Source organism: Arvicanthis niloticus, chromosome 22 (assembly GCF_011762505.2).
Source record: "Arvicanthis niloticus isolate mArvNil1 chromosome 22, mArvNil1.pat.X, whole genome shotgun sequence".
In the NCBI taxonomy this organism is placed as follows: domain Eukaryota; kingdom Metazoa; phylum Chordata; class Mammalia; order Rodentia; family Muridae; genus Arvicanthis; species Arvicanthis niloticus.
The window spans coordinates 50334382-50453982 of record NC_133429.1 but is presented as its reverse complement, the minus strand read 5'-3'; the positions used below and the strand labels follow the sequence as shown (position 1 = coordinate 50453982).

The 119601-nt window shown below is 46.1% G+C and overlaps 7 protein-coding genes and 1 long non-coding RNA gene across 23 annotated transcripts; 6 read left to right on the top strand and 2 right to left on the bottom strand.

Moving 5' to 3' along the window:
- Positions 1-1681: 1681 nt before the first annotated feature.
- Positions 1682-26054, top strand: Dgka (diacylglycerol kinase alpha). Of its 5 annotated transcripts, none has more exons than XM_076920674.1 (24): positions 1682-1845; positions 8913-9054; positions 9372-9445; positions 9740-9875; positions 10119-10196; positions 10967-11016; positions 11521-11595; positions 11761-11880; positions 11990-12104; positions 13715-13803; positions 13934-14053; positions 14213-14311; positions 14662-14730; positions 14979-15052; positions 15234-15305; positions 15767-15852; positions 15950-16039; positions 22606-22766; positions 23028-23092; positions 23920-24010; positions 24896-25094; positions 25191-25311; positions 25494-25554; positions 25756-26054. In XM_076920674.1, exons 2-24 carry the CDS (start codon positions 8991-8993, stop codon positions 25837-25839), a joined length of 2193 nt encoding a protein of 730 aa, XP_076776789.1. In that variant the 5' UTR covers positions 1682-1845; positions 8913-8990; the 3' UTR covers positions 25840-26054. The 5 variants fall into 5 exon arrangements, with proteins under 5 accessions (XP_076776789.1, XP_076776787.1, XP_076776788.1 ...); XM_076920672.1 differs by lacking the exon at positions 1682-1845 and adding an exon at positions 2143-2837; XM_076920673.1 differs by lacking the exon at positions 1682-1845 and adding an exon at positions 6128-6149.
- A 118-nt stretch (positions 26055-26172) lies between these two features.
- Pmel (premelanosome protein) lies at positions 26173-40034 on the bottom strand. Its single transcript, XM_076920678.1, has 11 exons — positions 39880-40034; positions 31981-32091; positions 31706-31852; positions 30719-30853; positions 30391-30552; positions 29529-30152; positions 28202-28318; positions 27924-28008; positions 27617-27822; positions 27433-27520; positions 26173-26406 (listed from the first exon to the last, which is right to left on the bottom strand). Exons 1-11 carry the CDS (start codon positions 40028-40030, stop codon positions 26274-26276), a joined length of 1959 nt encoding a protein of 652 aa, XP_076776793.1. The 5' UTR covers positions 40031-40034; the 3' UTR covers positions 26173-26273.
- A 1215-nt stretch (positions 40035-41249) lies between these two features.
- Cdk2 (cyclin dependent kinase 2) lies at positions 41250-48528 on the top strand. Of its 3 annotated transcripts, XR_013106464.1 has the most exons (9): positions 41263-41566; positions 42260-42337; positions 42436-42556; positions 43812-43982; positions 44906-45007; positions 46305-46448; positions 46749-46952; positions 47210-47375; positions 47999-48139. XR_013106464.1 is itself a non-coding variant. In XM_076920670.1 (8 exons), the coding sequence occupies exons 1-8, from the start codon at positions 41451-41453 to the stop codon at positions 47312-47314; spliced, it is 1041 nt and encodes a 346-aa protein (XP_076776785.1). In that variant the 5' UTR covers positions 41250-41450; the 3' UTR covers positions 47315-48528. The 3 variants fall into 3 exon arrangements, 2 of the variants coding, with proteins under 2 accessions (XP_076776785.1, XP_076776786.1); XM_076920670.1 differs by having other exon boundaries at positions 41250-41566; positions 47210-48528; XM_076920671.1 differs by lacking the exon at positions 46305-46448 and having other exon boundaries at positions 41257-41566; positions 47210-48528.
- Positions 48529-50295: 1767 nt separating this feature from the next.
- Rab5b (RAB5B, member RAS oncogene family) lies at positions 50296-69419 on the top strand. Of its 2 annotated transcripts, none has more exons than XM_076920667.1 (6): positions 50296-50448; positions 60234-60493; positions 63774-63925; positions 64165-64287; positions 65467-65560; positions 66922-69419. In XM_076920667.1, the coding sequence occupies exons 2-6, from the start codon at positions 60331-60333 to the stop codon at positions 67035-67037; spliced, it is 648 nt and encodes a 215-aa protein (XP_076776782.1). In that variant the 5' UTR covers positions 50296-50448; positions 60234-60330; the 3' UTR covers positions 67038-69419. The 2 variants fall into 2 exon arrangements, with proteins under 2 accessions (XP_076776782.1, XP_076776783.1); XM_076920668.1 differs by having other exon boundaries at positions 50416-50605.
- A 2336-nt stretch (positions 69420-71755) lies between these two features.
- Positions 71756-75870, top strand: Suox (sulfite oxidase). The gene is made up of 4 exons (XM_076920666.1): positions 71756-71888; positions 73121-73183; positions 73441-73618; positions 73816-75870. Exons 2-4 carry the CDS (start codon positions 73131-73133, stop codon positions 75223-75225), a joined length of 1641 nt encoding a protein of 546 aa, XP_076776781.1. The 5' UTR covers positions 71756-71888; positions 73121-73130; the 3' UTR covers positions 75226-75870.
- A 533-nt stretch (positions 75871-76403) lies between these two features.
- Ikzf4 (IKAROS family zinc finger 4) lies at positions 76404-112714 on the top strand. Of its 5 annotated transcripts, none has more exons than XM_076920662.1 (8): positions 76404-76621; positions 93401-93452; positions 101476-101580; positions 102869-103129; positions 103715-103882; positions 106968-107117; positions 107755-107886; positions 108816-112714. In XM_076920662.1, the coding sequence occupies exons 2-8, from the start codon at positions 93413-93415 to the stop codon at positions 109577-109579; spliced, it is 1620 nt and encodes a 539-aa protein (XP_076776777.1). In that variant the 5' UTR covers positions 76404-76621; positions 93401-93412; the 3' UTR covers positions 109580-112714. The 5 variants fall into 5 exon arrangements, with proteins under 5 accessions (XP_076776777.1, XP_076776775.1, XP_076776780.1 ...); XM_076920660.1 differs by lacking the exons at positions 76404-76621; positions 93401-93452 and adding exons at positions 98307-98431; positions 100141-100234; XM_076920663.1 differs by lacking the exons at positions 76404-76621; positions 93401-93452 and adding exons at positions 98331-98431; positions 98858-100234.
- On the bottom strand, positions 82461-98351 carry LOC143436381 (uncharacterized). Of its 5 annotated transcripts, none has more exons than XR_013106461.1 (4): positions 98232-98351; positions 91231-96458; positions 87695-91126; positions 82461-82899 (listed from the first exon to the last, which is right to left on the bottom strand). It is a non-coding gene; the product is annotated as an uncharacterized LOC143436381 (long non-coding RNA). The 5 variants fall into 5 exon arrangements; XR_013106463.1 differs by having other exon boundaries at positions 91231-91369; positions 98232-98336; XR_013106460.1 differs by lacking the exon at positions 98232-98351 and having other exon boundaries at positions 82461-82629; positions 82802-82899; positions 91231-97182.
- A 3903-nt stretch (positions 112715-116617) lies between the features above and the next one.
- Positions 116618-118351, top strand: Rps26 (ribosomal protein S26). The gene is made up of 4 exons (XM_076920659.1): positions 116618-116772; positions 117009-117186; positions 117910-118040; positions 118246-118351. Exons 1-4 carry the CDS (start codon positions 116770-116772, stop codon positions 118279-118281), a joined length of 348 nt encoding a protein of 115 aa, XP_076776774.1. The 5' UTR covers positions 116618-116769; the 3' UTR covers positions 118282-118351.
- The last annotated feature ends 1250 nt before the right edge of the window (positions 118352-119601 follow it).

Below are 119601 nucleotides of genomic sequence, written 5' to 3'. Positions count from 1 at the left end.
ACCAGCCCATATCTGTTCGTCCACCAATTGTACTTCAGTCCTGTCTACCTAGTACCCTTTCCTCAAAGAGGAAAAGGAGATGAGAACATGGAATGGTGCCTCTGAAAATTAGTGAGGTGCATGACTTGAATGAACTATTTCAAGAGTGGTCTCTACAACTCTCCACCACCCGCTCAGTGAGGGGAAATCCTAATGTCACCTATTTACTCTTTAATCTTTGGACACTCCCCATCACTGTACCCCTCAGACATCCTGCCCCCATCTCTGCAGGTTGGCAGGAAGTGAAACTCAATTGTCTGTTCAGTAGACTGGCCCTGGACCCAGCCCTGGGCCCCGGATATGTACCCCCACCCAGAGGAAGAAGAGGCTGGGAAAACAGGCTTGTTTTTTCCTTTCCCTTTGTTCATTGCGGTTTCTTTCTCTCTGACTTGTATGATGTGGTTGATTAAAGAGCCGAGCACCTGGAACTATGGGCATCAAACACCTCCTCCGTAGAGGTTTTTTTTTTTTTTTTTTTTTGGTTTTCTTTCCCCACCCCCACCAACAACTGACTTGGAAGAAGTATGGTGAAGCACAGATCCTAAATAAAGTACAAAGATGATACAGGAAGACTGAGTTCCTCTTATTCCTTATTGGAAACATCATATTTCAACCTATGGCTTTTTTTTTTTTTTTTAAATGAGGGAGAGTCTTTAATTTTATGCAAGGACTGATTTGAAGAGTAGTTTGGGCCAGGCGGTGGTGGTGCACGCCTTTAATCCCAGCACTTGGGAGGCAGAGGCAGGTGGATTTCTGAGTTCGAGGCCAGCCTGGTCTACAGAGTGAGTTCCAGGACAGCCAGGGCTACACAGAGAAACCCTGTCTCAGAAAAAAAAAAAAAAAAAAAAAAGTGTCTGTTGATACCAGGAGTGGCATATACCAGTAGACCCAGCTCCTGAGAGGTTGAGGAAGGATGGCAAGTTCAAGGCCTGCCTAGGCTACATACATACTAAAATCTTGTCTCAGGAAAAAAAAAATAGTTTGTTGACTGTGAATACAGAGGCTATGCAGGAAAGGGAGGTAAGCTTTGCTAACAGTGAAGACTACTGTTGAAAAGAAGCATGTGGGATGAGGTATAGATGAGTGGTGGAACATTCGAGAAGCATGCTCCGGGCACTGAAGTTCATCTGCAGCCTGACTGTGTCAGTGATGGAGGAGATGGAGGAGGAAGAGGAAAACACAACAACAAACAAGGATGAAGGATCCGGATGCAAACAAAACAGAACAGAACAAACCTGAAAAGGATAGGGGAACAGAGGCAGATCTTTCTCCAACTCCTAATCTGAATCTAAAGTTTAAATAACAGCAACAACAATAATAATAACAACAGCAAAACCCATTACTCTAGACTCCAGAGAGTTGCTTAGGCAGCTTTGTCTCTAAACATTTGAGAACTGCTTACTTCTCTGTTTCCACTAGAGGGCCTAATATATTCTTTCCTTTCTCTCTCTCTCTCTCTCTCTCTCTCTCTCTCTCTCTCTCTCTCTCTCTCTCTCTCTCCCTCTCTCTCTCTCTCTCCCCCTCCCTTACTGGACCCAAATATATACATATATTTCCAACAAGCAGTCTGCTCTCCCATTCCTTTCTACTCCCAGCTGTAAGAGGATACAAGTCCAAGAACCCAAGGCTTTGTTAAACTTCTACTTCAGAGAAGGGTAGGAAGGAGTTAGGAGTTTGGGGCGGGGCCCGGGTGCAGGATGCCTGGGTCCCCACTTGCTACCAGTAAATCCCCAGTCCTTGGTCTCCTCTCGGTTCAGCCTCACAACAACCATGCTGCTCCAAGAGTCCTGACAGCTCCAATCACAGGTAGGAGGAACTGAAAGGCTCTGCCTTCAGCCGCTACCTTTGCCCAGCGACTTTTGTGCCATCTGCCAAGGCCAGAGGGTAAAGTGCTAGGGTTGGGTATGGAGAAAAGGTGAACACAGCCAAACGTGCTTTGTGCACCTAGAACTCCACCCTGATCATAAGGGAAGGATATGGATTTTTTGAGAGAAAAAGCTGTGCGTAGACAAGTCCGAGGCGGAGCTGAGGAACCCAGGACAGCTGAACAATTATCTCAGGCAGAGTCAAGCAATGTGAAGCTATGTGGAGAAGGAAATGTTCCTAGATCTAGGGTTGTGAAGTGTGAAACTCTGGCCTTGTCCCTCTGGGTTCTCCTGAATGTGGAGTTGGGCAGGCGCGTCCAAAGTGACGATTTGGAGACTGGAGGGCCGGCCAATTGCTGACCAGTTGCTGGGTAGTTCCAATCAGCACCCTGACCCCTACCTTGGCCTTCCAAGGAAGGGATGATGGGAGAGGCTTTGACTAATTAGAAGAGAAAAATAGAAGTAGAGCTGCCCCAGGCGTGGGAAGACAGAAGCGTAGGAGTGGAGAAAGTGGCACAAACCAGAGCCCTGGAGATACTCTGGAGGCCAGGAGCAGATTGTGTTGGAAAGCTGGCAACAGTGGTGGTCTCGGGCGCGGCGGGAGGGCAGGCTGGGTCGGGGGCGGGCAGTGTGTCGTCAGGAGCTGGGCGGCCCCGAGGCGGCCTCGTCTTCCTAGCCCGTCCCCTCCTGCCCAGTTCTGGCTCCGGCGCCCCAGCTCTGACCGTGCGCTCTTCTGGGTCAAGGTAGAGCCCCCGCGAGCCCCGTGCCACTTGCACACTCTCGCACCCCGCCAGAAGGGCAGCGGAAGGGGCCGCCCCACGGGCTGGGTGAGGGCTGCGGCGTCCTGAGAAGGAAGCGTTGACAGCTGGAGCCTGCTGCTGGAAGGGTTTGCGCTGGGACGCGGGGGCTGCCGTAGCGCTGCGCAACACCAGGGTAAGCTGCGTTTCCCCTAGACCTTCTCTCCACCCTCATCCCTCTTGCTCACTCGGAGAGCTGGGGAAGCTCAGCTCCTGGGAACTCGGAAGAAAGGTGCCTTTTGGAAACCCCACGGTGCCACACGGGTAAAGACGGGTTCTTTGGCCTCAGATCCTTTCCACACCTGTCACGGGGAATTTTCTGAAAAGACTGTGTGGGAAGCCACTTTTCAGCTTTAAATGAGAAATGAACCTGACTACCGAGGAAGAAAAGCAAATATTACTGGTCATCTCCACAGCCTAAGAAAATGCAAGCCCACATCCCCCAACTATGCCAACATCGTAACTTCCTCCTGTACTAGTAGTAGCTACGACACTCTCAGTACAGGAGCATAGTATGCCACCCCCTTATCTAGGCAACACAATTATCCCTGATGTTTGTGGTGAGTTAATGAATTCTGATGCTTCAGGATATATCTATATCTATATCTATATCTATATATCTGACTAGTAGCAGGGATGGGGAGGAAAAAACGGACCCTCAACCCTGGGCAAAAGGGATGCCTGGTGTGGTTAGTCTAGCTCATTAGGCTTGGTCTAAAGTTAGGAGTTCCTGCTCTGTGAAGTTTCTTGCTGGAACATCCTGAATGTCCTAGAAACACGCTAATTCTTGAATAATGGTGAATTTGAAAGTGAGCAAAAAAGCGAAAGGAAACGTTAAGTGTCCGTGCCGGTTATGGAAACTTTACCTCTTCGATAGCTGCAATCTTAGTATTCAGTGTTTAAGGTTAGATCTGGAGAAGGAGAGGCACCAAGATTTGGTGGACGTACTTTGGACAGGTTGTCTAGAGTATGACTGTGATCCCGAGTCCAGGATGGTGTAGGATTCTTTCCCTCCAAGTCAGTTTCTTCTGGTCTCACCCTAAGTTGGTAGAGGTGAGTCGGGAAACCAGGGGAGGGAAGGGAAGCGTGAGTCACAAATAGCTGGGGGTAGGACTACAGACCCCACCCTTCCAGCCCTGCATCTGTCTAGACTAGCCCAGGTTATAGCCTCAGGGTTAAGATGAAGCTGGAGAATAACTCTGGACTTGTTCCAGGTCTTTAAGGTCCCAGGATCCTGTAGTTTGCTCTCCTTCAGGTCCAGGGGCAGCCAACCTATACTCTCTGACAGAAGTCAGGGCATCTGAATAGATCCCTAGAAGCTCCCATGTCCAAGGTTCCAACCCACAGATGTTCCTGACTCTACAGTTTCCAGCCACCTCCTCATTTTCTCAGAGGCAAATTCACAATCCTGATGCTACTACATGTCTGTACCTGACATTAGTATTTTTACTTTAAAGTGGAAGGTACATAACTGAGCCTGCTACTGGTAGAAGTCACTAGAATTTGTGCCTTCTTGGCTTAAAAGTATACTTTTTCCTAATATCCAAATGTGTTTCTTTTTTCATTTTGCAGGTGTGAGGGAGACAGGGTTAATACTGACTGATGTTTATTGAATTCTTATTCTGTGTCACACACCTTACAATGTATAATTGCTATATAAACTTACTTAAAACCCACTCTGTGGCCGATTAGGTACCTACTTATGGGTAAGATCCGACTAGTGTGTATAGCCCAGTAGCTATTACACGACTGAGAAGGATTACCTGACATGCTTGAGATCTTAAGTCTCTGAGTTTGATTCCCAGCTTTAAAATTTTTAATGTGGTTCAGTGAGTAAAAGGACTCATCGGAGAGCTGAGATTCCAGCTTGCACCTAATTCAAAGGTCCATTCTCGAGCGAGCAGGGTGTGGTTGCAGATGCCTGTAATCCCAGCACTTAAGAGGCTGTAACAAGAGCTACATAGTGAGACTTTGGCTCAAAAACAAACAATAAAAGCAAAAACATTCTCAGTTTCCATTATATATTGCCTCTCCCAGGTGTGAGACCTGGAGAGTCAAAGAAGGGACAGGAAGGTCTTGTGTCGTTGTAAAGAGTGACCAGTCTTGGGCTCTCTCTTTTCTTACTTCCTTGTTTGTTTGCTTCCTCAGTCTCCATGTCCCAGAACTTTGGAACCATCTAAAAACTCCCAGCAGTAGTCAGAGATGCTAATTTAGCTGTTCAAGCTCTATTGCTCATAAGACTCCGATATATTCATGTTGGCAGCGAAGGATGGGTTGTAGTCACTGATGAAGGCCAGAAAGGCAAAGTCCTTTTCTCAGGTGTCATTGTCCTAAAAGATCATTTTCAAATCTTTTCAGAGAGCCTTTGGAACACAGGTGTTATTTACTATGTACCCTGCGAGTTATCTCGTACTTTCCTGACTGCCTGAGTAGACACTCAGTGACATCCTATATACCCAAACTTGGACTAACTAATAGACCCCACCAAAAATGACTACTCAGGTTTATAGAGCCATTTGTTCAAACGATATTGGGCATTCAGTCCATGCTTAGTCCTGTTTTAGGTACTGAGGAAAGAATAGAAGGAAGAATGATAAGGTCCTGCCTCTGTGGAACCAAGGTCTTGGTCAAATATGAACACTTAAAGAAGGGATAAAAAATTTCTACTTGTGATTCAATAGGGAAGTCACACTGAGATAGAACAAGAAAAGTAAAGAGACTGAGGCAGGAGATTGACATGAGTTTCAAGCCAACTTGGGCTAGTGAGACCCTGCCTCAATAAATGAATGAATGAATGAGTGAATGAATGAATGAAATTAGATCCAACATCAAGGAAGTTCTCATGAAGGAGCTGGTATTTTAGGTGAGACAAGATGGCTCTGCTAGGAATAGGGGAAATGTCCTAGTCAGGCAGAACAGCAAGTACCATGGAGATAGTCAGATAAAACCTTGGCATGCTTGAGAACAGGAGGGCAGCGTGCGGCAGGGAGAGTGGAGTGAAGGCAAAGACCTTGCTGTGCTCTGGGGCTGGAGCCTCACTCCCCTGCTTATCAGTTGTCTTGGGCTCTCTCTCTCAGCCCATGACTTCCTTGAGCTTCAGCTGTATCTTCCTTGTCCTCTCTTCCTCTTCCTTTTTTATTTCTTTTACAAAGTTTTATTTTTAGTGTGTGTGTGTGTGTGTGTGTGTGTGTGTGTGCGCGTGTGTGTGTGTGTGTGTGTGTGCGCATGTGTGTGTGTGTGCCACAGTAGTATAAATAAGTGGGTTGGTCAGAAAACAATTTTGTGGAGTTGGTTCACTCTTACCTTTTTCTTTCTCTTCCTCCTCCTCCTTTACAGGGTTCTTCTGTGTAACAGCCATGGCTGTCCTGGAACTCAATCTAGACCAGGTTGGCTTTGAACTCACAGAGATCCATTTGGTTCTGCCTCCTCCTGAGTGCTAGGATTAAAGGTGTGAGCCACCACCACCCAGCTCATGTTCATTTTTTTTTTTTTTAATTTTTACTTATTTATGTATTTCTATGTGTATATATGGTACATACCAGAAGAGGGCATCAGATCCCATTACAGATGGCTGTGAGCCACCATGTGGTTGCTGGGAGTTGAACTCAGGCCCTCTGGAAGAATAACCAGTGTTCTTAACCACTGAGCCATTTCTCCAGCCCTCATACTTACTCTTACCCTTAAATGTTCTGGGGATACAATTAAGGTTGCCAGGATTGTGCAGCAAGCTCCTTTTTCTGCTGAACCTTCTAATCAGCCTTTCTTGGGTTTGTTTTTGTTTGTTTGTTTTTTAAGATAGGGTCTGGCCAAAAAGTATGTATCCCAGAACTCAACGTGTAGGGCTGTCCTCAAACTCAGAGATCTACTTACCTCTGCCTCTTGAGTGCTGTGATCAAAAGCATAGGCCGCCAAGATTGATGGATTTTATTTGTAAGTTATGTGTATATATTTGAGTGTCTGCCATGTGTGTGCAGTGCGTACGGAGGGCAAAAGAAGAGCATCACATCCTTTAAAAGTGGAATTAATAGGCTACTGTAAGCCAACTGATATATGTGCTAGGAGTTGAATCAGGTTCTCTAGAAGAGTAGCTAGTGCGTTTTTGTTTGTTTGTTCTTAGACATGATGGTCTCTCTACCTAGCCCTGGCTGTTCTGGAACTCACTATGTAGACTAGGCTGGCCTTGAATTTAAAGAGATCCTCCTGACTCTGCTTCCAGAATGCTTCCGTGAAAGGTGTGTTCTACCATATGGAATTTAGTTGTAATTTTTGACATAAAGTCTCCCTGGCTTCAAACTCACCATCCTCCAGCTTCAGCCTCCATCGTTTCCGGGATTACAAGAATGCATCACCACACTGGCTGACATGAGGTGTTTTTTTTTGTTTTTGTTTTTTTTTTTTTAATGTTTGAAATAGGATCTCAATGTATTCTATATTGACCTTGAATTTGCTAAGTAGCCATGGAAATCCTTGTGTTCTCCCAGCCCCTCCCACACCTTTCCAGTGCTAGAATTACGGGTGTGGGCCACCAGAATTTTTTTTTTTTTTTTTTTTTTTTTTTTTTTTTTTTTTTTGCTTTTTTGAAGAGAGAGAAAGAGAGTGTGTGTGTGTTTTAGACAGACGTGTTCTCATGAAGTAGCCCAGCCCAGTCTGGCCTTGAACTCATGATGATCCTGCCTCGTCTTCCTGAGAGCTTAGATTACAGCTGGTGAAGCACTACACTGCTCCTTTGTTTGTTTGAACGTTTAATTCTTTTGTGTTATTTCTTAAGATTTTTTTCATTTAAATATTTAGTTGTATTAATACAGAAATAGTTGCTGTTTCTTTCTTTCTTTTTTTAAGATTTATTTATTTATTTATTTATTTATTTATTTATATTTGAGTATACTGTCTCTTTAGACACACCAGAAGAGGGCATCAGATCCCATTACAGATGGTTGTGAGCCACCACGTGGTTGCTGGGAATTGAATTTAGGACCTCTGGAAGAGCAGCCAGTGCTCTTAACCTGCTGAGCCATCTTTCCAGCTCATAGTTCCCGTTTCTTGTCCGTTTCCTTTATGACAGACATAATTTGAGGTATTTTTAATATACTTAACTTTCCAACTGTGAAAGGCAGGTACCATTCTCCCTGTTTTCCAGGTGTAATTATTCCAAACCACAGGCCCATCACAGCCAAGAGTGGAATCTAGTTTTAACTCCTCAGCAGCCTTCTACTATTTATTTCTGTAAAATATGTAATTACTGTTGTTGCTATTATTAAATAACTGTGGTGGGTTAGGCTGTAGCTCAATTGTAGAACATTTGCCTCGAAGTCCCAGGGCCCTGGATACAATAGCTTATCCAGGCTGAACCAGTTTGATGTAGCCTGGTTTACACAGCTAGTTCTCGGACAGCCAGGGCCACATAGTAGGGAGACCTTTGCAAACAAACAAAATAACATCACCAAGAAAACGTCACCCTTTTTATTATTTCAGTCCTTAAGGCAGGTATTAGTCAGCACCACGTAATTATACCTGTTTGATTCCTGGGTCCAGTACCAAAAGGTAGGGCTCCATAAACGCTGGTAACCCAGCATGGTGAAAGATCATAGCTTTGCCTGCAGCAAGCAGCTCAGCAGTCCTGTACCCAAGAAACTGGAGCCTTCCTTTCCAACCTTCTCCCACTAGCCAAGTCCCCGCCCGTCCCTAGAAAGCCCCAAGCCCCGGGATATGAACCAGGCTAGGTAGGATCCCAGCCACCGCTAGTTCTGAGTCACGTGTCCGAAGAGGTCGTTGCAGGGGTGTGGCTCGGGGAGTGGTGGCTGGAGGAGGAACAAGATGGGGTCCTGCCTTATGAGGTGTGCTGAGGTGGGAAGAATCTTGGTAAGACAGGAGATAGGGAGGAACCACCGAGCCTGAAGTTGGGGGTGGGGACTAAAAAAGGCCAGGCGCATCCCGGGATGCGTGGGTGGTGGTGGTGGTGGTGGTGGTGATAGTGGTCAGATGAATCAAGACAGATGGGAGGAGAAGTCCCAGTGGAAGAAAGACACAGAAATGAAAGAAAATGTCAGAGATGAGTCAGAGAAAGAGAGACAGGACAGGCTTTGTAGGGGAGAGTTAGAAAGAGACGCGGGGGTGGGGTGGGAGTGGGGGTAGGGGAGAAGAGAGGGTTACAGGGAAAAGAAGCACAGGATACAGACAACTGGCATTCTCCAGTTCTCTGCTCTTTCCCTAGACTTACCCTCTGAAAAACAAACACAAGAAGCTGTACTACCAGGCTGTCTCTGTGATCAGCCTCAGGAAGAGAAGAAAGATGGCCAAAGAGAAGGGCCTCATCAGCCCAGACGACTTTTCTCAGCTGCAAAAGTACATAGAATGTGAGTCTTTCTCCAGACCCTTCAGTTCTGGAGACTTCATTCTCATGACACTTCACACCAGTGTCCCAGCCACCTGGAGCTGGTCTCCTTACACAGCCCATCATTCGTGAAGCCCGGCCTCTCTATCCCCCTTCCCTCCTGACTGCTTGCTCCAGGCCTCAAGGGGGTTAGAAGAGGGCCACTGCTGTGGAGGAGCTGACATGTTATTGCCTTCTTGCAATGGTTCCTTTCATTCAACCCTTTTTGACCTGTGGGTGTCCAAGTAGAACTCTGTCTGGCAGAGGGCCAGGCTATCCTTGTGTTCTTGCCTTACTCAGACTCCACCAAGAGGGTCAGTGATGTGCTGAAGGTGTTTGACGATGGTGAGATGAGCAGATATTGCCAAGGAGATGTAAGTGGCACCTGGCATGCTTTTCTCAACTACCTCTCCACTGGGATCCCCAACTTCCGGGAATTTTTATGGGCCCGCTTCTTGCTTTCTTCCCTCTAAATATCCTGTCGTTGGCTGTTACTGCAGCTATTGCTTTAGAGCAAAACAAGAGATCCTAATAACTCAGTAGATGGCCTAAGAAACCATGTCCTGCCTCTCATGTTTATCAGAACTCTGCATCCATTGTCTACCCCCATTCCTCAGTCCCCAGATTTTCCATCCTGCAGACTCCCCAAATTAACACTTTTATCACAGGCCATTGGGTACCTGGGATTTGAACAATTCATGAAAATGTATCTGGAAGTGGAGGAGGTTCCCCATCACCTATGCTGGGCTCTGTTTTGGTCCTTCCACACTAGTCAAGGCCTGGCTACGGAGACTGAGTCAAAAGGTACGATTAAGCAGGTAGGGTTGGCCTGGGCCTATGTGGGGAAAATGTCATAGTAGCTTGAATTTGGGGATGAGGGTTGAAACTGTCACATATTTTGGGCAGGTCAAGAGAGAAGGAAGTAGAGGGTGGTCTCACTGAGCTCGGAGCTCGTAAAAAGAAAGATAGAGGGAGAGTTGAGAAAAGCAGAAGTAGAAAGAACCAAAGTAGATCTGACCCTGGATCTGCCGTGTTTTCATCTTGTAGCCAGTGTGATCTGTCTCAGTGATGTCTACTGCTACTTCACTCTCCTGGAAGGTGGCCGGCCAGAAGACAAACTAGAGTGTGAGTTTGCCATTCTAAGCAGAAAAAAAAAAGGGGGGGGGGAGGTGGAAAGGGGAAGTGGGGGGAGGGAAGTATTCTCCAGCCCCCCCCCCCTCCATATTCCTTTGGGATTTTTAAAGGCAACAAGATGAGACCTGAGAATGGGCCTGTTTCCTCTGTTCTCCTGAGCTGCCTACAGCTAATGCTACCCACCACAGTCACTTCAGTTCCCATGTCTATACATCTCCATGTAGGTGGTCTTGGATGTTCATGGTACATAGAAGTGTGTGCTGCCTCTGTTGTACTTACCAAGGCCGGCATGTGTAGCTGCTTTCCCTTCCTTTTTGTTTCATTTGTATGTGACAGGGTCTCACAATGTGTAGCCCATCCTGGTCTCAAATTGTCTATCCTCCTGCCACAGCTTCCTGAGTCCTGGGATTATAGATGCATACCCTGTGCCTCCCTTCTTTCTGATCTGTTCTGTCAGTTCTATTCCTAACTTCAAGCTCCCTCCTCATCTTTTTATTTGTCTTGTTTTCTGAATTCTTGGGGGTTTTTGTTTGGGTTGGGTTTTTGTTTGTTTTGTTTAATATTTTTTTGAGACAGAGTCTCACTGTGAATCCCTGACCAGCCTGGAACCCCCTATGTAGAGCAGCATGGTCTTGAAATCATAGAAATCTGCCTGCCTCTGCCTTCCAAGTGCTGGGATTACAGGCCCACCATGCCTAGCCTTGGGATGAGTTCTTTGGATCTCTCTCATAAACTGACCCAGTTCCTCAAACACTTCACAGTCACCTTCAAGCTGTACGACATGGACAGAAATGGGATGCTGGACAGCACGGTGAGCCGTGGGACATGTGTGCTGGGCAAGGGGAGTCTGTCCATCCGCTTGTGCTCTTACACCTGGACTTTTCCAGGGTCTCCAGAAACAGAAAAAAAGTTGGGGATGTAGCTCAGTGGCATAGCATAGCCACTAGTGTTTGCATAGCATACACAAGACCTCAGGTTCATCCCCAACACTACCCTCTCCCCACCTAAAAAAAAAAAAAAAAAAAAAAAAAAAAAAAAGGAACAGGAGACGGTGGTATCGAAAAGATGCTTAGTCTCCTAAGGCTAAAAATAGAAGCAGTTCCCAAAAACATGGACTCTAAAATAGAGAAGCTAGGAGATACGATGCCTGCAAATACTTCCTTGTCAGAGGTACCTGGGAACAAGAGATGAATTTGAAAGTAGAATCCAGGAACCCTGACTTCTAGAGGACATTTGTGTAATAACCATAGCAACTCACTTTGGCTTTGTGGTGATAGTAAGTGGCTAGCTATGGCTTTTACCCTCTTTTCTCCAGGAAGTAGAAAAAATCATCCTTCAGATGATACGGGTGGCCGAATATCTAGACTGGGATGTGTCTGAGCTGAGACCGGTGAGGCAGTTTGTTCTTTTCCTTATTACACCTCCTCCCTATGGTCCTGTATCTACCTTACCCCATCTCCCATGGTACCTGGCCCCTCTGCGTGGTATCCTAGAAGACAGTGGAGAGGGCCTGGGGGCCACTCCCAGCAAAAGGCCTTTCTTCCTGTCTAATCAGATTCTTCAGGAGATGATGAAAGATATGGACCAGGACGGCAGCGGCTCTGTGTCCCTAGCCGAGTGGGTCCGTGCTGGGGCTACCACTGTGCCACTGCTTGTGCTTCTGGGGATGGACATGGTGAGTGGAAAAGGTTGGTAAGGGTGGGTTAAACACTGTCTTGGGATATGCTCACCAGGGAACCAGAGATTAGCCTTCTAAGAAGTTGGCAACCTCTGTGACCTCCTAGACTATGAAAGATGACGGGAACCATATATGGAGACCCAAGAGATTCACCAGACCGGTCTACTGCAACCTGTGTGAGCAGAGCATTGGCCTTGGCAAACAGGGCCTGAGCTGTAATCGTGAGTTACACCCGGAATGTGGGAGCGGGGAAGCTCAGCAATTGGTGGGGATGTGATGTTATGAATGGAAAGAAACAAGGACTTGAATTTGGGGCTTTGCCACTCACTCTCTATGATCCTGGGAAAGTAACATAACTTTCTGTTATTAATTAGTATTATTTGTATGCTGTGCTGAGTTTTAAACCCAAGCCTATATATGTCTTTTTTTTTTTTTCAAAATAATCTTTATTATTAAAAAAAAATGTAGGGCTGGAGAGCTGGAGAGATGGCTCAGTGGTTAAGAGCACAAAGTGCTCTTCCAGAGGTCCTGAGTTCAATTCCCAGCAACCACATGGTGGCTCACAACCATCTGTAATGGGATCTGATGCCCTCTTCTGGTGTGTCTGAAGACAGCTGTAGTGTACTCATATAGATGAAATAAATAAATATATCTAAAAAAAAAAAAAAAAAAACCATGTAAATAAAAAGACAGTATCTCACACTGTAGCTCAGGCTGGCCTGGAACTATATGGCCCAAACTGACCTCAAAACTCCCAACAGTCTTTTTCCCTCAGTAGGGGCAGTGGCAGCTGCTGTTGCTACTGCTTCCTTCTCCTCCTCTTCTTCTTCCTCTTCTTCCTTCTCCTCCTCTTTCCCCCTTCTCTTTTGTCTTCTTTTTGTTTTTGAGACAGGGTCTCTCTTTGTAGTCCTGGCACTTGCTATGTAGACCAGGCTGACCTCAAACTCACAGAGACCCCCGCCCCCACCTCTGCCTCCTGAGTGCTGGGACTAAAGGTGTGCACCACCACACCCAGCTTGCCTCAGCCTCTTGAATGTTGCATTAAAGGAGTGAGTCATCATGCCCAGTTTCATGTTTTTCTTTAACCTTTAGTTTCCTTGACTGAAAAAGGAGATAACTGTGGACAGTAAATGTGTTGATGCTATTATTGCCAGCACATGCCTGCAATAATATCATTCCTCAGCTATAGATAGGAAGGATCTGGAGTTCAGGGCCAGCCTCAGTTACAGAGGAAGTTTAAGTCCAGCCTTAAGTGTAGCCTGGACTACATAAGACTCTGTCTCAAAACAAACAAACAGGGATGTGAGATGAGTCAGTGGGTAAAGGCACTTGCTGCCAAACATGACTTTCTGAGTTCGATTCCCTAGAGCCCTCAACAAAAGGCGAGAACTGACCAGAGAATTGTCCTCTGATCTCTCCACGTACATCGTGGCACATGCCCACCCACACACATTAACGCATGCAATTAGTTAATTAAAAGGAGGCATTATTGTTTTTCAGTACATCAAAGATTCGATTATTTAATTGAGAGACAAGGTTTGTGTAGCTTTGGCTAGCCTGGACTGGATATGTAGACCAGGCTTGTCTCAAACTCCCAGAGATCTTCCAGCTCAGTTCCAAGCCTAGCACAGGGACAGTGTGGAGACAGACAGGAGGTGGCATTGCATTGTTAGGAGAGTGAGGTGAGGTTTGCCCTTGCAAACTTCTCTACCACAATCTGGCAGCGAGGGTTGCGTGTCTTGTTCCAGTGAGTGATCCTTCCTCACTCCCAAGAAAGGAGAAGAGGGGGAAAGGCCACAACTAAGGCTCTGACCTTCTTCCCTCTCCCCAGTCTGTAAGTACATTGTTCATGACCACTGTGCCATGAAGGCCCAGCCTTGTGAAGTCAGCACCTATGCCAAGTCTCGGAAAGACATTGGTGTGAGTGACCCCATGCCTGCTCATTCCCACACTGCTAACCCCATCCTGGCCCTGCTCCCCAGCCCTTTTCTGCCCTGGTTGCCTTCCACACGAGGTGCTCCCAGATAAGGGCCTGCCTCTCTCCCCCAAGGTCCAGTCACATGTGTGGGTTCGAGGAGGCTGTCATTCTGGGCGTTGTGACCGCTGCCAGAAAAAGATCCGGACCTACCACAGCCTAACGGGACTGCATTGTGTGTGGTGCCACCTGGAGGTCAGTTCAAGAACTGTCCCTCCAGCTGAGCCCCAGAGACCCTCTCTATTACTCCCATAGTTATTCTTGTTCCCAAGGGCTTTCTTTGCTGTTGATACTCTCAAGACGAGAACTGACAAAGTCTCCTGCATGATTTCTGTTTCCCTTTTGTGTTTCTAGATCCATGATGACTGTCTACAGGCTGTGGGTCCTGAGTGTGACTGTGGGCTGCTCCGTGATCATATCTTGCCTCCAAGTTCCATCTACCCCAGTGTCCTGGTAAGTCCCTCAACAGCAGCTGGGAAGGAACAGGAGCTTTCCCTGAACAGGAAAGTATCCCTGCTTTCTTATGAACATTCCACTACACCTGGAATACCTTTGGTTTGTTATATAGAGTTTTGTTAACTATTTATCACTATGTAGCCCTGGGTAGCCTGGAACTTGCTGTGCAGACCAAACTAGCCTTGAACTCAGATCTGCCTGCTTCTGCCTCACAAGTGTTGGGATTATAAGATAGGTGTGAGCCACCATACATAGGCAGAGTGACATTTACAACAGAGGATCCAAGTGAGACCCACCCATTTGATTCCTGGATAACTCATATTGTCTTTCTCTTTCATTGTCCCCAGGTATCTGGACAAGAGTGCAAACACAAGACCACAGATGATACAAGCCTGTGCACCCCTGATGCTTTTCGGGTATAGGACTGAGGGTCGTGGGCCTAAAGGTCATGCCAGGTCATGCCAGCTTTTGATTGAAGTCTTCTGGGGAGGGGCTGGAGTAGAAAGTAGGGGATACCTGCTCTCTAAAAACCCCAGCTTGGTAGAGGAGGAGAGGGGAGAGGAAAAGCATCTTGGGAAATGCCAGTCCTGTGCCTCTGCAGGGCCTGTCTTCATCCTTGACAAAATCCTGCTTTGTTTATTCTTATTTTCTAACCCCACTGCAGATTGAACCTGTTTCTAACACCCACCCCCTTCTAGTCTTCATCAATCTTAAGAGCGGAGGCAAGCAGGGGCAGAGGTGAGGAGGGGCATGCTGGTTCTTCCTAGCCGGAGAGAGAGGATCAGTGTGGGGGAGGAAGGGGACGTGTATATGGAGGGGATTCCTTGGGGGAGGACATTAGAGAAGAGTAAATAAAAACAGAGTACAGAGCATGAGTTCTGTCGTCCATGCTATGGGCCTTTTTGTTCCTCTCATGCAGTGTGCTTTGGAAGTTCCAGTACATTCTGAACCCTCGGCAGGTGTTCAACCTGAAGGACGGTCCGGAGCCAGGGTGCGTATAGGTGAGGGGTTATATCACAGGGTTTGAGGTGTGTGTGTGTGTGTGGTGGGGAGTTGAGGGTGTTTGAGTGAACAGTTTCAGGTGTCACCTTCAGGAATGCCATACTTCCTTTGAGACAAGCTTTCTCAGTGGCTTAGCTCATTAACTAGGCTGAACTGGTTGACCAGTAAGCCCAGGGATTCCCCCATCTCATCTCCCCACAGTACTGTAATAACAACACACATCACCATGCCTGACATTTTTATGTGGGTTCTAGGGATCAAATTCAGGTTCTGGAGCTTGCAAAACCAGCGCTTTATCCGCTGAGCCAGCCACCCAGTCCTAAACTGAAGTCTTTTGACAAGGTGGGGAACAGGGTTCTAGGAACGAGAGACAAGAAGTGACTTATCCATCCAGGACTCGGGTAGATCTCAGTTATCCTTCTTCATTTTCTCTCTTCCCTTTCATCTCAGCCTCAGATTTTTCAAAGACGTTCCTCAGTTCCGGGTATTGGTGTGTGGTGGCGATGGCACAGTAGGCTGGATCCTAGAGACCATTGGTCAGTGCAGGGAGAGCCTCCCTCTGGGCAGGAGATGGGGCAATAGTGTTCCAGGGCCAGCCTCCTCCATCCATCTCTTCACCTGCCTCCTCCTCAGACAAAGCCAACTTTCCCATTGTGCCTCCCGTTGCTGTGTTGCCCCTGGGCACTGGAAATGATCTGGCTCGGTGCCTACGATGGGGAAGAGGTAAGTGGTAAAGATGAGTCTTGCTGGAGATGGGGGCGCGTTAAGAGAAAGACACAGGGCTGGAGAGATGGCGCAGAAGTTAAGAGTACTGACTGGTCTTCCAAAGGCCCTGGGCACAATTCCCAACACCCACATGGTGGCTCACAACCTTCTGCAGCTCCCGTCCTAGATGATCTGACACCGTCCTCTATGGGTACTGCAAGTACATGGTGCACAGTCATAGAGGCAGGCAAAACATTCATTCACATTAGCAAGTAAATAAGCAAATGAATAAATAAATACTGTTTTGGGGGAGGGGAGATTAAAAACCTAGGGTTCTGGTATAAAGAGAGGGTTGGGAAGAAGAGAGGTACACAGAACCGGTCCAAGGTAGAGTGATCAAAGAGGGACCTTGGGAAGAAAAGAATGAGATTCTGAACCAAGGGCTGTTGAGGGTGACAGTCGCTTTCTCTAATATCTAAATGTCCTTCTCACGGACAACTCCAGGGCTCAGGATGAAGGAGTATGGTGGGGGAGTGAGGAACTGTGTGGGGGTGAGAGCTGTGTTCAAGCCAGAGGACCTAGTGAGGGTCATTCATACATCAAGCAGCTGTCCAGCCACTTCTTTTTCTGATTGTCAAAACCGCAAGCCACATTATGAGGGAGATACCACAGGATAACTTACTCCCTCTTCTCTCCTTTTGCTTCCTTCCTCTTTCTTTCTTCCTTCCTTCCTTTCTTCCTTCCTTTCTTTCTTTCTTTCCTTCTTTCTTTCTTTCTTTCTTCCTTTCTTTCGATAAGGTCTTTCTATGTAGCCCTGGCTGCCCTGAAACTCTCTGTGGACAGTGTTCATGAGATTAACATCAGGCTTGGCAGCAAGTGCTGTTACCCAGAGGCAGCTCACTGACCACTCACTGATTTCTTTTCTTTCTTTCTTTTTTCTTTTTCTTTTTCTTTTTTTTTTTTTTTTTTTTTTTTTTTTGGTTTTTTAAAGTTTTTTTACTTGCAAAGTTAATTATATATATTTTAGTACTTTTATTACATTTGTGTGTGTGTTCATGTGCACACACACTGATTTCTTTCTGAGACAATTGCTTCTGTCTCCTAATACATTCCGACTTGTGTTGTGTGTTTGTGTGTATTTTTTAAATTATTACTCTATGTGTTTTAGATACATGTATTCCTGAGTGCTATGTGTGTGCCTGGGGCTTATGGAGGCTAGGCATTTTCTAATTGTAGTCTTCAGTTCACCTCAGTCCTTCTGGCTTCCTGGTATTCATCCACTTTTCCTTTGAAGTTACTGAGGCTTTTGAGTGTGTAAACCTTGAACCACAGTCATCTCCCAAAGAACTTAAGTTAAAAACAGAAAGCTCTCTGACTATTTTATAATGTAAGACTTTTTTTTAGTTGTCTTACTGTGTTTTATTTGGTGTGTGTATGTGTGCACGCACACATGTGTGCGTGCATATAGCAGCGTACATGTGGAGGCCAGAGTGTATATATATAGCTCTGGGAGTATGTTTTCTCCTTTATTCGTATGAATCCTGGGGATCAAACTCAGTTTGATAATCTTGGCTAATGTTGGCAATGGGGCACTTTTATGCACTGAGCCACCTCTCCAGCCCTAACCTAAGACTTGTATACAGACATATGACCAGTTTTCATCCATCGTCCCCATTTTTTTGTATTAGGGACTTTGAAATTACACATTTGAGTCTTCACTGTGTTGTGTCAATGAGACTTTCACAGGGTTCTGTTTATTCAACCTGAATCATGAGCACAAGAATATACAGAATGTTGCCAGGTTTGGTTTAATTTCAGCACTCAGAGGCAGAGGAAAGCAAACCTCTGTGAGATGGGCAGCAGCCAGTTCTATGTATAGCAAGCTCCAGGCCAGCCAGGGTTACATAGTAAGATCCTGACACACACACACACACACACACACACGTTATGTGTGAGCACTGTGAGATTATTCCTCATGTAAAAGCATGATGAGCTGAGTTCAGTTGCCCAAAACACACATAAGGACAGAAGGAAAGAACTGACTCCATGACTCACAGGGTCGTCCTCTGATGTCCAAGGGTATATCATGGCATGCATCCATCTACATGTGTGCACACATACACATAGATACACACACACACACACACACACACACATAAATGAGTACAGTATATTTTATAAGTGAAAAAAAATTGCCAAGGATTTTCAAGGCTGAAAATACATTTTGAAGCTTAATGTGGTGGCGCACATCTTTAATCTCAGCACTTGGGAGGCAGAGGCAGGCTGATCCTTGTGAGTACAAAGGCAGAGTGGTCTACAGAGTGAGTTCTAGGACAGCCAGGGCTACCAAGAGACACCCGACTCAGAAAGAAAGAAGGAAAGGAAGGGAGGGAGGGAGGGAGGGAGGGAGGGAGGGAGGGAGGGAGGGAGGGAGGGAAAGAAAGAAAAGAGAAAGAAAGAAAGAGAGAGAGAAAGAAAGAAAGAAAGAAAGAAAGAAAGAAAGAAAACACATATTTTAGAGATCCATCTGTTCCTGGCAATAACTGTAGCCTGACAGATAAGGACAGCAGGAGCCTGGTAAGCACCATGTTAAGAAGTAAGCAGAATCAATAAAGACATCTTTAGTAGTGTTCTGTTGCTGCGGTAACAGTCCTCCAAAAGTGACCTGAACAACATGAAGTTAGTGCCTACTGCTCTGGAGCACAGAAGTCCAAAACAGAAACCAACCTAGGTTTCACTAAAATTAAGGGTTCAGCAGAGTCTGGGGAGAACTCCTTGCCAGTTTCTAGAGGCTGCTTACATTCCTTGGCTGAGAGGCCCTGTCCAACCAGTAACGTTATCTCTCCATTCTGTTACCATTGTCTCATCTCCTTGGAACTCTTCCCCACTCCCACTCCCACCTCCACCCCAGGTTTTTAAAAAAAGTCATGTGTTTGTGTGTATGTTTTTATATGTGCACATATGTCTGTGGGCATGCGTGCATGTGCCACAATGGTCATACGGAAGTCAGAGGAAGACTTTCAGGGGTCAGTTCTCTACACCAAGTGAATCCTGAGGATTAGACTCAGGCCATCAGGCTTGGCAGCAAGCATCTCTATCTGCTGAGCCAGCTCACTGGCTCATTGTTTGGGTTTTTGAGATAGGATCTCACTATGTAGCCCAGGATGGCCTGGAACTCACAGTGGTGTGCAGACAGGCCCTAAACCTGAGGCATTCAATCCCCTTGTCTTGAACTGAGTGCTAGGATCACTGGCTCGTCTTACCTACCACACTTGGTTCTTGCCTGCTTTCACTTGCAATGATGATTGTGATTATTTTAGGAGCATCTGGATAACCCAAGATAATTGCCCATTCATGGTCTCTAATTTAATCTAGCCTGCAAAGTGTTGTCCAGTTTGGTCTCAAGTTCAGGAGTAGAGCCATTTTCCTGTCTCAGTCTGGGAAGGAACTGGGACTCCACAGGAAGACCACCACAACTGGCTCCTCTGTGTGAATGTTAATATTCAAGTGTGAATCTCTGATAGGCTGTAGGCATTGGTTCTCTCCTAATCTGTGGGTCTCAGGGATCAAACTCAGGTTCTCAGGCTTGGCAGCATATATCTTTACCCACTGAGCCTTCTCACTGTAACCCTCTGTTTTTTAGTGTGTGTGTATGTGTATGCCCATACATATTTTTATCTTAGTTTGTACGTGTATGCATATAGAATGTATATGTGTGTATAGGATAAACGTGGGTGCATCTGTGTGTGTAAATGAAAGCATGTGTATTTGCCACCGTGTATATGTAGTTCAGAGGACAACCTCCAAGGTTGACCCTCACCTTCCACTACCTTTGGGATTTAGGGTGTCTTGCCTGTTTTCCTGATGTGTGTGCCACATTAGCTTGCTCATAAGCTTTCAGGCATTCTATATCCAATTCCCACCTTCCTGAAGAAGTCCTGAGAATACATATGCCCATGCTACTGAGTCTAGCTTTTCTCGGTTCTGTGCATTCAAACTGGGGTCCCCAGGGCTGTAGACAGGTACTTTACCCACTGACCTACTTTATCCAGCCCACAGGTGACATTTAAACAAACACACAGGTCATACCAGACAGACTGTCCTAGGACTTTCTCCATTAAGTTATGTGTCTACGATCTTTCCATAGTATTATATTTTACTGTTTCCAATACCTACATAGTATTTTGTGGCATAGGTGTTTATACTAAGGGATATTTAGGTTTTCTTTCATTTATTTCCAAGCATATTTTGATACACATCTATTTGTGTGTGTGTGTGTGTGTGTGTGTGTGTGTGTGTGTGTATTAGCTTCTATAGGAGAAATTCCTAAAAGTGAAATTGTTGTGTCAAAAAAAAAAAAAGTTTTAATGGGCTGGAGAGATGGCTCAGTGGTTAAGAACACTGGCTATTCTTACAGAAGACCCAAGTTCAATTCTCAGCACCCACATGGTAACTGACAATCATATGTAGCTCCAGTTCCAGGTAATCCAATGCTGTCTTCTGGCTTCTGCAAGCACTAGGCACACATGTGCTCTACAGACATTCGTGCAGGCAAATCACCTATCCACATAAAAGAAAGATTAATGAAAATTAAAAAAAAAAAGAAAGAAATAGCTAAAAGAAATAGCTAAATAAATTTAGTGCTCCCAGTTTCTCTTTTATCTTTTGTTAGTATAGAACCAGGAAGGATTAGCTAATTGTATTTACTGTGACTAGTTCACCTGTTAGCTTTGTTTTCTGTGGTTTTTAGTACCACACCAGTCTGGTTTTGCTGGTCTGTTTTGGGTTTTGTTTTTGTCTTTGACTTGTTTGAGACAGTCTTAGTATTTACTCCCCTAGATCTCAACACATAGACCATGCTGGCCTCTAACTCTTAGGGATCCAATGGCCTCCACCTCCTAAATACTTAGATTAAATCGCCACCACACCCAGCTTCTGGTGGTTTTTAGCTATTCCCTGATACAAAATTTCGGGAGTGCTGGATACTGTTTGAAAATTTAAGCTGCCTCTTTGAAAATCTGCCTCCTGCCCAGTTCTTTCACTCCTTGCCTGCCACAACAATATTTTGTTAAAAATTACCTTCTAAAAATGAGTAACCCACTTATGTCAACAGCAAATGAGAGTACAACTTTATTAATAAACTTGTTAATGGTTCAAGGCTGGCCTTGAACTCCCATGTAGCCCAGGGATAGGCAACACAAAGTAGCTGTGATTATCACTTCTTCTGATTATAGTGATACTGAACATCTTTGATAGGTATATTAATTGGTATTTCTTCTGTGACACTTTTGTGTTATAGGCTTTAATGCGCCGATCTGTAGGTTTGTGATGGCTTTGACTCTGTTTTGTTTTTGCATCAAATCTAGGGCCCCCCCATTGCATTAGGCAAGCACTGCAACTGAGCTATACCCCAAGCCTTTTAAGCAACTTTGTTGTTGTTGTTGGTGGTGGTGGTGGTGGTGGTTTTTCGAGACAGGGTTTCTCTATGTAGCCCTGGCTGTCCTGGAACTCTCTGTAGACCAGGCTGGCCTGGAACTCAGAAATCCACCTGCCTCTGCCTCCCAAGTGCTGGGATTAAAGGTGTGCATCACCACTGCCCAGCTAAGCAACTTTTTCTTTTTAAATGCTGGGAAATGTAATCTTTTACAGGTTATTTTTTCCAGTTTACGAATTGTTGCTTTTTGTAATTCTTTATTTTACAATGCTAGAGATGGAATATAGGTTCTTGTACATGGCAGATACATGGTGCTTTACCATCTGGGGATATCTTCTGTCCTTTGTCAATCTTTTTTTAGCCTCTTGTTTATTTAACCAAACAAAATTTAAATTTATTGTCGGGAGGTGGTGGCATATGATTTAATTCTAGCATTCAGGAGGCAGAGGCAGGTGGATCTCTAAGTTTGATGTCAGACTAGTCTACAGAGTGAATTCCAGGACAATAGGTCTACATAGAGAAACCCTGTCTTGAAAACCCAAAAATAAATAAATAATAAAAATAAACTTACTTGTTGGCATGTTTTTGTGAGTATGTTTGGTTGGTTTGGTGGTTGTTTTTTTTTTTTTTAAACATAGTTTTTCTGTGCTCTGTAGACCAGATTGGCCTTGAACTCAGAGATCTCTGCCTCCCAAGTGAGACATGAGACCCACAACATGGCTATGTTTTTGTGTTTCAAGGCAAGGTATCATTGTGCAGTGCAGGCTGGTCTTGAACTCCCGTGTAGCCCAGGATGGCCTTAAGCTTTCAATAATCCTCCTCCTTTAGCCTCCCATGTTCTGAGATTGTAGGCATGGGATGCCACAACTGACTGTCAACTTCTGGTTTGTCTTTCACTATTCGAGGTGTATTGGAATAGTTTCTATATATGTACACACATTGGAAATGGTTATTTTCTGTAACAGGGTGGAAGAGTCAGCGAGAGGCTGACTTTATCATTGATTCATGGAGCCTGGGCATCTTGCCCTTTGCCTAGCAAAGGGCTGGGGGCTCCTACAGAAGAGGCAGAGGGTGGGGAGTCTGCAGGTGTGCTCAAAGTGGACCCTCTGAGGCTCAGGGATTGCTGTAAGCCTGTCTTCTGCACTTCTAGGTTATGAAGGTGAGAATCTGAGAAAGACTCTCAAGGATATAGAGATGAGTAAGGTGGTATATCTCGATCGGTGGCTCCTGGAAGTGATACCCCAAAATAACGGAGAAAAGAGCGATCCAGTTCCTTCTCAAATCATCAATAACTACTTCTCCATTGGCGTGGTCAGTGGAGTAGGGTTGGTGGAGGAGAAGTGTGGGTTAAGCAGGCAGAAATTGGAGATCAAAAAGGAAGAGACATTGGGAATTAGGTACATAGTGGTATAGGCTGCAAAAATGAACTTGGGGCGTGCTGTACTCTAGAAGGTGGGTGGGGAGAGAAGAGGGGGAAGGCTGGGAGGAGAGGGAAAGAAAAGAGAACTTAGCAGAGAAAGAGCTCTGAATACAAGTAAGTCTGGTCTCTAAAATATGCTTGTAACTCTCCAGGATGCTTCAATCGCTCACCGATTCCATCTCATGAGAGAGAAATATCCTGAGAAGTTCAATAGCAGGTGAGGAAAAAGAGGGGGGGGGGTGTGGAGAAGGGTGACTCAGTGGTTATCTACACCTAAGTCTGATGACCTGAGTTTGATCCTCAGAGCCCACATGGTAGAAAGAGGGAAGTATCTCTTGTAGGTTGTCGGCTGACCTCTGTATATATGCATGAGTGCACACAAAAAAAAACTATTAAAGAAAGACAGGGGGCTGGAGAGATGGTTCAGCAGTTAAGAGCACTGATTGCTCTCTACCAGAGGTCCTAAGTTCAATTCCCAGCAACCACATGGTAGCCCACAACCATCTGTAATGGGATTTGATGCCCTCTTCTGATGTGTCTGAAGACAGCTACAGTGTACTCACATATATAAAATAAATAAATCTGAAAGAAAGGAAGAAAAAAGACAGGGAGCAAACACTCAGCATCAAGGCTAGATTTGTGCCAGGCATGGTGGCACACACCTTTAATGCCAGTACTGACTCAGGAGGGAGAGGCAGGCAGATCCCTGAGTTTGAGGCCATCCTAGTCTATATGAGTTCAAGGATAGTCAGAACTACACAAAGAAATCCTGTCTCAAAAAAAAAAAAAGAAAAAAGAAAAAAAGAAACCAACAAAGACAAAACAACAACAACAAAAAAAAAACAAAACAAAAACAAATAAGACTGGATTTTGTAAGCAAGCTTGACACAGAATGGTTGGATATGAGCATAAACACTTCCAGGAAACCCCTAACTGAAGCTGCTACTGTTGTCCTTGGAGCTGGGAAGTTAGCACCCTTCCTGGTCACTGTCAGCACTGTGTAACTTGTCTCTTTCCTGCTGGGCCTTTTGTTGGCTGACACAGAATGAAGAACAAGCTTTGGTACTTGGAGTTTGCTACATCTGAGTCCATCTTCTCAACGTGCAAAAAGCTGGAAGAGTCTGTGACCGTTGAGGTGCGTGTGGTAATACCAACTGGACCTGCATCTTTTTAATTGTTTTTTGTAGACAGGGTCTCACATTGTAGCCCAGGCTGACCTAGAACTTGTGGCAGTCGTCTTGCTTCAAAGTTTTAAATGCAAGCTTTTTTTTTTGTTTGTTTTGTTTTCTTGTATTCAAGTTTCTTCCTACATAGGAGCCCTTGGGAATATCACATATCACCACCCAGCTCTCCAATCCTGACTTACCAAATCCTTCAGACACACTAGTCCCTTGAGCTGGTGAGATGGCTCATTGGGTAAACAGCTTGCTGTCAAGCCTGATAGCCTGAGTTCAATCCCCATGACTCACAGGAAGTAAGGAGAGAACTCTTACAAATTGTCCTCTTGACTGCCACGAAAGTATATATACATATACCCCATCCCCTCACATACAGAAAAAAAAAACATTTTAATGACTTTTTCTTTTGGAGAAAGGGTCTCTATTGTGTAGATCTGGCTATCCTGGAGCTTAATATATAAACCAGGATGGCCTCAGACTCACAGTAATCTATCTGCCTCTGCCTCCTGACAGTTGGGATTAAAGGTGTGTGCCTGCCACCATGCTAGGCTAATAAACACATTTCTTAGGTGGTACAAGCCTTTAATCCCAACACTCCAGAGGCAGGGTCAGGCAGATCTCTGAGTTCAAGGCTAGCCTGGTCTACAGAGCAAGTTCCAGGACAGCCAGGACTACACAGAGAAATCTTGTCTTGAAAAACCAATTATATATCTATTAGGTCAGTTTTGCTTTGCTCTCCTGAATACCTCTTAATTCTGGCAAGAGCAGCCAGCCACATTTCATGACGATATTGTAAGGTGAGATTCTACGTGCTCTCTAGCTACTGTGTTCTCTCCCCTCAGATGTGTGGGAAGCTGCTGGATCTGAGCAACCTATCCCTAGAAGGCATTGCGGTATTGAATATCCCAAGCATGCATGGTGGCTCCAACCTCTGGGGTGACACCAAGAGACCTCACGGGGATACATGTGGGATCAACCAGGCATTGGGGAGTATGGCCAAAATAATCACAGACCCGGATATCTTGAAAACCTGTGTGCCAGGTGAAACAAGCACCCCTGAGCGCTAATGTGGGCAGATCTGAGGAGAAGGTGTGAATCTTATGGGAGAACCCACTTCTTTCTGCTTCTAACCCCCAGACATGAGTGACAAGCGGCTGGAAGTAGTAGGAATAGAAGGTGCAATTGAGATGGGCCAGATCTATACCAGGCTCAAGAGTGCTGGGCACCGGCTGGCCAAGTGCTCCGAGATCACTTTCCAGTAAGGAGAACTCCAGCCAGGGCTTCTGAGGGGAGGGAGGTGATGGTTCATGGGGATGGGGTGGGAGTCATGTTATTGAGTCTTTCTCCGTGATAGAAGGTCTCAAAGCTAACCTGAGAAAGCAGAGTTTTGATGTTTGGTTGGTAAGAATATCTCAACCAGTCTTTCTCAACCTCCCACAGGACCACAAAAACCCTCCCTATGCAAATTGATGGGGAGCCCTGGATGCAGGCGCCCTGTACAGTGAGTATTGTATGCCTGTGGAAGCTGGGCCCTTAGGCTCTATGGAGGAACCTAAGTCTCCATTTTACAGCCTCTTTACTTCTCCCTGGTGCCCCAGGTACCCCTGTGCACCATTATTCCCAAACCCCAGCAACTTACTCCAGAACCCTAATACCCTAAGGCACCTGGACAGGCTTCCAAATGCATTCCATTCCCTTTCAGATCAAGATTACCCATAAGAACCAGATGCCTATGCTCATGGGTCCAGCTCCCAGCTCCAATAATTTCTTTGGCTTTTGGAGCTGAGGATGTTCTCTGCCTTGAGTCCACCTCCCTGTGCCTGGAGATTTCCCACTATCTAGATGCTGACACACCTTCCTGCCAGCCCAGAAGAATGTTCCATCGCCTTCACAATATTTATTATCCTTTGCCACCTCACCGCTCCCATACAGACATCCTCACACCACCAGCAACGTGTAACATTGAAAATGCCTCATCTATTAAAGTGACTTTTTCCATCACTGGGATATCTGTTCAATGAGCAACACATCTCTTTTTACACCTTCACCCCTCTACAGACAGATTTAAAAGCAGACAGAACAAGTAAACGAACCCAAAACAAACAAACAAACCCTACCAGAAGGTTCTGAGAATTTATTTCAGATATTGGTAGTCTCGAAGGGAAAATACAGGCACTGCTGTCAACCCCAGGAAGTCCACAGCTCAGACCTGAGGAATGCTCAGACCTGCTGCCCGCTGAGGAGCGGACTGTTTTCACCAAGGCGGCGAGCACGGAAGACTGGAGGCAGGCGCAGCCAGTGAGTGCTGCCATGCGGCATTTGGGAAACTGAGCCCTGCTTCTTAAGTCTATACCTAGTATGGAGAGAAGAGGGGAAGTGGTCAGCAAGGGCAGCCTGTGCTAACCCTGTATCCCAGGTTTACTTGGCTTTGACTGTACCTCTCTCCCCTCTTCCTTACTCTGCCTAGTGCTCATCTTGTATCTCTAGCCACTGGCATACCTTCCCCCCAACTCCCATAAGTTTCTCCACCTCCACACCCCTCTCAATACAGGGTCTCACTATGTAGCTCTGGTTGTCCTGGAAACTCCCTATGTAGACCAGGCTAGTCTCAAACTCACTGTGATTCACTTACCTCTGCCTCCTGAATGCTGGGACTAAAGGTGTGTGCTGTCATGCCCTGCAGAGTTTACCTTTTTCATAGGTGAATAATGTGCTTTACCCCAACTGCCCTGTTTTGTTTTGAATTTTACACTTTTTTTTTCTTATGAGTGTGGGAGTACATGATCTACATGTGGAGGTCAGAGGGAAATTTTGGATAATTTGGTCTCACCGGGGATTGAATTCAGGTGGTCAGCCTTGGTGGCCTTTCCCCACGGAGCCAAATCACCAGCCTCTGACCCACTCTGTTTTTTAAAATTTATTTATTTGTTGTATGTATGTGAATATACTGTCACTGTCTTCAGACACCAGAAGAAGACATCAAACCCCATTACAGATGGTTGTGAGCCACCATGTGGTTGCTAGGAATTGAATTCAGTACCTCTGGAAGAACAGTCAGTGCTCTTTTAACCACTGAGCCATCTCTCCAGCCCCTGGCCTACTCTGAATATTAACAACAGCTGCACATCATCATTTTCTTGTTTCTACCCCAGGAGGCCCACCCATCTAGCTTCTAATGCCAATAATCTTCACAAGTTTAAAACTACTTCCCAAAGGTACCACAGAAAGATTTCAGCCCAGGCCTATCTGACTTCCACCCCAGGGCTCTCTCCTCGATACCATGCTTTCTCAAGGGAGTAGTAGTTTTGCACCCCTGAAGGAAGAGTGGTTGGTGGTAAAAATGGATGAGGATGTGGATACTGGATAGCAGTGTTCTTACCTATATATCAGAGAGGCAAGGACTACAGCCACCAGCACCAGTAAGACACCTGCAAGCAAGGGAGCCTGCCCAAGGCCACCTTCTTGACCTGCAAGCAAGAATTCCAGATACTGCTTAAGTGTCTGTTCCCTCCCAGCTAGCCTCTGTCCATTCCATTTCTTCTAGTTCTTGTTTAAATACCTACCAGGAACAACAAGTTGGGTGCTGGCCACTGCCAGGCTGTTGGCATCAGCCAAAGACACATTGAGGCAGTAAGTCCCTGAGCCACCTTTCAGTATTTGGTGTAGAACCAGCTGGCAGTCTGGGCTTGGTGGCACAGACTGGCACAGCCTCTGGGCAGGGGGCTGGCACCCTGGTGATGAAATGTCCATACAGGCTTCCTTGGGTAACCTGAAAGAGCATGAGTTTGCATCAAAGGATCTGGGAAGGGACAAAACTCGAGAGTGACAGCCATCCTCAAGGGTTAAAAGGACAACCAGAAGGACACTTACCCGCCTTGGCAGGACACAGTCAGCTCAAATGCATCCCCCTCACTGGATGGCACAGCCTGCAGGATCTCAGCATTTTCAATACCCTCTGCAAGGTTGCAACTTTTTAAGTTAGGATTCCTCTACCAAGACCATATACAGGAAAGCCCAGGGGTTGTTCTCCCAAAACTGTCTCGGCCATCTGAGTATTCTCAAATAATCTCTCCCAAGATACGCTACTACTGGCCAGCCCTGGCAGCTTATGCTCCCTTCCCTCAGTCCCCAACATAGGCAAGACTCACGGACAATGTCCAGGGTGAGGGAAAAAGAACCATATCGATATAGAACACAATCCAGAGGAACTTGTCGCTTCACAAGCATTATGGTGTCTGTGTCATCCAGTAGAGGGCTAATGGACCCTGTCAGGAGAAGATTTGAGGGGACAGAGTCAAGAACTCTCTTAGAGACAGAGATCAAGCAGACATTGTCCCAAGTACAGCCAACAGATACAGGATCCTATAGTGACTTGCTTTGAATCAGCAAAGATCTGGTAGATCTCATATATAAGGAAGCCATGTTAGGAAAAAAATTTTTCCCCACATAGGGAAAGAGAACACACACCACACTCCAAGACTGGAGAAATGGCTCACTGGCTTAACATACTGGTTGCTCTTATAGAAAATCTTGGTCCAATTCCCAGCACCTACATGGTGGCTTACAACCATCTGTAATTCTAGATCCAGGGCAGGGGATCCAATGCCCTTTTCTGGTCTCCATGAGCATCAGGCACACAAGTGGTACACAAACATGCAGGTAAAACACCATACATTCATTTTTTTAATTAAGAAAAAAAACAAAATCTACAAATATTTATCATGTCCCATATTGAGCTAGGTCCTGGACTAGACGATTGGCCTGTGTCAATCCATTCAGCATTAGAAATGGCAGAATCAGGGTGTCAAAATCTGAACTATCGGGCTGGAGAGATGGCTCAGTGGTTAAGAGCACTGGCTGCTCTGTCAGAGGTCCTGAGTTCAATTCCCAGTAACCACATGGTGCCTCACAACCATCTGTAATATGAATCGATGTCCTCTTCTGTGCATGTAAAGACAGCTGCAGTGTACTTAAATAAATAAATAAATCTTTAGGCGGGCAGTGGTGGCACACACCTTTAATCCCAGCACTTGGGAGGCAGAGGCAGGCAGATCTCTGAGTTCAAAGCCAGCCTGGTCTACAAAGAGAGTTCCAGGACAGCCAGGGCTACACAGAGAAACCCTGTCTCGAAAAAACAAAACAAAAGTCTGAAATATCTGTGCATTTACGCTTGAAGAGAAAATGTAATACAACTTTGTTAATAATCATAGGCTGTTCCCTTGGCTTCCTAGCCATTACCCTTGGAGGTAAATAAAACCAACCCATTCTTCCCCGGTAGCTTAGGGAAAACTCATTTCCTGAACTCCACATTTCTTGCATCTAGTTAAGACAGTCTGTAGGCCTTAGAGCTAGTGAGAATTCTGAGGAGGCCACGATGCTAGAGAAAGTACTGGGTAACATCTTAGTATGGGTAAGACTTCAGAGTGGAGAACTGACAGCCCACCTCCAAGAACATCCTCATTCATGTGTTCTTACCCGTAGAACTTTGTGTGGGTAGCAATGTGCTGGCATATGGACCGTCTGTGGTTGTTGCTTGTGCAACTGTGGTTCCAGAGAGCCTTGAGGGTGTGGTACCTGTACCCTCTATAGTTGACATCTCTGCCAGTGTGGTATCTATGACCACTGAAGTCAGCATCTGCTCAGAGGTAGTAGCTGTGACCTCTGTGGTTGGCATTTGTACAACTGTGGTTCCAGAGGGCTGTGTAGTTGGCATCTGGCCAGGTGTGGTACCCACAACTTTTGTAGTGGTCCCTTGCCTAGATGTGGTTCCAGGTGCTTCTTCAGTTGGCATGTAGCCGTCTGTGGTACCTGGGACTGGGGAAGAACCACAGGAAACAAGAGGAATGGCAGCCTGCAGTACCACCTGGGCAGTGACTGAGCCCGACTCCAGATAAGTGTGAGTGACATCAAGTGCCCGAGAGATCAGGGTCCCTGTACTGTCTCCAAAGTCCCACGTGTAGGAGAGGTCGGCCTCAGCCAGATAGCCACTGGGATCGTGGAGCTGAAGGGCAAACATGAGAGGATGATTTCTCAAGAAGTGCTTGTTCTCTCCATCCAAGGCCTGTAGCTGGGACACACTCACGGAGAAGGGTACCTGGTCTGCAGTTGGAGCCAGAAAAATCAGAACAGGGACCAAGTCACAACTCTTTCACAGTCACAGTCTCCAGGCACGAGCAGACTGGCTAGGTCTTTGTCTCTAAGCCCCACATTTCTCTGCCCACGTCTTTCTGCCCCTCCCCCTCTGAAGGTTGGCTACTTCTTCCTCTTTATAGTCCAGGCTAGCCTCCCGACCTCCTGCCCTAAGCCTGACTGGCCTTGTTCCTCTGTAAGCCCTTACCAGTAATGGTGAAGGTTGAACTGGAGTGAGCAAGGGGCACATAGCTCTGGGACCCCCGTCGGTGGTAGACAGTCACTTCCATGGTGTGTGTGCCCAGCCTTGCATGGCCCGTTGCAATGCTCAGCCTGGACACTGGGCCCCCCAGAACTTGCCAGTATTGTCCTGAGAGAAAAAGCAAGGAATGGAAGGCAATTGGTCAAAGAGAACGGAGAGGTAGTACGAAAAGGCTACAGAGAAGGGAAGTTGAGGATGTCTTCCAGAAGATGTCTGGAAGGGCGGGTTCCTCCGGTAGAATTACAGTTGGGAAGGGGCTGCTACAGGACCTCACCCCAGGTCTTCCAAACATAAACAAAGCTTCTTCTTGGAGGCTTAGGACCAGATGGGCAGGGTCCACCATCAGGGAAGACGCAGGCATCATCAGGTTCCTGTGGATATACTGGCTGTCCTCCCCACACCTGGCTCCCTAGAAAGGAGGCACAGTCAGTCTCAAGCTCTGTCATTCTTCTGTGTACACTCAAACTCCTTAAGTAGCGCCTGGTAGGTGGGGCTGTGGGAGTGGGAGTGCGCCTTAGCTGGAACTACTACAGTCTCCATACTATAGCCCACGTAGGATGGTATGGCGAGTGGGGGATTTATGGAAACTACAACTTGAGATTCGTATCACAGAGAATACCGGATGTCCATAGAATAAAATGTTTACAGGGCTCTCTAGTGAGATTGAGAGCAGCAGCAGTGAATGGTAAGTATTCACTATAGACAGTAAGTACAGTAAATACAAGTCTGCTGAGTACTTCATATAGACTGTTTTCAGCTTCCTAACATCCTGTCAAGGTACCACACCCGCTTTATAGACAAGAAAACAGGTCAAGCAACTTAACCCATCCAGGGTCAGAGCTGCTGATGGATTTACATCTAAGCCTGTGAGACTTCATCTGTTGTCCTCCAATTCCTAAACTATAATTTTGTATATTTACAGTATATATTGACTATAATGAGTATAAACATCATTTAGGGTTTTTTTCGTTTTGTTTTTGTTTGTTTGTTTGTTTGTTTTTTTAAAGATTCTATGTGAGATAAAGGTCGATGGAATAGCACTCGACAAGCAGGTGTGAGGCCCTAGGTTCGAACCCCTAGGATCTGTAATGGGATCCGATGCCCTCTTCTGGTGTGTCTGAAGACAGTGTACTCATAAATAACAAATAAATCTTAAAAAAAAAAATAGAAGAGGAAGGGGTTTTTCCCTGGGCTTACTGGGGATACCTGGGAATCTGAGCCCCAGGAAAAGGGCTCAGGAGGTACTGAGAAAGGTACTTACCATTGATGATGGAGTTGTTGGCCCAGATAACCTGACCATCTGGCAGTACCTTTTGACTTCCAGGGAAGTGCAGGGCAATGGAAAAGGAGGCATTAGCACCAACCAGTGTAGGTCCATCATTGCTGACCTTCAGAGACACCTGACCACCTGGGAAGGACCACCGCATTGGCTGGGACTCTGGTTTCCCCTCTCCAAACCTCTCTTCCCACCTGCCTGAATTTAATCCTGTTCTTAGTCTCCTCGTATCCCATTTCCCCAGAATTTCCAAATCCTACCTCTCCAGCAGTTAGATCCCTGCACCTCTGTCCACTCAGGGTACAGCTGTCTGTTCCAGGCTTTAGTTACAAGCTGCCTTGAGACACCAAGCCAGTCCTGATTCCTGGATCCTAGAAGAAATGTACCATAAGAGCCTGGGATCCTTAGACCCTTCTCAGAGGACAGTGCTATGTTCCATGTCATCTCACTGTTAAATTCAAAGTGAAGTTTATTAATTTTGGAGGGATGGAGGGCTGCACTGAGACCCAACACCTGTACACACTGAGCTGTATTCGCAACTCTCTTTTTACTTTTCTTTAAATGCTTTTATTAATTTTTTAGAGCTGGGTGTACTGGTGCATACACTTAGTAGTCCCAACACTTGGGAGGGAAAGGCAGGTGGATCTCTGTGAGCTCAAGGCCAGCCAGGTTTACAAACAGAGCATCTCTGTGAGCTCAAGGCCAGCCAGGTTTACAAACAGAGCTCCAGGATGGCCAGGGCTACATAGAGAGAACCAGTCTTAAAAAATCCTAGAAACAATTTTTTTTTTTTTTTTTTTTGAGATAGGATCCTATGATGCAGACCTGCCTGGACTGGAATTCATTCTGGAGACCAGGCTGACTCAAACTCACAGACATCTGCCTGCCTCCAGAGCTCAAGGGTTAAAGGCATGCATCATCACACCCGAAATTTTTTAAAATTTAAATTATTTATTATTTACACACACACACACACAGGGGCCCATACACACACTCACACACAGACACTCACATGCTCACACAAGACGATGGCATATGTGCGGATGTTAGATTTAAAATTTTAAGAAGGGGATGGAGAGATGGCTCAGTGGTTAAGAGCACTGACTGCTCTTCCAGAGGTCCTGAGTTCAATTCCCAGCAACCACATGGTGGCTCACAACCATCTGTAAGGGGATCCAATGCCACCTTCTGGTGTGTCTGAAGACAGCTACAGTATACTCATATACATGAAATAAATAAATAAATAAATAAATAAGTCTTTAAAAAAAATTTTTTTTAATTAAAAATCTAAAAAGCTCCCCGTTGTTGGGCGGTGGTGGTGCACGCCTTTAATCCCAGCACTTGGGAGGCAGAGGCAGGCGGATTTCTGAGTTTGAGGCCAGCCTGGTCTACAGAGTGAGTTCCAGGACAGCCAGGGCTACACAGAGAAACCCTGTCTCAAAAAAACAAAAAACAAAAAACAAAACAAAAAAAAAAGCTCCCTGTGGTACTAAAGATTGAACCAGGGTTATAAGCACACTAGGGAAGCACTTAATTTTTGCTTTTTCTCTTTTAGATTTTTATCATATAACCCAGGTTGGCCTCAAACTCATTGTGAAACCAGGAATGGCCTTGATCCTTTTGCTGGCATTTCCAAGCTCTAACACTACAAGCCTGCACCACCATGTTTAGGTTATGCTTAGGTTCTGGGAAAGAGACTAGTGCCTCTTACACGCTTCACAAGCCGAGCTACACTTCCAGCCCCTGGGACAAGCACTCTCCCACGGAGAACTTTCCCAGCCACCGCACATACGTATTTCCAGGCAGGATTTTAAACTGATGAAGTCCAGGCAGGCCTTCAACTCATGGATGTCCTCTGTCCGAGCCTCCCAAATGCTGGAATTATAGGAGAGCCACTATGAACATATAAGTGTGTGTGTGTGTGTATGTGTATGTATCTGTCTGTAGTGTGTGTGTATGTGTGTGTGTAGTATGTATGTATGTATGTGTGTTTGTGTGGGTGTGTGTAGTGTGTGTGTATGTATGTGTGTTTGTGTGTGTATTTGTGTGTAGTGTGGGTGTATGTATGTGTATGTATGTGTGTGTATGTGTGTATGTATGTATGTATGTGTGTGTGTATGTATGTGTGTGTAGTGTGTGTATGTGTGGTAAGTGCCACAGTCTGTGTATGGTGGAGCAAACAGAGTCCATGGGACTCAGTTCTCTCCTCCAACCATGTGAGTTGAACTAGCAACCCATCAGGCTTAGAAGCACTGCCTTTACCTCCTGAGCCATCTCAGCAGACCCATCTACTTCTGAGAGAGCTCTCGCTCTGCAGCTCAGGCTATCTTTAAACTTGTAATCCTCCTACATCCATAGCCCAAGAACTGTGATTACAAATGGATAGCACCATGCCTGGCGTTCAGAGTGCATTTTATTTATTTGTTTGTTATTATTTAATCATCAGACCCGACCGCCCAAGTTGGGAGTTACAGGCAGTTTTGAGCTATGTGATGTGGTTGTTAGAAACTGAACTTGGGGGACTGGAGAGATGACTCAGTGATTAAGAGCAATGACTGCTCTTCCAGAGGTCCTGAGTTCAATTCCCAACAACTACACATGGTGGCTCACAACCATCTGTGATGGGGATCGAGTACCCTTTTCTGGTGTGTCTGAAGACATCAACAATGTACTCACATAAATAAAATGAATAAATAAATCTAAGGAAGAAAGGAAGAGAGAGAGAGAGAGAGAGAGAGAGAGAGCGACAGAGAGAGAGAGAGAAACTGAACTTGGGTTCTCTGGAAGAGGAGCAAGTGCTCTTTACCACTGAGCCATCTCTTCAGCCCCTCAAAAATGCATTTTAACTTACTGGATACTCATTCTATATTGTGCATTATTCTAGGTACAAAGGTCTTAAGAAGTGAATAAGAGCCGGGCAGTGGTGGCACATGCCTTTAATCCCAGCACTTGGGAGGCAGAGGCAGGAGGATTTCTGAGGCCAGCCTGTTCTACAGAGTGAGTTCCAGGACAGCCAGGGCTACTCAGAGAAACCTTGTCTCGAAAAAAAACCAAAAAAAAAAAAAAAAAAAGTGAATAAGATACAGCTCTGGAGAGATTTAAAGTTAAACATAAGAAATGAACATGTATACAAGTTGTCACCACACCAGTGCTAACATCTGCCATAAGAGACTACAGCACAGTGTCACAAAATGGCAGATGAACAGCTTAATTCCACCCTAGCAGAGTGGGGAAGGCTTCAGTGAGAAACTGAGCGAGGGTTAACACCAGCTAACACATGGAGGCAGACAGTTAACATGACAAGTTAGAGATCGATCGCTAGCCTTATGATTGACATGCACTGTGAGAAATGAGGCTGAGAAGACCTAGGGCAGTGGTTCTCGACCATCCTAAGGCTGCCATCCCCACAGTTCCTCATGCTGTTATGAATTGTAATGCAAATATCTGTTTTCTGAGGAGTCTTAGGCAACCCCTGTGAAAGGGTCATTTGACCCCAGTGGGGTTGAGAAACTCTGAGTTAGGGGCTTTGATGACAGGCTGAGGTATATGACCTTTCACAGGTTAGGTTTTGGTTAGTGGCAGTGGTTTTGTTTGAGATAGGCCTTCTATGTAGCTTAGGCTGGCCTGGACCTTAAGCAGTGTAGCTTGGGCCAGCCTGGAACCTGCCATTCTCTTGCCTCTACCTCCTAAGTACAATCACAGATGCCACACACCTGATGTTTTTCTTTTCTTTCCTTCTTCCTTCCTCTGTTAAGGATTTACTTTTGTTATTATTATTTGGGGGTGAGGGTGGTTCAAGACAGGGTTTCTCTGTGTAACATCACTGGCTATTCTGGAATCCAGTCTGTAGACCAGGCTGGCCTCAAACTCACAGAGATCCCCCCTGCCTCTGCCTCCAGGGTGCTGGGATTAATAGCGTGTGCCACCAAGCTCAACTTATTCTTATTAATTTTAATTATGTGAGTATGAGTGCCCATAGAGGCCACAGCCACTGGATTCCCTGGTGCTGGAATTATAGACTCTTGTGAGGCACACTGACTGGAGGGGGTACTGGCAAGGAACTCAGGTCCTCTGCAAAGGCAGAACCACTGAGACTTCTGTCAACCTGATATAACCCTGAGTCATTGGACAAGAGGGAGTAAGCCTCAACTGAGAAAAATGAACGCTTCCATAGGATTGGTGGCATAATGTAGGGAGCCTGTCAGACATTTTCTTAACTAGTGACTGAGGTAGGAGGGCCCAGACCATTGTGGGCGGTGTGGGCTGGTGGTCCTGGGTTCTATCAGAAAGCCGGCTGAGCAAGCCATGGGGAGCAAGCCAGTATCACTGAACTATATACCAACCTGCTGTTTGAGATGAAGTCTTTATATGCTGTTGTGTAGACTAGTTCTTAAATTTCTGGTGATTTTCTTGCCTCCATCTGGGATTCTAGGCCCGTGATACTGTACCTGACTGCTGGGTGTGGGTAGGATTTTTTGTTTGTTTTGTTTTGGAGACAGGATTTCTCTGTGTAGCCCTGGCTGTCCTGGGTACTCACTCTGTAGACCAGGCTGGCCTCAAACTCAGAAATCCGCCTGCCTCTGCCTCCCAAGTGCTGGGATTAAAGGCATGCGCCACCACTGCCCAGCTGCGGGGAGGGCGTTTGTTTGTTTGTTTTTAGTTTCTCTGGCTGGCCTATAATTCTCTACGAAGACCAAGTCAGCCTCAAATTCACAGAGAAGATCCATCTTCCTCTGCCTCCCAAAAACTGGGATTAAAGGTGTGTGCCACCATGCAGCTGGGAAAGCGTGGCTGTGGCTTTGTTTTTAAACTGGCCCATAATCACCGTAAAATCTGCCCCCTCAGCTCCCACTCCTTCTCTATCTCTTTGCATCACAGGCTAGCTTCAGACTTTCTGTGTAGTAGACAATAACCCTTAAGTCCTGATCTTCCTGTTTTTACTCTCTAAATGCTAGGCGTAGGTATGTGCTAGAACGGCTAGAACCTCACTAGGGCTAGAACCCAGGATTTGTGTGTGTTTGACCAACTCTCTACCATCTAAGCTATATCCCCAGCCCATACTTCAGCTTCATCTAATTTTTTGTTCTATACTTATTTTTTCGACAGGGTTTCTCTCTGTAGCCCTCACTGTTCTGGAACTCACTTTGTAGACCATGCTGGCTTTGAACTTAGAGATTTGCCTGCTTCTACTTCCCCAGTGCTGGGATTAAAGGTATATACCACCACGGCTTAGATTTTTTTTTAAAGAATATTCATTTTTGCTGGATGTTGGTAGTGAGTGCATGCCTTTATTCTTTACACTGAGAAACCCTGTCTCAACAGACACACAAAAAGAAAAGAATTTTTTTTTTTTTTTGGTTTTTCGAGACAGGGTTTCTCTGTGTAGTCCTGGCTGTCCTGGAACTCACTCTGTAGACCAGGCTGGCCTCGAACTCAGAAATCCACCTGCCTCTGCCTCCCAAGTGCTGGGATTAAAGGCGTGCGACACCACCGCCCGGCAGAATATTAATTTTTTTTATTGGGTTTTTGTGTGTGAGAGAGAGAGTCTTTTGTCTGCTTGTATGTCTGTGCACCAACGTGTATGCTTAGTGACGCCTGAGGTCAGAAGAGAACATCTGATCTCCTGGGTCTGGAGTTACAAATGTTATTTGTGAGCTGCCATGTGGGTGTGCTGGGGATTGAACCTGGGTCTTCCACAAGAACAGCCACAGAGCTAACTCTCCAGTCCTTCAGAGATTTTTTTTTAACATGGTGGAAAGGCCACTGTAGCCACTGTAGCATCAGGGCATGTACTCAGGAGTCAGCAGCATAGGATCACCATAAGGTTGACAGTATGGACTACATAGTGGGTTCCAGAGCAGCCTTGTCTACAGAGCCCTGTCTTAGAAGAGGGAAGAGGGGGGAAGGAGAAGTAGAAGAAGAAGGTACAGTGGGAGGAGGAGGAGGGAAAGAAGAAGAGGAGGGAAAAGAGAGAAAAGAGAGACAAAGAAAGAGAAAGAAAGAAAGAGAGAGAGAGAGAGAGAGAGAGAGAGAGAGAGAGAAAGAAAAGAAAAGAAAAGAAAAGAAAAGAAAAGAAAAGAAAAGAAAGAGGGAAGGAGGGAGGGAGGGAAATAGAGAAGACCAGGGAGAGAAGGAGGGAGGAATAAGAGGCGGGGACGCCAGGGTGGTGGTGGCGCACGCCTTTAATCCCAGCACTTGGGAGGCAGAGGCAGGCAGATTTCTGAGTTCGAGGCCAGCCTGGTCTACAGAGTGAGTTCCAGGACAGCCAGGACTACACAGAGAAACCCTGTCTCAAAAAACCAAAAAAAAAAAAAAAAAGAGGTGGGGACAAAGCAGACATAATTATTATAATTTAATTGGGTATAGTGTGTCACACCTGTAATCCCAGCACTCTGAAGAAGAAGCAGGAAAACCCCTGCAAGTTGGAGGCAAGCTGGGGTTATATTGGGAGACCAGAGCTAAAATGTATGTCTGGAAAGAAAGAAATAAAATGGATGTCCGCATCCCTTCACCCAAATCCAAACCCCACCAGCACTTTGATGCATTTGTTTTATCCTTATTGGTTGCTGTTTTTGTCTAAAATATGAATTCAAAAGAAAAATTTGGGCAAGTAAGATGACCTATAGGATAAAGATGCTCTGCCGGGGGCTGGAGAGGTGGCGCAGCGGTTAAGAGCACTGACTCCTCTTCTAAAGGTCCTGAATTCAATTCCCAGCAACCACATGGTAGCTCATAACCATCTGTAATGGGATCTGATGCCTTTTTCTGGTGTGTCTGAAGAAAGCAATGGTGTACTCATATACATAAATAAACTTAAAAAAAAAATGCCCTGCCGGACAACCTGAGTTTGTTCCTCAAACTCACAAGGTGGGGGAACACAAAAACAAAAACTAAAGTCAGTGTTTGAAACGTAAGCACAATCTCTTAACAGCCTCAGATGTATGGGTATGAACAGAACATTTGCAAACCACATTAAGGAACTCCATCTCAGAAAAGGAATGAAAAGAAAAAACAAAAACAAAAACAAAAACAAAAAGCCTGGAAATTGCAGTACAAGTGAAGAAGCCATTAAGGAACTTTGCTGAAGTTTGTAAAACCAAGGATCCAATTAGAGAAAAGAAGGCTGTGATTATGTGTGTGTGTGTATACACACACACATATATTATATATATGTTAAATATATAGTATTTAAAATAAATATATTTATATATATGTATAATATATACATATATATTATATATGTATGTATGTATGTATAATCTCGCAGCACAGAGAACTGTCCTTAACCCAGTTATAACGTCCATGGGAAGCTCAGGGTTCTGCTGGGGGTTGGGCTATGCCCATCTCAGGGAGAGCTCGACCACTAAAGCAAGAAGTCATAAGATACACCATTCTTTATGACTGCCCACTCTCCCTCCTCAGCAGCACGGGACATTCCAGACCCTCTCACCACCCTTAACTCCCTCCCCTTGCTCCAGTCACGAGGCCTCAATCCCCCAGAGTCCTTTCATGTGATGCTCAGCTGAGACCCTTCTGAGACCTCTCCCAGCCCTAGAACATAAGGCCTGGGCTATATTCGTCAGCCCCAACCCCAGATGCAGAGGTGGTCTATCAGTTTGGTCCTACTGAATACCCTCTTCTTTTTCTCTCTACTTTGCCTCTCATATCTCTAGCACTTGAGATATTACCCAATGGATCTCCCCGTCCTGTCACCTCCCTGGAGCCCCTGTTTGAGCTGACTGCTCTAGGAAGCCTCAGAATTAGTGCCTTCTGCCCCTTGCTTCAGATAGAAATACTTCTGTGCTCCATCCTAAATTTCATGTCTAAAGCTGGGCACAATGGTTTAAGTCTGTAATCCCAGTACTCAGGATGTAGAAACTTGAGGACTAGGAGTTTGAGTCTGTCCTTGGTTACATGGTAAATCTGAGGCTAGCCTGGGCTACACTAGACCTTGTCTTGAACAAATAAAAGACAAACAAAACCATATCCTCACTAAATCAATTAGGACAAGCCTGAAGTATTTTGACTTGTCTGATTAGAAGGGGGAAATCCAGAGCAGGTGTTCAATTGCTAATAGCACTTGCTCCTGACCACCTCCTATACACACACACACACACACACACACACACACACACACACACACACACACACACACTCACCTTCTATGGCCTCCACAGCCAGCAGAACACTCAGTACAAGCACATGGAGGAAGCTCCTTCTCTGGACACCCATACTGGTCCTCCTTTCAGCAGCCAAAGGTACCAGCGGGTGGGAGTCAGCCCCTATATAGAAGGGGATGCTCATTTGCATAGACCTTCCTCCTCTCCCTCCAGAGGAGGGGAAACCTGGGAAGGAGAGGGCCGGAGCTGATTTCATCCTATTGCTCCAATGACAGTTTCTGGTTTCAGGGGTCACATTCACTGACACACACACACACACTTAACATTCTGGAAAGAGTTCACTGATGGGCAGCCGCAATTCACATACTTCATAGTCATAATTCAGCAAGACAGAGTGAAGAGAATTGAGTCAAACCAAGAGTTCCTTAAGACAGAAACAGCACCTTTATCCAAAAGCAGCCAGAAGGGGCTGGAAGTGTAGATTGCCAGCAACAAACACAAGCAGCCAATGAACCCCGAAACAGTGAGACAGTATTAAGCACGGCTGAGAAACCACTCTGTTATCTAGCCAAAGAATCCTTTACAATAAGAGTCCCGATTTTCCAGCCTGGCCTACAGAGTGAGTTCCAGGACAGCCAAGATTACACAGAGAAAGCTTGTCTCAGAAAAAGAAAAAGGAGGGAGGCAGGGAGGGAGGGAGGGAGGGAGGGAGGAAGAGAGAGAGAGAGAGAGAGAGAGAGAGAGAGAGAGAGAATGAGCCCTGATTTCGTGCCCCATGTGGCAGCACACAGGAGACTGAGCCAGATGGATCTCTGTGAGTTTGAAGACAACCTGGACTTTTGAACGAATTCCAGCCAACAAGAGCTGCATTATGAGATGTTTCAAAAAAGCAGGTGGGAGGGCTGGAGAAACAGCACCGCTGTTGAGAGTACATGCTGCTCTTGCAGAAGAACAGAGTTTAGCTCCAGCACACAAGTCAGCTTTACGACCTCCTAGAACCTCAGCTCCAGGGGATCTGCTGCTTCTGTGAACACCTATGTCCAGACACGCAAACACACACGTAATTTAAAATAAAATACATATTATTTTTCTTTTAAAGATTCCCAGGTTTTGCTTTTCAAAAGAAACTTTCTTGGCTAGGTGGACTTTAAGCTCACCCACGGGGTGGTGAAAATTGTGAGGGAAAGGTAAGAAAATGCGTAGACCAGAGACAACACCAGTTCCGGCCTGAGGATCCTAAACCAGGAACTGGGGAAAGTTATGCTGCGGCCCCTCTGCTCATCCGCCCAAGGCGGGGCCTCTGAGGCGGGAGCACGGGGCCCGGTCCGCCCTCGTGACGTGAACCAATCGGAAGGACGGGAGGCGGGGCCATGGAAACGCGGGAAGGAGGGGCGGGGCCTCGGATGGCCGTCTGGAGCAGTGGGGGAGGCGGCAACATTGTTTCAAGTTGGACAAATTGTCAAGGGCTGAGCTCTGCTTGCGTTCCATCCCGAGCTGGGACTGCGGTGCTCACCGGGGCCCCCAGGTCCTCCGCTCCGAGTGTCGGGCCCGCTTTCGTCAGGGTTCCCGGGCCCCGCTCCCGGGGGCCTGAGCCGCCTCACTAGTGCTCCATGGAGAACTTCCAAAAGGTGGAGAAGATTGGAGAGGGCACGTACGGAGTGGTGTACAAAGCCAAAAACAAGTTGACCGGAGAAGTTGTGGCGCTTAAGAAAATCCGGCTCGACACGTGAGTGGCCTCCGGAGCCGGAACTCCTTTGCCGGGACCTCTTGGCTGCCCCCCTCCCAACCCCCTACCCCAACAGGCGGGTAGCCTCCCGGGGCCGGAAGGTAGCGGGGAGGAACTCCTGAAGCCAGCGGTGGGTTGGTGGACGGTGGACGCTCTCCCGGAGGAGACTTTCCGGTGCTAGAATTCAGGGGAAAGTTTCTTGTCGTGCTCCACCCGGCGTGCTCCCAAATCTGCAAGCCGAGAGGCTTGGGAAGAGAAAGTGAGGGGTGGGAGCCGGGGTAGGGTCCAGGGCTGTTTATGGAGTTGGGTTATGTGTTAACCAGAGAAAAGTTCCTTTCTGAATGGAGAGCTGTCCTCGCTGCTCCAGCACCATACTTAGAACCCTCACCCTCTTTCAAAAGAATGGCAGTTGAGAGTCACTGGCCCTCTGGGGAGGCTGGGAGCTACTCTCACCCCCCTCCCCTATTACCTTTCCTCTGCTTTTCATTCACCTGGAGGCTCCTCTTAGCTTCCACTGGAAAAAGAGGAAATAATGACCTTAAATATGTCTAAATGCCACACCCTAACTACCCAGGATTAACTCCTGACAGCACCTTTCCTTTATGCCTTCCTAAGGGGTTTGGGGGTTGTGTATCCCTGAGAGAATAATGTTTGTAACCGTATTCATGTCTCTGTTTTCCCAACCTCTCCAAGTGAGACTGAAGGTGTACCCAGTACTGCCATCCGAGAGATCTCTCTCCTTAAGGAACTTAATCACCCTAATATCGTCAAGTAAGTCTAGTCTAAGAGATGATCACCAAGATGAATTCTGCTTGCTTACCCTCAGAATTTCTCTCCCTCAACTCTGTTTTCTGGACCTTCGCCTGCAGGCTGCTGGATGTTATCCACACAGAAAATAAGCTGTATCTGGTTTTTGAATTTCTGCACCAGGACCTCAAGAAATTTATGGATGCCTCTGCTCTCACCGGGATACCTCTTCCCCTCATTAAGGTAGTCCTGTCCAATGCCATCCACATATTTTAGGGAAAAACAAGAGGCAGGTAATTCAGTCTGGTAATGATTTATTTTGGCTTTTTCTCAGACTTCAGACTTTAACACTCTCCATTTTCCTGCTCATTAGTCATTAACCCTAGGATGGACAGAAGAATCAAAATAGAACTCCCATGAGCCAACCTAGGCAGCTCGGGCAGGAAGGAGATCAGATAAAGGAGGTGGAGGGCAGTTGGTGGGTTCCTTGAAAAGATTCTTCTACTTGTGATGTGGGAAAAATAACCAGTGAGTTTCTGTTGTCTGTTTTTGAGCTGGGCTCACTCCTGGAACTACTTTGAATATATCAGCAAGTACATATTCAACACATAGTTACTTAACATCTTCAATGTGCTAGGCACAGGGTATTGAAGGGGATGAAAATGTTGAGTAGTATCTGGTCTGTATCCTTGGCAGGCTGAAAATCCAGTGAAAGGCATGGTTATTAAATGTGTGGTTATGTTGTACTTAATGTGTGTTGGCTCATGCTTGTAATCCTAACACTTGGGAGGCTGAGGCAGAAGGATATCTTGTAAGTACAAGGGCAGCTGAGCTACAAAAGTTCCAGGCCAGGAAGACAATATCTTTAAAAACAAATGGGGATGACAAGATAGCTCAGCAGGTAAAAGAGCCTGCCTCCAAGCCTGATGATCTGATGGCCAGAGCTCCATCCCCAGGTTCCACACAAGAAGAAAACGAATTCCTGCAAGTTGTCCTCTGACTTCCACACATGCACTGTGGCATGCCCCTGCCCCCTCAAATAAATAAATACAAATAAATAAATAAATAAATAGTAAAAGGTAACTAAAGAATTAAACAACCTCTCTCCCCAAACTGTATAGTGTAAATAGTATAATATAATAAATAGTAAATAGTATAGTGTGAATAAATAAATAAGTAAAATGTAACTAAAGAATTAAACGCCGGGCGGTGGTGGCGCACGCCTTTAATCCCAGCACTTGGGAGGCAGAGGCAGGCGGATTTCTGAGTTCGAGGCCAGCCTGGTCTACAGAGTGAGTTCCAGGACAGCCAGGGCTACACAGAGAAACCCTGTCTCGAAAAACCAAAAAAAAAAAAAAAGAATTAAACAGCCCCCCAAAAAATGTATAGTGTACTTCTCATCTAACATAGTTAATGTTTTATTGAGTTTTGAGGGCAAAGAATAAGTTGTGTCTGCTCATTGTGATGGAGAAACAAACCTCCCCCTCTCCTTTGTCAGAGCTATCTGTTCCAGCTGCTCCAGGGCCTGGCATTCTGCCATTCTCATCGTGTCCTGCACCGAGACCTTAAGCCCCAGAACCTGCTTATCAATGCAGAGGGATCCATCAAACTGGCCGACTTTGGACTAGCAAGAGCCTTTGGAGTCCCTGTCCGAACTTACACTCATGAGGTAAGTCCCTTTACGGTTTTCTTTAAGAATCTTGGGAGATGTTCATGACAGCATTCAGAAATTACCAAAATCCTGGGGCAAGAGTTCCCTGGCAAATTGAGTCTCTGACAACCCAAGGGTCTTTAATTATTTATGTAAAGTATATGAGTGTTTTTGTTTGCATGTATATCTGTACTACATGCCTGCCTGGTGCTCACAGAAGTCAAAAGAAAGTGTCTGATACCCTGGAACAGTAGTTACAGATTGTAATGAGCTGCCGTATGGGTGCTGGGAATTGAACCTGGATCCTCTGCAAGAACAATAAGTGCTTTTAATTGTTGAGCTGTCACTCTAACTTTTACCCAATGAGTTTACTGAATTCATATAACAAGGTTGCCTGGACTCAGATACTAGGCCAGGAAAACTGGTTGCCATATCATTTAAATATTTGATTTTCCAGGAAGGTCCCAAATCTGGGGATTTAGAATTACATGACTGGACAGACAGGAGCGTATAATCTTGCAGATGACCTGAGTTCAGTTCCCAGAGCCCATGTCAGGCATTTTGCAATCACCCTTAACTCCAGCTCCAGGGCTTCAAACACTTTCTTCTGGCTTCTGAGGGCAGTGCACAGTTGTGGAAACCTACATAGACATGCACATATGCACATTATTGAAATAAAAAAATAATGAGCCAGGCAGTGGTGGTGCACTCCTTTAATCCCAGCACTTGGGAGGCAGAGGCAGGCGGATTTCTGAGTTCGAGGCCAGCCTGGTCTACAGAGTGAGTTCCAGGACAGCCAGGACTACACAGAGAAACCCTGTCTCGAAAAACCAAAAAAAAAAAAAAAAAAAAAAAGAAGAAGCTGGAAGGTAACGAACAGGGTTTTGTTGAACTGAGAGGTATGTGACCCTCCCTGCCTTGTAAACCCTGTTGTTCCCCAGGTGGTGACCCTGTGGTACCGAGCGCCTGAAATTCTTCTGGGCTGCAAGTACTACTCCACAGCTGTGGACATCTGGAGCCTGGGCTGCATCTTTGCTGAAATGGTATGAGGTTTGCCAGGTTCCATGCAGCCTACCCATGCCCACATCCAAGAACAAACCCCTTTTCTTGGCCTGGAACCATGGACCTTTTATCACAAGTCTCTCAAGTACCACCACTACAGAGGTGGTTGCCCCAATACCAACTACAATTTTGGAATATCCATAAATAGATCTGGTATATATATCTCTTATCCCCCAACTGAGCTAAACCCACTCTGTGCCCATTCAGCCGTTCTGTTTTATTTGGTTTTGTTGTTCTGTTCTGAGATAGTCTCACTATGTAGCCCAGACTGGCTTTGTATTCCTGATCTGCTTCGACCCCACTGTCCACCACCTCACCCGTGGGATTGACTTGACAGGCATGAGCCACCCTGCTGGCTCCACTCATTCAGCTGTTTCGGCTTTAATCCTCAAATATTTGGAAGAATGAATTCCGTTTAGTACAACAGGTGGTCTGAAGGCCACATGCTTCCAACGATAGTTGTGAATGTGGCCTTGACACAAAATCATAAACTTATTTAAAACAGAGTGAGTTTTTGTTTTGTTAGTGGTAGGGTTTTTTGTTTGTTTGTTTTGTTGCTTTGGTTGGTTTGGGTTTGTTTGTTGTTGTTTTGTTGTTTTTTGGGGGGTGTGTTTTGTTTGCTTGTTGCTTGTTTTTTGTCTTTTTGGTTTTGGTTTTACAAAACAGGGTTTCTCTGTGTGACCCTGGTTGTCCTGGAACTTATTCCACAGACCAGGCTGGCCTCAAACTGAAAGATCTACCTGCCTCTGCCTCCCGAGTGCTGAGTTAAAGGTGTGCACCCAGCTTTGTGTGTGTGTGTGTATGTGTGTGTGTGTGTGTGTGTGTGTGTTTTGTTTACATTTGATTTAATGGTACTTGAGCTTGAACTTTGTGGATGACGATGTCATGTCACAGTGTCAAGGGTTGGACAGGTCTGTTTTGTCTCCATTTGTCCTATAGGCCTCTTTTTAGAAACAAGGAATTTATTAAAGGCAAATGGGTCCAATTGACCCACGTCTGTCGTTTTTCTGTAGACTTGGTCATGCCCTGCCCCCTCAACCTCTGGCTTTTCAGATTGAAGGATCCTTTAAGCCTAGCTTTATATGGGAGCTCCCATCCCGTTTAATGCAACAATGGGTAGACATATTAGTAATATTTTTATGGTCCTTTGGGTTGAAACTGGGGGCTTGGAGACCATTTAGCCTAGCTATAGATATACATACAGAATGTGAATTTATCCACCAGTACCTTACAATTGCCCATATTCCTCTCTCAATTCATCAAAAAATATTTGTTAAGCACCTAGTGTGTACCCAGCACCATGCTAAGTGCTGTGGGGAGCACAGAAGAAATGGAAGACACAGTCTCTGCCCGCTGTGCTCCTATCTAGAAGTGGCTGCATCACAAGGAGGGGGGATGACCGCAGTGTCTACCCCACACCCCGTGAGTGGCTTGGGATCCCTTTGCTGGGCGTCAGTGGCACCCCAGACATTCACCCCCTCCCAGTCCCACCCAACCTTGGGGATCTGTGAAGCCACGGCTGGGGGAAGGAAGGAGGGGCAAGGAGACAGATAAGGGACTTCATTGTCTCAAGCTCTGTATGACCGACCCCATGATAAGCCCTGGGGAGGGGAGTCATGGGCCCTACTGACCTTTCACTGCCTATGGGAACCTCCTTTGTACGAGGGGCAATGTGGACTGACGTCAGTGTGGGTCTTGGCTTTCCTCTTTCCCCATTTTCAGGTGACCCGCCGGGCCCTATTCCCTGGAGATTCTGAGATCGACCAACTCTTCCGGATCTTTCGGACTCTGGGGACCCCCGATGAGGTGGTTTGGCCGGGAGTTACTTCTATGCCTGATTATAAACCGAGTTTCCCCAAGTGGGCTCGGCAGGATTTCAGCAAGGTCGTGCCTCCCCTGGATGAAGACGGGCGGGGCTTACTATCGGTGAGTGCCTGGAACAGAGGCCTGTAGGTCCTCTCCCACCCCCACCCCCCAGAGAAGAGCTGTTCCTGGATGAAGAGAAGCTAAGGCCCTGAACTCTGTTAGAAGTACCTCAGTCCTTGCTTCCTCTCTTCATCAGTAGGCGGGAGGGAGATGAGAACTGGGTAGGATGAATACTGGTTCCCAAGTTTCTGAGTACACCTGCTGTCCATTTGGACCCCTGCCAAACCACTGAAGTCAGACTGTATTTCTCTCTCCAGCAAATGCTGCACTATGACCCCAACAAGCGGATTTCAGCCAAAGCAGCCCTGGCTCACCCTTTCTTCCAGGATGTGACTAAGCCAGTACCCCACCTTCGACTCTGATGTCCTTCCCAAAGCCCTCTTCACCTGTGGTCTGACCTGACCCTGGGCCTTTTGGACACAGGTCAGCCCTCTGCTGTTTTCTGGCTGTCTTAGCACTCGCTAAGTGCTAAGACACTTAGCCTTTTCTCTTGGCCAGCCAGTTCTGGGGATTCAGAGGTGCAGGGAAGGATCAGGTGAAAAGGGGGAAAGTTTTGGCATTAGATGCACTTAACCCGGCTTCCACCAGCTTCTCTCCCTCTTCCCAGTCATTACTGAGAAGGATTGGCATTCAAAGCAAAACCGACAGTTCTCCCCTGTGTCAGGTTTTGCCATGCCAACCTTAAGACTATCTTATAATTACCATGTTGAGGGGAGCACCCCCAGACTCCTGCTGCCAGTGTTTTGTGAACTAATAAGCAGAAGCCTAAGTTGGGACAGTTCAGAACCAAGCAAGAGGGGTCCATTTTAATGAATTAGATTAAAAATAGACCTCAGCCATTTGTACCTTAGTTTTATCGTCTGGCCTCACCTGGCCATCAAGGAGGCCCAGCTGGAGAAGCAGAAGAAACGATTTCCTCCAGTGCCCTGTCTACCTTCCCCAGGCATGAAGAGCCAGGAGGGCACAGGGCTTGCATTTCACTCTGGTCTGTCTGTTCAGCGTGGTCCACAGGGCAAGGCGAAAAACACTTGAATTTCTCTTTTTAGCAACTTTACTGTTTTCTGGTGCTGACGGCTGAACCCAGGACCTTGCTTGCCCTCACTAAACAAATGCACCACCAGTGAGCCAGATTCCTAGCCCTCCTTTTGGAAGTTCAGTTCTTCAGTTGTCAGAGGGCTGTATTACCATCCTTCTCTGAGAGTCACCCTCACTCCTGAGGAGTGGAAGCAAGACAGTTGGTGTCATTTTGAGAATACTGGTCCTTTTTAAAGACTTTGACATGGTTAGGTCATTGGGGGGAAATTTTCTATAAAAGAGTGAACAATTATATTTATATTTCAAGTTAGAGTAGTTTGGATATTTTAGTGGTTTTGTTGTTCTTTTTTCTTTTTCTTTTCTTTTTTTCTTTTGTCGGTGTGGATGGATTTGTTACCATGTGCACTTTGGGATTTTGTAATTGTTTAAAGAAAATATTTCTTTTATGACTTTCTCCTCCCACCCCTTGTCCTCCAGTGTTCTGTTAATATCATTTGTAATTTAGTTTGTAATTCATTAAAAGAAAATATTCTCAGCTGTATAGTGAATCTCTCTCATATTTATCATTTATTTACTTGAAAGAATGGTGTGGGTGAAATTCTGAGTGTGAATAGGCAGCATGTGATCTCGCATCCATGCACCTAATCTCTATATGTCCTCCCATGCTCAGTAGTGGGGTTTCTAAGGGTGGGAAAAACTGAAGCTTCCTTCCTACGTTCCTCTGCTCACACAGGCACACCAATACAGAACGCTGTTTCTGTTTTCCTCTTAGCAGCAACTTGATTTGAGTGGGCTTCATCTCAACACCGTTTCCTAGTAAGCGTTTCGTTTGTTTGGTTTGGTTTTAAGATTATGTGTACCTGCCGGGCAGTGGTGGCGCACGCCTTTAATCCCAGCGCTTGGGAGGCAGAAGCAGGCAGATTTCTGAGTTCGAGGCCAGCCTGGTCTACCGAGTGAGTTCCAGGACAGCCAGGGCTACACAGAGAAACCCTGTCTCGAAAAACCAAAAAAAAAAAAAAAAAAAAAAAAAAAAAGATTATGTGTACCTGTGAGTCTCAAGTGCCCGCAGAGGCCAGGAGAGGGCGCTGCATCTCTCCTAGAGCTACAGGTACAGGTAGCTGTGTGCAGCACGGTATGGTACTGGGAACAAGCCTTGGGTCTTCTGCAGGGATTGTATACCTCTCTAGCCTGTCTCTAGGCCCTAGGTTCAATCCTCAGTACTGAAAAAAAAAAAAAAATCTTCAGCAAAGTTGTCTAAATCTTTTTTCACATTTACAATTGAGAAAATATCAATAATGTGAAAATCAATAATGTGAAATTTTAGGAGGCTAAAATGTCTTCAGACTACCATTTTCTATTGTCATGGTTTTACACCATCAAAAAATTAGGCAATCCACCCCAAAACTCCTGTTCTCTAATGCTCTGCAAAAAAGAATTTACAAGATAAAGTTCCTTAAATTCCCTGATTTCAGGTCTTTCTTAATTCGACACAGAAAGTGGAGTAATCCAGGCAGAGGGGAGACAAGAAGGTTAATTAATGCTGGTATTTTCTCTTCCTTCCTTCCTTTCTTTCTTTCTTTCTTTCTTTCTTTCTTCCTCCTCTTCCTCCTCTTCCTCCTCCTCCTCCTTTTTCTTCTTTTTTTTTTTCTCACTATGTAGCTTGGAACTCGCTTTGTAGACCAGGGCTGGCATGGAACTCATGGAGATCCTCCTGATTGCTAGGATTAAATATGTGGGCCACCAAGCCCAGCTTTTTTTTTTTTTTTCCTTTACCCTCTCCCTGCGGCCCCCCCCCCCCCCTCTTATATTGAGATCTTGTTAAGCTGAGGAGCCCGGGCTAGCCTCAAACTGACTAGTAGATGAGGATGACCTAGAACTGCCTCCACCTCAATCCACAGTACTGGGATTAGGATTGCCACACCACACCCGACCAAAAGCGTTTCTAGGGCTTTTTTCGCGCTAGCCTTGCCTGCCTGTCAAATTTGGAAATTTCCCAGTACTGGTTAAAATTTCCTTTTGACCCGCCTTCTTCACTCACCTGATTAGATGTTTACGAGTCAAAAGGCGGGGGAGGGGTGTCACGGGTGTCGAGGTTCTATTGGCTGGCGCACATGCTTGTCAGTGATGCACTGCCCCCTTTCTCAGGAGCTCTCTCTTTAATGGCTACTTATCCCGTCAATCTTCAAGGCTTCTCGTTTAGGCATTGGCTTGCGGCCTCGCCAGTCCGGGCTCTCACTTGTACTAGTTGGTGACAGTCCCTCAGAAGCCCGCCTTTCTCCAGAGGATTGGCGGGTGAACGCCCACATAGCCCACCCACCACGGTAGGCGGGTGATCTTGCGATTGGCTGGCGCCCCCGCCCCGGCGAAGAGGAGGAGGCGAAGGGGGCTGGAGTTTGGTTGAGCCGCAGCTGTTTGTCTGTTCCACACAGGCTTGGGCCCGACGGGGGAGACGGAGCCCCAGGTACCGAGCTGATGGAGCCCACAAGGGCAGAGGCGGAGGCCCCGAGAGGAGCGCAGCCTGGCCTGCGGCAGAGGCGGGTCGGGCCGACGCCAGGGCTCCAGAGCCTCCTGGAGAGGGCAGAAGGGGCTGTCCCGCAGGCCTAGTGGGCGCCGAGGAGGTGATCGGCAGGGCTGGGAGCCGAGCCTCTACTTGGGAGGCGGCTGGGTTCTGGCTGTGGCCGCTTGGGGGCCGGGCGCGGGGACCCGGAGCCGGTGAGGACCAGGGCCGGCCTCGGGACTCTGAGCACGGCGGTGAGGGAGGGAGGAGCTGGGGTCGGAGACCAGGCAGAGAGGGAAGGGAAGGCAGCCCATTTGGCAGGAGGTGTGGAGGGGACAGTGCTACGCCCAGCCCCGAGGGTAGCCGAGGGTGGGTCTCTAGAGACGTCCTCTGTCGGGGCTCTTAGCCGAGTGACAGGCATTCTTTTCAGGGAAAGTGACTGTTGAAAGGGGAACTAGGGGTACACTGGTGTTGCCGAGAGGGATTTGGTCTCAGTGAAGTCAATGAAGAATGCATTACTGATCTAGAAGACCAAAGTAGAAGGAAGTAGAAACAGGGCCTGGTATCAGTTATGGGAACTTCTGGAATGATGGTGAGGGGAGGCTCTGTGTCTTGGAAGTTCCTTACTCTTTTGTTCCTTTGGTGCTTGGGTGTGGTGACTTGAAGTTTTGGGGTACTTCAGGAGTAGGGAATGAAGACAAAGGTAAGATTATGTTTTCCATGGTTCCTGGTAGCTCCAAGTTTGTCACACACACACACTCACTCACTCACTTTACCCTGACCTCATAGCTGGTCTTGACTGCGCTCCTGTTTCCTTGAGGTTTGTTATTATATTCGTTGTTTTTTCCTGTTTCATGTACTGTGATACAACTAAGAAAATTTGGGAGTGCTTTGCTCAGTCTTTCCCACTTCATAATGTGGTCGGTGGTGACTACTCTTAACTTTCTACCTAGAATTGAGGAACTCTGTCAACTGCATGAAAAGGGGCAAAGCAGTCTCCAACCATTTAAAAAAAAAAAAAAAAAAAAAAAAAAAAAAGGACCATGTTTATTGAAACTTCTGTGAGACTTGCACTTGGGCATTTCCTAGACAGTTAATGGAGGTCTCCACGCCAGGAACTGTGAGGTGATATCCCTGAAGGGATTTGGGGAAGAGTTGAGAAGTTGGCTACCAGAAGGTTGGCATCATCCTTTCTTCTTTGTCCACTTATTCAGGAGTTTCTTTCTTTCTTTTTCTTTCTTTCTTTCTTTTGTGAGATTAGCTATTTAGGTCAAACCCTGAGGTATTTAGAAAGAAGGATTATAGAGAATGAAGATGTCTTTAAATTTTAGTGTGTGCGCACGTGACGCTAGTGTGCACCTGTATACCTGTGTGAGCCACAGTGCATGTGTGGATGTCAGAGGACAACTTGTAGGTGTTGAGTACTCAGGCTTGGCAGCTTAGAGGATGGATTTATTAATGCCAGACAGATGGGAGTCCTCTTCTCTCACATGTATGTATGTATATGTATATTATGTGTCTGTTTATACACACACATAATATATATACACACACACACACACATACATATACACATAGAGGGAGGGGTTTGCTGACCTGTCAAATTTTCTATAGATTGGACCCTATTGGTTTCTCCCTTGGGTCCTACCTTCTCTTTCCTTCTTTTTTTTTTTTTTTTTTTTTTTTTTTTTTGTTTTGTTTTGTTTTGTTTTGTTTTTTGAGACAGGGTTTCTCTGTATAGCCCTGGCTGTCCTGGAACTCACTCTGTAGACCAGGCTGGCCTCAAACTCAGAAATCCGCCTGCCTCTTCCATTCTATACTAATGCTATTTATCATTGCATTTATTTATTTTTTCTTACCTGATAGTGTATGCATGTGTGCCATATGCATGCAGGACCCCTCAGAGGTCAGAAAAGGTATTAGGTCCCTTGGAACTGGAGTTAAGGACAATTATGAGCTGCCATGTGTATGCTGGAAACTGAACACATCTCTTGCAAGAGCACTAAGTGCTCTTAACTTGCCGCCAAGCCGTCTCAATAACTTGTGTCACTATATTTCTTAATTACCAAATACATACATACACACATACACACACACATAAAGTGTTTAAGCTGTACAGAAATATATAACATCTGAGTCCTTCTACACTTAGCTTATTTCATTTAGGACAGTTAGAGATATTAAATAAGACTAAACAAGAGGAGAATACTGTGGAAAGAATGAGACCATAATTTAGTGAACACATGAGAAAAACCCAAGCAAAGGCAGGTTTTCTCATGTGCTGCTATATGCTGTTCTCATTCTCTTCATGGTATTCTCTTGGATGATACTCTGTTATTTATTATGTTCCTTTTGCAGTTCATCTTGTCTTCAGTCACATTTAGACAAACATAGAGCTGTCCTTTGAGTTATCATTTGCCTTCTTCAGTATATACTCACACAGTCATGCACTGGGTAGCCTCAAAACTGCCCAAATGCATGAACAAAACTTTTTTATGGGCAAGAAAAAAAAATTAAGGGAAAAATTTTTGTTTAGGATAGTTGTTAGCATCTCTACTAGAGTGAAGAATCAGAAACTCCATCTTTGTTCAGATTCTCACAGCACTTGGATGCCTCTTCCTTATCTCAGGGAGGTGGTGTCCTTTCCAGAAGGGAGTCTTGTACCTGGCTTGGTATAGTGACCCAAGAAATTCCCATATTTCTCTGAATTTGAACTTGACTTTTTTGACTCTTTGAAGCCCTCTGACATGCTCATTGCACAGTGTCCAGCAAAAACCTTAGTTGACCCCCCCCCTCCAGCTTTTCTCACCCACATAGCCAGTCCTGGAGAAAACTACTGGGATGTGTGTATGTGTGTTCACCCTCTGTAATCTTTGCTGTCTTTAAATTTGATCATATCCTGTCCTATCCTGTATCCCTTTGTGAGTTTTCTTTTTGTTTTGTTTTTTTTGTTTGTTTGTTTGTTTGTTTTTGTTTTGCTTTTCCTATCTTCTTCTTAAAACCTTCTTTCAAGAAAGGGTCTGGAATCTGGAGCATGGTGGTACTTGCCTTTGATTCCTGCATTCAGGAGGCTGAAGCAGCAGAGTTCAAGGCCAGGCTAAGCTACATAGCAGACACTATCCCAAACACTATTACTACTGCCCAAAAGATTTTTTTTTTTTTTTTTAAATCTAGGGTCTAGGATTGTAGTCTAGTGGTAGAATATATGATTAGCGTTTGCCAAATCCTAAACACACAGAGAGTGAAAATAGACGTTGTATTTGGAATTGCTGAAATTTAAGATGTAAATTATTCATAGTGACTTAAAATATTATTTCCCAAATTTACCAAAGGCTTTTGCATATTTAGAGAGCTAAAGAGAGTTAGAAATAGTCAACTTCAAACATAGGCCTGGAGTTACAATAGTGTACTGGGAGAAGAGGGAAAATCACGCCCTGGGCCTGGCGTGGTGGCGCACGCCTTTAATCCCAGCACTTGGGAGGCAGAGGCAGGCGGATTTCTGAGTTCGAGGTCAGCCTGGTCTACAGAGTGAGTTCCAGGACAGCCAGGCTTACACAGAGAAACAAAAAACAACAAACAAAAAAATCATACCCTGTATCTTCTCTTACTTTGCTTTAGTTAAGAATTATTCCTTTGTGGTTTGCTTGTCTGTGTGTGTTGATATATTTGGGAACCACAGATAGAGGAGCAGAAGCAACAGATACCTACTTCCTAACCCTGAGACATTTCAAGTGGGAAGGAGGTCAGTGGCACAGCTTGCCTAGCATGTGTGAAGCCAAATGTAATTGAAGTGTGAAACAGTGAACTTCAAGTAAGGAAATGTAATGGCCTCTGAAAGGAAGGATGCCACAAAACCATGCACAGTATACTCTTACTTCCCAAGAAAGTTTCAGGAAAGACTTAGTCATTTACTGAACAGTAACTGAATTGATAAAGGAGTCACCCAGGTGAGGAAAGTACAGGTTTCTGGGCTAGAGTGTAACTTTGTTTTAGGGATTGTGGATACCTAGCTGTCTGGTGGTGTGACCTTTATTTCTAAACTTGTTTCTCAAGGCCAGAGATAATGACCTAAAGCTTTTTTAAAAACTGCTTGCCAGGTGTGGTGGTGCACGCCTTCCAGCACTCAGGAGGCAGTCCAGTCTCTGAATTTGAGACCAGCCTGATATACAAAGAGAATTCCAGGACAGCCAGGGCTATTACACAGAGAAGCCCTGTCTCAGAAAACAAACAAACAAAAACCTGCTTAACATTACCTAAAACCTCAAAGAGGTTTGTTTTTAAGCACTAGGAGTTGCCTCAGTGTTACAGAGACACTGTGATTAGGCCTTGTGAGACATACTAACGGGTGACAGGAAGAGCAGTTGGCTCATGTGAATTACAACAGTACCGTGTGGGTGGGGTCAAGAGCTCCCTAAACTGAACTGAGGTCTGTCCAGGGGGAGTAGGTTGGGAACGATTTCAGGAACACTTAATGAACAACTACTACTTCTCTGAAGGGTTTTTTTTTTGTGTGTGTGTGGTTTTTTTGTTTTTGTTTTTGTTTTTTTTTTCCCCTCGAGACAGGGTTTTTCTGTGTAGCCCTGGCTGTCCCGGAACTCATTCTGTAGACCAGGCTAGCCTCAAACTCAGAAATCCGCCTGCCTCTGCCTCCCACGTGCTGGGATTAAAGGTGTGCGCCACCACTGTCTGGCATTCTCTGAAGGTTTATAATTACATAAGTTTTTAAAAATCCCACTTCTTGAGAAGGTTTAGCAGAGTAAATGGATATAACTCAGTGTGGTAAATACATGGTAGAAATACCATGTTGCTGGGCTGGAGAGAGAGCTCTACAGGTAAAGAAAGGTATTTGAAAGCTTGAAGAGTGAGTCCCAGAACCCACACTGTGGAAGGAGAAAGCCAACCCCCGAGGCTCCTCTGACCTTCACACATGTGCACATACACAGAAAACAAATGGTTTTAGGTTTTTTTTTTTTTTTTTTATGTTTTGTTTTGCTTTGTTGACACAGGATTTGTCTGTATCCCTGGCTGTCCCGGAACTCACCCATCTCTCTGGCCCTTCAATCTTGGTCTTAATTAGCATTTTGGAGGAGTCAAGAGCAATGGTGAATTTAACAATAGCAAGATAATTATGTAGTTTCACAGGTGACATTTATACTCAACCCTGTAAGTTTGGGATTTTCTAGGCAGACAAATTAAGGAAGGTGTTCTAATCTTTCCCAAGTCAATAATAGGGAGTTAGCACTGCCATGCTGATAAGCGATAAGCATGCTTTTTACCTTTTGGAGAAGCAAGGGGGAAGTGGGGAGGGAGGAGGTGCAACTCTTAAGCCAGTGACTCACTGGGTAATATTGAATCAACAGTTAAAGAGCTGAGCTAAGTAGTGCAGCTCTCAGTTCAAGATCTCAGTGATTTGGGTCTAAACCAAGTTGGAAAGGAAATGAAGGTATCTGTTGGCCTCTGCCCCATCTTCCTTTAGTAAATCTCACATTAGCTCCAAAACTCACCAAGTCCTACAGATTGCCACAGTTTCTCTTTTACCAACTGTCTAGTCAGGGCGTATTTAACACCTGCTACTGAGGAGTAATGGTCCTGTCAGGACAGTGTGAGAATAAATCCTAGGAATAAATCCTGCTTTCCTAAGGTTTTCAGTTAGGAAAGTTTCCAGTCCCAAAGCAAGTACGGAAGCCGAATCAAGACGGAGGCTCTGTCTGCTGTGCATCCCTCACTAAAGTTAAGCACTCCTGATTCTTTGAGAAGTAGGGTGGAAGGGCTGGGGGATATCTCAGTGGGAAACATGCTTTTGAAGACCTGATTTTGATCCCTAAACCCATGTGTGTGGGGGTGGGGCCTGGCACATACTGTAATCCCAGGTCTGGAGAGGTGTAGGGATAAACAGGTTACTGAGGCTCACTAGCCATCCTTCCAACCTGCCATAATTGGTAAGCCAGAGAGACCCTGTTTTAGAAATCAAATGGACAGTGCTGGAGAAACATCTCAGGATCCTCTGGTCATCATAAGCAGGTTTACACACAAGTACAGTAAGATCTGGTGTGTTGGTGCCTTTAATCCCAGCATTCAGGAGGCAGAGGTGGGCGGACCTGAGTTGAAAACAGCCTGGTCTACAATAAGATTTCCAGGCCAGCCAAGGCTGCATAGAGAAACCTTGTCTTCAGCGACAACAAAGTACAGTAGAGCTGGGTGTGGTGGCTTACATCTGTAATCCCAGCATCTGAGCAAGAGGATCACCACAAGTATAAGACTGTCTTGTCCCCAAAAATGTTTAAAACAAACTACAGTGGAGAGAGGCCAAGTGAGGTGATGCATGTCTGTAATCCCAGCACATAGAAGGCAGAAGCAAATGGAATTTGAGTTGAAGTCCAACCTACAGCTACACAGCCAAAAAAAAAAAAAAAAAAAAAAGGAAGAGAAGCAAGCATGGTGGTTTGATATAGAAGGGGCAGAAATACTGCTGGCTATGTTTAATGCCTGACAAGTTGACTAATTTTATGAGCCTAGTTTTCTCACCTGTAAGGTAGAAGTGGAGTATTTATGGATTGGCTCTTAGCTGACTGACTGATCTTACAGGGCTGATACTTCAGACTGGGCAGAGTGTGGTGGCCACATACTGGGAACTCTGTTTACTGACAGATGATAGACCTCTAAAAGTTTTACATAGACTTAGCAAGTTATGGGGGCCTGAGGAATGCAGTCTTCCTCCAGTTGGGACTGACAGGCTAACAAACCTTTCCTGGTATTCTGACTTTGCAGTTGTGTTTGGAGAACATCCTCCTGTCTGTGAGGCTGCCCTTTCATTTTGGTCTTGCAGTGTAACCTTGGCTGGGCAAGAACTCAGTAGACCAGGTTGACTGTCAATTTTTATGTTTTCAGACAAGGTCTCACTCTGTAGCCTTTGCTGGCCCTGGCCTCTCAGATATCCTCACCAGTGGTAGAATTAAAGGTGGATGCCTTCACTCCCTGCCCTTTTAAATGTGTGATGACACTCTTGCTCTGCCCCCTGAGTGTGGAGATTAGAGATAGGCATCACCAGACTCAGCTTTGTTTGTTTGTTTAGATAGGTTCTCTCACTCACCAAGCTGGCCTTGAACTCTCAGCATTCCTCTGCCGAGGGTCCTAAGTGCTATGATTATCTGCTTGGCCCAGTGGGCACTGCTCAGCTGCTCTTTAGGAAGTGCAATCTTTGGCCTTAGGTTTGAAGGTGGTGATGATGACACCTGCTGCTGTGCTTTGGTTTGCTTCCTTGCCTCTGAGACCTTGAGAGCCTGTATGGAGGTTCTAGCAGGCAGCATATACCCTTGACTGAAGAAGGGTCCTCTCTCCAGGAAGGCTGTTCTTTAGAAGGGACAAACCTTTAACTGTGTAGAAGGAAGGTGACACCCAGCTAGCCAGCTACAACCAAATCAGCCCAGCCCTCAAGGTTACAGCCAGATCACTGTTACTTTTTTTTTTTTTTTTTTTTTTTTTTTTTTAAAGTGGATCATTTGCCCATTTGTCAACTCTCAGTTCAAAAAAAAAAAAAAAAAAAAAAAAATCAGCTGGGAATGTTAGTGAAGGCCTATGTCAGCACTTAGGAGCCTGAGGTAGGGGAGCTTGGGCTACAGCTACATCGCTCTATAGTTTTAGTAGCACTAAGCATCTAAAAGTGCTTCAGTAGCACTGATCGCTACAGGCTGGCCAGAGATAGCTTCATTCCACCCCTCTGACTTCAAGATCATTATTGCTATACAGCCCACAGTTGGAGAAAGACTGCAGTTGGTTAAGAAGCAAATTAATTCTGATTTGCAGTTTTAATTTTCAGATTTCTTGGACAATTGTGTATGGTGTATGTCCATATGTATAGATGTACACACATACACATGTAGGACTTTGGTTTGGTTTGGAACTTGCTGTGTAGACCAGCCTGGTCTAAACTCAAAAAGTCACCTGTGTCTGCCTCCTAAATGTTCAAGGTCACACCCAGCCAGAGTGTGAGTCTTTAGAGCGGTAGTGGGAAGGCAGTGAGATGGCTTAACAGGTAAGATACTTTTGTCAGGACCGGGCAACCCGGGTTCAATCCCTTGAACCCATGTAGTGGGAAGAGAGAACAAACTCATGCAAATTGACTTCTGACCTACACACACACACACACACACACACACACACACACACACACACACGTAAACTTCATGACACTGTAAATCAGGACTCTTGGTGTAGAGTGCACAGGGCACAGTCATCTGTGGGTCCCATGATTATCTCTGCTTCAGTCCTTTGGTAATCCTCTTTACCCTCCCCTTCATTTCTATGTTTCTTTTTTTATATCTTGGATGCTCTGCAAGATTCTAGTAATAATATATGTAAATGTTAAATATAAATATGGGATAGCATCACACGGGGGGGGGGGGGAGGCGGGGGATGAAGGTACGGTGCTCCACACCTGAAATTCTATCAGATGGAGGCCAGCCTAGGCTACACACTAAGCATCAAGCCAACTATGTAGTGAGATCCTAAGAAAACTGAGGGCTGAGGATGTAGTTCAGTAGTAAAGTACTTGCCTGCCTAGCTTGTGAAAGTCTTCAGGACCATTCAGTCAGTCAATCACTCAGTCAGTCAATCACTCAGTCAGTCAATCACTCAGTCAGTCAATCAGTCAGTAAGAGGAGGAGAAAAAAACACCAGTTGCATACTAATGTACCTGTGGTTGGACAGGCCAGCTAAAGTTTGCTGTGATTCAGGGGAAACTTTGAAGACCTGGTGGAGATTAAAGACTCCTTTTCTGTCTCCATTCTTTATTGCAGATGCAGTTCTTTGTGTGTATAGGTGATTGGGGGGAGTAGACAGGGTGGGCTTTAAGCTAATGATGGATCCTCCTGCCTCAGCCTCCTGAATGCTAGGATTGCAGATACACATCACTACACTTGCCCAGAAGCAGTTCTTATTTTGCTGTCTACCACCCTTACTGAAGGTCAGCTGTGTAGGACCTTATCAGAAGAAGTGTGAGTAACCTTTCAATGTTGTATAGTTAATTACCAGAGCCAAGTTTTAGAAACAAGGAAATGAGATTCTGTTACTGTTCTAAAAAGTGGTTGTGCACACCTGTAACCACAGCACCCAGAGGAAGAGGTAGGGAGATCACAGTAATTTCCAGGCTAGGCTGGTCTACATGGTGAGTTCCAGGCTAGCCACTACTATGCTATGAGATGCTGTCTCGCCGGGCAGTGGTGGCGCACGCCTTTAATCCCAGCACTTGGGAGGCAGAGGCAGGCGGATTTCTGAGTTCGAGGCCAGCCTGGTCTACAGAGTAAGTTCCAGGAGAGCCAGGGCAATACAGAGAAACCCTGTCTAAAAGAGAGAGAGAGAGAGAGAGAGAGAGAGAGAGAGAGAGAGAGAGAGAGAGAGAGAGAGAGAGACAGAGACTGAGACTGTCTCAGAAGACCAGAATAAACTTGTCATAAGTTACATGTGGGCCTGCAGTTCTAGCACTTCAGTGAGAGTGGGTGAAGGCAGAAGGATCAGGAGTTCAAGTCACTCTGAGCTATCTAGACTCTTAAAGAAACCTTATTGAGTTTGGTGGTTCTTGCCTCTAATCTTAGCACTTGGGAGGCTGAGGCAGGAAAATTGTCACAGGTTTAAAATCAACTTGGACTATATACCAAAGTTTTTAGACCACCTCATAAAACAAAACAAACAATGTGTTTTTTAAAATGCACTTTCAATGGAACTGTGTCTAATATCTGTCTTTTTCCTTACAGGACTGTTGAGGCCTGGAAGTCCCTCCCCTTCCCCTCCCCCCTCTGCCGCTTTGTGGCATCCCCTCCCTGTACCTTCTCCTACTTTGATAACCTGGCTATGACTAGCAGAAGTACAGCCAGGCCCAATGGGCAGCCCCAGGCCAGCAAAATATGCCAGTTCAAATTGGTCCTGCTGGGAGAATCTGCGGTGGGGAAGTCTAGCCTGGTGTTACGCTTTGTCAAAGGACAGTTCCATGAATACCAGGAAAGTACCATTGGAGGTGAGTGCTTAGTAGAAAGGTTCAGCAGTTAGCAGGGCTTGAGAAGAACATCTGGGACTTGATTTTAGAACTGGCTCTCAGGACGGGTTTTTAATCCAGAAATGGAAAATGCAGGAAGATTGGCATTCGAGGCCATTCTTGAGAATATAGAGCTTGAGGCCAGCATAGCCTGTGTGAGGCCCTGTCACAATTAAAAAGCAAAGTCAGCCGAGCATAGTGATGCATACCTTTAATCCCAACACTCTGGAAGCAGGGGGAGGCAGATCTCTGTAGGTTTGAGACCAGTCGGGTCTACAGAACAAATTCTAGGACAACCAGGGCAACAGAGAAACCCTGTTTTGAAAAACCAGGAAAAAAAAAAAGAAAAAGAAAAAGAAATTAGAGCAGGGTAAGTGTGGTTCTTTCCTGAATATGGGAACACTCAAGAAGCTAAGGCAGGGGACTGCTTCAAGTTCTAGGTCAGCCCAAGGCTGACACTCAGGGACTAGAGAGATGACCGAGAAGTTAAAAACAGGTACTGGTCTTATAGGGACACACACACCAGTTTGGTTCTGAGCAAACCCCAGGTGGCTCCCAACTACCTGTAGCTCCAGCTCAGGGGATCTGACACCTTTAGCCTTACTTGTACTACCCACACAATACTTGTAATTTAAAGAAAAATAATATAAATATTTTTAAAACAAATATATACATAATTAAAAAAAATTGTAAACAAAATGTTCAGGCCCATTGACACAGACCTGTAACCTTAGATACTTGGCAGTTGAAGGCATCAGGATCCATGTTCATGGTTTATATGTGCTACAGAGTGAGTTCCAGATCAGTCTCCATCACAAACCAGATTAAGCAAAAAAGAGCTAGGAGTATAGCTCAGTGGGTAGAGTGCTTGTTTGGTATGTAAAAGGCCTTACGTTCGATTCACAGTACTATCCCACCAAAATTTTGTTGCTTTGGAGCAGTGATTCATAATCAAATATATAATCGGATGAATCTCTTGATAATCCCACACCCACCCTTAGTATGCAGCTGCCCTTAAGTAAGTACCACTCACTTAATAACCTTGCTTAAGTCTGTATTAGAACCCTTCTAAAAAATATTCCACTTTTTCCCCCTGAGATAAGTTTTCTCTGTGTAGCCTTGGCTATCCTAGAATTCACTGTGTAGGCCAAGCTGGCCTTGAAATCACAGAGCTCAGCCTGCATCTGCCTCCTGGAGTGTTGGGTTAAAGGTGTATGCCACCACTGCTACCCAGCATGCACCACCACTTTTACTTAATAACTTAAGTCTGTATTAGAACTCTTTTAAATTTTTCCTGGGGATGCTGGAGAGATGGCTCAGTGGTTAAGGGGAGCTTGCTGTTGTTTTAGAGAACCTGAAATTCCTAGTGTCCATATAAGGTGGGCAGCTCACAACTACCTATAATCCCAGAAGACAAACCAGAGGATCTCACCCCTCCCTCTTCTGACTCTGTAGGTATCTGTCTGCATTCACATGCATATACCCATACATAGGTACACAAATACATGGTAAATTTTTTTTTCTTCACAGAATATGGGTCAACAAGATGGCTTAGAAGTAAAAGTGCTTACAGTGCTAACCTGAAGACATGAGTTTGGTCCCTAGACTCCAATTCCAATTCCACAGAGTTGTTCTCTGACCTCCACATGTGTACCTTGGAAGTGTGTTATTTTAGTACCTGACATCAGGCTTTAAAATCCTGTGGGGTTGCTTTGTTTGAGATGGAGCCCAGACTGGTATAGCAAAAGGGGCCTTGTCTTCCTAATCCTCTTCCCACTATCTCCCAAGTGCTAGAAGTACAGGTGTGTTGGGCCCTGAAAATCTCATTTTTAAAAAGTTACTGGTTTTATTACTTATTTAACTTTTTATATATAATTTATATTTTTATGTGTTTTGACTGTGAGAGGGTATTGGATCCCCTGGAACTGGAGTTACAGGCAGTTGTAAGCTGCCATGGGAATATTGGGAATTGAGCCCAGGTCTTATGGCAGAGCAGCCAGTGCTCTTAACTTCTGTGCCATCTCTCCAGCCCCCATTCAACTTTTTAAAAAGATTGATTTCTTGTGTGTGTGTGTGTGTGTGTGTGTGTGTGTGTATTTTGCCTGCACATGTGTATATGTACCATATGTGTGCCTGGTGCTTACAGAGGGCATCAGATCCCCTGATTTGGATTGATGGATGGTTGTGAACGGCTGTGTAGGTGCTGGCAACTGAAACTTGGTCCTTTGTAAGAATCAGTGCTCTTAAACACTGAGCCATCTCCAGAGATCTACCTGCCTTTACCTCTCTAGTGTTGGGATTAAAGACACACACCACCGTGCCTGGCTCCTTGTAATTCTTTTTGTTTGTCTATTTGAATGTTTTTTATGGTTATAGATTTATTATTTTGTGTATATGAATATTTTGCATGTTTGTATATTTGTGTGCTGTGTGTCTGGTGCTTACTAGGTTAGAAGAGGATATTGGATCCCCTGTAAGATGAATTACATGTTGTGAGACACTGTATAAGTGCTTGGAATCAAACTCTGTCAAAGCAACAAGTACTCTTGTCTGCTGAGCCAACTCTCCACCCTCCTCCTCTTAACTTCTTGACATGACTTATGTTTGATACTTTCTGCCTCATTCTTTCTTTTTTGCTTTGTATTTTTAAGACAGGGTTTCTTTATGGATCCCTGGCTATCCTGGAACTCACTATGTAGACCCTTAAACTTAAGAGATCCATCTACCTCTGCCCTGAAAGTGCTGGGATTAAAGTAATGTGCCATCACTACCCAGCTCTGAGACTCCTTTTTTATTTTTTTATTTATTTTTTTTGGTTTTTTGAGACAGGGTTTCTCTGTATAGCCCTGGCTGTCCTGGAACTCACTCTGTAGACCAGGCTGGCCTCGAACTCAGAAATCCACCTGCCTCTGCCTCCCAAGTGCTGGGATTAAAGGCGTGCGCCACCACCGCCTGGCCAGCTCTGAGGCTCTTAAGTGAATAAATGAAAAAAATAAATCCAAGGTCATTTGACCCAGGCAGGCTTCAAACTTGCTAAATAGCCAAGCATGACCTTGAACTCTTGAGCCTCCTGCCTGTACTCAAAAATATTCAGAGGCCACCTTGATTCTGTTTCAATATTTACATGAATGGAAAACACTAAACCTGTAGCAGATGGGCCTTGGTGGCAAGTGGCCCTAGGATGTGCAGAGGTAATGTGGAGGGGAGGGGGATCTTCCCATCCACTGTCCCACTTACAGCGTGTTCATTTTCTCCTTCATAGCGGCCTTCCTCACCCAATCGGTGTGTCTAGATGACACAACAGTCAAGTTTGAGATCTGGGACACTGCTGGGCAGGAGCGATACCACAGTTTAGCCCCCATGTACTACAGAGGTGCCCAGGCTGCCATCGTGGTCTATGATATTACTAATCAGGTAGGTGGGCTAAGAAAATTGTTCATTGAGCTTCATAGAAATTAGGTGGGGAGAGGAAACAGGTTCTTAAATAGCAAGGTAAAAGTATGCTTCCAAGCACTAAGCCTGAGGACGAAGATTGTCAGAGACCTGTGATTTCAGAGGGCAGGGCACCTGTAAGAGGAGTGCTGTGAGCCTGAGAAGGTGGTGATTGTGATTAGCACTCATTCCAGCCTGTTCTCTCTTTTATGTTTTCCCAGGAAACGTTTGCCCGGGCAAAGACATGGGTAAAGGAGCTACAGCGGCAAGCCAGCCCGAGCATCGTTATTGCCTTGGCAGGGAACAAAGCCGACCTTGCCAACAAGCGTATGGTGGAGTATGAAGTAAGATGGCCTACAGAATCCCTCCCTAGCATGCGTGGTCTGTATGTGGGACCTCTTTTTTCCAAACAATCTCCTGAAGCTTTCACGTGTGGCTTTCATTGTCTAATTCCCTGGTTGTATACCAGATTATATACAGCAACAGTGTGACCAAACAGCAACCAAAAGATTTTAGAGGAATCAGAAGAAAGTTCCAGATCAGAGGGGTAGGGAAATACCAGGGTGGAAACAGAAAGCAGGAAATAGATAAATTTGAGGTAAGGAACTATTGAAATGCCATAACCCAAAGGCTCCGCTCAGTTCACCCTGCTCCACAGTTAAGATCCCGTATCCTGGGAAAGTGGTTCTAGTTGTAAAGCACCTGTGTGGCAAGTGTGAAGACCTGGGATTCCCGCACTTAAATTAACAAGGCATAAGCCTGGGGCCTGAGTTCAGTCCTTGGAATCCACATAAAGATCGAAGGAGAGAACCAGCCTCATCATTGACTCTGACCTCCATCATATACCATGGCTTTCAGGCCTGTATGTACAAGCATACATATACATATATGTGTACATATATACAAACAATTGTCTGTGCCCTGGACCACCCACCATCTGACCCTACCTGCCCTTGGGTGTTAGAAGTGAGGTGGTGTGGAATTAATGACACAGACAGAGACTTTGGGAGCAAGCTTATCTGAGCTGCTGCAGGCTCCTTTAATACCATCCACCTGCGCCCCATTGGTCCCCCAAACAGCAGTTCCTGATTGGCTGACATTGTCTGCATCAGTAATCCTTGGTCTCTCAGACAGTCCTCAATTAGGTCCTCCTGCCGGAGATGCCTTTGTGGCTGCATGGCCCTCAGTGTTTAAACAGAGGCAGCTGCGCCATTCCTCCTACAAACAATAAATTGAAAAAAAAATGAGATGAACCACAATTAAGGAAGATACCCAGAGTCAGCCTCTGACCTATACATACATACATACATGTGTGCACATCTGAATATATGTACACACAGAGATTCCTGGCATTTCTGTTGTATTTAGACAAGACATGGGTTTATCTTGAGGGGAATCATTACTATATTATGGGTCCAGGGTCCTTACATAAAAGGTCATTACGAGGAGAGAACATAAAGTATTCCTTCACTCTAGAGTACTACATGTGAATATAAAAACAGTGCTACTTTCCTCCCTTTTAGGAGGCTCAGGCATATGCCGATGACAACAGCTTATTATTTATGGAGACTTCAGCTAAGACTGCTATGAACGTGAATGATCTCTTCCTGGCAATAGGTAAGGTCAGAGTAGTCTGAAGTCTTCTGTCTCTACTTGTCAGTAAAGCTGTCATTAAACCAAAACCAAAGATAGGTGGTTTTATAAATTACTGTAGGTGTGGGGCTAGAGATGGAATATAGTTGTAGAATACTTGCATAGGAGATGGAAGGCCCAGCACTGCCAAGAAGCAAAACAAGAAAATCTTAAGCCTGAAGTGAAACATGGTACTACATGCTTCTCATCCAGCACTTTGGAGGCCAACACAGGAGGGGGTTCACAAGTCTAAAACTAATGGCACTATATACTAAGTACAAGGCCAGTGTTTCTCAACCTTCCTGACACTGCAACCCTTTAATGCATTTTCTCATGTTGTGATGGCCCAAACCTTAAAGTTACGTTGTTGCAACTTGGGTGGCAGAGGCCAATGGATCTCTTGTGAGTTCGAGGCCAGCTGGGTCAATGTAATGAATTCCTGGACAGATAGACCCTGTCTTAGGAAGAGAGAAAGGACAAAAAATACAGCCAGGGCTAGCTATGTATTGAAACCTGTCTCAAAACAAAACAAGACAAAATAAAAAACCCTTCACTCTGGCACAGTAATGCATACTCAAAATCTCACCTGTCAGGGCAGTCGGCTAACGCAGAAAGATTGCTGCTTAAGCTATTTGGCGAGATTGAGTGAAGCACACCTATAATCACAACACTTGGGAAATGGAGATAGAGGATCAAGGTCATCTATGGCTATTTAGCAAGTTTGAGGCCAACCTGGGCTACATAAGACCTGGCTTCAAAACAAAAGTGAGCTGGAGAGATGGCTCAGTGATTAAGAGTACATACTGCTCTTGCAGAGGACCCACTTTTGTTTTCAAATACCACATCAGGTAGCTCACAACTACCTGCAACTCCAGCTCCAAGGGATATGACACCTCTGACCTCTGAGGGCACCTGCATCCGTGTGCACCTACCCACTCATACACACATACATACAGTTAAAAACAGAATAAAAAAGAAACCAAAAATTAAAGTGGCATAGTGGTGTACACCTGCAATCCTGCCATTTGGGAGGCTGAGACCAGAGGATCAAGAGTTTGAAGCTAATCCGGACTACAGAGTGAAACCAAAGTCAGGGGTTTAACAGTGTTCAGTCCCTAGCACCATAAGACAAGAAAATCTTGAATGTAGAAACAGCTTCACTTGCTTTGTAACTTCCATTCTTTGGTGGCAGCTTTAGCTCCCTATGTTCAGTGAGGTTTTCAAAAACTTGTGCCCTCTTCAAATCCTTGCTTTAATCTCTCTTATCCCTCTCAGTAGTCTTCTTGTTTGGTGTGGGAAATGTATATGAGTAAAATCTACCATGCTTTGTTCTGTTTTATTTTTAGCAAAGAAGTTGCCAAAGAGTGAACCCCAGAATCTGGGGGGTGCAACAGGCCGAAGTCGGGGCGTGGATCTTCATGAGCAGTCTCAGCAGAACAAGAGCCAGTGTTGTAGCAACTGAGGGTGTGGCTAGCAGCAAATATGTATGGAGTTAGCACGAGAGCTAAGAAATAACCTCCATCCCCACCCCTCAGCACACAGCCCCTACGGTAACAGCACACTGAGCCCTGGCTCCCAAGGGCTGCCTCCTGACAGCTCTGTCATGGCACTTTTTAATGCTTCAGCAACCAACACCAGGCAGCTGTTGCCACTACTATGCCCTACTCTGGGTTTGGGGTCAAATCTCCCTGGGACCTTCCTTCCAAAACATACTTTCTTCACTTCGTGTTCTAGGTGCAAGACAGTGACCTCCTCATTGTCCCCCACGCCCCTCCCCCCTGTTTTCCCAGTATTTCAGAGAAGACTTTTGTCTCCTGCCTCCCTCTCCCACCTCTCATCATTACTCCCCCTTCTTGATCCTGTTTCCTCCTCTTTACAAGATGATGAAGGGTGGTGATCCCAGGGACTGAGAAGGGAGGAATAGACTTTTAGTTACATTGAAGACCTTGCAGGGAGAGTAAGGCTCAGAGCAGGAGGGAATAAGGAAACATTTCTTTTTCATTTTATTTATCTGGTAAGAGTTTCTTGTCTATGAAACACTGTGGCACCAATGAGTTGGACTTGTGGAGGGTGTTCCTAGGTAGGAGTGAGAACAGGGAGTCAAGCTTGCAGGCACTGAATGAGAGTTTATTAATAGGACAAAAGTTGAGGTGCAGTGTCATCTGTGGCTCTGAAACCTGTCCCAAGGCTGTTTTCCCTTTTGTCCCCATCCACGAACCCCACTTGAGTGTGGGGAGAGTGCTCCAAAGAATCTTCACTGGTTGCCTGCACCTTTAGCTCTGCTGTGATCTCATTGGAGGAGGTACCAGTTTCTGATACTGTCCTCTGAGGCCTGTGTATTCATAGGCCTTTTCCCTACCCTGGCCTTGAGATGGCCTTAACCCTAGACACCGTGCCCCTGCAGTTTGCACTTTAATTGATGGTAGTTCAGTCAAGATACTTAGGGTTTATTTGGGGGGGGGGGGGTGTTGATTGATTTACCTATTCTTCAACCTTTTTAATTAAATGGAATCTACAGTGAATGAGGTTTGGGGAGAGGCCCTATAGAAGACAGTAACAGTGGCGGCTACTCACACCCAGTCTCCACTGCTAGCTTCCTCTGACTGATTCATACCTCTGTGCTTGGGTATAGGTTTGTCTGAGCAACGGGAGTGGCCTCAGAATAGCATGGGCCATGGTAGTGGAGTAAAGAAAGGTCAGGCAAAAGGAGTATTCTATGTTCCCAGGGTTCACATTCAATTTGCTATGTCTTACCATGTCTTTTCTACTTCCCTGTAAATACGTGTAAGTCTTTATTCTCTGTACAGCCTGTTCTGCCTCCTGGCTCCCATTAGCCCTCTTTTCATCTCCTTTTGTTAATATCTTGGGTTTAGTTGCTTCTTCATCCCCCCACTTACTCTTACTTAATCCATGTACCACTAGGGGCTCCTACCACAGAGTCCGCTTGTCCAGTGACAGGGCAGCTAGAACTGAAGGTGCCTCACAACTGCCTTGTATCATCAGAGGACTTTGGTCCTTCCTAAGTCTCTGGCCTCTCTATGTCCTACATTAGGTGTTTGAGGGTGTCTATGGGAAGCCATCAAAGCAAGAGGAAACTTAATATTTTAGACAGAGTTTGGGGGAAATTTGTAGAGGGAAGGAAAGACCACGGTAACCTAGAGTTGAACCTTTCTGCCCCTTTGGCTTAGAGATTGACTTGTATTCCAGAGCAGCTGAGGAATCCATGAAGCCGAGATTCTCAAGGACCCAACTTAGGTTCTTCCACTTAGGACTCACTTCTCTTCCTTTTCCAGGGGCAGCCTTAGTTCTCATGGCCCTGAAGCATTTTTACTTTCCTTGAACCTATTCATCTGCAAAACACCAGGCACATACTTTTTACAAGTGGAGACTCTAGGGAAGCTCTCTAAGTCTCTTAGAAACTTAATTCCTTCTCTACAAAAGTGAAGATGTTTTATTGCCTTGGGGCTGGGAAACCATTTCCCTGGGCTTTCCCTTCCCTCCATCTTCCCTCCCTCCCTCCATCCCTCCCTCTCTTAGGAACAGTATTGGCCTTATAGTTCCTGGGCCTATCTGCTGCCTTCCCTCTCCTCCTGCCAGCTCTTCTGCCTTCGTTTGAGCTCTGTTGGGCTTGAGGGGTTTTGTTCTCTCCCCACCCTCCCCTGTTACCTTTTTCTTTTGATCAGTTTTTAGGGGGAGGGCCCGTCTTTTTTGCCTTTATATTTTTTTTTTCCTGAGAAAGCGTTTGCCTTTCTTTCACTCTCCTAACATAACAATCGTGGTAACAGAATGCAGCTGCTGATTTATCGATGTATTTAATGTAAGTAAAAAAGGAAAAAAGAAAGTGCATTGGACTGTTTTGTTTTTACTGTTTGTCTGCCTGAAACTAAAGATTGGGAAGAAAAGGCCCAGAGAGATCATGACACCTCCAGCTTCCTTCCCTCCATCCTGGCACCTCTAACCAGTTGAGGAACCAATGTGGAAAATAACTTTAATTTGACTTTGTGTGTGTGTGTGTGTGTGTGTGTGTGTGTGTGTGTGTACTTATGTTGAGAGACATAAATGATTTATCAAATGTGACTTATTTTTTTCTGTGTGTTGGTACAGTCCAGATCTCTTGAACCACGTTGAGATTAGACAGAGGAATGGCATATCTGAACTATTGGAACCAATATGCACTGTTTTTGCATTTTTCTAGGACTGGGTTGTATATTAGTTTCTGAATTGGATCTATAACCTTAAGATTAAAAAGGAAAAAAGATAACTGGGGAGATGGCTCAGCAGCTCAGTCATCCGTAACTCTCGGTCCACGATCAATCCTAAAGAAGACAAAACAGCTGGATATGGCAACACTTGCCAGCTACTTAGGAAGACTGAAGCTGTAAGACAGTTGTTTGAAGGCATCCTCAATGGTAGTTTACCAAGACCATATTTCCAAAAAAGAAAAATTACTGAATTAACTGATCAAGTAGCTTCTACCCTAACAAAAAAAAAACATTTCTGCATTTCTCTTTGAAGTCCTCCCATCTGTCATAGTCTAAAGGGCTGAAACACAGAAAATGAAAACAGACTGGGTGTAGGTACGAAAGTTCTAAGTAAGAAAGGAAATTCAGAGGGCTGGTGTCAGGCAGCCCTTAATTCCAAGGCCAGTCTTATCACCAGCTGTGCAGTGAAGAGACTGTGAAGGTTGAGCCGGGTGTGTGGCACACACATTCCCAGCACCTGGAAGTCGAGGTCCATCTGAGCTACAGGAGATACCAGCTACATAAAATAAAAGCGGTGCATTAGTAGATGGAGGGAGAACCCCTACCAAGTACATCTTTGACAGGGCCTTTGTATACAGTCATGGCCGGCCTCAGCTACCTACGTGCTGGAATCATCCTCCAGAACTGTAACACCAGCTGAACTTTGTTTTCAACAACAGAGCCTAGAGATGGCCTTTAAATTAATCCCAGCATTCTGGAGGCAGAGGCAGGCAGATCTCTGTGAGTTTGAAGCCAGCCTGGTTTGTACAGCAAGTTCCAGGATAGTCAGGGTTACACAGAAACCCTACCTCAAAAAAATAAAAACAAAGCCAGAACCAACCGTTAGGATGATATATGCAAAGGCTGGAAACCTTTCCGAAAATTTTAAAGCCAATATCACCTTTTCATTATCACATCACCTCTTCTGAGTACACTTCCCTGCTCAGGATTCTTAGCCCAATTCCTCAAAACAAACAAACAAACAAACCCCAAAAACAAACAAAACCTAAACGGGAAAAGATAATCTTCAGATGTAAAAAGTTTGCTTTAAGTTGATGCGACTGTAGCTCAATCCTATGGTCTCTAGAGGGCAGTCTATGAATGTTTGTTCCCCAGAGCACGGGCTGTCAACTTTCAATCTCCAGTAAATGGTTAAGAGTAATAGCAAATTATTCTATTAGTGGCCTTTATTTTTTATATACAAGACTATACTGTTTATACTTTTGTTAAACTGCCGTCTTTATTGTTAAAGTAGACGCTTTTTAAGAAATCCATTACGCAAAAAATTTTTAAATGTTTTTTAAAGACTGCGTGTGGTGGTGCATGCTTTTAAGCGCGGTACTCGAGGCAGAGGCAAGCAGATCTATGAGTTCCCGACCAGCCTGGTCTACAAAGCTAGATTCAGACCAGCCAAAGCTACATAGTGAGACCTTGTCTCAAATAAAACATGGTTTTTCGGTGTTGCTGGTTTCACACTTCAGGAATTCACTCCGGGAATCTTTGAGCCACTATTTTGGGCATCATTTCTGCCGTTATTCCTGGCCTTGCTTTCCCTACAGCACAAGCGGGGCTCTCGACATTGCAACACTGAACTGCCGAGCCGCCGGGACAGACCCTGAGGCTTTCCCCAGGAATTTGACAGACTCTGAGGCTTCCCCAGGAATTCGCGGCCACCTTGGGAGCCCTTGTCACCTTCCGCTGTCTAGGTGCAGAGCATCGGTGGGGTCTCAGGATTCCCTACGGAGCTGCTGTCGGCTCTGGTCACCAGTGTGTGCCTCTGTCCCTGGGAGGCAGAGCCCTGCACCATCCAGGGCCCGGCGACGCCCCGCCCGAAGCTTCCCATCGGGCGACCCGGCGACCCGGCGACCCGGCGGCCCGGCGACAGCTGCCAGCCCCGTCAGGAGCAGCTGCGAAGCTAGGGGCCAATGGCTGAGGAGCGGGCGAGGGGCGTGAGGACGCCTGCACAAACTGTACACGTCACGGCCGAGCCCCGCCCCGCCCCGCCCCTCCGCACCGGCCGCTCTAGCCCCGCACGGGCCGGTGAAATTGTTCCACTGACGACATCCAGCCGGGTAAGGGGACTGCGACCGGGAGGGAAAGGAGGGAGGGCAACGGTGGTACCAAGGCGGCCAGTGCCGCCAAATCTTGGAGTAAACTTGGAGCAAACTCCAATTCTCAGGAGTAGCAAAAGAATCAGTATCTCCATGTATCTCCATGTCTGTGTGCTCCTGGGGTCGCAGGCTGCTATTCTGTCCGAATTCTGGACAGACACACCTCCTACCTAAAGTGTCCCGGCGAGTAAGGAGCTTGCACCACGGAGTAGCATTTCAGTATTTAGCAGGCCACCCTTCCCAAACCTGGATCGGGGCTGGTAAAAGCGGGTTGCTGAAATTAAGGATAGATGGCAGGAAGAGTATGGATCCCCGTGGCCCAGGTGTAAAGAGGAGAAAAATTCGCTTTTTCCATCTTCCTTCCTTCGCCATCTGTAACAGTCCCACCCCTAGCATCTCAGCAACCCGTACCTTCTTACTCCTCTCCACTTTGACCCTCTTGAGTCAGAGAGGCAGTAGGTTGTGAAGAAGACTCTGCAGCAGGACAGAGAGCAAGAAAATTAACTTCCTTCTCTAGCCCATCCCCTGACACCCTGGCCATTGACTCTGCTCAATGTGCTGAGATCACTAGACTGCCATAGAGCGAGGTCAGGGTGGAGACTCTGAATTGGGGTTCAGTTCTCAGATGGGGTATTTATTTTAGAAGGGTGGAGGGAGAAAAGAGGAAAGGCCTGAGTGGATGTTATTACTTGTTTACTCTTCCTATCAGTTCCTCTGGGTAGAGATGAGGATACAGTTCAGAGAGGCCTGCTTTGTTGCCATGGGAGCTGGTTAATGGCAAGGCCTGGTTTTGCAAACCCAAGGCAGTTTGCTTCCAGGATTCTGGCTCCTTCACCCCATTAGGCTGCCGCCTCCTCTTGTCTGTTTTCATCAGTCTGGATTTAGAAATAATTATAAAGTAAGGGCTGGGGATATGGCTCAGTGGTAGAGTTATAACATTCTCAAGACCTTAAGTTCATTTTTTAAAAAAATTGGCAAACCTCTAATCTGTCCTTTAGTCCCTCGGCCTGGGGCATTGTTCTTTCTAGAAGCCTCCGTACCTTTCCAATCCCACTCCACCCCCAGTCCTTTTTGCACAGTGTGTCTCTGAAGTGCTCCAAGTGAACTCTTAAGAACACATTTGGACCATGCATTCTCAGGTCTCCCTAACATGGGTTTCTCTTGATTTGAAACCTAGAATCTTCTTGTTCTAGGTCTGTCACAATGCTGCTGCGGTTATACAGATCCATGGCTGTGCGGCTTCCACCAGCCATCAGGTAGGCTATCCCAAGCCAGTACTTATCCCCTAGCCTATCTCATAGTTATCTTATCTGGTAGATATTTATCTTATCTGGCATGTAATATTGTACATTGATAGAGGAAAGAGAAAGCCCTATTTCACTGGTCCTACCCATCCGGAAGAAACCAAATTCCAACTGAAAACCAGTGACTAATAAGGGAGAGGTGACCAACCACACGACTTCACTGGTGCTTTCATGGGACGTTCTGTGCTACTAATATCTCTGTCTTCCAGAGTCAAGTCAATCCCCTTGAGGCTCTGCGTTCAAGCATGCTCCACAAATGAGTCACTTAAGCCCCAGCATCCCAGCCTCATCTTTTCTGATGATAACTCAAGGACTCGGGGATGGAAAGTCATGGGGACCCTGCTAGGCCTTGGTGCTGTGCTAGCCTATCATGAGCATCGGTGTAGGGTAAGCAGGAAAAGAGAGCTTCCACGTCAGAACAAAGGGATCTTGTATGCTCTTGCCTATGATGGCTCTGTCTTCATGTACTGCAGAAATACGACCTGCTCTCTCTTAATTCCCCAGGCTGACTGTGGATGGGGTCAGAATGACTTAAAGTGATTTAATATTCTGTGCCTTTCACTTTCTCCCTCCCCAACCCGCAGGCTTCTCAGGAGTCACCACGGATGTACTCTAAAGAGGATGTGCGTTCTCACAACAGCCCTAAAACTGGAGTCTGGGTAACTCTAGGCTCTGAGGTCTTCGATGTCACAAAATTTGTAGACCTACATCCAGGAGGACCATCAAAACTGATGCTAGCAGCTGGAGGTCCCCTAGAACCCTTCTGGGCCCTCTATGCTGTGCACAACCAGCCCCATGTACGTGAGTTACTGGCTGAGTATAAGATTGGGGAACTGAACCCCGAAGATAGCATGTCCCCCTCCTTGGAGGCCTCTGACCCCTATGCTGATGACCCTGTGCGCCATCCAGCCCTGAGGATTAATAGCCAGCGCCCCTTTAATGCAGAGCCTCCTCCTGAACTGCTAACAGAAAGCTACATCACACCAAACCCTATCTTCTTCACCCGGAACCATCTGCCCGTACCTAACTTGGACCCAGACACCTATCGCTTGCATGTAGTAGGGGCTCCTGGAGGTCAGTCACTGTCTCTGTCCTTAGATGATTTGCATAAGTTTCCCAAACATGAGGTCACTGTCACTCTGCAGTGTGCTGGTAACCGGCGCTCTGAAATGAGTAAGGTCAAGGAAGTGAAAGGTCTGGAGTGGAGAACAGGGGCCATCAGCACAGCACGCTGGGCTGGGGCACGGCTCTGTGATGTGTTAGCCCAGGCTGGTCACCGACTCTGTGAAACTGAGGCCCATGTCTGTTTTGAAGGACTGGATTCAGACCCCACTGGAACTGCCTATGGGGCATCTATCCCTCTGGCTCGGGCCATGGATCCTGAAGCCGAGGTCCTCCTGGCTTATGAAATGAATGGTCAGCCTCTGCCTCGTGACCATGGCTTCCCTGTACGGGTGGTGGTTCCTGGTGTGGTTGGTGCCCGCCATGTCAAATGGCTGGGCAGAGTGAGTGTGGAGTCAGAGGAAAGTTATAGTCACTGGCAGAGGCGGGATTACAAAGGCTTTTCTCCATCTGTGGACTGGGACACAGTAGACTTTGATCTAGCTCCATCAATTCAGGAACTACCTGTCCAGTCAGCTATCACACAACCTCAAGATGGGGCCGTTGTAGAGTCAGGAGAGGTAACTATCAAGGGGTATGCATGGAGCGGCGGCGGCCGGGCTGTGATCCGAGTGGATGTGTCTGTAGATGGTGGATTAACCTGGCAGGAAGCTGAGCTGCAGGGAGAGGAACAGTGTCCCAGGAAGGCCTGGGCTTGGCGAATATGGCAGTTGAGAGCTCACGTGCCGGCTGAGCAAAAGGAATTGAACATCATTTGCAAAGCCGTAGATGACAGTTACAATGTGCAGCCAGACACCGTAGCCCCAATCTGGAACCTTCGAGGCGTACTCAGCAATGCCTGGCACCGTGTCCATGTTCAGGTGGTCCCATGAAAGCGTGGGACGGCACCATTTGTACCCAAAGAACCACCTAGACCTCTTTACCAACCCAGCCTAAATCTTCATTGCCATAAACACTTCCTTCTTCTGCTTGATTCATAACCTTGTACTTACTGTGTCTTTTTAAGTTGTACCTAGGCACACACACATCTCTTCTAGCCTCTGACCCTGTGCTTGGAGAGAGGCTGAGGGTGAGAGAGCAGCTCTGAAGACATTGCTATTGCATTTCTTACCCTACCATCACCTCTACTTCAGATGCCTCCCGTGCAGGCCTTATTTTGCATTGCTTAGATTCTTCAGATATGTGTGTGGTGTGTGGAATGTATAAAAACTGTACATTACTCTTTTTTCCCCTTTTTCTTCATTATCATCTTGTTTTGTGTTGTTTTTCCTTCGAGACAGGTTTTCTCTATGTAGCCCTGGCTGTCCTGTCCCGGAACTCACTCTGAAGACCAGGCTGGTCTCAAAGAGATCTGCCTGCCTCTGCCTCCAGAATTCTGGGATTACAGGCGTGCACCACCACTGCCTGGCTACATAACTATTTTCAATAACTATGTTCAATTGCCTCTGGGATGCAAAGGGATTTCCCTCTTAGAGTGTTACTTCCAATAAAGAGTCTGAAAAAAATCTAGAAAAAAATCAAGGAGTGTGTCTCCCTTCTCAGGTCGGTTGTCATCTGCAGCACCACCTAAATGACTGAACCTGGAGATACCTATGAAGAGAGAAGTGATTTAAAAAAAAAAAAGTTCGTTGCCCTCAAACCGTTTCCCCACTTTCTACTCTCTAGGCAGGATTGACAAGGAATGCAAAGAGGTTGGAATCAATATTATCTTGGGGGCAGAGGGGGGGCACAGAGGCAAAACCTTGGCACCAGGGACAGACATGCTGGGGCGGGTGGGGCAACCAGCGTGCACCTAGTTTGCAAATTAGATGCAGATGAAGGATAGATTTGACTTAACCTCTGCTCGACAAGGCCTTTTGGACTTAAATCTTTCGGCGCTCGGCTATTCTCCCCTAGCTCCTCTCCCTTTTTTTTTTTTTTTTTTCCCTCAGCAGTCTCCCCGGCTTGGGGGCGCTCGGTGTTTGGCCCAGTCGCCTGTCGCCTGGTAGTGGGACCGGAAGTTACTCGGGAGGGGGGGATGGCCGTAATGGGGGGGGCTCCGTGGGGGGGCCGGGCCCTCCTCAGGTGAAGCCCCTGATGGAGATGGAGCCGCCACCGCTGAGCACCCGGATCCCGGCTTCGGCCTGGCTGCCGCCGCCTCAGTGACCCCATCCCCCCGCGCTGGGCCACCTGGGCCAGAGTGGGGGACTCCCCACCCCACTTTTCCCACCCGACACAGTCCTTCTCCCTCAAGCCCCAACAGCCTGCGCGCGCGCGGAGACGCCTCAGGTGAGTGAGGGGCGGAGCCCACGCGAGGCAGGGGCGGGGCTTGGCCTTCGGGGCGGGGCTTTGGTTTGGACTAGAAGTGGGGAGTCACAGCCTGGGGGGGAGAGCTAGGTCTGAGGGACAGGAGCTTGTCTGCAGCACCTTGGCCAGAGACCTCAGCATTGGAGATTGATAGGAAGATAGTTCCAGAGAGGGCTGAAGACAGACAGGAACTGACATGTAGGAGGCTCCGGTGTGGGGAATAGCCAAGACAGAACAGAGGGACAGAACAACAAAAACAAAGCGACTGAGCACCAGAAAAAGCAAGGGGCCTAGAAGCTTCATTGGGAGTATTGGAGAAAAAAAATCCCAGGCCTACCTACAACTATCTTCAGGAGGCTGTGAAAGAGTGGGAGAAACAGCAGGATGGAGCGTTGTCTAGTCTACTGTTTGGGTGAGAAGCCTTGAACTTGAGAAGCAGGGCTGAGAAGGAAAAGATCCACTATTCTCAAGAGCCCTAGAGAGAAATCAAAGAAGTCCTATGGTAAATCTCTGGATTGGAGCCACATAAACTTGGGAAGGAAAATGCCTCTATCCAAATATTAAAACCATCCTCAGTGTACCTCCTCATACAGACCCATAGTTCTTATCCTTTATCTGCTAGAGTTGTATTGTTTGGTTTCCTGGCTTGTTAGGTTGGTTGGTGAATGCACACATTTGTGTGGGCGTGCATGTGTGTGTTTGTGTGTGTGTGTGTGTGTGTGTGTGTGAGAGAGAGAGAGAGAGAGAGAGAGAGAGAGAGAGAGAGAGCGAGCTGTATGCTGCATGCCAGGGTCACAACAACTTTGGAGTCAGTTCTTTCTATCTTTACATGGATTTCAGGGTTTGAGCTGATGTTATCAGGTTTCAAGGCAAGCAAACCATGGTTGGGGTTTTGAAACAGAGTCTCAGGTAACCCAGGCTGGCCCTGAACCATGTAGCTCATAATGACCTGTAACTCCTGAACTTGTGATTCTCCTGCTTTGATCTTCTGAGTGCTGGGATTGCATTTGTGTCTAGCTGAGTTTTCCTTCAATTTCTTCGTGAAGTTTTGTTTATATTTGAGACAGGTCTTATTGTATAGCCACCATTGGCCTGAAACTCATAGAGATCCATTCACCTGCCTCTACCTCCTGAGTGCAGGGATTAAAGGCATGTTCTACCAGGCTCAGCTATTTGTTTTTGAGCCAGAATCTCAATTTTCCTAGTCTAGCTTCAAATTTGCTATAGCTGAGGATGACTTTGAACTTCCCAAGCCTTCTGCCTCCATCTCCCAAGTGTTGGGATTACAGGCTGTCACCATGTAAGACTACATACATCTCATTTAAATTTGACTAACCCTTTCTTTTTATTTATTTATTTATTTATTTTTATTAGATCTTTCATTTACACTTCAGATACCATCCCGTTTCCCCATTCCCCCCCCTTAGAAAACCCCTCTCCCATGCCCCCTTTTCCTTTGACTAACCCTTTCTTGGGATAAGTAGAATGTTCAATGGAATGTGGACTTTCAGATATGAGATATTTCATAAATAAGGTACCCATGCGTTTATCCAAGGTCAAGAATTTATCACCAACAGGTATGTGTAAAGAGTTGCCCAGCTTCCAGAACATTCCCTTCTCTCATAAATGAAACTGCCAACTGTTATGATTCTTACTTAGTGGCAGACTGAGACACGGCTTTACATTGTTGCCTAGATCATCCTCAGTAGTTCCTTTAGTCTTTGGGGAGATTAAGCTTAGGTAAAACCATTTTTGGTTTCAAGACAGAATTTCCATGAGGCGGTATAAAGAGAATTGGTAGTTGGCAAGATGACTTGGTGGTTGAAATTACCTGTCAACAAACTTTAATGGCCTGACTTGAGTTCCATCCCCAGGACTCACAGGATGGAAGGTATGCACACACACAGTGTTTGCCTTGCAAGCATGAGGTCTTGAGTGTGAATCTCTGTCATCTATGTAAAAGCCAAGAGGCACAAAACACATCTGTAATCTCAGTGCTTTGGGAACAGAGAGACGGGAGGATTCCTGGGTTCATTAGCCAGCCAGCCTAGGAGGTTAATAACCTTCAGGTTCACTGAGAGACCTTGTCTCAAAAAATAAGATAGGAGCTGGAGAGATGGCTCAGAGGTGAAGAGCACTTGCTCTTCTAGAAACCTAGGTTCAATTCTCAGCACCCACATGGTGGCATGTAACAGGATCTGAAACTCCAGTTCCAGGGGATATGACACTCTCTTCCAGCCTGTGCAGGTGGTAGTCATGCACTTGGTACACAGACACACATGGAGGCAAAACTCCCTGTCAGTCACTGTTGTATTGCTGTGAGAAAGCACCATGGCAAACACAGCTGTTATAAGAGGAAACATTTAAATGGGGGCTTGTTTATCATTTTATATATTTAGTCCATTATCATCATGGTGAGGTGCATGGTGGCGGTGGCATGCAGGCAGACACTGGAGCAGTAGCTGAGAATTATAGTCAGATCCATAGGGAGAGAGACAGAGAGACAGAGAGAGAGACAGAGAGACAGAGAGAGAGAGAGAGAGAGAGAGAGGGAGAGACAGAGAGACAGAGAGAGAGACAGAGAGACAGAGAGAGAGACAGAGAGACAGAGAGAGAGACAGAGAGAGAGACAGAGAGAGAGACAGAGAGACAGAGATATTCTGGGCTTGGTATGGGCTTTTGAAATCTCAGAGTCCATCCCTGTAGTGACAGTTTTGGTATTTTTTTATTTCTTTTAAAAAAAAAAACACATACACAGCAAAATATTAGAAGAATATGGTTTCATTTTAATCCCAGGTGTGGGATATAGGACTGCATCAGATGGTCCACAAGAGCTGACTATGATTTGCCCCATGCTCTAGCAAGGGTATGATTTTGCCAGCTGCAAATAGTTTCTGTGATTGTGTGATGTTTGGAATTCCAGGGACATATAAATGCCAGAGCCCTGAGAGGTCATGGTGGGTTGCTGGTTATTGGTTGTTTGCTGTTAACTATGGTTTATTAAGTAGTCATGGGTAATGAAGAAATAAAAGGAAGAAATTAGATATCTTTTTTTGTTTGTTTGTTTGTTTTTCGTTTTTTGTTTTGTTTGTTTTCAAGACAGGGTTTCTCCGTGTAGTCCTGGCTGTCCTGGAACTCACTTTGTAGACCAGGCTGGCCTCAAACTCAGAAATCCGCCTGCCTCTGCCTCCCAAGTGCTGGGATTAAAGGCGTGCGCCACCACCGCCCGGCTAGATATCCTTTTTGTTTTGTTTGTTTGTTTGTTTTTTGAGAGAGGGTTTCTCTGTGTAGCCCTGGCTGTCCTTGAACTCACTCTGTAGACCAGGCTGGCCTCAGACTCAGAAATCTGCCTGCCTCTGCCTCCCAAGTGCTGGAATTGAAGTCATGTGCCACCACTGCCTGGCGAAATTAGATATCCTGATGGTGAATATCAAACCTGCCCCAAGGAACTGAACGACCCTAATCAGCAGGAAGTAGTCTAATGATAATGTTAGACTTTCCCCTCTATCATTTTTTCCCTCTTCTATCTAGTATTAGGGGATTGAAAGGGTGGAAGATGAGGGATGGAGGAGGGTGGACAGAAAAATAACCCACAGAATAGCCAAAAGAATGTCTACACACCCTCAGTGACATACTTCCTCTAACAAGACCACACCTCCTAATCCTTTCAAATAGTGCCATTCCCTGGTGACTACATATACATACAGATATACGAGTCTTTTGGGCCATTCTTAGTCAAACCATCATACACCCATACACATAAAAATAATATTAAAAATTAAAAATAAAACCCATGAAGTTTGCCATAGTGTTGTGTGTCTTTAATTCCTAGTACCCCGGGAGACAGAATCAGGAAGGTCTCTGTAACTTCAAATCCAACTTTGATTAATGATTAACAAGCCAGACAAGCACCAGGCAGTGGTGGCACATGCCTTTAATCCCAGCACTTGGGAGACAGAGACAGGTGGATTTCTGAGTTTGAGGCCAGCCTGGTCTACAGAGTGAGTTCTAGGACGGCCAGGACTACATAGAGAAACCCTGTCTCGAAAAACAAAAAACAAAACAAAACAAGCCAGACAAGGCTATATAGTGAGACCCTTTTTCAAAAATAAAATGGCTGGAGAGATATTTTGCCTACATGTATGTGAACTATATTCATGCTTAGTACTCTCAGGGGTCAGAAAAGGTCATAAGATTTCCTTGAACTGAAGTTATGGATAGTTACGAGCCACTAAGTAACTGTTGGTGATCAAACCTGGATCCTCTTCAAGATCAGTAAGTGTTCTCACCCGATGAGCCATATCTCCAGTACCCCCCAACACACACACACTCACATACACACACATACTCACACTCACACACACTCATACTCACTCACACACACACTCACATACACACACACATACACACACACACTCACTCACACACACACACACTTTTGGTAAGTGAGCAGCTAGATAATAGTGTTTCAAAATAAAATAATAAAATAAAGAAGACCATTTGGTGGTGGAGGCAGAAGCAGGTGAATCTCTGAGTTTGAAGCCAACCTGGTCTACAGTTAGTTCCAGGACAGCCAGGGCTACATAGGGGAATCCTAGAGAGAGAGAGAGAGAGAGAGAGAGAGAGAGAGAGAGAGAGAGAGAGAGAGAGGAAGAAGGAGGAGGAGGAGGAGGAGGAGGAGGAGGAGGAGGAGGAGGAGGAGGAAAGAAAGAGAGAGAAAGAAAGAAAGAAAGAAAGAAAGGAAAGGAAAGGAAAGGAAAGGAAAGGAAAGGAAAGGAAAGGAAAGGAAAGGAAAGGAAAGGAGAGTTGGCTCAGTGGGTGGTCCCTCAGATAAAAATAGTCTTAGAAGAAACTGACTTTATCATTGGAAAGCAGAGCTGCCTCTGTGTGGGCATCTTTAGAGCTTTATCTTGCCCTGGTCAGCAGATGCTGGTGTCAGAAGCACATTGATGCCCATCCAACACAGTTAGTTCCAGGGCAGCTTCTGAGAAGCCCCTTCAGCTCGGTAGGTTAAGGCTAACTCGTATTCCCAGACATGACCTTTTGCCAAACTAGTCAGTTTTGAGGTCAAAGATGATCTCTTTCAGGTGTTTGAAATTGTGTAGAAGTTTTGATTAGGATAGGGTGGCATACAGAAAATACTGTCTTTAGTAACAGTGCTGATACATGGTTATCCAAAGTGATCACTATTGTTTTTATAACTGGATTTTTTTTTTCTTATTCCCTCTTAGTTTGAAATCTGCAGTTTATGCTTTCTTTCCAGCATGGGAGAAACTTATCCCCTCCCCCCATCTCCCTCTCACCATCCACAAAAGAACTCTTTTCTCTCAAATTGACACATCCTTTATCACCCCCCCCCCAACTCTCTCTCTCACTCCCTCTTTTTCTTTTTTTTTTTTGGGGGGGGGGGGTGTTTCAAGACAGGGTTTCTCTATGTAGCCCTGGCTGTCCTGGAACTCACTCTGTAGACCAGGCTGGCCTCGAACTCAGAAACCTGCCTGCCTCTGCCTCCCAAGTGCTGGGATTAAAGGCATGCACCACCACTGCCTGGCCACTCTCTCTTTATATACCATGTGTGGTGCACACATACACATCTCACCTCCCTCACTTTACATATAATGTGTGGTGCACACACACACACACACACACACTAGCTAAGGATGTTTAAGAGAGATAAGTTATTGTTGGTCAGGTGCCTCTAGCCTCATTTTACTCGTTAAACTTGTAGGGAAAACAAGGACTCTGGGGCCCTGTGGATGTGTGACAGAGTGAAGAATGCTGTGACAGAGGCAGGAGACTCCCTTTCTTTATTGGTGTCTTAGGGTTTTATTGCTGTGAAGAGACATCATGACCAAGGCAACTCTCATAAAGGACAACATTTAACTGTGACTGGCTTACAGTTTCAGAGGATTTATCATCAATGTGGGAAGCATGGCAGCATGCAGGCAGACATGGTGCTGGAGAAGGAGCTGAGAGTTCTACATCTGGATCTGCAGGGCAGCAGAAGGAGACTGTGTGTCACAGTGGGTATAGCCTGAGCATAGGAGACCTCACAGCCCATCCCCACAGTGACACACTTCCTTTCACAGTGCCACACCTACTCTACCAAGGCCACATCTCCTAGTAGTGCCATTTCCTATGGGCCAAGCTATAGGGCCAGACCTTTCAAAACACCACAAATGGTCTCATGATTCTGTTTGCTGGAGAAGGCTTTGAGTTCCAGGCTGTTGATTTGCATTTTCTCAGAAGCATCCATTGTCCTGGAAACAGAGAGATAAGGTCAAAGTTTGCCAGACAAAAACATCTAAGAACTTGTAAGGTTGATAAGAAGCTGGTCTCTTGGTGAGATTCTCAGCTTTGTAGGCACTAGCCAGCACACAATCTTATGCTCCAGTGGTCCCTGAGCTGACTAGAGCTGTTATTATCATAAAAAGATCAGGGAATACCAGTTTGGTATTGTTTTTCAAGCCCATAATTTCTGGAAAGACATGAGACTAAGAGGATTATTCTCTATAAATCTTGTGTCTCCAGTTCAGTGATTTAAGTCCCCGTTCACAGTACCTAAAAACTTTCCATGGAACAAGCTGGGTAGCTACATTAGTTAATTAGAAAGTTCTGGGTTCGACTGAGAGATCCTGGCTCAGTAGATAGATAGATAGATAGATAGATAGATAGATAGATACTGAGCCAGGGTCTCTCAGTCAAACCTAGAACTTTCTAATTAACTAATATATATATATATATATATATATATATATATATATATATATATATACACACACACAGACATATAATAAAAACAGAAAGTCACCATCAATCTCTGGGCTCCATGTGTACAAACATGCACATGAACTCACACACAGGTGCACCCATAAGAATATGAACATGAATACATTCACGCATACCCAAAAATTGTTTATCTTATAACCTGAGAAAAAGCAAACAGGGTTCCCCAGGCTTGCTAGCTGGGGCAAAATTAAATCCCATGGCAGAAGCTTCTGCTCATTTCCCAGGTTCTATTTCTGCTACTTCTGTTGTTAACCAGATAAGTGGCTTTTGGCTTGGTTTCTTTTCCAAAAGATTAGAGATCGACTCTCAGCTCCATTCCAGCTCTAAGCTCTCGAAGCCTCTGTCCCAGTCCTAGTTTAGGAAGTGGGGAAGCTTACCAAAGCAGCTTATCGCCAGCAAGAATCTCTGTTACTCAAGGAGCCTGGAAATGTCTTTCTGGCCCAAGCAGCAGTGAGCTCTTTGGACCAGCTCTTTGGACTTCTGTCCAGTATCACCACCAAAGACAGTTTTCCACCTCTCCAAAGTTTTGTCTTCTGCTGCAATCAAGACTTCTGTGTAATTTCAGGCACCTGTTTGGGGGAATCTTTGACTTCAAAACTGACTGTTTTGAAGCTCAAATTAATAGCAGCATGATGACACACAACTATAACTCAAGCATGCAGAAGGCAGGAGAAATGTGATTTTCAGACTGATGTGGGCTATGTAGTACAAGCTAGGTTGCACTCCGTATTGAGATTCTGCTGGGCAGGTGAAATGGCTCAGGAAGTAAAGGCACATGCTGCCAAGCTACATGACCTGAGTTTTAGCCCGGAACCCACATGGTGGGATGAGAGAACCAACTCCACCAGCTATATCCTGACCTCCTAACACACTCATACACAACCATAAAAATGTAATTTAGGGGCTAAAGGGATGGTTCAGTGGTTAAGAGCACAGGCTGCTTCTCCAGAGGATCTGGGTTCAATTCCCAGCTCTGACATGGTGGCCCCTCATCTTCTGTAACTCCGTTCCAGGGGATCTGACATGTTCTTCTGGCCTCCTCAGGCACCGGGCACACATGTGGTGCACAGACACACATGCAAGCAAAACACCCATAAACATAAAATAATAATTTAAAAATCTTAACATAAATTTTTTAAAATAGGGATTCTGTTAGGGGACAACAATCTGCAAGGTAGCTCAACAGTTAGACGTAACCCTGATACCCTGAGTTCGATCCCTGGAGCCTTACATGTTAGACAGAGAAAACTGACTCTCTTGAGTTGTCTTACGGCTTCCCCACTTGTGCTGTAGCAAAAATGCCGCCCTCACTCCCACAAGTACACAAAAGTGATGTTTTAAAATAAAATAAAGATGAAAAAATTTAAAGATTGTCTTGGGGCTGGAGAGATGGCTCAGCTGTCCAGAGCTCTTTCGGCTCTTCTGGAGGACCTGAGTCCAGGTCTCAGAACCCATCATAGTCAAGGAGCTACGAGTTACCTGTCACTCCATGTGCAGGGGGATAGAATACTTCTGGTATTGGGCACCAGAACTCACATACACATATGTGGACACAGACACATACACAATTTTGGGGGGTGTGCACACATATACAATTTGGGGGTGGCAGGTGGTATGTGCACATGAGAACAAGTATCTGTGGGGGACAGAAGAGAATGTCAGATGTCCTGGAGCCAGAGCTACAGGTGGCTGTGATCTCATATGAGCTCTGGTATCTATACTTGGATCTCTGCTGAACCATCTCTCCAGCCTCTCATACATAGAATTCACAATAATAAAATACTTTTAAGAGACTACTTACTTGGGGCTGGAGTGAGAGGTCAGTTGGTAAGATGCTGGCCTTACAAGTGAGGGCCTAAACTCAAACCCCTAGACTCCATGTAAAGTAAAGTAAATAGATAAATAAATAAATAAATAAATAGCCAGGCATGGTGACTCCCCAGCACTGGGGAGACAGGGACAAGAGGATCCCCAAGGCTCATTGGCTAGCTAGCTAGCTAGCTAGCTACTTGGCCAGTTCCTAACTAATGAGAGGCCCTGTCTCAAGTCAGGATAAACCTTGTGTTAGGATCAAGAGGTGAAGGAGCTTGCTGTCAAGCCAACCTCATTCTGCATAGTAGAGGGAGAGGGTCCACTCCCTCAAGTTGTCATCCAACCTCCACATGTTTGTATGTGTTGTAGCACACACGTGTGCCTATACACACACATAAACGCATACACAAACAAATAGGAATGAAAGCCAAAGCTGTCCTCTGGCCTCTGTATACACACATGCATGTGCACATGTATACAAATGTGCACATATGTACATGCAAGACACGCTCAAGTAAACATTTAAAAGGACCCCGTCTTTAAAACAAAAATTTGTCTTTAAAATATACATTTGTCAGGCTGCAGAGATGGCTCAGCAGTTAAGAGAACTGACTGCTCTTCCAGAGGTCCTGAGTTCAATTCCCAGCAACCACATGGTGGCTCACAACCATCTGTCATAGGATCCAATCACCTCCTCTAGTGTGTCTGAAGACAGCACAGTGTACTCGTATAAATAAATCTTTAAATAAATAAATAAATAAATAAATAAATGTCAGTTTATTTATTACATGGAGGAGATTGTGCTTTCTCATATGTTTTTCCTAAACAGAGCCATTCTAGTATTTTGGGAGACATGGGAGTGGTGGTAGTGTGCTGAGCAGGCATTTGGAAGTCAGACCCTGGGCTGACTTCATTGCCACCTGTTAGGGAATCAGTAGGGAATTCTCTCTAGAAAGGATGCCACTTTCAGCCATTCCTGCTCAAAGGGAATAGCTGGTGGAGAAAGCCATTGCCATGGAGGACTTTGGCTACGCTGGCAAGTGATTCAACACATGGGGAGAAGACTGGTGAGATGCCTCATGGGTAAAGGTGCTTACTACCGAGGCTTTGATCCCTGAGACCCACATGGTAGAAAGAGAACCAGCTCCTACAAGTTATCTCCTGACCTCCATAGGCTTGCTGTGCCAGGTGTCTGTCTCTGTCTCTGTCTCTGTCTCTGTCTCTGTCTCTGTCTCTGTCTCTCTCTCTCTCTCTCTCTCTCTCTCTCTCTCTCTCTCTCACACACACACACACCACACCACATACCACACACACACACAAACACATCACACAGACTCACACCAAACACAAGCACACCTCACACACACACACAAAACATACACAAACACAGCCAACACACACATACACACACACACACACACACACACACACACACACACACGAACAATTTTAAATTAAATGAATACTAAAGATGAGGGGATACTATGGAGACTTGCTTAGCATGTGTGAAGACACAGCTTCGGTCTTGGGGGGGGCTTTCACCCCAGAGATCACCATGACTGATTTTTGATCCCTTACAGAGTCCTTCCTTCTTAGTGGGGAGGAAGGAGAGAGACTGGCCATTTCTCATTGCTCTGCATTCAGTTCATTGAGCAGAATTTACAAGTGCACATGCCTCTCCCTCTGTTATTGAATGGCATTACAATTTTGCTTCTGTTTTGAGTCAGGATCTTATTACATATCTCAGACTGACCCCAGATTCATGTCAATCCTCTTGTCACAGACTTTTAAGAGCTAGAATCACTGTGTGTGTATGTGTGTATGTCACATGTGTTGAGACTAGGTCTTGGTCCTAGCATTCACTATGTAGCCCAGTCTAGATTCAGAATCATGGTGATATTCTTGCCTCAGCCTCTCCCAAGTGATGGGATTACAGGTGTGTACCACCAGACCCCACATATTTGTGTGGTTTTAAGTGTTTTCCTTCCCATCTGAGATCTTTGGGTCAAACTTATCTTGGATTGCTATGTTTTTATCTCCTTGTACCACCTTTTCCAGAGTGTCTCTAGCAGGTTGTGCCTTAGTTAACCCAGTTTCTCTAAGGAGAACTTAGAGCTGCTTGCCTGCTCAGGTAGGGGAGGAGGTGCTTCAGGGAGTGAAAGCCAGAAAGTTGAGAGTCATGTGCTGTGGGAAGATTTGGGCAAAGAGTAAAGTCCATCTACTGATTTGCTCCTGGCTTTCAAAAAACCAAGTCTGAGAAGAGCAGACTGCAGACTGCTGTTACTCTCAGAGTTACCATCTTAGGATCAGTTGGAGAAAACTGAGCCCTGTATTTGCTCAAAATATGGCACAGAGCAAGTGCCAAGAATCATTAGTTACAAGGAGAGCTCAGTTTACACTAGGATGAGAGTCGAACTCAGAAAACACTCCTGGGCTCAGTAGATACTTACTCACCTTGCAAACATGAGGACCAGAACCCACATTAAAGGGGGCAGGGAGGGGCTGGGGACACAGCTTGGTCAAAGAGTGCTTATTTAGCAAGCAGAAGGCCCTGAGTTCAGTTCTCAGTGCTGCATAAAACTGGGTATGGTGGCACAGGCCCATAATCCGAGGATTTGGGGTAAGTGCAGGAGGATGATCTTCAACTACGAAGCAAGTTGGGGGACAGCCTGAGGAGAGAAAAAGAGAAGGAGGGGACCAGGTATGATGACTGTACTTATACATGTATAATATCGGTGTTGGGAAGGTGAAAACAGGTGGATCCCTCAGGCTTGCTGACGACCTGGCCTGATGTGCTTAGCCAGTTCCAGACCAGTGAGAGACCCTGTCTCAACAACCACTGGTGGATGGCATTTGAGGAATGACACCTCATTCCAGAGATTGTCCTCTCTGGCCTGCATAGGCAGCAGCAGAACATTTGCTCTCTCTCTCTCTCTCTCTCTCTCTCTCTCTCTCTCTCTCTCTCTCTCTCACACACACACACACACACACACACACACACACACACACAGAAACACGGAAACACTCTTCAGATCTTTCTGGAAATTGTAGGCCATTTCAGCAAGGATCCAAGAATGAGCCACTCTTCCCGAGACTGTTTTAACTGAAGAACCAGCTGAACTTGTTCTGCCTTTTAAAGAACAGACCCCTCTCCTCCTACAAGGGTCACTCGAAAGAAAAAAAAATTTTTTTGTTTTGCTATGCTTCATTTTGTATTGTTTGAGACAAGATCTCCTGGGGCCCACGGTGGCCTTAAACTCAACTTTATATCTGAGAACCACCTTAAACTTCTGCCCTTTCTGACTCAATCTCCCGAATGCTAGAATGACAGGTGAGCAACTATGCCAGGAATCCGATCCAAGGCTTTGTGTATTCTAGACAAGCTCTCTATCAACTGAACTACAGCCCCGGCCCTAGCCTTGTTTCTGAAAGGCAGCAATACAATATAAGGAAGAGAGTGCTCTGTCCAGACGGGAGACATGGCTCAGTGACTAGCAGTACGCCCCTTCAGAGGACCCCATACCTGCGTCGGATGGTTCATACCTGATTGTAACTCTAACTCCAGGGGTATCTTAGCCTTTCTACTGCTGCAATGACGCACCATGACCAAAAAGCAAGTTGGGGATGAAAGGATTTATTCTGCTTACACTTCCAGATCATAGTCCATCTCTGAAGAAAGTCAGGACAAAGCCAGGCAGGCACACACCTTTAATCCCAGCACTTGGGAGGCAGAGTCGGGCAGATCTCTGAGTTTGAGGCCAACCTGGTCTACAGAGCTAATTCCAGGGCTATACAGAGAAACCCTGTTTCAAAAAAAAAAACAAAACAACAACAGCAACAAAAACCAAAGTCAGGACAGGGTAGGAATCTGGAGGCAGGAGCTGATGCCGAGGCTATGGTGGGGTGCTGCCTACTGGCTTGCTCTCTGTGGCTGGCTCAGTTCGGTTTTTTGTTTTGTTTTGCTTGTTTCTTTTTTGTTTGTTTGTTTGGTTGGTTGGTTGGTTTTTCGAGACAGGGTTTCTCTGTGTAGTCCTGGCTGTCCTGGAACTCACTCTGTAGACCAGGCTGGCCTCGAACTCAGAAATCCGCCTGCCTCTGCCTCTCAAGTGCTGGGATTAAAGGCATACACCACCACTGCCCGGCTTGTTTGTTTGTTTGTTTTTTAAAAAAAAAAAAACAGATCTTGCCTCGAGTTTATTTGTAAAAACAGCATAGTGCACTGGCCATCTGCAAATAGTGTGTGGGTAGGTGTGTCCCAGCAGTCCATCTGTCTTCACACTGGCAGGAGCCTTTTCCATGGGGCCTTCACAGGGGCCCAGGCACCTTTGGGAGCCTGGGCTGGAGCTGAAGCCTGGGCCTTAACTGGAGCTGCGGCCTCTGCCTTGGTTTGAATCTTGGGCTTTGGTTGGCAGAGCCTACGGCCCTTGGCCGTGTAGCTTTGAATCTGCTTCCCAAGCCTGGGGTGAGCGATGAAAGCCAGGTAGCTGAGCTTGCGGCTGGGGCCCTTTGGCATCTTGGCCTTGATGGCCTCTGCGCCTGCACTCACTGCCTTTGCATTGTTGGGCTGCATCTTCTTCAGGCCTTTCTTGTGGTGGTTCTTGGCAAAGTGCATGTTCCTCAGGAACTTGGGTCAACCCCCTTAAGAGATTCGTATCTTTGTGACCGGGGTTTCTTGATGCCATTTCTGTGCCATTTGCGGGACTGGTTGTGTGTGGTGTGATTCTTGGACTTGGCCATGTCTGCACGGTAACCCGCAGCTCCCGCAGCGCCTGGGACCGGAAGAGCTCAGTCTGCTTACTTGTAGAACCCAGGGATGGCACCACCCACAAAGGGCTGCCCCATCCCCATCATTAATTGAGAAAATGCCCTACAGCTGAATCTCATGGAGGTGTTTCCTTAACTGGTGCTCCTTTCTCTGTGATGACTCTAGCTTGTGTCCAATTGACACACACAACCAGCCAAGACAAGGGGAATCCAATGCTTCTGGCCTCCAAGGGCACCTGTACTTGCATGAGCACACACACACACACACACACACACACACACACACACACAAACATTTAAAATGATAAAAAAAAAATAGATCTTAAAAGAAAGAGTGTCCAGAGAAGCAGGAGAGTCGTGTTCTAATTCTCAACTCAGTCTCACATGAGCCTTGATACAGTGGCTTAACTGCTTTAACCCTCAGTTTTTCCAAACAGAAAATGGGAAAATCCTTCTGCATGTTGGGGAGGGGAACATTTGAGGGAAGTCATGCATAACACTTTGAGCTTTGTAGTTGTTTTTGAAAAAACATCCCAAAGGCCATTTGTGGAGCTGCTGATTTCTAAGTACAGACTGGCCCCCGCCCTCCCTGTCCTGGGATCTCTGACCACTTCTCGATTTGTGGCTAGTTCCAAAGGGTGTTCTGAGCATGTGTTCTCGGGCTCCTCTAACCATTACCCCTAGGGGAAACTTCAAGCAATCACTTATAATTGTGGCTTGTTGGAACTGGAAATGTACTCACCACCCGCCCGTAGAGCTGTGGCTTGTTCTAGCCCTGGTTCCAAAGCTCAGTCCATCCCAGGAGGTAGAGACAAGAATTGTCCCACACACACCCAGGACTCCTAGGGTTAATGAAAGGGAGAATTGCTTTGTACAGGGACACAAGCCTGTGCTTCAGACTTTCTCCTGAGCCTTGCTCCACATAAGACTTGGGCAGGGAGATGTTTCTCCCCTGCGAGCCCATCCACGTATACTCCCTGAAGACAGCTTCACCAACAAGCCAAACTTTCCTCTATCTGCCTTTCTGAGAGTCTTCAAAGAGCCCGGGGCTCCTGGAGGCCTCTCAGGTTGTTTTCCTGCTGCAATCTGGTTTCTGCAGATCTGCCCCTCGGGCATTCATACCTATTAGGAGAATGGCAAAAACAATTTAGGATGTATATAAATTTCCACCATATAGACTTTTTAAAAAGATGCATTCGTTTCATTTTCTGTGTATGAGTACTTACCTGCGAGTAAGCACGACGTTGTGTGCAGTATCTTTGAAGTCCCAAGGACGACATCCAGTTTTTCTTTTGACATTTTCATTTTATGTGTAAGAAGAGTATTTGCTTGAATGTATATGTGTGCATCATGTGTGTGCAGTGTCTACAGAGGTTGGAAGAAGACATTGGATGCAGGGAATTAAACCCAGCTGCTCTGGAGGAGAGCACCCACTGTTCTTCAGCACAGAAATATTTCTCCATCCCCAAGATCTTTCTGTTTTGTTTTTAAACACAGGGTCTTACTACTATGTAGCCTTGCTTGGCCTAAAACTAGGTTTCATAAATCAGGCTGTCCTTGAACTCAAAAGAGATCCATTTGCTTCAGCTTCCCAAGTGCTGGGCTCACAGACTTAAATCACCATGCCCAGCTCTAAATAAAATGTTTTCTTGTCCTACTCCCAAGGACGCCTAAAGAGATAATTTATTGCAATAAATGATCAGTTTAATTGTTTAATACTCTTCAGATAAATAGATTAACATGCATTTTAAAATTCTCTCTTGCCAGGCAGTGCTGCCGAATGCTTTTAATTCCAGCATTCAAGAGGAAGAGGCAGGCAGATCTCTGTGTGTTCGAGGTCAGCCTGGTCTACAGAGCATGTTCTAGGACAGCCAGAGCAACACAGAGAAACCCTGTCTTAAAACAAACAAACAAACAAACAAACAAACAAACAAAAATCCCTCAGTGCTTTTAATTAATTGTTAGGTTTTTGAGGCAGGATTTCATGTATCCCAGGCTGACCTCAAACTTACTATATAGGTGAGCCTGGTCTTGAACTCTGGTCCTCCTGTTTCCAGTTCCTAACTGCTGACAAGTGTGTGCACTTCTTCCCCTTGTCTTTATAATAAACATAATGAGACTGGAGAGATAGTTCAGAGTTAAGTGCAATTACTGTGTTTGTGTACAGTTCCCAACACCCACATGGCTCACAAACATCTGTCACTCCAACTTCAGGTAATTTAGTGCCCTTTTCCGGCCTTCTTAGACATTGAACTCATGTGGTACACATAAATACACAAAGGTGTAATACTCATACACCTAAAATAAAATTTAAATATCTATATGCCTATGCCTCTTGAGTGCTGGGATTAAAGGCATGCACCACCACTACCCTACTAATTTAAACATACTTTTAAAATTAAAAACAAAATAAAATAAATAAAATAAACAGAGGGATGGGAAAATCCATTTGAAAGTCTAGACATGGGAGCTAGGCATGTTGATACAGGAATTTATTCCCAATACTCAGGAGGCAGAGACAGGCACATCTCTTGAGTTTGAGGCTAGCGGGAAGCCTGGTCTACATAGAAAGTACTAGGGCAGTCGGAGCTAAAGCAAGAAAAGGCAAGTTTAGGCAGGGTGATGTAGTAGAGATATAGCTTTTGCCTAGTGTATTCAGTATACACATAAAAATTACTATATTATTATATGATCAATAGAGACGTCATCACTGAACCCTGACAGGGGCTTCTTTCCTATTCCATATTCCACTCTCCTGTCACCCCCAACTTCTGCTACACACCTCAAAAGAAGAGGATACCTGTAATAACAGAATATGGCTCCCCCCCCTTCCAAATTCTCACTTCATAGCCTAGGCTAACCTGTGACCTCCAGCCTTCACCTCTGAGTTCTGGAATCCACGAGACATACAGCAGCATCCATGGACAACTGAAGTCTGCACCTCGATGAGGCTGTTTCCTTGCCCTTTGTGGGGAAGGGGTATAACCCATGTGCTACATCATTCTCCTGAAGAGCAAGGACACTCCCTCAAAATGCAGAGCTTCTCTGCAGTGAAGTAGCATGTCTACCTCAGTAGCTTGAGCATCCTAAAGAATAGGATTGACAACACTTGTGAGAGAGAGACAGGCGCTGATACATTGAGGTCCAGGCCAGCCACAGTTGTGTCTCCATAGATAGATAGATAGATAGATAGATAGATAGATAGATAGATAGATGAAAGGTAGGTTGAAGGAAATCTTTGCATTTATAAGTCTATGAACACTGTCTATTTCCCAGGACAAATAAAAATATTTTTTGTTCTGATCCTTTAGATTTCTTGTTCACTCCAGAATGTGAAAGAAAAGCTCATCCCTCACCATCTGTGGCTCCTAACAGCAAGCTTCTCTCTTTCAACAGGATCTTCCTAAGATGGAGATAGAAGACTGTGATGGCCGTTCCTATATGCCTGGTATGCCTTCTGTATGTTCCATTCAGATGGACATGGGAGCAGACACTTGGGTGAAGGCAGACAGCCTCTGGTCCTGGCACACACTCCTTCTTAACTAAACGTCAGTCTTAGCTGCCACGAAGTGTGGTAGTATTTGCACTAGTACACAATCCCCTTGTGGTTTTCTTGGGCTGGTTTGTTTTGTTTATTTTGTTTTGTTTTGTTTTGTTTTGTGACAGGGTTTCTCTGTGTAGCCTATACTAGAACCCATTCTGTAGACCAGGTTGGCCTCACAGAGATCCACCTGCCTCTGCCTCCTGAGTGCTGGGATTAATGGTGTGGGCCACCGCCTGCTCCCTCATGGTTTTCTATCTCCAACAGTGGTTCTTTTCTATGCTGCAGAGAGGGAAGGGGATGACAGTGGATGAAATGGGTGATCTGAAGCAAGTAGATGATAGGAAAATACGCTTCTCTTTCATATGTTCTGAGGCCACCAGCTAAACACAGACAGAGTTCTGTCCCATCCAAGCAGAATGCACCATCTTTGCAAGCTTTTAAGTGGCAGAAATAATAAATAGAATAGCAGGGATTGTCACAGACTGGAGAACACCTCCCCCCACCGCTACTCAGTGTCCACCTTATTATATGGTCCATCCTGATCTAGAACTCACTATGTGACCATAGCCTGGCCCCAGACCTGTGGTATATTCTTCCTGCCCCAGCTTCCTAAATGCTGAGTTACAGAGAGGAGCTACCATGTCTAGCAGAAATAAAAAATTATTCTCTTTATTTAGAGACAGGGGTTTCATCATGTAGCCCCAGGGGGCCTGGAACTCTCTGTATAGACCAGGCTAGCCTTGAACTCATGGATATCCATCTGCCTCTGCCTCCTGAGTGCAGAGACTAGAGATATATGTACCACTCAAGCCAGATGTGATCATGCAACCCCATTACTTTGAAAGCTGAGGCAGGAGGATTAACATGAATTTGAAGCCAGCCAAGACCACAGAATCAGACCCTGATTCAAGGAAATAAAACCAATCTGGGTTTGATAGCTCACATTTTTAATACCAGCATTTAGGAAGCAGAGGCATGCAGATTTCTAGGAGTTTGAAGCAAACTTGGTCTACACCGTGAGTTCCAGGCCAGCCACATACATACATACATACATACATACATACATAACTATTACAACTATCTGTAATTCTAGTTCCAGGGGATCCAACACCCTCACACAGATGTGTATGCAGACAAAAAAAAATGTGTGTAAAATAAAAATACATAAATTTAAAAAAAATAAAAAGAGTGGCTGGAGAGACTCATGGTTAAGAGCACTGACTGCTCTTCCAGAGGTCCTGAGTTCAATTCCCAGCAACCACATGGTGGCTCACAACCATCTGCAGTGGGATCCGACACCCTCTTCTGATGTGTCTGAAGATGGCAACAGTGTGTTCACATACATAAAATAAATAAATCTTAAAAACAAAACAAAAAAATAAAAAGAAATAAAAAATATCAAAAGTAAGTAAAAGAATCACTCAATATTTTTAAAAGTGTTCCATGTGGCAAGTCAGGTCCGTGTGTGATCATCACTTGGGGGGCCAAGGGAGGTGGATCTCTGTAGGTTCAAGGCCTGCCTGGTCTATATAGTAAGTTTCAAGACAGCTTGGGTTACAGAGAGAGACCCTGTCTCAAACAAAATAATAACAATAGGTATGGTCTGAATTCAGCCAGGAGGCCACTGTTTGCATCCTTTAAAGACAGGGACAGAGAACCCAGTTCTCATCCTCCCCAGACCTATTCCACAAGATATCATGTTACAGGCTGCTCACACCTGCCAAATATCTTTATGGAGGGAGAAGAAGAGATTATTACCTATTGTAAGAATGCACTGTAGAAGTATCAGAACAATCAAGTTTAATAAGTTAAAAAGAAATAAGAGGAGGGAAAGACTGGGGTACAGCTTGGTAAACTGCTTGCCTGACATGCATCAGGCCCTGTTTGACCTCAGCACTCCATAAACCAAGCACCCTTATGCATACCAGCTATCTCAGGGTGTTAAGTGTGAAGTCAGGAGCTTCATCCAGCCAATTTCTGAGTAGAGAAAAGGCCTAAGACAGAGTTAGTAAAATTTGTTTGTTTGTCTTTTGAGATTAGAGACTTTTATAGCCTAGTCTGCCCTGTACTTGCTATGTAGCCAAGGCTGGAGTGAACTCTTGGTGCCCCTCCCTCCACTCCCAAAATGCTGAGATTTTAAGTGTGTGCTGTTCAGTCTGGCTTGAAAGTTAGTCTTTAAATTTTTTTTTAAAAAAAACTATCAGATGTCAGGGCCAAAGAAACAGGTATGATATCATAAATCTATAATACTAGTCCGTGGGAGGCTAAGGCATGATCCTGAGTGCTAAATCATCCTGAATTATATAATATGACCCTAACTCAAGTTAAAAGTAAAAATGTTGAGTTTTGCAAGGAGATGCAGAAGCAAGCAGATCTCTATGCGACGTTCAAGGCCAGCCTGGTCTACATAGGCAGTTCTAGGCCAGCCAAGGATCCATCACAAGACCTTTTGTCTCAAAACAACAACAAAATACAGTAAAGACAATGATGGCTGTAATCTCAACAGCAAGGAGGTAGAAGCAGGGAGATTATGAATTCAAGGCTAGCTTACACTGTATGTGATGAGCCTGTCTCAGTAGAACAAGCCAGAGTGTCATTGTGGAAATGAGCTATGAGGTATTTTGTTTACTCTAAAATGGAACCAACAAAGGAATTATTGACATGTACTGACGGAGAGAGTAAAATCAGTCAGACACACATGAGAATCACTGTCATCCTCTGTGTAACGCACAGAAAGATACCGACTCCAAAGGAGTTGGCTCAGGTACAGATGTGCAGTGTTTGCCACAGAGTGACACAGTTCACACTGGACAGAGTGACACAGTTCAGGTGGGCTGTTTTAACAGGAAGAGGCCCTTCTGAGGAACCAGTCAATTCTCCCACCTCCGGTTCAGTCAGGGTTATTCACTGCTGAGCAACAAGAACACCAAGGACCCGGTTAGTACTGGGTGGTTACTGTCAGATGGAGAGAATCCAATCCCTGCCCTAAGGAAGGCAAATGAGAAGCTGTGAAGGAGGCTGGAGAAATGTCCCGTGGGCTCTTCTCACCTCTGGAGAATGTTGGTCCCTAGCTGGAAATTTCTGAGGCTATTTGCTTCACTGTGCTGTGAAACCAAGCTTTACTTGCTTTACGTGGGTTGGCATGACCTAGACAAGAAGTAGACCCAGCACAGAAGGTCTCTGAATAAGAAGAGAAACCCAAACCACTCTGTGTGTTTTGAGAACTCTAGGTGTCAGCAGCTACCTTCAAAAAGACAAAGTCAGGGCAGGGTTGACATTAGGTCTAAAGAATTGCCCCCCTTCAGGGCCAGACATGGCCAAAAGGGTGGGTAATAGGGCATCTAAGAACCGATTATGGACCTCCATCCCTCTCCTGGGCTAATCCAGAAGCAGAGAGTTTGGATCCCCAGTGCCTGGCTTTTTACTAGCCTTTTCTTCGGTCACCATAGATCTCTGCCTTCCCCACTGGACACCTGATAAAAGGAGGTGGTCTCCCATTCCACTAAGGGATGTTACCATCTCATAGAACTTGATTCTGAAAGCACCCCCCACACCCACCCACACACATACAGACACACACTTCCTTTCTAAAAGTACAGATAATTCCCATGGGAAGAAATGGGGGAAACAAGAGTCCACTAATTTACAGCACAGATTCCCACCCTCCCCCCCACATACACCAAAAACAGAAACTGAGTTGCTCAAACCAGATTGAGCAGTGCTTGTCCCAAGTATCCCGGTGACTTGAAACATTTAAGAGAATCTGAGGAGAGAGGGGTGCAAGGATTGGCAGACCAAAGTTTCACGGCCCCTCCCATCCTCAAATTCTTGGAATCAGAAAACGCAGTCTTCCAAAGTAGGTCAGCTTAGCCGTGAAGCAGTTCCTCTGGAAGGGACGGGAGCAAGGGCCTTATCCTGATAGAGGACGGATTCATCCAGGACTCCAGCGGCTGGAGCCCCAGAGGCACAGGAGAGAGGGAAGACAGGAAGACAGGAAGACCCAACCAGAGATTAGAAAAAGCTCAGGGTTACAGATCTCCACAGTCAGTGATGGGAAGGGGGATTGTCAGAAGGAGGGGCAGATGGACAAGGAGCCTGAGTTTGCTGGGGGAGGAGCTTTCTGCCACTTCTAGATCCTGGAGGCTGCCCCTGTGTCCCGGGCCCCATGACCTCTGGGGCCTTGGCTTCCCTAGCTGGCAGAGGATTGGGCCTTCCCTGGGACACCCCCCCTCCTCCTCCCCACGAGCCTGTTCTCCCCCCCCACACACACACACAGTTGCTTCCCTCTTAAGCGTTTGTTGTGCAGTTCCTCTTTGTCTGCTGGGCAGGAGGGCAAACACATCTGCCTTCCCTCCCTGTGCACCCCCACTCCCACCCCTCCACTGTCTTGGAAAAGGGATGCTGTAGCCTAGCATCCCCACACACGTTTTCTCCTGCCCCCTCCCCAAGCACATCCACGCCTCCCTCCCTCTCTCTCTCTCTCCTCTCTCTCTCCTCTCTCTCTCTCCCTCTCTCCTCTCTCTCTCTCTCTCTCTCTCTCTCTCTCTCTCTCTCTCTCTCTCTCTCTCTCTCTCTCTCTCACACACACACACACACACACACACACACACACACACGAGGCTCTCAGCACATACACCCTGGGCTGAGCGGTTCTGCCTGCTGCAGCCGTGGGCCCCTGCTCACCGTGCGGCTGCCACTGCCTGCGAAATGACGGCGGTTCCCCTCACTTCCAGGAATCCACGCTTCCTGGAAGGTGAGTGGCTGGGCTCACCCCTGCCTGCCACCGAGACGCAGACATGCACACACCACCCGCACTCCCTCGCCGTTTCCAAGGCGGCGGCCGCGTTCGCACCCCAGGGTCTCACCGGCAAGGGAAGGATAATGTAAGTTCAGGCAGAAGGCGGCTAGCGGAGGGGGGAAGGGGGGTGATGGGGCTAGGGAGCCAATTCAGTAACAACTCCCAAGCCTGAGGAGAGGGAGAGGATGGGGGCTGTGTGTGTAGCGGGGGAGGGGGCGTTCCTCCTTACACTTGGGGAGGATGGGAAAGGGTGCTTGGTGTTGCTAAGCGAAGACGGTGACTTGGACAGTGGGAGCTTGTGGTGACATCTTGATTAGGCCTTGGGGACAGAGGTAGAGCAGCCAGGGGTGGAATGCCGAAACAGGCCTGGGTGGGAATGGATAGTAGAAAGACGTGAGATACGAAGAAGAGCTCTGACAGCAGAGGCTTCAGCCTGGAACCGACGGGTGAGGGGCCTCAGCCTCCTGCCCACAATAGAGCCGGGCATGGCAGTCTTTCTTTGCTCATGCAGACTAGCATCTTGCCACCTGGAGCCCATGGTCAAGAAGAGAAGGCTGGAGAAAGAGATCCCTTGCAGAGAAGTGCAGAGGCTTGCAGAGCTCCAGGCTATTCCCCAGAGGCAACCACTCAAGGGATCCAGGAGAGGGTTGGTCTCCTTCAGTGTGTGAGACCGCTCAGCTTAGCGTGACTGCTCCCCATCCCTTCCCCGCCTTTCTGCCCTTTCTCCACCTCCTAGTTGCTTTGCTGTGGACCTCACGATTCAGCCTTGCTCCCTGGAGGTTCAGCCAATCTACGATGGCTTTGACCAAGAAAATGTCTCTGATACCTGAGAGCAGCCTTAATTCTTGGCTTTGACAGTCTGAGATTTCTTGGAAGTCCCAGGCATTTGAAATTCCCTCACTGGGGTTTCCGAGGCTGAGAGGGGAACTGATGAGTTTCCCAAATCTGACTTTTGTCCCTGTCAGCCTCAAGCTAGAAGTCTAAGTCCCTGGAGCCCCACAAAGACCCTCTGGCCTTTGACACAGATTCCTTCTTAGATTTTAGTGCCATGAAAGTAGACTTGAGTGTGTTTTCCCTCTTGCCTTTATCCTAGGGATGACAGCAGCATCAAAGAGCCTCTGGATTTACTGGTGCGCCTCGAGGCTCCTGCTTTCTCTCCTGTTTCCAGCCCTTCATTGGGAGATCCACAAAGAATGCTTTCCCCTCGATGTCCCTAAGCTTCCCTTTAAGAATATTGTCTCCAAGAAAGCTAGTTCCTAGTCTTAGAGGCAGCCTCAGCTCCAGGAGTCTGGGACCTGATTTCCAAGAAGCTCACTCATTTTAGGATCAGCAAGTCCCTTCTTACTAACACTGGGTGATTTGGAGTAGGTCAACACTAACCTTCGAAAGAAATAAGAAGCTGGGTGTGGTGCATGCACACAATCCTAGTACTTCAAAGGCTGAGGCAGGAGGACTGCGAGTTTACCTAGCTTTTTTCAGCCTATCTAGTCTTTGAACCTCAGTAAACTCAGTTGAAAGGGCACCTGAATCTACAAGTCTTAATGGTCCTGCGCCACTCACATCATGATTTGTGTCTGGTGCTGACTTAAGGCAACTTCTTAAGAAAACCGTTGCTCACCTAAGGAGCCTCAGCATACAGGAAATCAGATTCAAGCCATAAGGCTTTCTCTATAGATGGAGAACAGGGTTCCTCGGGCTTCTGAGGGATAGAACGGGGAACAGGACTTTAGGACAGGCTGTGATGGGAAATGGTCCCAAAGTCCTGAGTGGTTGTTTTCTTCCCACTAATCAAAGCTGGAGAGGGAGCTCTCAGGAGGGTGTGCTCCGGATTTCTTGCCTCAGGCCCAGGACTCCAACCATTTTATAATGGAATCTTTATTTTGTGAAAGTAAGTATGTGCATAGCTGGGAAACTGGGTAAAATACTAACCTAGGTGAACTTTAGGGATGAATTTTAGGGTCTCTTTCTCTCTCCTCTCTCTCTCTCTTCCATGTTTAGGCCTTTTTGCATAAACCCATGCATGTTCATGTTAGCAGATAGATAATGTAGACAACTGTGATGTTTATTCCATTAGGTAGGTTCTCTTTATGTGTATCTACATGTGTGATCCATGTCTGTGCGTTTATCTACATGTGTTTTGATTTCATTCCTATATATGTGCAGAAGGCTATGGGGAGGGGGAATTTCTGAAGACACTCGTGTTTTCAGGTATGTTATTGGATTTTTTTTTTTAATGGAATTTTAAAAAGCATTTTTACAAAGTATTTGGCCAACAAGTTGAAATCAACACGTTTAGAGTAACTGATATTTAGCTGTCAAGGAAACATCAAATGTAAACATGATTGGACTCAGATCAGCTAGAAAGCTTCCACAGTCTTCAAAGTCTGACTGAATTTAGAAAGTTTAATGAGCCTACCTTACCCCCACTGAAGTAGTGATTCCTGACTGGCCAAGCAGTGGCAAGGGACTTGGCACTTATCTTGTTCATGATCCTGCCCCCAACTCAGCCACTACCAGTTTAGACAAGTAATATAACATCTTTTGTGTATCCTAATCAAATAATGATAATGATAATAATATTGCAGCACCTATTTTATAAGGTGATTGTGAAGCTTAAAGGAGATATTCCAACACACAGACTCACGCCTGATACAAGCATCCAGTAATCAGTAATCAGTAAATTAGCTGCTATCATTGCTACTACTATTATCAATAGATCCCGGACAGTTCCAGATTCCTCTCCTACAGATTCCAAAGCTGCTATTGGGAGCTCCAGAGAGAGCAGTAGGTAAAAATATCCCTTACCACCTTCTCAGATCCCTGTTTTCTGTTCTACCCTGGCCCGCCCAGCCCTGGGCCTGTTTCCTGCAGAGTTAGGCAGTGGGTGATGCTCTTCTCCTCAAGCATAGATAAAGGTAGGGTAGGCTGCTGAGCTCACGGAAGTCAGAGTCAGGAAGGGACACCCGGCTGCTGGGGCACAAGGTAGGGTGCTCAACATTTAGCCTGCCTTGCACGGGGCTATAGAACAAATGTTTATGATATTTAACTGAAGTTTTTCTTAAACATTAGGTAGTGGACTATAGCTGGCTTCAGCCCAAGCTTTACCTGCCATCCATTCTCTCCTCCAAGGTAGCGGGGACTCATCTCTGGAGAAGGAGTTCCTTGGGGCCCCAGTGGGGCCCTCGGTGAGCACCCCAAACAGCCAACACTCTTCGCCCAGCCGCTCACTCAGTGGTAAGTGCGACCCTCTACCCACTCCTGGCGCTAGTCAGCCCCGTTTCTTTTATTTGGCTTTCAGTTTGCCTTCCCCTGGCCACCATTTCCGCACCATCTCCTTTTGGTTCCTGCTCAGAGACTCTCAGGGCGGGAAGGAGTCCAGAACCTAGAGCTCTTGTAGCGTGCAGTTAGAATGAATGGCTAACACCAGCCTGAGGAAAAATTAAAAGGTGTATGGGTGACATTAAGATAAAGGTTCCAGCCAGGCATGTTGACACATGCCTTTAGTCCCAGCACTCGGGAGGTAGATGTCAGTAAAATCAAACCCAGCCCGATCTACAGAGCGAGTTCCAGAACAGCCAGGGCTACACAGAGAAACCCCTGTCTTGAGGCGGGCAGGCAGGGGGAATAAAGGTTCCAGAAGACAGAAACGGTCATTGGGGTAGAGAGAGAGGCAGAAAAGGCACAGTAGCAGTATCAGGACTTTACCACCTCCACCGCACTTCACTTCTTGTACCAGACAGGGTCCCCCGAATGCCCCTCCCCAGCTGGCTCTAGATCTGTGACATTCTCTAAATGGTTGAAATAGCCAGGAATGTAGGTCAGAGCTAGTGCCAAAGCTCCTCCCCCACGTCCCCTCAGGTTGCTGGGCAGAGGCGTGGGGGTTCCTCTCACAGGGAGGATAAGGATACCTGTCTCCCAGTGTTAGGCTGCTTTTAGCCTTCTTGCCCCTTCAGTCTCCCCAGGTCTATTTTTCTAGTCTCTGTTACTTACTGGATTCCTGCCCAGGACAAACCCAGGCATCTTCCTTCCTTCCTTCCTTCCTTCCTTCCTTCCTTCCTTCCTTCTTCCTTCCTTCCTTCCTTCTTTCTTTTTTCTTTTCTTTCTTTCTTTTTTTTTTTTAAAGACAGGATCTTTCTGTGTAGACCTAGCTGACCTGGAATTCACTATGTAGACCAGGCTGACCATAAACTTACAGATATACAACTGGCTCTGCCTCCCAAGTGCTGGGATTAGAGACGCGTGACGCCACACCCAACCAAACATCGTTCTTAGTGACAAAAGAGTGCAGGCAAAGGCTCCTCTGCAGCCACCTTCTTCTTCCCAGTGACTGAAGACAGCGCATGCGCACCCCATTGCTTTCAGTTCAGATGAGACTCTGAGATCCTCACCTGAGATAATAAATAGGCTGTTGTCCCTCCTGACGCTCCTAAGCCTCTCTGTTGGACCATAACAGTGTCATTTGTCCCTGGGAATGGTTGCCCCTTTGTCTGTATTCTAAACATCCATCCCCCCCGTCCCCCAGCCAACTCCATCAAGGTGGAGATGTACAGCGATGAGGAGTCGAGCAGACTGCTGGGGCCAGATGAACGGCTCTTGGATAAGGATGACAGTGTGATTGTGGAGGACTCATTGTCAGAGCCCTTGGGCTACTGCGATGGGAGCGGGCCAGAGCCTCACTCCCCTGGTGGCATCCGGCTACCCAACGGCAAGCTCAAGTGCGATGTCTGTGGCATGGTCTGTATCGGACCCAACGTGCTCATGGTCCACAAGCGCAGCCACACTGGTGAGTAAGCCCAAGGGCCTCATGGGAGAGCTCTGGGTGGGGGTCGATCGGGGTGGGGCTGGGAGGCAGAGCCGTACTAGGACTCCGGTAGGGACGAGGCTGAAGAGACCCACTAGAGAGTGAGGGGGTGGAAGGTAGGGGGAGGGGGGAGGGGGGAGGGGGAGGGGGGAGGGGGGAGGGGGGAGGGAAAAGTGCTCAGAAATGGAAGGGTCAATCGGAGCATGTTTCCTAGATGACAAAAGAGAGAAAGGGATAGAAGCCCTTCGGAATGTCTGTAACTACCTGGCCCTTTTTCTCAGCCATTGTGACAAAGAAAAGCTACTGCTACTTTTCTCAGGATGTAGAGAGAGTGGGACTGGGCCCTCTAGAAGGATTCTTGACGCTTCAGTGTAAATCCGTGGTGGGGTGTGTACATATGTAAGGCCTCATGGTGTCCAGGGTGAAAGGGCCCTCAGGTGACCTCTATAACATAGGCCTGGTATGTGTGGCATCCGCTGCCCCTCCAGACTGTGCTCAGGAAGCTTTCCCTCCGCTCTTCCACATCCCTCATGCCGGATCTTCTGGGACCTATTCTTTCACCTGTAGGGGAGAGGCCCTTCCACTGCAATCAGTGCGGTGCCTCCTTCACACAGAAGGGGAATCTGCTGCGCCACATCAAACTGCACTCGGGAGAGAAGCCCTTCAAATGCCCCTTCTGCAACTATGCCTGCCGCCGGCGTGATGCACTCACTGGCCACCTCCGAACACACTCAGGTCAGTGACTGACCAGCAGGAACAAAGAGGTACCCAGCATGTGCAGAAAATGGTGCTTCAACACTTTTCTCTGGAGAGGGATAATATGTCTGTCACTGAGGAGCAGAGAGCACTGACAGAGCAGACAGGGCCCTGCCGTGCTGATTTGGGCAGCAGGCTCTATGAGGAACTTGTGGGAATCTTCACTGGGGTTTTTTACTGCCACATTCTGTCCCATGAAGCAAAAAGAGCATGGTTTAATGTTCTCTCAGACCTTCATCTTTAAACACTAGAATGGCCCATCACCTCTAATTCTGAGCCCCATGGGAGGCTCTCTCCCCATTCTCCTTTGCATCAGGACCTACCCCTGCCACCATATTTACCCGACTGCTACTCCCGAAATACTAGACAGAGGTCTTGGACAATCACTGCATGTCCTCCCCTCTACTTCTAATGGTTCCTATAAACTTACAGGCTTCCAGAGCTGGAAGGACAGGAACTAGGACCAAACAGGAAAACACCATCTCATTTCTGCTCTGCATCCCCAGGAGTGGTAATTTTTTCATAGGCAAGAGCAAGTCCACAGAGAACTCAGGGGTCAGTGTCTGGAACACTGCTGGAGAACTGTAGCCGCAAGGCAGTAGTCCACTCAAGACGCTCTGAAGCTGGGTGTGGCTGTCTCCCAGTACCAGAGAGATGGGGGCAAGAAAGTCATGTATTCAGTCATCCTGGGCTATATGAGACCCTGCCTCAAAATAACAAAAATAAGTGAAAGATTTTGAGGTAGTATCTGTGAAGGAACTGGTGAAATGGTGCTTTCTAAATATTTTACCAAGTTTTTGAACTCTTGGCCAGATTGGAGAAGAGGCCAGATCCAGAGACTCGAGTTGACAAGGAAGAGGGGATCTGAGGGTTGAGGAGAGTGAGGAGAGGGGAGAATTAGTGCTGTCTGTCCTCAGAATCTTTCCTGGGCTTTTTTCTTTTCCTTAACCCCACTAGGTAGGACTTAGGGGCACAATGAGGCACTGTAGTGTATCCTTCTCCCTCCTCATCCAGCCTTGTTCCAAACTGGGGACCTCTTTGTCTCTCTGATTATCACTGACTTACGCTTTATAATCTATAGAGAATTTATCTTGTGAAACCTTCTGTGATCATGAGAATTTCAGATGCAGGCAAGAGAGTTGAGGGGGGAAAAAAATCTAGATGGAAATGCCCCTTTCCCAGCAGACACATCACTTTTTGAGACAGGGGGGTCTCATGTATCACAAGCTGATCTCAAATTCCCTGTGTAGCCAAGGATGACCTTCACGTTCTGATCCTGGTCCTCCTTCTCTATCTCATGAACACTGGGTTGGAAGGGATACATATGAGCAGCTGGGGGTCAAACCTAAGGCGTCACACACATACACCCACACATACATACACATTCACACACATATGCACACATACAGACAGACATATACATATACTTGCATATATACATATAGACATATAGACACACACACACACACACACACACACACACAGAGCAAGTACGCTACTAAATAAGCTACAGCCCCAGCCCAAAGGCCCCCATTTGTTTAACAAGGAAACTGATGCTTTGGACTATAGCCTAGTTGGCCTTCATCAAGATCCCATGGCCAAATACATGCTCCTTTTTCTGAGGGAAAGGTGCCTCCCCAGAACAAGGATAGCTTGACCCCCAGAATGCCAGATTTTTCTTCTTGAGAAAGGGTCTCACTATTTAGCTCTGGATAGCAAGCACAAAACTTGCCATGTAGACCAGGTTGGCTTCAGACTCACGGAGATGTAACTGGGTCTGCCTCCCAAGTGCTGGGATTAAAGATATTCACTACAAGGCCCTGCAACCACACAAACCCTTAACAAGGTCAACTGGAATAGATTTCGAATACTGTTCCATAGGAGATTAAGGGGGAAAGCAGACTTAAGTGTGGGTCCCACCTCTGTGAGATGCTTCCTGCTGTAATTCACATTGTAAAAAATAAAGGGCTAGAGAATCCTCTCCCAACATGTCAAACCCCAAGGGTCCTGGGTGGAGAGGGACCTGGGGCTCATTTTATCTCTTAAACATGTCATTTACGGATGAAGAGCGGCGTGGCAAAGGTCAATTTAGATGTACCCAACAGAGACATGTGGGGCTGAATAATAATTACCAATCTCCTAGCAATGCCTATGCTGCCACACTGCTCAACGGTAGCAATAAACACAAATAAACACAAATATACCTTGTTCCTCTGAGCTTCCTCCTCTCCTCCCTCACACACACACACAAAATCTCCTCCCAAGGGTTGTGTTTAAACAAGTTACCAATCTGTTTTCCCATTTTTTTCTTTAGAGCTTTATAGCACAACAAAAATAAACACAAACTCCTTTTTCTTTTCCTTCATCTTCTCTATTCTTTTGCTCTGTCTCTTTTTCTCCTCAGTGTGGGGCTGGGGGGGGGGGCGCAGTACCTCAGTATAGTGACAGAGAAAGAAAAAGATCAGTAAAACCAGACAAGGGATGGAGGTAAAAACATATATATTTATATATAAATAGGGGCTAACCAGCTCTGCTCCTCCTGCATAGGCAGGGCTCGGGGCTGCCCTTTTGGTTGCTTCAGCCCACCAGTTTCCCTCCAACCAAAGCAGAGTGCTTGCAAGCAAAAAGTCCCCTTGTCTGATAAACAGCCATTACACTTGCCTGCCACCCAGAAAGGTTAAACCACAATCTGAGCCCCAGACTCTGAGATCCTGGGGTGGGGCCTGTGCACTTAGCAAGGAAGCTCCCCTGCTAAGTCCTCATGTCTTCACTTCCTTTGAGAAGCAGCCAGACAGAGCCTTTAGGATCCCACACCAGCCTAAAGCAGTCACGACCAGCCTAAAGCAGTGTGCCACGGGGTCTCTTCCCTTAACTGTACGTTGTCCAATGCTTCCTCAGATTTAGTTCACCTTTTCTTTGTTGTAAGTCGAGTTGGGGAAGGGAAGACAATTAAAAAAAAAAATCAAGTGCACGCCACTATGCAGTTGCTCCTGCACAGCTCTTCAGCACCAGGTACAGGGAGGGAGAAGTTACTCTCATGCTGCCTCTGCTCTCTCCTCCACAGTCTCCTCTCCCACTGTGGGCAAACCTTACAAGTGCAACTACTGTGGCCGGAGCTACAAACAGCAAAGTACCCTGGAGGAGCACAAGGAGAGGTGCCACAACTACCTACAGAGTCTCAGCACTGATGCCCAAGCTTTGGCTGGCCAGCCAGGTGGGGCTGTGGGTCGTACCTGTAGGGAGGCTGAGGGTAGGGCCAGGAGTTCAGGCAAGGGTGATTCGAGCACCTCTTCCCACAGGGAACCTTCCAAGCATCCATTCCTATGCACCCCATGAGTGGCCAGCACAGCTCTGGGATGGGTCAATACATAGAGGAAGTTTGGGTCTATATACTCTCAGACTAGCAGAAGAGAAGGCATAAAGAATAGAGGGCAAAGGGGTTAGACGTATATGGTTGTCAGCAAATGGTCTAAAGTGTTTCTGGAATGAGCTTAAGGTAAAGACCCAATGATGATACAGTCCTTTAATCCCAACACTTAGAAAGCAGAGACAGGTGAATCTCTGTGAGTTCAAGGCCAGCTAGTCTATCTACACAGTGAGTTCAAAGCCAGCCAGGGCTGCACAGTGGGATCCTGTCTCGAAAATATAAAACAGATAAAGAAAAAGAAAAAAAAAGTCAGAACGAACAAGAGGGAGCTAGAAGAGGAAGAGAGAGAGAGAGAGAGCAAGAGCAAGCCCAGTTTTGCAGGTGTAACCTTCCTTGAGTGCTAACTGGCTTGGTTTTCTCCAGACAAAGGCTGCTGGGCCAATGCCACCCTTACTCAGCAGCTCCACCTGCCCCTCCCCTCCAGGTGATGAAATCCGTGACCTGGAGATGGTACCTGACTCAATGCTGCACCCATCGACGGAGCGGCCAACTTTCATTGATCGTTTGGCCAACAGCCTCACCAAACGCAAGCGCTCCACCCCACAGAAGTTTGTAGGTAAGAGTTCCTGTTGGAAAGGAGGTAGCTCTAATACATCACGGTTTTGATTGCCATTAGACTAGAGAGACTTGGGTCTGGAGATTTGATTTAGGGGGTAAAAAACAAGCCAAGTGGTCCCTGTGGTGCTCAGAATGTGCACTCAGATGGGAGTGGATGGAGAGGGAATTCATGCTTCAGGAAAGTTGGGAGAATAGCACAGTCTGTAAAAGGAAAGTATGAGAACCAGAGTCTTCATCACCCAGAACCTACCTAAGAACGCCAGGTTTGGTGGCTTGTGTTTGTAATCCTAGTGCTGGGGAGGCGGAGAAAGAAGAGTGTGCCCTGGGGTCCACTGAGCAGACGGCCTAGCCTACCTGGTGAACTCCAGGCCCATGATAGATCCTGATGGTGGCTGGTGGTCCTCTGCCCTCCGCTAATATGTACATGTACAAGCACAGTGATGAATGTGCACACATGCGCACACATACATATACTCAAAACACACATAAAAGAGAGAGTTGAGAGTTGTGTATTGAGGTCTCAACGGGGGCTCTGGCTTTTCCACCCTTTGAAGATGACAAGGACTTCAGTCTACATGGGCTGGTCTTAGAGTCAGTGAGAGGAAGCCAACTTGTGGTTCCTTGTCCCGCAAATGACATCTCTCTGAGGATCTGAAACATTTGATTGTGATGACTTCATAGTGAGGCCTTACTCTAGGACTACAGCCTGCCCAGGGCCTGACACTCAGGGAAAGTAGATGAAGTCACCTGGGGCTTTAGCCATAGTTCAGTGGGAGAATGTATGCTTAGCACATGTGAAGCCCTGGGGTGGGTCCCCCAAACTAATTAATAGCGATGATAAGGATACTGTCATATTTAGGTTCTTGGGTTAGAAATCAAAGAATTAGGGTTCTTCAAACCCAACGCCAAAGATCTGATCCTCCTCAGGTGAAAAGCAGATGCGTTTCAGCCTCTCAGACCTTCCCTATGATGTGAACCCCAGCGGTGGCTATGAAAAGGACGTGGAGTTGGTGGCACACCATGGCCTAGAGCCTGGTTTTGGAGGGTCTCTAGCCTTTGTGGGCACAGAGCATCTGCGTCCCCTCCGCTTGCCACCTACCAACTGCATCTCAGAACTCACACCTGTCATCAGCTCTGTGTACACCCAAATGCAGCCCATCCCCAGCCGACTGGAGCTTCCAGGGTCCCGAGAAGCAGGTGAGGGACCCGAGGACCTGGGAGACGGAGGTCCCCTCCTTTATCGGGCCCGAGGTTCTCTGACTGATCCTGGGGCATCCCCCAGCAATGGCTGCCAGGATTCCACAGATACAGAGAGCAACCATGAAGACCGGATTGGTGGGGTGGTATCCCTCCCTCAGGGTCCCCCACCTCAACCTCCTCCCACAATAGTGGTGGGCCGGCACAGTCCCGCCTATGCCAAAGAGGACCCCAAACCACAGGAGGGGTTACTGCGGGGCACCCCAGGCCCCTCCAAGGAAGTGCTTCGGGTGGTGGGTGAGAGTGGTGAGCCCGTGAAGGCCTTTAAGTGTGAACACTGCCGCATCCTCTTTCTGGACCACGTCATGTTCACCATCCACATGGGCTGCCATGGCTTCAGAGACCCTTTTGAGTGTAACATCTGTGGTTATCACAGCCAGGATCGGTATGAGTTCTCTTCCCACATCGTCCGGGGGGAACATAAGGTGGGCTAGCCTGCTCTCAGCCCCACCTCCACCCCACTGCCCCACCCACAGGTGTCTAGCCCAATTCCTGTTATACCCTAAGGAGTTTTGCGTTGTAGCTCCATCCACTGGCCGCCTCACTTCACACTGGACTCTGACCATCTTTGCCTGTTCCCTTCCACCCTGACCAATTTGAGCATTGCGATGAGACAAGTCTCTTGCTTATATTTCTCCTTCTAACCTCTCTCCCCGGCACATTTGCTTTTTAGTTAATGTTTCCTTGGCCTTTGAAAATTTACTGCAATCTCTGGCCACTCCTTCACTCTTCTGCCCATGACTTCCTTCTGCTCTAAGCCTAGATTTTTTTTTAATTTATTTTATTTTTTTAAATTTTTTGTGGATCCCATAATCTCCGACAGCTCCAGGGGTTGGAAGCTCCTCTCTGTGCTAAGAGATGCTGAGCTTCTTGCTTTAATCTTCATCCTTATTTATCTGACCCTTCACTTTTGATGCTGATACCTCCCAATGGCCCCACCTTAGCTCTGTGGCATTATTATCTCCTCTCTGGGACCCGTCAACCTGGCACTCCATACCTCTCGTGCCCACTCACTTTAGGCAGCTTGCACTATTCTTAAATGAATGAAGAATTTCCTCATTTGCAGGTAGGAGGGGCTGTAGAAACTCTCCCCAGGCACTGTGGACTGAGGGTCCTCTTGACCTCACCTGGGAATCTGAGCTCCCTAAAGACACATTCAGGACCTCCCTCTAGGATGTGATACCACCCTTCCCTCTCCCTGGCTCACCCCTCAACACCACTCTGGTCTCAACTTGCCACTCCTGTCAGTGGTGGCTTTTCTCTCCTGGAATGCCCCCATTTTATCTTCTCAGGGGCTAAGGCTAGGCCTGCAACCCTCTCCCTGACACACCCAGAGCTGCAGGTACCTAGCTGAGAACCAGGGCATGGGAAAGGGGATGGGTAGAACTCTCTCCTCCACCTCTCAGACTCTTTCACTCCAGTGACCTTCCTAGGCTCTCAGGGACTCCTTCTGTCCCCATCTTATGAGAAACCAGTGGGTTGCTGCTCAATGACCAGGGGTCTCTCAACCCCATCAGTCACACTGCCTTTCCTCTCCCTTCCAGCAGGACTCACCGTCTCCTTCACAGGCTCCTGGGCCCTGTTATAATCAATGGTAGGGAGAAAGGGATGTCTCTCTTCTCTCTGCCAGTTTTCAGTATAACCAAAAATTGTCCCAGGATGAATGACACGTACGTGCCCGTCAACCATCCCACCCTTGTCCCAGCAAGAATGGGACGGACACAACTGGGAGTCACCTCCACTGCCCTTCCATACTTAGCTCCAGACACAGGGCAGGAGAGGCAGTCTTCTCTGGCAGCCACAGACACTCTGGCTATTCAGATAATCGAGGATTTGTGAGACCATGCAGGAGGAGGCCTAGCTCCATTGCACGTGGAAGTCTCTCTCTATAATAGAGTTCCCTGCCAGGGCCACAACCATCCCACTCTCTGCTTCTTTGAGATTCAAACCAAAGGCTGTTTTTATAAATTTAAACAAAAATAACAAAATAAAAAAAAAAAAAAAAAAAAAAAAGAAAGAAAAGAACACAAACACAACACCTCATAAGTTATAGTCTTGGTCTTACCCCTCCCTTTCTCTTCCCTTCCGTCCATCTTCCTTTCCACATGCCCTTTCTTTATCTCTTGCCTCTCCCTACTTTCCTCACTCCCTGTTAGGGACGTTGAGAGGCATGATAAAGTGTGGGCTAGATCAGATCCTGGGACTGGGGCTCTTAAGCACTCTGAAGAGAGTCTACTTTCCCCTATCACAAGAAGGGTGGTGGGGGTGAAAGCCACTTTCTTCTCTTCTTCCTTCTGCATGGCATGGCTTCCAGAAAGGACCAGACTGGGGGAGAGAAGCTTTGCGGGGCTGTTCACCTTCCCTGACAATGTAGCAATAAGCAGGTGCTGCCAAAGGCAGAGAACCAACGGGGTTTGAGCTCTGAAAGAAGTGGTCCTGAGAAAAGGGAAGGGTCTTCACAACAGAACCTTGGCACAAATTCCTTCGTGGGCTGGCAGCACAGCTGAGGTTACTGTCTGGGCTTCTCCAGAACTATGCTGGTTGTTGAGTCTCTTTCCATTAGACCTGCTCCCACCTCTTCTGTGAGGATACCTCAGAAGGACTAGTTCCTCGGAGGCATTAAAGCCTTAGAGTGGCCCACCCCTCCCTTTGTTTAGTCAGCCTTAGCACCTGTGACCTCCCAGGAACACGGAGGACTAGGTTCCTCGAGGCTATGCTAATGCCCATGAGAGCAGAGGTGGAAGGGACAAGACCAGGTGCTAGGGAGGAGGGGGCATTGCGTCTCTCTCCTGCCCACCACTGCACTTTAACCAGGGTCTTAGGTACAAAATGCTACTTTTTAGAGCCTTCCAGCTCTGGAACCTCAAACATCCTCATGCTCTCTCCCAAATCCTTTTGCATAAAAAACAAACAAACAAAAAAAAAAAAAAAACAAAAAAAGTAAAAGAAGAAAACAACAGCAAACAAAATGCCAAAACCCACACAGAGAAAAGAGGTGTTCTCTTTTTTTATTACTCTTCAAAAACAACACCACAAAAAAGTGGGGGGAAGGGAGAGAATTTCTAAATAGACACTTTTCACTTTTCCAGACCTGTGTGTGTGTGTGTGTGTGTGTGTGTGTGTGTGTGTGTGTGTGAGTGTCAGTGTCCAAGCTGCAGGTAGAATTTTATAATACTTCTGGCAGCTTCTTTCCTTGTGTACATAATATATATATATTTTTAATCAGAAATTATGAAAATCAAAAATAGAATAAACACAGAAGCAAGTGCAATACCACCTGTCCTTCTCCCCAGGGTTCCTCTGTAGCCTGTTCAGTGTCCCCTTTGACCTTTGCCCCTTGATCTCGTCTCTCTTCCTCTGGTTCCTGACCTATCCTCCCCTTCCCTCTTTTTAAAGAGTTTTTCTCCTTTCTCAAAGGGAGTTAAACCAACTTTTGAGACTTACTGCAAAGCATTTTGTATATGTAATATATGTAAGTAAATATTTGTGTAATGGAGAAATACTACTGTAAGTTTTGTACTGTACTGGCTGAAGGTCTGTTATAAATAAACATGAGTAATTTAACACCCTGTTTGTTCTTGGAGACTCCCTTTCCCTTGTTTTCCTTCTGGGAGGGAAGCAGACTTCATATCAACTGTTTCTCTGTTCAAGGCTTAGACAAGTCCAAGACTGAGAGGAAACCAGATAAGACTACTAAGTTGTTGGTCTAGCAGAACAGATTTTTTTTCTTCAAGGCAGGGTGTCTCTCTTTGTAGCCTGGCTAGCCTGGAACTCACAAAAATCTACCTGCTTCTGCATCCTAAATTCTGGAATTAAAAGTGTGGGCCACTGTGACTAGCCTCTATTATTCTTTTAATTTTTTTAGATTATACTTTGATTATAACATTTCTCCCTTTCTTTCCTCCATATACCTTAGCCCCAGTTCTTTCAAATTCAAGGTCTTTTTTTTTCTCATTCTTATTATAATAATATAATGATATTGTATTATTATTGTTGTACATATGTATATATGTATATAACATACATACATATTCCTAGATATAGCCTGTTCAGTCTGTATAATGCTGCCAGTATGTATGCTTCAGTGTTTACCATGTGCCATGGGATAACCAGTTGATGTGCTCTTCCCCTGGGAGAACCACTTCTCTTGCTTTGCCCCCAGCTTTCACCAGTTGCCTATAGTTCTTTGTGTAGGACTGAGGCCCCATGGGCTTTTCCCCATCCAATTTGATGTGTTCTTTGGTATCATCCTTGTTCAGCCCACATTTGGACAGTCATATTGGTAAGGTTATGTGGGTGTAGTTTCTGACGTTGCAAGGAGACACACTCTCACAGTAAACTCCCTGATGCTCTGGCTCTTACAGACTTTTGCCCCCCTTCTGCAATGCTCTCTGAGCCTCAGGTACAGAAGTGTATCCGTTGGGACTGTGCTCCACAATTCTGCATTTTGATTGGTTGTGGTTGTCTGTAGTGGTACTCCATCTGTTGCAAAGAGAAGTTTCCTTGATGAGGGGTGAGATCTACACTTATCTGTAGGTATAAAGACAGCTGTTTACAGATTGCTGCTAGGGATTATGCTGGCATGGTAAATTAGAAGTTGTAGCTTCCCCTCCAGTAGCCATGACTTCACTAGCACTGGGTAGGTAGGTAGCCTTCCATGGTCTCCCTCTTACTGACTGGTTTTTAAGTCCAACTAGAGAGTTGTTGGTTACTGTCAAAATATGAGTGCCACTACTGCACCTTAGGGTTATTATGCCATGCTGGTCATTGATGTAGCTCACAGGCATCATAGCTGAGTCAACTGTAGGTTGACTCCCTCCTTTGGAAGCTGGCATGGTGCCCTCTGGTATCACAAAAGCTAGACCTTAAGGAAGAAGCATTCAGGTCAGTTCCAACTCAGGGGTCTCTGGGTCTTTCTTCTTCTTCTTCTTCTTCTTCTTCTTTTTTTTTTTTTTTTTTTTTTTTTTTTTGGTTTTTCAAGACAGGGTTTCTCTGTATAGCCCTGGCTGTCCTGGAACTCACTCTGTAGACCAGACTAGCCTCGAACTCAGAAATCCGCCTGCCTCTGCCTCCCAAGTGCTGGGAGATATATAGATATAGATATAGATATAGATATAGATATAGATAGAGATAGAGATAGAGATAGAGATAGAGATAGAGATAGATGTGTGTGTGTGTGTGTGTGTGTGTGTGTGTGTGTGTTTACAGCTGAACAGCATCCCATAGTATATATGAACCACATTTTCACTACCCATTCGTCAGTTGTAGGACATTTTAGGCTGTTCCATTTCCTGGCTGTTGTGAATAGAGCAGCAATGAGCATGTCTGAGCACGTATCTGCAGAGTAGGATGTTGAGTCTCTCTGGCACATGCCAAGGAGAGGTATGGCTGGTATCTATGTGATAGATTTCTCTCTTGGAAGTTCTCCACACTGATTTCCATAGTGGCTGTACCAGATTGCTAACCCCACCAACAGTGAGTGCGTCTCCCCATTCTCTCCGCTCTGTCATTTCATGTCAGTTGCTCCATTGATCTTTGCCATTCTGACAGGAGTAAGATAAAATTGCAAAGGTGTTCTGATTTTTCTTTGATTTTCATTTCCCTAATAGCTAGAGGTGAACCTTTTTCTTTTAAGATATTTCTCAGCCCACTAGGGAGGCAGAGGCGGGCAGATCTCTGAGTTTGAGAGCCGCTTAGTCTACAGAATAGGATCCAGGACATTTAGGACTACACAGAGAAACTCTGTCTTGAAAAACCTAAAAAGTGCCGGGCACTTGGGAGGTAGAGGCAGGCGGACCTCTGAGTTCGAGGCCAGCCTGGTCTACCGAGTGAGTTTCAGAGAAACTCTGCTAAAAAAACCAAAAAAAAAAAAAAAAAAAAAAAAAAAAACCACAAAACTCTGGCTTTTTTTCTTCTTTTATTCAGGTTCCAGACCCATTTTTTCCTATGGGTCATTGTTTATTTGGACTCCTTGTTTTGTGAGTCATTTGTATATTCTGGATATTAAACCTCTGTCAGGTGTGTGAGTGGAAAAGATTCTCTCTCCCATCCTGTAGGTTTCCTATTTACCTGGTTGTTTGTTGCTTTAGCTATTCAGAAGCTTCTCAGATTCAAGTCTCACTCAAAAATATTCCTGGGACTGGAGAGATGGCTGAGAGGTCTGAACCCTTGTTAGTCTTGCAGAGGACCTGGGTACCATTCCCAGCACCCACAGAGTGGTTCACAACCTCTGTAACTCTAGTCCCAGGAGACTGGATGAGTGCTTCTGACCTTTCTGATCACCAGGCATCATGCATGTGGTGTACATATACAACATTTGGGAATATATATATATATATATATATGGAAAATAAAAACAAAACAAATTGTATGCATGCCACAGCAAGTGTGTGGAGGTCAGATAACAACTTTCAAACTCCAGTTCCAGTCATCACCTAAGTGAGATACCATCTTTTTTTTGTTTCTACCTCAGATAAGCTGTCCTGTGAGCTTCCCATCTCAGCCTTCCACCTCCACACAGCAGTCCTCAGATTACAGATGTGTGTCACTCAGCCAACAAAGTTTTACATGAGTTCTGGAGATAGAAATCCAGTCCTCTAGGTTGTAGGATTAGCGTCTTTACCCCAAGCATGACTTTGGGTTGCCTGGAATTCCAGCACTTGGAAGGTAGACTCAAGAAGAAATTCAAGGTCACACTTGGCTACCAAATGAGTTCCAGGTCAACCTGGACTACATGACTATGTTTTAAAATAAAGTGAGAATAACTATCTGATAGACTTGCTCAGTTAAATTGGGTTGGTACATATAACACGTATTAACTACAGTGCTTCACCTTTGTTAACAGGGTCTAGAAATAAAATGGTGGTTCAAGCCCAGCGTGATGGCCTAATGCCAACACTCGCGAGCCAGTGGCAGGTAGATCTCTAAGTCCAAGGCCAACCTGGTCTAAAGAGCAAGTTCCATGAGAGAAACACTTTTTTGGGGAAAAAAAAATTTAAAGGTGGTTCAAACAAACCCCCAAATAGTTCCATCAACAAAACATTTGTCTCATTTGAAGCTTCCATTTGGAAAGACGAATTTACAAAATGGTTTGTTTCTCCCAGGTTTTCTATTTCTAATTCCTACATCTAGAGAATACACATTTCAAAGAAACGAATCATGGCGTCTTACGGTGGTGTAGCGCCGCCTTTAGTCCGTCTACTTCGTGCTAGCGAGACCTCTCCAAGTCATACTACAACTCCCACAATGCTTCTCTTTTGGCCTCCTACAATAGGGAGTGTGCGTCCGAATCTGGCTAACTTCCGCTCTGGAGCTAACGTAAACCGGATGTTATAGAGCCTTAGAATCACTTCCTGGTTCGTAGAGTATAACATTTTAGTCTTCCGCCGGTTGATTAAATAGTCCCACTGGTACTTTTCGTTATAGACAATTTCCAGGGACTCATCACAACCCTACATTTCATAGGCAACTTTAAATAATTAGGTAAATTCGAGTACAATAGTTGCTAGAGAGTAAATAGAACTACAGATCTCTGAGGTTCCCCGCCCCCGTGAGCGTAGGGATCTCGTACTATATAAGAGTGTCCGGAGAGGCGCCGGATCCTCTTTCGAGTCTTGGCTCCAAGATGGTGAGTATCGCCGCGTGGTGGGTGCGCGGGCCTGAGGACTGGGTGAGAAGTAGATTCTCGGATCCTAGGGACTTGAGAGTCAGAGCCTTGGAGGAGGAAGTGACAAATAGTCCGTCCAGCCCGGACTTGACCTGCCTGGGAGCTTATATGGGTCTCTGTCGGGGCTGCGGGCTGCGGCCCACCAGAAAGGGCTGAAGTCTTACCCCCTTTCCAATAGCGTCTTTTTTCATTCTCAGACCAAAAAAAGAAGAAACAACGGTCGTGCCAAAAAGGGCCGCGGCCATGTGCAGCCAATTCGCTGCACAAACTGCGCCCGGTGCGTGCCCAAGGATAAGGCCATTAAGAAGTTTGTCATTCGGAACATTGTAGAAGCCGCTGCTGTCAGGGACATATCTGAAGCAAGCGTATTCGACGGTAAGTGAGCCACAGCCCTAAATAGTATAGGGACGAAGAGTGAGAAGGTGTATTTGACTTGTTTTAAGTTTGGGGAGAGGGTACCTTTTGTAGCTTAGTAAACAGGCTTTGGTTTTTCTTTTGGGATAAAGATTGAGGCTCATGCATGGTAGCAAACCCTGCCTGCATCCCATCCCTGTGACTGACTGACTGTTAAGGAGAATACTAAAAAAAATGGGGAGAGAGACCTGAAAAAGCATAGTAATTCTTGAGTTAAAACGGGCGAAGACTGAACTGTATATAAGTCAGGGTGTGGGCAGTTTATGACTTGTTTTTGGCTGTCCTGGGACTCACTGTATTGCCTCCCTAGTGCTGGGATTAAAGGCATTCACCCCAGCACCTGGCTGGGGTTTTTTTTTTTGTTGTTGTTTTTGTTTTTTGTTTTTTGCTTTGTTTTTCTTAATAAGAATGGCAAGTAACCATGGAACCTGCCGGCAAAGTTAGACTCCCAACTTGATTTATTCTCCTGTTGTGTGGCCCACTCTGGTTTTGAGTGTCAATCTGTACCCCAAGAGTTGAATTCTTAATGTATGTTGGGTGTGGTCTTGGTTTCCCTGTTTGGTTTGCATTGGGTATTTTTTATCAGTAAAACTGTACATGCTTAAAGGTTAGGGTAATTCTGACCAATAGAATAAGAGATACACACACAAAGACATATATCTAAATTGCTTCTCTGATTCTCAGCTTACGTGCTTCCCAAGCTCTATGTCAAGTTGCATTACTGCGTGAGCTGTGCCATTCACAGCAAAGTCGTCAGGAATCGATCTCGTGAAGCCCGGAAGGACCGAACTCCTCCACCACGATTCAGACCTGCTGTAAGTAAATTATTTTAACTTGAGACACAGTCTTTCTTACCCAAGAAGTGATCTATGTGGGTTTGGTGTGTTTTTTTAATGAAGTCTCACTGGTCTTAGCTGACCCAGGACTTAGCTTCTGCCTCTGGAGTGCTGGAATTACATAGACCAACACAGCAGACTTTAATACCTTATTTCTAATTCAGCTCATCTCTTTGTTTTTCAGGGTGCTGCACCACGACCTCCACCAAAGCCCATGTAAAGAGGTGGTTTCTTTCATAAAGGCAAAAGGAAGGATGCTTTGGGAAAAATAAAACGGAAGTTCTACTTTATGTAGCATTTGAGTGTGTCTGTGTCAAGTCTCTGTGCACTTCAGAGGCCATAGTGCAGAACTTGGTGTTTCAGGCTCTGTACACCTTTTTTTTGTTTTGTTTTGTTTAAAGATATTCTCTGCATGCAGTGACCTCCATGGATCTTGTTTCTGCCACCTCACCCCCACTCCCTCAGCAAGCCGGGGGGCAGGGGTTGTGGATCAACTGGATCCTTGTAAGATTGTAATCCAAGATTTCCATATTCTGGGAATATCCATACCAGGGTTTCTGTTTATTCTAGTTCAGGGCACTCACTGGTCCCCAGCCATACAGACTATAATTTGATCATAGGATGTTAAAGTTCTAAGCCTTTTTTTTTTTTTTTTTTTTGCTTTGAGACCTGGTCTCATGCTTTCATGTCTTGCTGGCTTTGAACTCAGTGCCCAGAGTATGTGTGTTGACCATCTCTGGCTAAGTTGGCCACTGAACCTTTATCTGAAAGCTGAACCAGTTGGTAACTTGGGCTAAAAGATTTGTAAATGTGTATCCAGGGAATACAGGAGCAAGAGAGGACAGTATTTCAAGGTCCTGGTGCGATCCTCTTTGTAAAACCTTTAATCCAAGTTGAAGGCAAAGCTGTTGACTGATAGAAAATCTAAGTTGAAAGAATTCTAGGTCTGAGTCTACATGAATGACAAGGTTGCCTGCGTTTTAATTGAGCCCCCTCTATTTTTAGGTTTAAAGTAAGGTCTAGCCTGGGCTGGTCTTGGCAGTTTTGTTGCTAGAGTTGCATGAACCCCTACATCTTCCAAGATCTTTGCCTCTTGGAAATCAGTTTTTTTCTTGTTGATAAGGGGCAGCTCTTGGAGTACCTGAGGTGGTGTTGGAGGACAAGTTGCAGGGGTCGGCTCACCCACTATGGGTCTGAGATCAAACTACAAACATCAGGCTTGGTACCAAGTACCTTTATCTTCCATCCAGTGTGAGTGCCCACGAGGTGGCTTTACATGCATTCCTAACCTTGCTTCAAGGGTTCCAGTGTTTTGGTCTCTAGGCACACCTGTGGTGCATTTATAGATGGTTAATGGGAGACTCCAGAGATGATTAAAAAGCACTGGCTGCTTAAAAGACCTGGTTTTGGTTCCTTGCACCTTACAACTATTAACTCCCAATTCTGGGGGATCAAGATTCTAAAATGGTTTAGCAATTGTTTTTACTTTGATAATCCAAAGCTGTTGTACCTGCTAACTTGAGTATTTGGGGAGTTCAAA

What these genes read in the sequence shown, in the direction of transcription:
- Dgka (XM_076920674.1), top strand. Translation starts at nt 8,991, where the DNA reads ATGGCCAAAGAGAAGGGCCTCATCAGCCCAGACGACTTTTCTCAGCTG. An exon ending in GCTGCAAAAGTACATAGAAT is followed by an intron (nt 9,055 to 9,371) that starts GTGAGTCTTTCT and finishes TGCCTTACTCAG; the next exon opens with ACTCCACCAAGAGGGTCAGT. An exon ending in TACGGAGACTGAGTCAAAAG is followed by an intron (nt 9,876 to 10,118) that starts GTACGATTAAGC and finishes TTCATCTTGTAG; the next exon opens with CCAGTGTGATCTGTCTCAGT.
- Pmel (XM_076920678.1), bottom strand. Translation starts at nt 40,030, where the DNA reads ATGCAAATGAGCATCCCCTTCTATATAGGGGCTGACTCCCACCCGCTG. An exon ending in TTCAACCTTCACCATTACTG is followed by an intron (nt 30,153 to 30,390) that starts GTAAGGGCTTAC and finishes CTCCAACTGCAG; the next exon opens with ACCAGGTACCCTTCTCCGTG. An exon ending in CACCCAACTTGTTGTTCCTG is followed by an intron (nt 27,521 to 27,616) that starts GTAGGTATTTAA and finishes TCTTGCTTGCAG; the next exon opens with GTCAAGAAGGTGGCCTTGGG.
- Cdk2 (XM_076920670.1), top strand. Translation starts at nt 41,451, where the DNA reads ATGGAGAACTTCCAAAAGGTGGAGAAGATTGGAGAGGGCACGTACGGA. An exon ending in TCCGAACTTACACTCATGAG is followed by an intron (nt 43,983 to 44,905) that starts GTAAGTCCCTTT and finishes GTTGTTCCCCAG; the next exon opens with GTGGTGACCCTGTGGTACCG. An exon ending in GCTGCATCTTTGCTGAAATG is followed by an intron (nt 45,008 to 46,304) that starts GTATGAGGTTTG and finishes ATATTTGTTAAG; the next exon opens with CACCTAGTGTGTACCCAGCA.
- Rab5b (XM_076920667.1), top strand. Translation starts at nt 60,331, where the DNA reads ATGACTAGCAGAAGTACAGCCAGGCCCAATGGGCAGCCCCAGGCCAGC. An exon ending in CCAGGAAAGTACCATTGGAG is followed by an intron (nt 60,494 to 63,773) that starts GTGAGTGCTTAG and finishes TCTCCTTCATAG; the next exon opens with CGGCCTTCCTCACCCAATCG. An exon ending in TCTATGATATTACTAATCAG is followed by an intron (nt 63,926 to 64,164) that starts GTAGGTGGGCTA and finishes ATGTTTTCCCAG; the next exon opens with GAAACGTTTGCCCGGGCAAA.
- Suox (XM_076920666.1), top strand. Translation starts at nt 73,131, where the DNA reads ATGCTGCTGCGGTTATACAGATCCATGGCTGTGCGGCTTCCACCAGCC. An exon ending in CGGCTTCCACCAGCCATCAG is followed by an intron (nt 73,184 to 73,440) that starts GTAGGCTATCCC and finishes TCTGTCTTCCAG; the next exon opens with AGTCAAGTCAATCCCCTTGA. An exon ending in ATCATGAGCATCGGTGTAGG is followed by an intron (nt 73,619 to 73,815) that starts GTAAGCAGGAAA and finishes CCCAACCCGCAG; the next exon opens with GCTTCTCAGGAGTCACCACG.
- Ikzf4 (XM_076920660.1), top strand. Translation starts at nt 98,345, where the DNA reads ATGCACACACCACCCGCACTCCCTCGCCGTTTCCAAGGCGGCGGCCGC. An exon ending in ACCGGCAAGGGAAGGATAAT is followed by an intron (nt 98,432 to 100,140) that starts GTAAGTTCAGGC and finishes CACTAATCAAAG; the next exon opens with CTGGAGAGGGAGCTCTCAGG. An exon ending in GGAATCTTTATTTTGTGAAA is followed by an intron (nt 100,235 to 101,475) that starts GTAAGTATGTGC and finishes CTCTCCTCCAAG; the next exon opens with GTAGCGGGGACTCATCTCTG.
- Rps26 (XM_076920659.1), top strand. An exon ending in TGAAGCAAGCGTATTCGACG is followed by an intron (nt 117,187 to 117,909) that starts GTAAGTGAGCCA and finishes TCTGATTCTCAG; the next exon opens with CTTACGTGCTTCCCAAGCTC. An exon ending in CACCACGATTCAGACCTGCT is followed by an intron (nt 118,041 to 118,245) that starts GTAAGTAAATTA and finishes TTTGTTTTTCAG; the next exon opens with GGTGCTGCACCACGACCTCC.